This window comes from Camelus ferus, chromosome 21 (assembly GCF_009834535.1).
Source record: "Camelus ferus isolate YT-003-E chromosome 21, BCGSAC_Cfer_1.0, whole genome shotgun sequence".
Lineage (NCBI taxonomy): Eukaryota > Metazoa > Chordata > Mammalia > Artiodactyla > Camelidae > Camelus > Camelus ferus.
The window spans coordinates 24,131,748-24,238,950 of record NC_045716.1 but is presented as its reverse complement, the minus strand read 5'-3'; the positions used below and the strand labels follow the sequence as shown (position 1 = coordinate 24,238,950).

General features: G+C 44.7%; 4 protein-coding genes across 6 annotated transcripts; 2 read left to right on the top strand and 2 right to left on the bottom strand.

The window, feature by feature from the left end:
• Nucleotides 1–4,495: 4,495 nt before the first annotated feature.
• Nucleotides 4,496–56,490, top strand: SNX27 (sorting nexin 27). Its single transcript, XM_032464273.1, has 12 exons — nucleotides 4,496–4,988; nucleotides 26,566–26,797; nucleotides 34,992–35,184; nucleotides 36,796–36,860; nucleotides 38,621–38,725; nucleotides 42,380–42,458; nucleotides 44,022–44,185; nucleotides 48,511–48,600; nucleotides 50,733–50,882; nucleotides 51,220–51,348; nucleotides 51,743–51,802; nucleotides 52,672–56,490. The coding sequence occupies exons 1-12, from the start codon at nucleotides 4,678–4,680 to the stop codon at nucleotides 52,717–52,719; spliced, it is 1,626 nt and encodes a 541-aa protein (XP_032320164.1). The 5' UTR covers nucleotides 4,496–4,677; the 3' UTR covers nucleotides 52,720–56,490.
• A 4,635-nt stretch (nucleotides 56,491–61,125) lies between these two features.
• CELF3 (CUGBP Elav-like family member 3) lies at nucleotides 61,126–76,056 on the bottom strand. Of its 3 annotated transcripts, none has more exons than XM_032464275.1 (13): nucleotides 75,035–76,056; nucleotides 73,678–73,760; nucleotides 68,660–68,708; nucleotides 68,099–68,224; nucleotides 67,887–67,966; nucleotides 66,721–66,864; nucleotides 66,438–66,579; nucleotides 66,059–66,208; nucleotides 65,630–65,695; nucleotides 65,173–65,331; nucleotides 64,807–64,950; nucleotides 63,817–63,954; nucleotides 61,126–62,181 (listed from the first exon to the last, which is right to left on the bottom strand). In XM_032464275.1, exons 1-12 carry the CDS (start codon nucleotides 75,177–75,179, stop codon nucleotides 63,827–63,829), a joined length of 1,416 nt encoding a protein of 471 aa, XP_032320166.1. In that variant the 5' UTR covers nucleotides 75,180–76,056; the 3' UTR covers nucleotides 61,126–62,181; nucleotides 63,817–63,826. The 3 variants fall into 3 exon arrangements, with proteins under 3 accessions (XP_032320166.1, XP_032320167.1, XP_032320165.1); XM_032464276.1 differs by having other exon boundaries at nucleotides 65,630–65,800; nucleotides 68,099–68,227; nucleotides 75,035–76,055; XM_032464274.1 differs by having other exon boundaries at nucleotides 68,099–68,227; nucleotides 75,035–76,053.
• A 3,922-nt stretch (nucleotides 76,057–79,978) lies between these two features.
• Nucleotides 79,979–87,510, top strand: RIIAD1 (regulatory subunit of type II PKA R-subunit domain containing 1). The gene is made up of 5 exons (XM_032464279.1): nucleotides 79,979–80,827; nucleotides 81,344–81,420; nucleotides 85,502–85,548; nucleotides 86,660–86,786; nucleotides 87,394–87,510. The coding sequence occupies exons 1-4, from the start codon at nucleotides 80,744–80,746 to the stop codon at nucleotides 86,728–86,730; spliced, it is 279 nt and encodes a 92-aa protein (XP_032320170.1). The 5' UTR covers nucleotides 79,979–80,743; the 3' UTR covers nucleotides 86,731–86,786; nucleotides 87,394–87,510.
• A 14,901-nt stretch (nucleotides 87,511–102,411) lies between these two features.
• On the bottom strand, nucleotides 102,412–106,944 carry MRPL9 (mitochondrial ribosomal protein L9). The gene is made up of 7 exons (XM_032464278.1): nucleotides 106,746–106,944; nucleotides 106,398–106,554; nucleotides 105,809–105,933; nucleotides 105,554–105,604; nucleotides 103,648–103,749; nucleotides 103,042–103,125; nucleotides 102,412–102,929 (listed from the first exon to the last, which is right to left on the bottom strand). The coding sequence occupies exons 1-7, from the start codon at nucleotides 106,896–106,898 to the stop codon at nucleotides 102,795–102,797; spliced, it is 807 nt and encodes a 268-aa protein (XP_032320169.1). The 5' UTR covers nucleotides 106,899–106,944; the 3' UTR covers nucleotides 102,412–102,794.
• Nucleotides 106,945–107,203: the final 259 nt, after the last annotated feature.

Genomic DNA, 107,203 nt, shown 5'->3' with positions numbered 1-107,203 from the left:
ATTTGCTGCAGGGATTTAGACAACAGAGAGGTCGGGGTGAACTGGAATCCTCAGGGGAGGCTTTATGGAGGGACTTAGGCTCGAGCTTGAAGGATGAGCATTTAGACCAGCAAAGAGGGAAGGAGAAGAGGCAGGACATCTAGAACCAAAGGACTACATGAGCAGTGGTGCAGGGTGGGGCTCTCCTGTACAGAAAACCAATGGAAGCCTGCTGACTCTGTACATCACAAAGGCAAGAAGGAACTGTGTTCTCCTTTAACCAAAAGGAAGCTGGATAGTGGAGAGACTTTCTGACTTTGGTGTCAGAAAATCTGGGTTCAAGATTCAGTTCTGCTATTAACTAGCAGTGTGCCTGGGGCCTGCCTAGTTTCTCATGAATGCTTCTGTTTACCTGGTTATTGTGAAGACTAGACAAACCCTTGGATGGCAAGTGCTCTGCAAACTTTCCAGGTCCTATTTCCAAAGGCAGCTTCTTCAACTTTGAAGGTCCCACTCTCTCTGGGTCCCCCAGCTCTCTGACTCTTCTTTCTCAGTCTCTCCCCTTTTCCTCTTGAAGTCTCCTAAATGGGGGGAAGAGGACATTCTCTGCATTCTGGCCCAAGTCGTTCTCTCATTTCACTACAGCTCTGCTTTGGGGCTCTCCACCACCAGCCAGGTCTGATGGCTCCCAGATCTGTGCTCTGGCCCAGACCCTTTTCCCTGATGCCGAACTCATGCATCTGACCAGTTACTGATCAATTCCTCTTGGATCTTCTGCAGGCCCCTCAAATCCAGCAGACCCCATACTGAATTCATTATCATCCCCCTGAAACCTTTTCTTCTTCCTTTTCATGCCTAGTCTTAACAAATCACACTGCCAAGTCAGGAATCTTGCATCAATCGTTCCTCCCCCATGCTCACACTGAGAGCCAAGGGGTTACTGAGTTTTTTCTCCAGTGAATCCTCCTCCATCACCACTGCCCTAGTTGGAGTCTCATCAATTTTCACCTGAATCACTGCAATCACTTCTTAACTGATCTTTCTGTCTCATTTTGTCTCCACACTTCCAACAGAATGAACTTTCTGAAGCACAACTTTGATAATACTGCTGCTCTGCTTAAAAGTGTCCAGAGGCCCCCAAATACTTTGGCATGAAATCCAAACTCCTGAGCACGATACTCAGTATATGAAGCCCTCCTGGATCTGATTCCTGCCCTCCTCCCGTCCCTCGGTGCCCCTTCCTCCCTGTCCCCTCTGCTCCAGGTTGCTGTTCTCTCACTCACTACGTTCTTTCAAATCCCTGGTGTCCCGTCAGAATGCCCTCCCACCACTGTCCTCTGCCTGGGCTCCCTCATGGATGGATGATCCCTCAGCTCAGCTGTTCCGTTTTAAAGGCCTCTCCTATGTGCACTCTTAGCAGCTTGTTCAGGCCTCTGCACGGCTCTCATTACTTAGGAGGGCCAAGGCCTGTAGTGTAATTGCTTTTTTGTTTGCTGTCTCTCTGGCTAGATTGTGAGTTCTTGAGAGCAGGAACGGTGTCTCATTTTATTTTCTTATTTGGATGCTCCGATCACCTTTTCTTCCAATCCAATCCTTTCTAAGTATTTTCTGTATTTACTTTTTGAATAGGCAACACATTCATCTGTCTAAAAATTCAGAAGTTACAAAAAGGTAAAAGGTATAGTGAAAAGTCTATCCTGTCCTCACCCCACCGTTGTCCAGTCCCCCTCCTCAGAGGCAATCAATGTTATCAGTTTCTTGCGAATAATTCTAGAGATGTAAACATATCTGTGGTTCCCTTTTATACAAAAGCGGCATCGTGTTCTGCAGACCGTGCTGCATCTTATTTTTGTTTAATTACGTACGGTGTCCATGAGATCATTCCACTTCAGTAAAGAGCTTCCTTATTCTTTATTTACAGTTATTCAGTTTTTCCTTGTGGCTATATCGTAATTTAACCAATGAACATTAAGTTATTCCCAATCTGTTGCAAATGCTAACTTCTGTTACAACGACTAACTTCACAAAAATGTCATTTCACACACGTGCGAGTGCGACAGGAGAATGGACTCCTAGAAGGGGCATTAACAGATCAAGGAGTACGTGCATTTGTGAGTCTGACCACGTCACACTGCCCTTGGTGGACCTTGTAGATACCATCTTATTTATCTTTGGATCCCTAGCTGCTATTACAGCACGTAGAACAGAGTAGGCATTCAGGACATTTTTGTTAAATAAACAAACAAAAAACCCAATTCTTTTAGTGGAAGCTCCCTTTTTCCTTTCTGTGATGCCTGGCTTTGTTGGATAAGTTCCTTTCCACCCAACGCTCAGTTCAAACCAAACTATTCAGGTTCAATCCAAATGCCATGATTAGTCTGGAGCAAAATTCTTATTCCAGCTTGTATTAAGTTTCATATTTGTTTAACTAATCAAGACCCCTCTTCATTAGCTTTCTTATAAAATCAGGTTATATTAATTTAATGTTCTAATATAATAATGTTGAATTCTCATCGCACGTTTTGTAAAACATCTTAATTATTCTACTGGGTTCCCCGCCTCCCTCACTGAGCAATTCCTGGAAACTTTTACACAGTCCATAAATTCTTTTAGGGGTTGCTTGTTGCTTTTACAAGTCATCAGGCCTCTGCAAATTAACTTTCACTGTTTTTGAACTATGTGTCCTTGTTGTTTTTTCTAGATTCATAGCTTATTAGCTGTGTGAGCTCTCTATGCTGGTTTATTCATCTATAAAGTAAAGGCCATTGAAGGGTTGTGAGGGTTAAGCAAGATTTTAAAGTGCTTAGAATAGTGTTTGGCACATAGTAATTTTGAGAGAGACAGTCCTTCATGGGTCTTTCATGCTTCTACCCATCTTCCTGGGTATGAAAAGAACGCAAGGCCCTGACTGCTCTTTACCAGGGTCATTTCTCAGGGTTATGTTTACAGTGAGCGACCTTCAGGGATGAAGTAATCTCTCTCTCCAGGACAAAGAATGGGATTGCTTACTGCTTCCTATAAAGTGATGGGTTCCCCAAGCTCAGTGTTCCTTAGCTGTCATGTAAGTCCACCAAGTGCACAGCATTCATCTGAGCCCTTCTGGTCATCTCCGTGGGACTTTAGTGGGTGAGAGAAATTGATACTAAAGTGTTGAAGCTCAAGTTGCTTCCCATGCTGTGAGTAATAGTCCTTTGTCTCTGGCCCAGGAGTCTTGCGTCTTTTATCAGCATCCACGGAACAGTAACAGACTAATTTATTAGCCTGTCAATAGGATAAAATCAAATACTAAGCTTGAGCATAAGTGTTTAAGAAAGGTATTTTTCATTATTTTTGCTCTTGCTCTTCTTACTTGCCTTTGTCAGGCAATCTGTACAGTATCTTTTAAGTTTGTGTTCAGGTAGGTAGCCAAAAAACATCAATTGCTGCCATTTGCAAAGAACTCTACTGGGCTGTTGGGGAAAACAAAATGAATTTCAAATAAAGATAACTGCAAAATCATTGCTCATACTGTATGTTACCACTTATATGTGGAATCTAAGAAATAAACTAGTGAATATAACAAAAAAGAAACAGACTCACAGATACAGAAAACAAACTAGTGGTTACTAGTAGGGAGAGGGAAGTGGGGAGGGGCAAGAGAGCAGTAGGGGATTAAGAGGTACAAACTACTATGTATAAATAAATAAGTTACAGGGATTTATGGTACAGCACATGGAATATAGCCAAATATTTTATAATAACTATAAATGGAGTGTAATCTTTAAAAATTGTGAATCACGGCTTATATACCTGAAACTTACATAATATTGTAAATCAACTTATATTTCAATAAAAAACATATATATGGATATTTAAAAACTACCCCCCCCAAAAAAAACCCCCAAGTCATTGCTTAATTTATATTATTACTTTGCCACTCTAATATCCAGGTCTAAATCACTGAGAACATTGTTTCCTCTCCATATGATTTTTGCATAGTTGGGGCAGTTTTTATGTAGTTGCAATATATGAACAGAAAGTTGTGCAAAAATAATTGGGCCTTAGTTCCTGTTACCTAATAGCTGGATGACTTTGGTTCAGTTTCCTAATATATGAAATAGAGAAACGAATTCATGATCCAGTTGTCTCACAAGAATGTTGGGCCACGGAATAAAGTAATGTATGGAGACACGAAAAGTGCCGAGCAAACAAGATGTTATAATTTAAGACCTTATTGAATCACAAACGTAAATTTGTCTTAATATTACTGCTTTCAGAGGCTACGAAATGAAAGGAGAAAAATAAAACTTGCCGCACATCAACAGCTGAATCTGTCAGCTGCACTCAGGGCTAGGTTAGCAGCTCACCTTCCAACAGGAAAACTCCTAATTAGAGCAGAAAAGACGAACTACAACTCCCATCAGGCTTTGCGCCCGAACCGCGTTATATAACCTCACCTCCGGCCCGGGCCCAGCCCTCTCCCCGCCACTGTCCAGAAACTACATCTCCCAGGAGGCTCCACGGGGCCTAACCGTCCTCTTTTCCTCCCCGCCCCCTCCCTACCCTTTACCCGCGCCCGCGGCTCCTTGGCCAACTCGGGTCCCGCGGTCGGCGGAGCGGGCGCGCGCGCCGGGGGTCGCGCGGCTGCCGAGAAGGGCGTGCGCGCGCTGAGGGAGTGGAGGCGTAGGGGGGTGGGAGTACGGCTCGCTTGCTCGCAAGATGGCGGACGAGGACGGGGAAGGGATTCACCCCGCAGCCCCTCACAGGAACGGAGGTGGCGGCGGCGGTGGGGGTTCTGGGCTCCACTGCGCCGGGAACGGCGGCGGCGGAGGCGGTGGCCCGCGGGTCGTGCGAATCGTCAAGTCCGAGTCTGGCTACGGCTTCAACGTGCGGGGCCAAGTGAGCGAGGGCGGGCAACTGCGGAGCATCAACGGGGAGCTGTACGCCCCGCTGCAGCATGTGAGCGCCGTGCTGCCCGGGGGGGCGGCCGACCGGGCCGGGGTGCGCAAGGGGGACCGCATTCTGGAGGTGTGAGTATCGGGGCTGCCCGCCGCCCCACCCCACCCCATCCCCTCCGCCTGTCCGTGCATTTCCCCTCTCCCCCTGTCACCCATCAGGCCGAGCCGGCCCTCCCGACCCCCGCCCCTCCCTGGGGGTTGACCCTTTTACCTCCCCACGCCCTGGGTTTCTGGGACTCCCACCTCCCTCTCTATAATCTGCAGTGTCTGTCCCTGCGCCCCTACTGCTTTTACCCCTGCCTCCATTCCTTTGGCTTCTTTTCTGCCCCTTTGCGTCCGCCTTTGGCATGCTTTCTGCTCCTCGGTGCCCCTCGCTTTCCTCATAATGAACCTCTCTCCTGACAGCATCTCCTTTTCTGACCCAGCCACTGTGTGTCATCCCCAAGTTCTCATCTTGAGCGTCATAGTTTGTTGTTCTCTACCACTCCTTTCAGCCACCGGGGACCGTCCGTTCTGCCCTCTAGACCAAGTGGGCAGGACCTTTGGTCTGCTCCTACTTTTCCTCCGAAAACGTCATCGCTCCACGATGCACTCCTGTTTGTTGGTTACCCTCTCCTTATGGTTAGATTTTTCTATCCTACCATGTGTCCCTCTCTTCCTCTCCTTCTTGTATTCATACTTCGAGAATACCTTCTTTTCTGACCCTGGCTGCTTTTTTGGGGGAGGGTGGTGGTGGTGATGGTGATGGTGATGGTGTCTTTGACTATAGTTTCTCTTCACAGTAGTCCCCGTATTACAGCAGGATTTTGAATCTAGTGTCTCCATCTCTACATCTCTCTGAGAGCATCCCTGTTCCGGCCCCCGTCTTCACTCCTGCACGATACTCACACTTCTTTTTAGTCAGATTTATGGTAAAGCTATCCTTGGCTCCTGCTTCCCCACAGCCCCCCTTTTGGGTCTTTGATCTCCCCACTTTTTCAACACATGCCGTTTTCATTCTCTCTCCTACTCTGTCCTCTTGAGATCCCTCCCACGCCTGACTTTATCCAGTTCTTTCTCTCCTCTAGGTTGCTTTCCCTTCCTTCTCTTTTTAGGCCCCTTCTGCTGCTGCAACCCATCCTCTTTCCCTGCTGCAGTCCCTCCCCCTTCATACTCCTTCATCCTTACTTCCCTGCTGCATCCGTTAAAGCTTTGGCAGGTTGCTGCCTTGTCTTGCAGTTTCTTTGTAGACCTCCTCCACTCTTCTAACCCAGGTGTTACATTTGTGTTTTCATACTTTGTATTAAGGTTTATCTAGTGATTGTTGATTGGTAGGTGGTGCGTGCTCTCATTACCTCCATTCTCCTCAGAGGTCTTCCATCCTGTATCTCCTTACTGAATCTATCTTGTATATTCTTTTTTCACACTTTTGCCCTCATGAAGTCTTTCTCATTTTTAAATATTATTTTAACCGTAATTTCCACATCCTTCAGTCTTTCCTCTAGTAGAACAGTAGGTTTGCTCAAGGTTTCAAGGTGATAGTATTTTGAAGGGCCCATAGTGGAGTCTGCCCCTTCCTACTTCGCTGATGCCTCCTGCCCTTGTCCCTGACATTCTTTGTGGTATACATTCGTTCTGTTTCCTCTGACCTTTCACCTCTAGAAAGAGAGCTCACCAAAGCAAGTGTTGGAGTTCTTACAGCTTTCCCCTGTCCTCTCTGTAAATAGATGAGTTCTTTTTCTGTTGATGTGCTACATACTCTTTTCTAGTATGCTTTGGCAGTGTATTCTTAATCTTTTGGAGGTCAGGGCATTCAGGTATAGAATGCGGTGATGGTCTTTTGCTTTGTATGTGGGCACCTAATTCTTTTCTTTCTAGACAACTCAAAACCTGTGGTTGGTGTTTTCTTCTGATAGATGCTCTTGGGATTGTCATTTTCCTTTCCCTTTGGAAGCTAACTTTGGATCCAGCTGTTTATTTTTAAATTTAAAGCTGAAATATTTATTTAAACTTATAAACTTCTAAATCATTTATTCTTTTTTGGAGCTAAAGGAACTAAACTGAAAGCTAAAGAAACTAAACTAATTCTGTAGAAGACAAAAGCTAATGTGATCAACCATTTCATATGTATATGCCAGCTAACATAGTTGGTGGCATCTTGCCTTTACCGCGGTTTTTGCATCAGAGTCCAGGTATAAACTAGGTACTGTAAAGGGGACCTCAGATGATTTCCAAGACAGGTAGAAGTTCTTGCATCAGGCCCAGGTTCCAGTCTAGGCTCATTCCTCCTTCTAGAGAGAAGACATTATTACATTTTGGCACATCCTTGTTGGTGAGTAGGGAACTTTATCTCTTTTAGTGGGCAGGGGAAAAAGAACACTCTGCTTAGAGAACCTTTCTCCGGAAGATAGTGATGATTGGACATCTGGCAATGGTTTCTCACCTTCCAGTTGTATTTTGATTTCCAGATTCTTTGAAGCTTCTCTGCTACTATAGTGAAAATAGTGATAGTTGCAACACAGAGCCAAGTGACTTAGTAAATTCTCTGGGTCCTTAACCAGGCAGGTTCTTTCTTTTACTTTCCCTTCTTCCAAAGTCTACATCTTCTCCTTAGGTTTTCAAGTAGGAGGAGGAAATCAGAGACCAAAAAGACATGATTCTTGAAGAATATCTGTGTCTGCTGCTTGTTTTGATCTTGGTTAGGTTGACGCTGACTTTCCTAAAGCATTCTTTAGGCAGTACTTTTCTCTGTCTCTCACCCAAGTTCCTTAAATTAACCTCTCTGTTGTCCCAGGGAAGCTTTGCATGTTGATGAAGTGCCAGGCAGGGTCAGAGTAGGCATAGCTGGATTATTACTGCTGTGTAGATGTAGTTTGTATTGAGTCATAGGTGGATATCTGGACTTGATAATTGCTGTTTAAGACTTTGCTCTATTTTAGACATTTTCCTCCAATACATGAATTATTTTATTACAGATTTCATATATTACAGTAGTTTGGACAACTGAGGGAGGTTTGAAAGAACAGAGTAATTTTGAGATTTAGGAGAATACAAGCTTGGACAAAAGTAAGAGCATTATTTCTTTGCGTTTCTTTTAAAGTCTGCTTACCAAGGCCTTGTCCTCATTGAATCTTGGAACAGTTGTTAAACTAACCTCAATATGGTTTGGTTTGTCCTTTCTCCCTTCAAAACTGACTAGATTGTAACTGGTTTGGGAGTCGTGTTGCAGGACTTGGTACTGGAGTGTGAACAAGCCTTCTGGGCTCTAAATTTTACTGTAGGTGGAAAGTTTTCTTGAATAGCAATGTCAGTCTCCACCTTATAATTTTTTCCCAGTGTAACATAGTGAGTGCTTTCCCTTTGATGTGTGTATACCTGGAGGCTAATGCCTGACGGATGCTTTCAACAAACAGAAGCAAAATAAATATGTCTTTGCACTAATTATATAGTATGTGAAATAACATTTGACTTCAGGTTAATTTTCTTAAGGTTTAAGTAGTTCCAAAGGCTCTTGATTAATTTCTTGAGAGATGCCCTGAGGAGGGCTTAGGTGTGCAGTGGGTATGAGTTTGGTACTGTCTATATTTCTGAGGGCTAGTTTGCTCTGTCTCTGGTATTTGGGTAATGTGGTCTTTAATAAGCGCAGACTCTTGGTTGGCTTGCAAGCAATATAGTGATGGTATTTATGCTAGGCAGACAGTATATGCCTTATTTCTTGATAGGTGCAAGATAATGTACCTTCCCTTTGTTCAAGTTAAGTCATAAGAAAAATTACAGATGTGTGTGTCAATATATATATTTGTTGAGAGTTGATTTCAAAAACAAAAATCTCATGGGCACTCTTTTTTGTGGGGGGCTTCATTTTATGTAAAAATTTGAAGATCGTTGAATAAAAAGAGATTGGTGCTACAAGCAGTATTTTTACAAGTTAAAAAGTACCTTCTCGAGAGTTGCTTTCTCAACTGAAGCTGAATTGTAGTTGGTTTGGCTCTTCCAGGTAGATTTTGGAAATGGTGTTTGAAATCATGGTTATTGATCAAAGGAAGTTTTGATGGCAGTGATTCTCAAGCTTTAGTGAGCCTAGGATCACTGCTGTGCTTGTCAAAATTACGGATTTGCGGGCTCACCCTTTAAGAGTTATGATTCAGTAGGTCTTGCATGGGGCCTAGAAGTCTATTTTTTTACTCCCTTACCAGGTATAGGTAACGCAGCCCCCGTACCCTCCCCAAACCTGAAGTGAAATTACGGGCCCTGAACTCTCAGTTCCTTTTATTGTCATGGTTATATAGAAAGTCACTAGCTAAGACTACACTAACAGAGTAATTTGTTAGGCTCTTGAAATGCCAGCCTTCAGGAAAATCACTTCAGTGGATAGTGGACTATTATATCAGATCATCTATACTTTATTTATTGAATCTTGCTTGAGCTGTTGTAATAAAGATGGGGTTGAGAGGTGGAACAAGTTAATAGTAATAATCATTTTACCACTTTGCAGTTTTTGTAGTATTAAAGTTTGCACAGTGTTTTGACATTTGATTTTTCACCATAACCTTGTGAGATGGGGAAACTGTAAGCTTCTTGATGGCAGGGGACTACATCTGTGTTGTTTCCCTGGTCAGATACCTAGTGGCGCATAGAAGGTATTCTTCCATAAATGCTTGCTGATTGAATGTTTAAGTATTACCTCTGTTTCATAAGAGAGGAAACTGGGTGTTGCAGTAACGAATGTTAACCAGAATTAATCCAGGTCTTTGGATTCTAAATCCAGTGTGTGTTTTGTTTCTTTGTTTTCTCAGCTAGTCTTGACTGCTAATGGCCAACTATTCTTGACTGAGTAGTCACGTAAAATTCTTAAAATTCAGTCACATCTCTGTGAACTTGGATAGCAGCTGAACTTTGGTTCTGTTATTTTGGAATACAATTATGTTATATCTTTACTTACCCTGTCTCTTTTGCAGTGTTAAATTGGGTGGTAGACAGGAGACCATAACAGTCATTCTTTGTCCTTATATGTTGCTATCTTTACTCTGTTGGTTATCAGTGAAGAGAGCATGACAGTCACAATTGCAACCCCAAGAAATACTTTTAATTTCATAGGTAGTTGGGGTAGCAAAATAATAAAATAAAATTGAAAACAGCATTACCTTCGCCTTGGAAATCACTTGTGCAACATTGCTGTGAACAGGAACAAATCTTTTATTAGTCATATGAAGATTTGTCTGGGTCATTTAAGTTACTATGAAGAACAATTCTCTTTTCAGCCACCACTTTTCAGTTTGTTTCAGGTGAGGGTTTGTTACCATGCTCTCAAGGAAAATTATTGTGTAAGATAAGTCCCATTGGGAATAATTCTTATGATCTGGTAGCTAGCAGAGAGACTCAGTTGACAAGCAAACATTTACGATTTATGATCACTGCACAGTGCTTTGGGAGCATGATCTGTGGTGAGTTTATTAGATGCTGGCATTACTGACAAAAAGGCTACTGTGGTGGTTTAGGTTAGAGTCAGCTGAGATCATTCTGTTCTTTAACTCTGCTACATAGATAATTTCTGTACTTCACTTGGGCAGTCCAGTGAGAACCCATGTTTGAGTGGTACAATTCCAGACCTGCATTTGTTTTGTTTTCTGAATGCTGATGGTGGCCCACTGCATTAATTTCATGACTCATTAAGTTGTAATCCACTGTTTGAAAAACAGTGATTTAGGGCATCGCTTTTCTGATACTGGCTCACTGATACCACCTCATACTCAGTTTGGTACCACAGTTAAGCACAACCTATGTGTAAAGTGCTTACTTGAGGCTCACGTGAGGTGCAGAGTCCCTGCACCCCTGCACTAGAAAAGCTCACACTGCGGTGGAGGATGAACACGTAAACAATTTACTATGTTTAAAGCGAAATGAAATAATGGAGATAAATGAAAGACACAGTGGGAGTTTAGAGGTAAGAGTGAATATGCTTGAGAAGATTGGTGGGTAGATAGGTCATAGAAGGCTTTTAAACTGCGGTCAAAGGACAAGTATAATTTCAGTAGGCAGAGAAGGGGGCAGGATTTTATAGGCTGAGGAAACTGTGACCAAAGGGAGGAAGATGTGAAAAGTTCTTAGGATAACAAGGAATCTAAAGCTATTTGTTTGTAGACAATTGTGCTTGAAGTTAAATCAAACAGGGTTTTGATGCAGTGCTAAAAAGTTTGAATTTTATTCTGTTTTTGAGGTCAGAACAGAGTTGTATGTGCATTGATACCAAGTACTCCTGTGAATTTAGGTTTATTTAATTATTTACCTGAAGAGGTTGAATAACATTTCCAAGGCCAAAGAGGAAAATCACTGTTAGAATTAGAAGAATGTCAGAGCATCCACTCTCTTGGGCTGTCTTGTACTATATAAAGAAGGGAACTAAAGACAACTGAGCTCTAATGCCCAGAGCTGGGAACAGCTGCTGATGAGCTGGTTGCCTTTCACGTGTCTGTGTCCCACCTCACAGAGCAGTTCAGCCTCCCAGACACCCGCTTCTCTTTCTCTTATGTTTCACGTGACTGTGCTTACCATTGTGTTTACATTTGGCAAGTTTGGTCCTTTGTGCTGCGGGCCCACTGTGCCCTGCCCTGCCTATTATGTTCTGTTCCAGCTGTACTTTCCTGCAAATCCATTCCTCTGATTTGAAGATGCCTCCTTTAATTTAAATCTTTAATTTCAGCAAACAGCATGTTACTGAAGAGTTGAGGGAGACTGAAGACAGACAGGGAACTTAATATAGTACTTAGATTTATACCTGCAGTAAATCTGAAGGTATTCAAAATGAAAATTTGTACAAAGATCCTTTAAATTAGTTTAAGAATTGGTGGTGACCACAAAGTGAAATTTTGGGGGTTGGGGTGGGGGGAGGTAATTAGGTTTTTAAAAATTTATTTATTTTTCAATGGTGGTACTGGGAATTGAACCCAGCTCTACCAGTGAGCTACACCCTCCCCTGCACAGCAAAGTGAATTTTTGCTTTCTGTCAGTAATGTGAGGGGTACTTCAGAATTAAATTTTTTGATATGGTATTAGTCAAATGCTAGGTAGTACAGTACGTGTGTAGTCTCTTTTGTTTATTATTTATTGCTCCCTGCTAACTAACAACGTTCTCATACAACTGATGAAGTACACCTACCTGCAAGGGATTCAGGTTGCACAGTGAGGTGCTCTATTTGAGTACTCTCATGTGTACTTCCTTCAGTGAACTTCCGTTGTTAGGAAAACATCTTTTAAAAAAATGATTTGTTTTTGCGTAAGCTATCTGAAACTGTGAGTGAGCTCTCAGAGCAAGACTAGAATGGCAGGCCTAGGTATTCTGTGGGCTTGAAACACACATAATTAGTTTACTTCTCTTTGGAAAAGTACAGAGCGGTCTTAGAGAGTCAGCTGCTCGCGTGGATTTTCTCCCAGCTGCATTCAAGAGGCTGATTACTCCTAGAACTATTCAGTGAGATTAACCAGGAAGTTGTCTCTCTCCCCTCTACCCACCAAGTGCCAGAGTACTTTTATATCTGTGTGTCTATCTAGCTCTACTTATTTAGTAAGTTTTGAAAATTGGGAGATTGAGAAACTTAATATTTGGAGATCTTGGAAAATGTGATGACCTCTGTGAAAGTTTTAGCAACTCCTTGCCCTCTTGTTGGTCAGTCTGATCATCTATAAAGTTTGTAATTTGTAAAGTGTATAGTGGGTCTGCTGAATGGACCATGCTGGTTACTTAACTCTTTTCACCTAATATTAGGATCACTTTGATTCTGGTAGGGTTAAAAAACTGTGTTTTAAATTGTTTTCTCAAGATATGTAACTTATATTTCTGTTTTCTTAGAAATGACAGTGAGTTTTGTTCTATCTGATGTTTTGAATCCAAGGAAATGTGACATTAAAGTTTCCTTTATGAATTATGTGCTGATAGATTATTTTAGATTTCCCTGTCCTACCCAGTTATCCTTTATGTTGCTGATTTGAAAAAGGTCTTACTGTTAACTTCTTACTCAGTGTGTTGAAATAGACTACAATTTACAGAAGCTGTGGTCTGTGTTCCTCAGCTTCCGAAAGAAATTGCCCAAATTTAATTTGGATTGAAGGATGGTATTTGATTGCTAAAAAGCCATATCACTTCATATCTCTCTTGTTATTAATCTCTAAGGCTGTCTACCATAGATGAAGGTATTTTGAGCTATTTTTCAGTAGTAGTAATAGATGTACACTTCTACTCACACTCAAATATATTACCTCTTTAAACTAATTGAATATTTAGGAAATGGGTGTTGGGATAGAGGGTGCAGGCTGTCACCCCAGAACAAACTTACTAGATCACACAAGGAATCATGCTTTCAATCACATTATTATAGTAATTTAGAAATAGCATTGAAACAGAACTTAAAAAAATTAAGATTCCTTCGTAGGCAATTTACCTGACTTTCAAACTAAGGTTGTTGATAAAGCAAGTAGATTTTATTCTTTAATTAGCTTTCACTGCATAATACCAAATTAAAAACATGTGGGTGTTGTGTTTAATTTGGCCGTATAGGCAATGGTTCAAACTGTAGCAGATCTCAAAGTCTGAATTGATGTTGGGAAGTGATTTAGAACTGATTATATTTGTTTTGCTGGTGAATAATTGGGGGGCCCTCAAAAATAGTATGCGTAGGAGGCGAATGAGTTAGTCAGGTTAGGGAAACCATTATGGCTATCAGCAACTTTCCTATCTTTAGCTGACATTCGGTAGCCCACAGTGTGAAGAGCCAGCCCAGTGTTTACATCCAGCTTTACATTTAAATTGAACTGTAGGATTGTTATATGCTGATGAAGTTTTTGAAGACAAAAATTGAGAAGTAAGCAAACAAAAAATCCCATCCAAACTAAATAAATTGATGTGTATTTGTATAGTGTCAGTATCAGAGCTTTCTTTAAGAGTGTGCTGGTGATACTTCAGCCTCTGCTGTGTGGGAAACCCATTGTGCTTAAAGTTCTCCTTCTGAGTGCGGTGCATTTAGTTTTTATGAGATAAAACAGTGTAATTACAATGGATTATTCTCAGAATTAACATAAAATAAAGGCTGCTTTTTAAATGTCAGCATATTTTCTGTCTTATTCCTTCTTCTTACCTCATTTTGCTATTCTTGGAATCAATTTTTTTTAATTAATAAAAACAGTTTATGTTTATTTTCTGTATATTTCAGTAAGAGAAAGCATAGCCTCACTTTGAAATTGCTTACATAATTGAATGCCATATTTTACTCTTAAGCTTTTTTTTTTACATTTTTTTATAGAGTTATAGTCACTTTACAATGTGTGTCAATTAAGCATTATTTTTACTGCTTCCTACAGTAGAAAACAAAATGATCACTAATACTAAAGTTTGAAAAAATGTAGAGGTTACATAATATTTTTAGTACTTCCCTCTAAAAAGTGAAACCAGTGTAAAAGTAAAAATAAGAGGAAATTATGGAGCCACATGAAGAAAAACCATTATTGTGTTTGTGTGCTAGCCTAATAATTTTTCTTCATTCATTCAGGGAAAAGTTTTAGTGAATGCTTACTACGTGACACACATGGTATTTAGACACTGGGGATAGGAAGCTGAATGACATGCAGTCCTCGCCCTAACGAATTTTAGGTTTGGTGGGGGATCCAGCAGCCTAAGGTCATTTGTTAAGCCCAGTTGACCTGAAGCCTCATTCCTCCTCCCCTAACCTCTTCCTCCCTGCCTCCCCACAGTGGGATGAACAAATTTAGAGCAGTTCCTCCAAGTCCCCATGAGTTCTGCCTTTAGTTGTCTAAACTAGTACATGCAAGTGCCCAGGGACTGTGTGCATATTAACAGGAGTCTCCCAGATGCAAAATGTACTAAAACTAGGAGGACTGTACAGTTTATCACTCAAACAGACATTTTTGAAAGTGAAAGGGGCCTGTTAATTATGCTGGGATAAAAGGTGTAAACTAGTGTCCTGGCAACCTAGAACACAGATCTATAGCCTTAATAGTTTTAATGTAGGAGGCTGTTTTAAAATTCTGAGACTGAAATTTTATATTCATTTAGGAGAGAAATGAACAAATTTGTTTTTATCCTTGGTTTTAAGTGGTTGCATTGGCCTTATAGGTTATTATCAGATAACAAATGAACTTTTCTTCTGAATAGCTTGATTTTAATTTAATTTTTATTTTTTAAATATCTTAAAGCCTTAAGCTTTATTATACTTTTTTCTTGAATGACAAATAAGATTCATTTATTAAGACATAAACCTACCTGCGTAGATTATATTTGTATACTATTACCTTGAAACTAGAAGGTTTGAGGAATCTATTACTCTTTCCCAAGTGATAAACCCTTGTTACTTGTGGCTGGAGATACTGAGTTTGAAGGACAAATGACCCTTATTTGTGCTTTTCCTGCCTCAGGCAGCGTTGTTTGTGAGTAGAACACCTAGCCAAGGGTGAAAAGTCCTGCTGGTGGTAAGCAGCTTATTTGACAAGCTGTTTACTCTTCCCCTCTTTGGGAAGGCAGGATGCTGATTGACATACCTCCCCATTTCTCAGCCCTGCCAGGGCCATACTTTATTGTTACTAACCCTCTTGTTTTGCCTGGTGTTAAATTTTTGGATGTAGGTACTTCAGAATATTGGTATAAATATTAAATGCTACTTTTGATACTTGAAAAAGTCAACAAAGGATTTGTCAAGTAGGGCTGTCCATAGAATGCGTAGCCTCCACTGTTACAGACATCCCCCACTACAGGGTGCATTTGTTACAATTGATGAGTCAACATTGACGTAACATTGTCCTTCAGAGTCCATAGTTCTAGAGTTTGCTCTTGGTGTTGTGCATTCTAAGGGTTTGGACAAATTTGTAATGACATGTATGTGCCATTACAGTATACAGAGTAGTTTCACTGCCCTAAAAATCCTCTGTGCTCTGTTTATTCATTCCTCCCATCAAGCCTTCTCCGCTACTGATCTTTTTACTGTCTCCATAGTTCTGCTGCTTCCTGACTGTCGTATCGCTGGAATTTTACAGTGTGTAGCCTTTTCTAGACTATCTTCTTTCACTTGGTAATACACATTTAAGTTTCCTTCATGTCTTCTCATGGCTTGATAGCTCATTTCTTTCTAGTGCTGAATAATATTCCTTTGTCTGGATCTACCAGTTTATTTATCCATTTCTCTACTGAAGGACATCTTGGTTGCTTCCAAGTTTTGGCATTTATGAATAAAGCTGCTTATAAACATCTGCGCAGGTTTTTGTGTGGACATTAAGTTTTTCACTCCTTTGTGTAAACACCAGGGAGCACAATTGCTGAATCCAGGTGGTAAGATACGTTAGTTTTATAGAAACCACCAAACTGCCTTCCAAAGTGGCTGTACTGTTTTGCATTCCCACCAGCAATGCATGACAGTGCCTGTTAATCCATACCCTTGCCAGCATTTGGTATTGTCAGTGTTTTGGATTTTGGTCATTCTAATAGGTATGTAGTGGTATAAAATTCGTTTTAAAAATTATAATAGTAATATGTTAGTAATGTTAGAGAAAATTTGAAGACTTTTAAGGAGAAAAAAAATCACCCATTAGCTTGTCCTGACACAACTACTTTTCATATTTTCCCTGTCCTTTCTTATGCATTTGTTATGAAGTTAAAATCATACTGTTATATATAATTTGTAAGATTTATAGACTATTTTCTAGAACAGTTTGTGATTTACAGAAAAGTTGAACAGTAGTATAGAGAGTTCACACATATACCTCCCCTACCCCTGCCATATACAGTTTCTCCTATTATGAACATCTTACATTAGTATGGTTATTTATTAAATGTTTAACATTTGTTAAAATAAATGAACCAAAGTTGATGCATTACTACTGATTGAAGCCCATAGTTTATTCCAGTCTCCTAATGTCCTTCTGTTCAGGGGTCCTCACCAGGATACCACATTACTTAGTTGTCATTTCTTCTTAGGGTGATCTTGGCTGTGATGGTTTCTCAGTCTTCCCTTGTTTCTGATGACCTTGACACTTTTGAGAAATTCTAGTCAGGTAACATTATAGGATACCTGACTATTAGAATTTGGGTTTTATTTTTCATGATTAGACCGGAGTTTTGGGTTTTTGGAAGGACAGGCACAGAGGTCAAGTACCATTTTCATCAGTGCGTATGAAGGGTGCATGCTGTTGTCATAACGTATGACTGCTGACCTCGGTCATCTGGCTGAAGCAGTGTTTGTCAGGTCTCTCTGCTTTAAAGTTATTCTCCTCTTCCTCTACCTCCTGTCACACTGTGCCCTCTGGATAGGCGTCACTGATGCAGCTCGCACTTAAGGAGCGAGGAGTTAGGCTCCCTCCTGTAGAATGTAGTATCTGTATGTAATTGGTTTGGAATTCTTCTGCATAGGAGAAGAATGTCTCTTATTAATGTATTAATGTATTGTCATTTATTTTCATCGGTATGGGCTCGTGGATATTTATTTTATACTTCGGGTTACATCATCTGATGCTGCCACTTTGTTTTGCTGCTCCAGTTCTAGAATTGGCCAGCGGTAGCTCGTTCAGTTGGCATCTGTGCCCTTTCGCCATACTCTCATCAATGTGTGTTTCTCTATTTTGTTTTGTTTCTGAGCACTCCTTGCTTTCTGGTAGTACAAAATGCTTCAGGCTCATACCGTATATTTCCTGCCCTGGTCCTAGAATCAACCATTTCTCCAAAGGGCACTTTTTCTTTTTACTGGAGAATGTTATTAGAAACCAAGATCTGGAAATTAGATTTGGTTCTTGCTACTAAGGTGTAGTTTCTTTCAGGCCCTCTCAGCTGACAGGACATAGAGATATATGTATTTATTAACCCCTGTACATATACATATCTATAAATGTTTCTGTATGTAACCATCTGTATTTGTGTTAAGTTAGACACAAGTTCTTACTGATGTCTCTGGCTTCACTTCATTACGGTATGGATGTTTTGTCCCCCTCCCCTTGACGATCTGTACATTTCCACCCCAACTGTGAGAAACCTGGTTCCCCACCCCCATCCACCATTCATTTACTTAATTGTTCAATTCCAGTATATGTTTATAGCAGTATCAGAATTGGTAACCTGTACCCCTGTGGGAAGCAATTGTTATTGACTAGAATACAGTACTTATGTGTGTGTGGCCTTTAATCTTACAGAATTATTCATTTTCAGTTACTTAAGCCTGTACCTTTTCCCCTTCAATGAGGTTTTTTGAAATAGATTTGAAATACAGTTAGATTCTCTTGTCACAACATAGAATTCTCTGAACCTACTGATTTTTTAAAAAGAGATTTTGCGTGTATTCAGGTTTGCTCTTTGTGTTGTAAAGTTCTGTGGGTTTTGAAATGCATCATGTCATGTATGCAGTGTTACAGTATCATACCAGTTTCACTGCGGTGAAAATCCCCTGTGCTTCCCTTATTCGTCTTCCACCTCCCTCCAAGCCCCTGGATTAAGATTCCCCCATGTCTTTTTGTGGTTTGAGAGCTCATTTCTTTTTATAGCTGAATAATATTCCATTGTCTAGATGTACCCCAGTTTTGTTTATGCATTCACTTACAAAGGACATCTTGGTTGCTTCCAGTTTTTGGTAGTTATGAACAAAGCTGCTATAAACGTTCATGTGCAGATTTTTGTGTTAATATAAATTCTCATCTCAGTTGTGTAAATACCTAGGAGTGATTGCTGGATCTTGTGGTAAGACTATGTTTAGCTCTTTAAGAAACTGTCAAACTGTCTTCCAAAGTGGCTATGCTATTTTGCATTCCCACCGATAGTGAATGAGTTGCTGTTGCTCCACATCTTCACCAGCATTTGATATTATTGTGATTTTGGTTTTTTGTTTTGGATTTTAACTGTTTGAGTAGGTGTGTAATGGTATCTTGTTTTGATTTGCAATTGTCTGATGTTGAATGATGTTGAGTAACTTTTCCTATGCTTATTTGCTACATGTATATCTTCTTTGGTGAAGTGTCCAAATCTTTTGTCCATTTTTAAATTGGCTTGTTTGTTTTCTTATTGTTGAGTTTTAAGAGTTCTTTCATATTTTTTATACACATTCTTTATCAGATACGTGTTTTCCAAATATTTTCTCCCGATCTGTGGTTTGTTTTTTCATTCTCTTAACAGTGTCTTTTGCAAAACAGAAGTTTTAAATTTTAATGAATTTCATCTTAGCAATTTTTTTTTCATGGATCACGTTTTTATTGTCTAAAATCTCATTGTCATATTCAACATCGTTTAGATTTTCTCCTATGTCATCTTGTAGAAGTTGCATTTTTATAATCCACTTTTTAACATGGCATTGGCTCAAACATATTTCTAGATTATTTTATTCTTCATATTTATAATTTTTGTGATTGCTTTATAGTTAATCAAACTGTTTTGCAATAATTTTATTGACCATTCATTTTCACCTGTTGTTGGCTTTTTCTAAGAACAGAAATTTGGAAACAACTTAAATAATGATGAATATATTTTTGTCTTGCTTTTTCTGTGTTCAGGGTTATTTTATTTATTCTTTCAATAAATACTTGAGAGTGTTGTACAGGCCACTGCAAAGTTCTTGCCCTCACAGAGCTCATATTTTGATGATTTCCTTAGGATAAATCTTCAGTAAGGCCATTCTGAGTTGAAAGAATATGAATATTTTTATGATTTTAGATGCATTTTACCAGTGAAATTGCTTTCCAAAGGGATTTTGCCTATTTATATAATCATTATCTCATTTTCTATGTAAGTTAACGTTAAATGTAATTGAGATAATAATTTTGTGCTTTTAAAATTATTGACCAGATTTGCTGTTCATTAGAAAAAGTGCAAACATTTTAGAGACCTTTGGCCATTTACTTTCTCTAGTTATACTTCTCTTATCCTGTCAATAAATTAGGTGTTTCAAAATGTAACATGCAAAATGTTATTTTTGAAACAAAATTCCAAAAAGTTCTTGATATTTAGTGGTCTGGAATTATACTTAGGTGCAGACACATTCAAGCTTGACTTCCTTTGTCTGTTTTCATTGCTTCTGAATGTCTGAATTGCTTATCTCAAGAGTTTAAGGGCAAAGTACAACATGATTGCTAAGACAATTAGTCAATAAAAATTTCTCTGACTTGATTGTTTGCCTAAGTAAGATAGCAAGGAGGCAGAGTTAAAGGAAATGGAGCCAAGTTAAGCCAGTCAGATGATTTAACTGCAAAATTAAAAAGGACACGTCTTTACATTTCAGTAGAGTGGTTTCTCCTTTTTTATAGTTTGGTGTCTAGTATAGCTGTACCCAACAACTGGGCAGTGAACCCGTGAAAAGTCAAAGGAAGTGTCTTTCTTTTGATGTGTCAGGGGACTGTTTCTCTCCAACTTGTAAGGTCTTCACCCAGTTTCCAGGAAGATATATTACAGAGAAGTTAGGGAGTTTGTTTAAAAGCTTGTATAATTGAAAATTTCAGATAGAAAAGCTATGTTACATTTGAAAAATTACCCGTAGTTCCATCCATAGTCACCCTAACTTAACTATTTTCATATTTTACATATTGTGCCTTTTTATGGGCAAAATATCTCGTGTTCATAATCACAATGGACAATATTTTTATCTTTTAAAGGCAAAAACCCCAAACAATGTGTAGTCTTTGTTTTTTGCATATAACATAATATAGGGACTTTTTCATATTTACATATAGGCTTCTTAAATATTTTTAAGAGTTATATATATAGTCCATTTGCTTCATGTATTTCAGTGTCATTAAAAGTTTCCCTAATGTTAGATATTTGGCTGGACAAATTCTTTTTCAAATACTGTCAGAAGAAAATGCTTTACAGCCTTGTATGTTTAAAACAAGAGGATTCGAGGACTCTGAAAAACAAAATCTGAATTATATTTGCGATGTGATAGAATGGTGTTAATCAAGTACTGAGTGAATTTGACTTCTGTTTCTCACGTGGCTTTAATAAACTTGAGAGAGATGCTGTTGCTCTCTGGCTTAACTTGACAGTCATCTGTTGCTGAGGTTCTTAACTACAGTAGGCTCGAAATATGTGTCGTCTTGTTTATGGGAGAAGAGGACAAAGGAGTAGTAGGGGTAAAACTAGCTCTAGCTTAAGTTTCTCTTCATTGCTTCCTTGGAATGGGCTTGTAAGACTTGGAAGTGTTGAATGTTTAGCTTATTTCCCACGAAGATACGAGAGGTGAAGGAAAAAAGATGTACTTTAATATCCATCAAATAATTTTGTGCTGTAGATATGTGTAGAGATTCATCTACTGGGCTCTTCCTAAAAACAAAAAGCATTCAACATTCAGAGTAACCTAGAAGTGGAATAGGGGTGGTTTCACTCTGCTGATGGGCTACTATTTTATGTTTACAAATGAGGATATTATATAATTTTATTTTAAAGTCAACTTTATTGTTTTAACTTGCATACAGCCAAATGCACACCTTTTAAGTGAGAGTTTTAAGTTTGAGAAAAGTATAGATCTATTTAACCATCACCCCAGTCAAGATATAGAACACATGTGTTAGTTTAGAAAGCTTCCTTGTGTCTGTTGTTCCCCCTGCTCCAACCCCAACCCCTGTCCCAACCCCGACCCCTGTCCCTGACAACCACAGATCTGATTTCTGTCATTGTAGAATAGTTTTGTCTATTCTGGAACTTCAAATAAATGGAATCAAATCAGTCAGACTCTTTTCTGTCTTGCTGCTTTGCTCAGTATGTTTCTGAGATTCATCCGTGTTGTAGGTATCAGTAGTTTGGTCCTTTTTATTGCTGAGTAATACTCCATTGCATGAATATGCCACAATTTATCTGTTCACTTTTTGATAGACATTTGGCTGTTTTCAGTCTTGGACTGTTATGAATAAAGCTTCAGTGAACATTCAGCTACAGTTGTTTGTATGGACATGTTTTCATTTCTCTTGGGTAGACACCTAGGAGTAGAATTGCTAGGCCTGTAGTAAATGTTTGTTTAACATTACAGGAAACTGCCCGATTGTTTTTGCTTTATGTTCCCTTTACCAATGTGTGAGAATTCCAGTTTTTCCACATCCTTGGCAAAACTTCGTTTTCATTTTAAGTGTTCTACGAACATGTAGCCATTGTGTTTTAATCTACAAAATTGAAAAGTATATCCTACTGTTTGTGGTTGTAGGAATTTATTGTCTGTTTTTTACAGGCTTTCTGTGAGGGACTGATTACACTTTACTTTCTTGCGTGTCACAGGGCGTCAAAGTAATATTCTGCTTACCACATAGAGTGATTTTTTCCTGTGGTATGTATAGTGATTGGCTCTGTCATGTTGCCATCCATACTTAGTTTCATTATGTACAGCATCCTTCACAAACAGTATGTAAATCCCAACTATTTAGAGCTTTATTCTTACTTCTTGGGAGTGTCTGTATTAGCTTTGCAGTTTCCCCAGCTGGCTAACTTCAGTTGAATAAGACTTTTTTTTTTTTTTTTTTTTTAAATACCATAGATTGGATGGCTTAAACAGCAGCATTTGAATAAAAGTCTTTTTTAAAACCACTTCCTTGAGCTAAGTGAAAGGCTTTCAAATTTTGGTTTCGTGTAAAAAATGAGGGACATTTTATTAAAATTATCAAGTGTATCCTTACAGTGCTGAAGACACAGAGTAAACTGGGTATCATCTAGTTGCCTAAGGAAGCAAAAGTTTGGTCTTAGTTGAAGACTGTTGGATTTTTTTTGATAGCCTTCTCCCCCCTCACCTCCATTTCATTATGGAAAATTTCAAACATTCAGAAAAGTTCAAGAAATTGCACAGTGAATACCATATATCTACCACCTAGATTCTATAATTAACATTGTGCTGTATTTGTTTAATCACATATCAGTTGAAGATGTTTTGATGGTGTGTTTAAGCTGCTGCTTTTCTTTGTGGAAGAAGTCTAGATGCGTAGAACCGACTGGGCGGTAGTTAATTTTGTGAAGTGTAGGACTCGGTGGTTCTCTGATGTAGTACTTCTCTTAGGAAGGTGACTATCTTGTGATTTCTGTTATCATTGGTTGAGAGCTTAATCATTTATTTCCAAATGAATTGCACCTAGATTATGTTAGAAAGACAAAAGAAAAGCAAGGGAAATTGGCTGTAGAAAGTGTATCATCAGGAGGCCAAAATACTACCAACCTGCTTGCCCAACTGGTAGCAATACTATCACATGAGCAATTACCATTATTGAGTGATTACTGTGTTCCAGAGCTTTATCTCATTGTGGTCTTACAACAACTCCATTAGCTAAGGGTATTTTTAGCCCCATTTTATGGATTAAGAAACTGAGGCTTAGTAAGATTGAATCATTTACCCAATGTCTCATCTGTTAAACGGCACAATTGGTATGCAAACCCGAGTCTCTCTGACTCCCAAACCCGTGCTTTGAACCAGAAGTGTGTACTGCTGAAAGATTCCCTTTATTGCAGAATTTATATTTTTACATTCATGTCTTCAGAATTGGTCAAATTGGGCCACACCTAATTTGAGCCTGTTGTAGTAGTGTACTTGTGGAAAAGGGGATATCATATAAACCTTTTTTATGACTGTGAAGGCCTCTTAATTCTTGAGGAGGAACGGCCCTTTTTGAAATCAGATATCCTGGGGTTTTTACTGACCGCATTTCAGTTTCTGAAGAATGAAGGAATTTCCAGATTGTATTTAATTGTGGAATGTATAACATTCCTTCTGTAGTTAAACGAGATAAGTATTAGCAAGTATTTTTAGAATATGACACTGGTAGCTCTTTCCTGTTTTTTGGTTTGTTTGTTTTTGTTTTTTTTCAAGTGAAGGTATTGGGGATTGAACCCAGGGCCTTGTGCATGCTAAGCAGGTGCTGTACCACTGAGCTATTACCTTTTGCCCTTGTTTTTGTTTTTTAAAAGAGGATTTAGGGATGATAGCCAGTTAGAAGCTTGGCCTTAGTGATAAAGAAGTGAAACCTAAGTAAGTTTCCTTGCTCCTTGGCTGCTCTTGGAGTAAGCCTCACTTAAGTTTCTCTGCTGATTTTCAGGGCTTATTTCTGTGAGTGACCCAGGGAGCAGTGTATTCTAACTTGAAAACGGAATGGGTGGAAGTGTGCATTGAAAGCAGTAGTTCTTAACCTTCCTGGAGATTGCATACTCCTTTTTAAAATATTTTAAATTTAAATTTTATTTTTTAAGTGCAGGTACTGGTGATTGAACCCAGGACCTTGTACATGCTAAGCACACTCTCTGCCACTGAGCTATTACCCTTCCTTCTGCGCACTCCTTTTTGAAGCTGATGAAAACTGTGGACCTTCTTCCCAGAAAAAAAATGCACATATGCTGACTGGGACATTGTGCTGTACACCAGAAATCAACACATTGTAATTGACTGTACTTCAATTTTTAAAAAAAGCGTATATGCACACAAACATAATTTTACATACAAATTCTGTAGGTATTCATTGCCCCCCCCCAAGCCTTTCGATAGAGTAGCCCAGATTTAAAATTCTTTAAAGAGGAAAAATTAGGGAGCTGAAAAATAAGATTTGAGAATCAGTTCTTAAACTTTTTTCACAAACATACACCTCGTAAAATTGATTGTGCTAATATAAAAATTATATTTTAGTATCCAAAAATTATATTTTGTTCCATCTCTAAAGTGTTTTCCCCACTTTGTTAAGAAAAAAAATTAACAAGGATATTTGTCAGTAAGCTAAGATTCCTAGTGATAGATGAAATTCTCTATGTTGATTTTTAACTTTTGCTTTTTCAATTTTATTTCTTCTACCATCAAAACATTTTCTCAGAACTACTAATTAGATCAAAGATTTAGATAAAATCCCTTGCCATTCCCCAACTTTAGGTTTCCATTTTTTCTTTAACCAAAATCTCTTCATAACCAACAGATACATAACCCTTCTTTCCTTCGTATACCTTCTGAGTGAGTGTTCAGGCATTGTTCTTGGCAAGGTACATGTTTTATTATATTAATCTTCACAACAACCCTGTTAGGGACTTATTATTGTTCCTGTTTTATAGATGTGGAAAGCAGTGCTAAGAAAGGTTAAATGACTTGATTAAGACCAGTTCTGATACTAAAAGTCAGGACCAGGATTTGAACCCATGTAGGTCTAGCTCCAAAGCTCATTTTCTTTCTGTTTCACCATCCTGCTCAGTGATCAAAGAGCTGACCTTTTTTTCCCCCCCTGGTCACTGGTCTGACCAGATCTGAACTTTAAAAGCCCAAATTTCCATCAGTGGAGGGAACTCTTTATTTTCTTCTGTAGCAAACCAGTTGTAAAATTGCTGAATTTTTTTGTGTGTAAGTTAGATTTTAGGTTGTGAAATGTCAAGAGTGCTGAATTTACTGGCTAGATTGTTAAGCCTAAAATAAGGAAGGAGGCTTAGCTGGGTGATTTTTGCCTGTTCTGTTTATATAAATGGATGTTTCAGATACCATCCTCTGACAGGGACAATTCCAGTGATTGAAAAGTTTTGTGGAAGGCTTGTTATTAAACTTAGCATCATTTTCTGGAAGGAAAAACCTTAATAGTTTGGAACAGGACTGAAAAAGCGTATAACTCTGTAAAGAGTAGATGAGCTTTTATCCAACTGACTAAAGGCCAGGTGTGTATTTCCTAACCCTCCTGGGATAGCCATGGGAGGAAACCTCCAGGTCAGCCGCTGCCTGGTGGTTTTTGCTGAGATAGCTGGCTGGGTCAGCATTCTGGGAAGGCAGTGCAGTTTGCCGAGTGAATTTTGTGAGACTCAGCATCTCTCTTGACAAAATTATTGTTCTCCCAAACCTTGTCCTTTTCCTGGTTTCAGCCTTTATATACACAGTGGAACAGGAAGGAGAATGCGTAGGTTGGTTTACTATGTAACCTTAGCTGTACATTTTTTAGTTTGAACTGATTGCACAGGGCTTTAAGTGATAGGAAAAAAGAGCAGAAAAGAAGATAGATAGAATCCTAAGGTTAATTGAAGTGATTGGGAGAGCAAAGGGAGTTGGATCAGATAATACAATTTTAGAGAGGTTATATTCTTGCCTTTTAGGAGAACCTAGTGTGTATGGAGATGTATACCATTTAATTCCCAAGGTGATGAAACTTGATATGAAGGAAAATTAAGTTGACTGATTTGAAGATATGGGGGAGAAATCAGATGTAAATGTAAAAGAATTATTCTAAGTCATACTTTTTTGAGTCTTTACAAATTAAGGGAGTGCATTTTGTGAAAATTTTCTTTTCACAGAATTCCTGATTCCCAGGAGGTTTAAAAAGGACAGAGAAGAGTTCAAATAGCAGGACTGTTAAAAGCCACATTATTGTCTTGTATACATGCTTAGTTAGGATGAGGAAATGGACTGTATAGCTTTAAAGGCTTTGTTTCCTCCTCAGCTTCACCCTCCTCATGTGTTTTCCTGAATCTGTGTGTGGGGTTCTAGCACAGAGGAAGGGTAGGTCCTCTCACCTGTTTCCATTTTTTCCCCCTGCCATAAGTTCACAGACACTTTTTCACATTATGGTTTGTAAAGACATAACAGCTTTTCTGGAACCAAATTGATCTTTTGATTTTATGGTTCATACTTCATGACCCTGGAGTGGGGGCAGGAGGGTAGAGATACAAGGTGTTTGGACCCTTCTGGTTTATGGGATTGTCTTTTTCCCTTTTTCCCCTTAGGAACGGCGTGAATGTTGAGGGGGCGACACACAAGCAGGTGGTGGACCTGATCCGAGCAGGCGAGAAGGAATTGATCTTGACAGTGTTATCTGTACCTCCTCATGAGGCAGACAACCTAGATCCCAGTGACGACTCGTTGGGACAATCATTTTATGATTACACAGAAAAGCAAGCAGTGCCCATATCGGTCCCCACATACAAACATGTGGAGCAGAATGGTGAGAAGTTCGTGGTGAGTGTCAGCCCAACTCGATCCTCAAACATCTAGCTTTTGTTTCTCTCAGTCTTATCACTTGTGATATGTACTAGCGCTAGAATAATGACTGCACCTAGGTTAGTTTGCCTACGAGGAAAGTCACGCACAGATGAAGGACACTGACCCTGATTTATTTCAGGGTTTGAACTACAGTAATGAAGAAGAGTCCTGTTTCTACTTAAGTATAATTCTGTTTGCTTGTAGACAGTTTTAAGTTTGCATTCTGGTCTGCTGTAATCGTGTGTGTGTTTGTTCTGTTTGTTCTTTGGTTGGTTGTCTGCCTCTTTGTTGATAGCAGTGTGTTACTTACTGTTGACTCTATAAAGCTATACAGCAAGATTAATTTTAAAAGGTGGTATCTTTCAAAATATTTGGGTAATACAGAGTTTGTCCACGTCAGAACCTCGTACATACCCCCCTCCACATCTTGTTCTTTTTCATTTTCTTTGGCAATATCTGTGTAAATGACTAACTCTGTCCTAATTATATTCTGAATGCAATTCACATGGGCTCTTTTCTACATTTCCAGTTTCTTGCTGTTGAAGATATGCAGGAGAGCCCATTTTGAATTCTGGATGATAAGTGCCAGTCCCTTTCCTGGATGCCTTTGTTTATTCTTCAAAACTTAATTGCAACTGATAGCCCAGTCTACTTAATTTTTCTCTTGGTTGCAGTATTCTTTATTTGCCTTTGATTATTTTGGGAGTGGTGGTATAGTGAGAAATTAATTAATCTTTGTGGAAGATGCAGTGGGTTCGTTAGAACAGATAATTGGCAGACAGACTGCATGTATTTAAAGCTGATCTGCTGACTGAAAGTTGCCATCTCTGAAACTGAGATTCGTCCCGACTATGGGAATGAGCCTTTGACTTCCTCAGTGACCCATTGGTAGTGGAGTAGCATATTGTTTAGCCCTCGTGTGTTTGTGTCTTTTGCAGTTTTTTCCTTGTTCATTTCATAGCATTGTGGTCAGAAAAGATGTTTGATATGATTTCAATCTTAAATTTACTGAGACTTGTTTTGTGGCCTTGCGTGTGATATGTTTTGAAGAATGTTCCATGTGCACTTGAACAGAATGTGTATTCTGTTGCTTTTTGATTAAATATTCTCTCTATATATTTGTTAAGTCCATCTGGTCTGATGTGTCATTTAGGCCAGTGTTTTATTATCGATTTTCTGTTTGGATGATCTGTCCATTGATGTAGGTGGGGTGGTAAAGTCCCCTCCTGTTACTGTGTTACTGTCAGTTTCTCCCTTTATGTCTGTTAATATTTGCTTTTTGTATTTAGGTGCTCCTATTTTGGGTGCATATATATTTATAATCGCTATATCTTCTACTTGGAGTGATTTGTTTATCATTATGTAATGTCCTTGTTTTTCTCTTACTATAGTCTTTGTTTTAAAGTCTGTTGTGTCTGATGTAAGTATTGCTAACCTGGCTTTCTTTGTTTTCATTTGCATGGAATACCTTTTTCCATTCCTCACTTTCCATCTGTGTATGTCTTTAGATCTGAAGTGAGTCTCTTGTAGGCAGCATGTATATAGGTCTTGTTTTTGTATCCATTCAACAACTCTGTCTTTTGATTGGAGCATGTAGTCCATTTACATTTAAAGTAATTATTGATAGGTATGTACTTACTGCTATTTTATTAATTGTTTTGGGGTTTTATGGCTCTTTTTTATTCCTTCTTTTGCTCGCTTGTGATTTGATGACTATCTTTAGTCTTATGTTTGGATTCCTTTCTTTCCCTTTTGCATTTCTGTATCTATTATAGATTTGTGGTTTGTGGTTACCATGAAGTTTATGTATAGCAATCTATATATATGTGTGTATATGTGATTATTTTAGTTGCTGATCTATTAAGATCGAACACATTTAAATACTGCATTTTTACTCCTTGTCACATTTACTGTTTTTGACATCATATTTTACATCCTTTTTTTGGTGTGTATATATCCCTTAGCTGCTTATTGTGGATATAGATGATTTTGATACTTCTGTCTTTTAACCTTCCTACTAGCTTTATAAGTGGCTAATCAACTACCTTTATTGTATATTTGCCTTTATCAGTGATATTTTTCCTTTCATTATTTTGTATTTCTAGTTGTGGCCTTTTCTTTTCTGCATAGAGAAGTCCCTTTAACATTTCTTGTAAAGCTGGTTTCATGGTGCTAAACTCTTTTAGCTTTTGCTTGTCTGTAAAACTTTTATTTTTTATTGAAGTGTCGTTGATTTATAGTGTTTCAGGTGTACAGCAAAGCAATTCAGTTATACAGATACATACATATTGTAAAACTTTTGATCTATCTTTCACATCTGAATAGCTTTGCCAGGTAGGGTATTCTTGGTTGTAGGATTTTTTTCTTTCTTCACTTTAAATACATTGTGCCACTTCCTCCTGGCCTGTGGAATTTCTGCTGAAAAGTCTGCTGATAGCCTTATGTGAGTTCCCTTGTACATGACTGGTTGCTTTTCCCTTGCTGCTTTTAATATTCTCTCTTTGTCTTTATTTTAATTACAGTGTGTCTTGGTGTGATCCTCTTTGGGTTGATCTTGTCTGGGACTCTCTGTGCTTCCTGGACCTGGATGTCTGTTTCCTTTCCCAAGTTAGGGAAGTTTTCAGCTATTATATTTTCAGATATGTTCTCTGGACCTGTCTCTCTCTCTTCTCTTTCTGGGACCCCTATTAGGCAAATGTTATATGCTTGATGTTGTTCTAGAGGTTTCTTAAACTGTCCACAAAACAGCAATTTTTAAAAATTCTTTTTTCTTTTTTCTGTTCAGCTTGAGTGATTTCCACGACACTGTCTTCCAGTTTTCTGATGTTTCCTCTGTATCATCTAATCTACTATTGAGTCCTTCTAGTGTATTTTTAATTTTAGTATTCTAAAATTTATTCTTTATCTCTAGTTGGTTCTTCTTTATATTTTCTAACTCTTTGTTAGGAACTTCTGACTTCTCACTGTGTTCATCCAATCTACTCCCAAGTCCTTTGAGCATCTTTATGACCATTACCTTGAACTCTTTATTGTATAGATTGCTTATCTCCACTTCACTTAGTTCTTCTTCAGAGGTTTTATCTTGTTCCTTTGTTGGGAACATATTCCTCTGTTACCTCATTTTGCCTAATTCCATGTCTTATTTCTGTGTGTTTGGTAGGTTAGTATGTTTCTTGATCATGGAGAAGTGACCTTTTGTAGGTGATGCCTGTGAGCCAGCAGCATACTCCCCTCTGATCACCAGACCTGTATCCGTGGGGTGCCCTCTGTGTGGGCTGTGTGGGCACTTCTGTTGTGGCAGGCTGACTACTGTGGGTGCACTAGAAGGCATGCCACCCCCCTCCATCAGGTTGGTTGGCAGGCCCTGCCTAGTGCAGAAGCTGCCAGCTGCTGATGGGCGGGGCCGTGTCCTGCGAGGATTCCGGGGCTGATGTCAGCTTTCTAGTGGGTGAGGCTGGTTTCTGACTTGGCTGGCTGTGGGGTCTGGGGTTTCCCAGAGTTGATGTTGGCCCACTAGTGGTTGGGGCTAGATCCCTGGGCAACTGGCCAATAAATATATGAAGAGATAATGACCAACTTCTTTAGTAATTAGGGAAATGTAAATTAGGACCACAGTTAGAAATCTTTTCACACACACATTCCATTGGCAAAAATTAAGAGGATCTTTTTATATTATTACTGAAAGGAGTATAAATTGATGTAACCACTTTAGCTACAGTTTCGCATTATCTCTGTAGGTTGACTGTTCGTATACTTCATAACCTTGCAGTTCCTCTCTTAGGTATATACCCAGGAGAGTCTCTGATATATGTACTGAAGGAGCATATGCAGAAATGTTCACGGCAGCATTGTTCATGGTAGCCAAAACCAAGAAATAGCTAAAACCCAGAGACACCCCAAAAGCCTGCCAACGGGAGAACAGCAATTATTTGAAAAGCAAAACAACAAAGTGTTATAATAACTTTTAATGAAAAAGAATATGAAAATGAATATATGTATATATGTATATATATGTGTGTGTGTGTATATATAGAAGTGTGTGTGCATGTGTGTGTATATATATATACACGCGTGACTGGGACATTATGCTGTATACCAGAAATTGATACATTGCAACTGACTATACTTGAATTAAAAAAAAACAAAAACAAAAAACAAAGTGTTAAATACAACAGGATAAACCATAAAGGTATATAACATTGTAGATGAGACTAAGTGAAAAAATAAGTCCCAAAGGGTCTCATTCTGCATGTAACTTTTTTTATAAAACCAAAATACCCTTTAAAAATTAAAATAAAAAATAAGAATATAAGGGTTACATATAAATGCAGGAAAAAACTATAAAAAGAAAAACAAGGAAATGATGAACCTCTTTGAGCATAATTTTTGGGAGTTAGAGAAGCAGGGAGATAGGATGAAGGAGGAAGAAACTTATGGTTAGAAATAAGTTTTTGTGAAGGTCTTAGCTTTTAGTTTACTTTTTACAGTGTTAAAAATAACTAAATTAAATATCCAAAGTCACCAAAATGAGATTATTATGAACCAAGGATTATGATTAATTCAGTTCTGTACACTTGAGGTCCCAAATAAAACAAAGAAAATAGATATCATTTATGATCCACATTAGGGAAAACACACACACACACACACACACACACACACACACACACACACACACACACACACACACTCTAAACCTAAGTAATTTAAGAGCGTGTTGTTGCCTTTATGCTGTTTTTCTTTCCAGGAAGGAGCCTAAATGCTTCAACATTTGAAAAAAAATCCTTAAGTTAAGGATCGCACACATTTCACCCAGAAATCAGCTAAGTGTGCTGTGTCTCCTTTTGCTGTTATGAGTAGCTTGTGAATAGCAAATGATGTGTCCTTTTGAAAATGAATTTTCAGCTAAAAGCACAATTAAATGGCAGGGTGGCATTGGAAATAATTTGTTGGTCATAATGTACATTGAGGATTCATCCAGATCAATATCATGAACCAGTTCAGTGTCTATTTGACATTTGGAAGCTGAACATGGGTGATATTGTCATGGCCAAAATGTCACCATTCTTTTTCTAATCACTTTTGAATTATATAAGAAGATTCTCTTTTGTGTGTTCAGTAGCACAATTCCTGTTGCTTACTAGAGGTTTGAGAAAATGAGAATATTTTAATATTCAGATCCTACATGGAGTGAGACATTACCATTTAAAAGCCTTAAAAAATCTGTAGATGGGGATTAAGGAACCAACAAAATAAAGATCTCTGATATCTGGAATTTTGGTTGTTGCTACTGAGTGCAGAGCCCAGGTGTTACTAGAGTTGCTTTCCCTGCAGTGGTTTGTGCCAATTGAAGAATTTATGTTACCATCTTCTGGCATTCAATCCACAAAATAAAGTCACAAGGATAAAGAGAGAAATGGCACGGTCTAGATTTTCAACATTTACATATTGAGAAATTTAGGAATTATCTCAAAGCTGAATTTTGAAACTTTGACTTGCAGAATCCAGAGAGACAAAATTAGATCACTGACCAGATAAGTTTTACACTTTCCCTATTCATAATTTATCTCTTTTCCTTGATTGGAGTCCAACTTAGCAAAGAGTATCTCAAGAGGGTCAAAACTTGTTACCCTCAGAAGCTGACTGCAGTCTAAACATTCCAGCTTGAAGTCTTGCAGGATATGGTCAGTTGGAGAAGACAGTGACCGGTAATCATTAAATTCAGTGTGCTATTGCAAGCTAGACAGATTTCTTCTGGTTCCGTGTATGAGCCAACCAGTTTGAGGGTTTAAATTAAGATGGAAAGATCCTAGAAGCATTGCCTGCCTGTGGGTATCTTTAGTTCCTATTTGATTGTATTCCCTTTCAAGTCCAGAGTGTGTGTACGTGTGTGTGTGTGTGTGTGTGTGTGTGTGTGTGTATAATTTTTTTTTTAGTGGAGGTACTAGTGATTGAACCCAGGACCTTGTGCATGCTAAGCATGCATTCTGCCACTGAGCTGTCCCCATCCCCTGGAGAATATATTTTTTTAGCAGACATTTTCATTTGTAATGAGGCTGTGGTCATTTCTCATGGACCACGGACATTCATGAGTTGACTCAGCAGGGACTCAGTCATTTTCTTTGCAAATGGGTGTGTCTAAACCAGGGAAAAGAATACTAATGGATCTTGGTTAATTGTAAGGACAAGTGAAGAACAAAGCAGTCTCTGTTGTGATCTCTTTTTGTATGTTCCTCATTTGCTCAGCACAGTTAATTTAAAAATGGCTTGGCTTTTGTGGGAGCCATGCCTGCCTGCATTAAAGTATTACTGAATTGTTAGGCATCCTATTTATACTCCGTTCCCTTTGACTTCACATTTAAATGGGGAGGTGGGGTAGGTGAGAGGCTGTTTGATGTTACTCTTCTCACCTTATAAGAAACTAAAAGTTGAATTAATTTTTAGGGTTGAAATTGCCATAAAGGCCTCTCAAGTTGTAGGGTTCTTTCTCCCCAAGGGAGTGTTGTACTAGACTTGAGCTCATTTGAGTGATCAGCATTGAGGAAATGCGGTCGTCGTCTTTCTGTGCATCGTCAAAGACCTAAGTCTCCTCTTCCTTGGAAAAAGACATTGGGGAATGTCTTTAATCCAGCAGTGCCACTAAGCTAGATTTACCTCTCTTCCTTTTTCCTTGTGTGAGGAACTCACTAATTTTTAATACCAGAAGGGTTGCAGACTTGCTTTTTAAACAAAGGAATAGTGATGTTATTGAGAAACGTGGGAAATTTAGTTTGAGAATTAAGTATATAAGGCCAGATTGACTGAATAAGACTTCTTGAGACTGCCTGCCCTTAAAAGAACGTGTGGTCTTATCTGAGGGGAGGAATACTGGCCTTTTAATGCTTTTGAACTTTAGAAGGCAGTGATGGGAATACCTGGTAATATGTGTGATTCATTATAATCAGTTACAAATTTGAGTGAAAATCACAAGAGGAGAACTCATTGATCAGGATCATATACATTCCTGGACACTATTTGATAGTGATTAGAGGCTTTGCTTTTAAGTGGGGAACAATCATAGGAGGAGAGTTGTGGGAGAGAAGTTTTGAATGACTAAATTACTTTATTGTTGCATTTAATTCATACTTCCTAAATCACAGGAGGGAAAGATTTGAGGCTGAAGGAAAGGCTTTGGTGTATGCATTCTCAGGGACTACTCTTGATTACATGAGTAGATAACCTGTTCTGTGCACATTTTAATTTTTGAATGATTTTTACTAAGCCAGGAAGTGTGATTTGGGGCTAATTTTTCCATCTGCGTAATTTGATATGTTCTGAGAATACAAAGTCACTTAGATTGTTTGATGTTTTTGGATTATGCATCCCTCCACTTTCCTTTATGAGGGCACATATTTAAGAATTGCACATACATACATTCATTTCTTCTTCACATATTTACTGAGTGCCTACTATGTGCCAGGCCCTGTTCTGGAAGCTTGGCATGTATCTGTGAAGAATAGGCAAAAATCTGCCTATCTCCTTTTGAGGATTATTAACTGTTTATTGTTATGAGGAGGTCCTTAGGGTACATTTATTCTGCAGCTTTTTGTTAATCTTGTTTTAATGGTGGGAGGGAAAAGAGCAGAACTAGGGATATCTGATTTCAGGAAAGGACTTTTCGTAAAAATGATCTATTTGGTAACAAAAATGCTTCTATTGCTTGCATCATTTTTAGACCTTTTCTTTGGAAGTGTAAGTCACACACGAATATCAGTCACATTACTTTATAATCAGTTCTAGCTTTTTATATCTCTCTCCAAATTTGCTTGCTTGTTCATTCACTATATTTACCACATTGGCTTTGAATGATTTTTAACATTCTGAAAATAAAATATACCCATGAAAGTTGATAATTGCCTTTGAAGATATTTAAAACAGTGTGTTGGAGGTAATTTTAATAGTAAAAATAAGATCATGGTCTCTTAAAGGCAGTAGCCCTCTTTTTGTGCATGTAATTTCTGGCACGTTTATTAAAAGTAAGTCTTGTCTTACGGTGACCTTAAACATATATTCTCTGTAAAGTGCACAGCAAAATACACCTAACCGGCATCAGTCTGAGCCTGACTCTGGGTGATTCTGTGATCTGATCTGTAGTAAGTAAGCGTTTTCTATTGTTGTTCCCCGTCACCAGGTATACAATGTTTACATGGCTGGGAGGCAGCTCTGTTCTAAGCGGTACCGGGAGTTTGCCATTCTGCACCAGAACCTGAAGAGAGAGTTTGCCAACTTTACATTTCCCCGACTTCCAGGGAAGTGGCCATTCTCTTTATCAGAACAGCAGTTAGATGCCCGACGTCGGGGGTTGGAAGAATATCTAGAAAAAGGTAAGCCAGCCTGTTAAACTCCACTTTCTTGAGTAAACATGGGGTCTAGGTATGCATCACAGCTCCTAAACTGCAAGCTAAGGTTCCTGAAACTCAATAGGGAAAGTCAGTCAGGTTTTTGACTGTAAGTGTTGAATGATCTAAGCTTTGAAGCCAAGACTGAAATACTGTCTAGTACAGCAATTAATAGCCTATTTTTTGATGCTCCTAACACTTAACAATAGAAAAATGTGTAATTATTTTTAATGCATTAAGAACCTTTATTTATGGGGTTTATTATTTGCCAGGAAATACATACAGACTCATCAATATGCTGAATTGATTTGGGAATTAGGTGGGCAGTATTTAAGACATTTTTATTAAAATGATTCTTGGTTCACTGGCATATCCTACTTGAAAATTCCTTATTCCTCTTACAGGTGTGCACGGATAGGTTTGCTGAGTTGTAGGTAATCTAAAGTCTCCTTGTTCTATGCAGTTTATAGTTAGATGTATTAAAACTTACTTGTTATCTCAGGACTTCCAAACAATACATCAGGAGTCTGTGAACATGGATGCTGAAACATTCGTTTATCTAGAAAGGCAGGGAGAAATGACACAGATCTGAATAAGATGGTTCAGTTCGTGGCTCAGAGAAGAGACCTTACTTTGCTACATTATAGAGTTGTGTAATTTGCTAGGTATGCAGTAGGCTTTTCTTTAAAATACTAATTTAACAGAATAATGGTCTTAGGTGGTACTTAGTAATTCTGTGTCCTTGTGTCCTTGTATAAGAACTAATTGACCTAGTTGAACTTTTTTTTTAAACTTTGCTGGAGAGCCTTATCCCTGAAGAAAAACCATTTCCCCTGTAGAAGGTAGTGAGACTTCATCTGTTTTTAGCTTTTTTCTAACATGGAATGGCCTCCAACATAGCCCTTGGGAAATGAAAAAGGGTACAATTTTTTTTTTAATAAAATGAAGCAAAATCATCAGTGTAATTTTCTATCCTCATGAGAGTATCAAGAAATTAACTCTCTTAGATTTAGATGATTACCTACCTTCTGCCTGTTTTCCTTTCCTTTCTCCTTCTCTCTCTCTCTTCTTTAGTTGTCATTGTTCTGAAGCTAAAATCAGTAAGATGAGATGAGGATGTGCTCAGCTTAATACTTAGTTACCTACCTATTTTTTTCCAAAGTGGCTTTAAATGCTTATGATGCTCTTATTGGCCTGCTCTTAGGCCAAATAGATATTTTTCTTTGTATTTTAATTTTGTGTTTGATTTATTCCTAATTCACCTTACCCTTGATCTGTTGTCTAGCTTGTTAGTAGTTAACACAAGACTATAAAGTTACTTTTATTTCTCTCTTTTTGGTGACTTCCTTTGTCTGTGTTTAATATTTTTAGCAATCTGTGTATTTTCATCGTATTATTCCTCTGTTTTAGTTCATGTTTATATAAATAAATATATATGTATATATTATAGTGCCTTTAAATATCATATGTCAGGGATGGCGTACTATCTCTAGCATTGTCTGCTACTGGGGATTTATACTTAGACCTTGATATGTTTTTGACTTTATATTCTTGATTTTAGGGCCTCATGCCAGATTCTGTCTTTGTTTTCTGTAGTGTGCTCAATACGAGTCATTGGTGAGAGTGACATCATGCAAGAATTCCTGTCAGAATCAGATGAGGTAGGTGGATGTCCACTACAGGGACTGTTTACCTCTTGGCACTTTGTGAGTGAAAATGAATTAAAGGTATCAGTCATGGATTGACTTTCCATAAATTCTCCAAATGACTATTTTTTCAGCTTCCCTTTCTTACGTGTCCTGCTTATCCTTCAAGGCCTAGTGCTAGGTCCACCGTCTCTTTGAATCTTTCCCTGATATTCAAGTCATCGATTTTTCACTCCACCAAGGACTTCTGCAGTCAGTACCGCTCAGTTATCACCTTGTTGCTGTCTCATTCTCTAATTTTTTATACATTTAATCAGATTATAACTTTGTATTTTTAGTTTACTAGAGTGAGCTACCTGTAGGTAAGAGCTAAATCTTTTTTTTTAGCTTTATTGAGGTATAACTGACAAATAGGAATTTTATGTATTTAGATATGCAATCTGCTATTTTGTTATCTGTATACATCGTGAAATGACCACCATAATCAAGCTGATTAACGTTACCATTTCTTCCATCACCTCGTTACCATTTCTTCCCCTCTTCTTCTCTCCCTCTTCCTTCCTTTCTTTCTTTACTTAAGATCTACCCTCTTAAGCAAATTTCAAATATCCAGTACAGTATTGTTAACTATGGTCACCATGCTGTACATTAGACCTTTAGAGTGAAAGCTAAATCTTGATCATCTTTATATTCCCTGTGCCTTACCAGAATGTCAGGCGTGTTGTAGGAGCTTAATAAATATAAATTGAATGGAAGGATGACTGTGTAATGCTACTACATTAAATAGTGTGTTATCCATTAATTATTTTAGGGTATATTTTAATTTTCCCAACTAGATTATAGATAGTTTCTTGCAGACAAGGGCTTATAACAAAGTAATGCTTAGGATGGTTTTAGGCAAAGAATAGAACTTTTTTTTCTTTCTTTTTTTGTTTTGTTTGTTTTCTGTTTTGAGGGGGAGTGGGGGAGGTAATTAGATTTATTGATTTATTAATATTATTATTTTTAATGGAGACACTGTACTGGGGATTGAACCCAGGACCTCAAGGACCTCATGCATGCTAAGCATGCGTTCTACCACTGAGCTATACCCTTCCCTCAGAACTTCTTTTAAAGTGGTAAATGAAGATGGACTTTTTCCTAAATAGTTTTTCTCTCTAATAAAAATTACAAGGTTGCAAATCTGTTACAGGAATGTGTTAATTATCAAAAGCAATAAGGGAGAAAGACTTATTTTGAATTAAGGAGGATAAGAATTATTTACTCTTTGCTAGAAGAGAATTGAGCATTACACTAATCCAGATTCCTGAGTTTCATCAGTTTTTCTTTCAAAAGTGTCATGATTATTTCAGGGTTCCAAAAGTGACTTCGGGGATAGCACGTGACCAATCCAGCAGGCCTAACCATTTAAAACCAGAGGTTATTTGTTGAAACTGCTGCTTTTGGTTGTTTTCTCTTCTCATTTGTGAGTTCTGAATTTTTGAAAGTAAGCCAAAAATCTCATCTGTGTTTGACCTAAATGCTTTCACATGTTTTCTGTTTTGAAATAGGAACACGCTGATGTCAGCATATTTCTTTCCTCCCTGTTCATCTTAAGGGTTAATGTCTGCTGCAGCCTAAAGTCAGCTTTATGACTTGTAATGTATTGACTTATGTCTTTTTTCCCTTTTTCAATGGAACTCACTTTCTCTCTCTCACAAGTTTAGTTGTTGTTTAGCTAGCATGTTGCAAGGAGAGTGAGGTCATAAATTCTTTTTCTGTGTCTTTTTCCCCAGAACTACAATGGCGTGTCCGACGTAGAGCTGAGAGTAGCATTACCAGATGGAACTACAGTTACAGTCAGGGTTAAAAAGAACAGTACTACAGACCAAGTATATCAGGTAAATTGAACTGAAACAGTAGGCTTGACATTGGATGGTTTAAATAAAGCTAAAGAAGGTGGATTAAATGAGTTAATACATATCAAGTGCTTGGAGTATCTGGCACATAGTAAGTTTATTAAATGTTAGCTACTACTGCTGATGTTATTATTAATGTGGAGTGCTTTGTTCTCACTGAAAGAAAGATGCAGTAAATATACCAAGTTGTAATGGTCATGATTACTCACCCCCCCACACCTTTTTAGTTGTAAAAAACTTAATAATGTACAAGAGATAGAATAGTACAATGAAGCTCTGTGTACTCATCACTCATTTAGTAATCAAGATTTTGCCATATTTGTGTTAGACATTTTTTCCCTTTTCCTTTGTTTAAATCTTTTAAAGCAAATTCTATTTTATTGCACTCTTGTATTATTTCAGTATACATCTCTAAAAAATATGGGTATTTTTCTTACATAAAAAATTAACAGTATCCAAAAAAATTAACAATTTCAAACCTAAAAAATTAACAAGACTTCCATGGTATTAACTAATAACAAATCCAGAGTCCAATTTTCCCAGTTGTCTAAAAGTGATTTTTAATAATTGGTTTGTTAAAATCTGGATCTACACAAGGTCCTTATGTCACATTTGGTTTTTATGTTTTTTAGTATCGGGCAGTCTCCCTTTCCCTCCCTTTCCTTCCCCAGCGTTTTTCCCCCATGTTACTGTTTTATTGCATAAATTGAGTCCGTGTCCTGTGGAATGTCCCACATTCTGAATTTATCTGTTTGTTTCTTTTGTCTGTTTGTGTCATTTAATAAGGCATTCTGCCTCTTACATTATCTATAAAAGGAATTTTGCTCTAGAAGCTTGATTAGATTCAGGTTCAGCCTCTTTTTATAAGAGTACTTCATAATCAGCGCTGTATACTTCATATTGCTTCTCAACAGGAAGAACGCAATATCTGGTTATCCACTTTTGGTGGTTAATCAGTAGTTTTAGGTGGTGATAACCTGATACACGCACTGTTCAGTTCTCCATTGGTCTTTTATCAAATGAGTGTATCACTGATGATTATGACCTTAGCTAGTGGCTTCATTAAGGGTTGCAAAGTGCTGATTTTCCAGTTCTCTCATTTCTTCACGGTTACTAACTAGAATTCTATGAAGAACTTTTCCTTATCAGCTAAGGCTATTTAGTTACCCTGAAATATAGTTTGTAGGAAAGAGGATAAATATTTAATTCTTTCCTTTTATTGCCAATTTTTGGCATAAAGAATTGGTGCCCTAGTTGATTCCAATGATGTCCAATGATATAATTATTTTACCTTTTAATATCATGTGGGGTTTTAGATGTACAACATGAGTTAATCAATAGCATGTATTATCTTTGTGGTGCTCACGTTGTCCTGTCTTTGATCAGTGGAAACTCCATGTCTGCTCCTATACTCTTTTGATGCCACCCATTTGTCTATGATAGAATCCTTGCTTTTCAGTACAGCAAGAAGTTCTGGGCTCTTCTTTGTATATTTCCTACACTAGCTCTAGAATTAGCCATTTTCCCGAGAAGTCTTGTTTGCTTTCGGTGAGAAATGGCACTTAAAGATCATTATCTGGGTGCTGGGTGTAATCATTACTTTTAGGCTTTTTCATTGGTCTTTAATCCTGATTTGATCAAGATTTTCAGGGAGACTAGCAGGTTTCTGGATATTAATACTTATTTTTCCTTTGTAGCAAACACAAAATTTATCCCTCAAACATTTACTCGTTAACTGTATACCCTGGCAAAGGATAGGTACAGGATCTGAGATATTTCAGAAATTATAAAATGATGGATCGATTGCAAAGAAAATAATTTTATATAGCTTGCTGATGTTTCTGGGGTTTTTTGTTTTTTTCCAGTATTTTTCTATCTAGCAAGGCCTAATCTTTTGCACTTCTCCCCTTAACCCTGTTACTTAGACTTCTAACTATAAGCCATTTTTCAAACCTTGAGATGATTTCCGTTTCTATCCAGTGCAGTGTAGAATGGTAACTTAGAACACTGTCCATCTCCTACTTCACATCAGAGATGAACCTAGGTTTGATATGTGAGCAATAAAGGAAGAAGGATGTACTCATACTTGGTTTACTGAGACACTGATACTCAGCAGTTTTCTCTTGTTTAACTAACACCTTATTTATACATATTGGGATTGATCTTCAAAAGAAATTTTGGTACTACTAGTTTGTGTTTTTTGCTTTGTTTTGTTATTTGTATGTAATTTTTTTGTATGTAATTTGTATGTAATATGTATGTCTTTTATTTCCATGTGGAGTCTTTCAATTTCTTTTTATTTGTCATGTTAGGACCTTAATTCCTAGAGAGAAGGACTAATACTTACTTAAAATGCCTCTGTTGTCCCAACATTTTGCTATTTTCATGTGGATAAAGATGATGGTAATTCTTAGGAAATGGAAGTCCCTGGCCTGAGACATGGATCATCTGAAAAATAAACAAGAATAATTTGTGAAGCATAAAAAAATTGATAAGCTCAAGAACCAAAGAGATAAATCTTGTATGTTAACAGCCTATATTAAATGTAGGCTGGATATGTGAGTCTGTGTATTTAAGAATTTATGTTCTTCTTAAGATCAGTCCTTATAAAGCACATTTCTTGTAAGTTCTGTTAAAAAAGACTTACGAGATAAAGTCGTATTTCGGAGAGGAAAACCGATATTTAAGGAGAGACTATTATCAGCTTGAATTGGAGGGGAGAAACTCATATTTAGAGATCATAGCTGTGTGGGTAAAGACAGATTATTTTTCCCTCTTATTTCATGCATATGTGTGCATGTATACATACATGCAAAGAAGAGTAGCTATGGACCATGAGTTTAGTTTGTATAAAACCAAAATGGCTACCAGCGAGGATGAGGGGTGTAGACACTCATTCTTACGGCAACTGTAGTGAAGATTCCAATTATCTGCTCCTGAGGATCACAGCCTCCAAGCAGCAGTCTGGGGGCCAGTGGGGTTTCCCCAGAACCTCATTTTCTCTAGTTATTCTTCCTGTCTGTGTATCATCTGAGCATAATTCCCTAATCATCCTGGAAGTTGTTATAAACCACCTAATGCCATCTAACAAATCCCTTCCTGCTTAAAGTTATGGGAATTAATTATGAGGACTGTAAATAAGTTCTCTGAGAGCATGTCTGAATAATATTTAGAAAATGATAAAGACTCTTAGCCTTTCTTTGAAGGGAAGAATCATATCATACTTGTATTTATTGATTGATTTCAAAATACAGTAAGATCCTCTTGAAAAACAAAGCCTCTAAATAAGATTGTTGAACCTCTGTTTTATTATCAGCACAGGTATTTTAAGTTAAAGCTCTTTATTTTCTGGATAGAGGCTGGAATAAACTTCTTATCAGGTATAATTGAAAGTGAATTTATAATTTATAATCACTCTTTTTTTTTAGTTGTGTGCTTTCTTGTCATCTGCCCTCATTCTCCCTACCCTCTCCAATCCATATCTGATGCTTGGAGTCAAAATAAATATGTCTATACAAGTTAAAAAAAAAAAAAGAAACCAAGATGGCAGAAGTCCTTCCTTCTCCCCACTGTCTTGTCTTACAACACTGTCTGATCTAGTTTCCCTGAAACTAATCTGTCCTTCTTACACTTCAGGCTATTGCAGCAAAGGTTGGCATGGACAGTACAACAGTGAATTACTTTGCCTTATTTGAAGTGATCAATCATTCCTTTGGTAAGTGCCAGCGACTAATACCAAGTTTTATTTGGGGGTATTTTATTCTAATACTAATAGACTGAAGCTCCCCAAAACTGTCAAATTGAAACTGTTTGCCTAGAGAAGAGCTTGATGACAAGAGGCAATCCCAATGTTTCTAACAAGCAGACAGGATGAACCCCATTAAATCTAGGTGTCCAATCACTTTTTTCCTCCTTTGTAAGTGTAAGTTACTCGCACCCACACTGAAGCAGATACTTTCATGAGGTTCTTTTAAATTAGAGGTTCAAAATTAATATATTCCAATGAAACAGCCTTAAAAAGAAGGGATTTTCTATTTAGCTGTAAGTTGTTTTAGTGTATTTTATGCTTTTTGAAGATTTTTAAGAATAGCATTTTGTTTTCAGGAGTTAGAAGAAGATACAGTGATTAAAAGCCATTGCCTTAATGCATGTGTTTAAATTTCTGTGTGAATAGATACCCTCTTTGGAAGTTTTATTGCATGGTAACAGATTTTCTCTTATATATTATTTTATAAAAGCTTGGATGGTAGTCACGTTGGTTGCAATGAGACCACAAAGGGATGAAGTTGGAAGGCTTGCTTTGAATGGCATAGATTTCCTGTGGTTTGTGGGTCTTTCCCACATCATACATGCCAGAATGACAGATAATATTAATTGATCAGACCTTCCTCATAGAGAGAGAGGGATGAGGAAGACAGAACAATTTAGATTCCCCGTAAAGCAGCCATCGCCCTATTGTTCTTTATCTTCCCAACTCCCTACAGTCCAGTTAGGCAGATGTAAATGTTACAGATTGCCAAGGAATCTGGACACTTGGATTCTAATCTTATCCTTCTTTTCTAAGCTTTAGTTAACAAATAAAATAGGAAATATTAAATCTGTCTTTTGCAGTGTTATAAAGTCAAGTAAACATCAGTAGAAGAAAACAGCCTTTTTAAAGAAAAGCAACATAGGAATTAAAAGTGCTAGTGTTCTTCTAACCCCCATGCCCCCCCCAAATAAAAACAATTTAAAAAAGTGCCAATGTTTTATCCTGTTGTGCCTTGTTAGGAAGAGGAAGTAAGTGTTACTCAGAGGACTCTTTTCACTTTGATAAATGTCTTAACTTGGGAGATGGGGAGAGCCTTTCAGTTCTTAACAGTAAAAGCAGTTCGTTGAGAACTGCCACTCTGAATGCACCATAGCTGGGTAAGAGGGGAGGCTTGCCTTAAAGATATTCAGTGGACATGGTGGTAACTTACCAGATAATGGATCAGATATTTTAACTGACTTTGGAGTAGGTGCTGTCTGCAGAGCCAGCATGCTGACTGAAGGTGTGTCCTTCAGGTGATAGATTTCAGTTAGTTTGAGGCTGGACTGGCCAGTCATAGCTAGAAGGCGTAGATTTGGTTAGACAAGTGGTCGTTTATGACCCCAAGGCAGAGCCCCTTGATGGATCTGAGCTGATGTTCTGGTTAATAATAACCTGCCATTCTTGATCTGATTTACACAGTTCATCCTAGGGAAATGCCCTATATATTTTTTCACTCTGGCTTTCTTTGTTTTGTCTTCTCTCCAGTTCGTAAGCTGGCACCTAATGAATTTCCTCATAAACTCTACGTTCAGAATTACACATCAGCTGTGCCAGGCACCTGCCTGACTATTCGAAAGTGGCTTTTTACCACGGAAGAAGAAATCCTCTTAAACGACAATGACCTTGCTGTTACCTACTTCTTTCATCAGGTGGGTGAACTGATCTTGCTGGAAAGGCCTGATTTCTTTTTCTGTTTGTATGTAGTGGGTAATTTGCCAATCCAGTGTGGATCTTTGAGTAAGCCGTTTGCCTCCTGGATCTTAGTAAAGTTTGTAAAATGTTCTACCCCATTTCACAAAATACAGGTTAAGAAGTGAAGATATTCTGGAGTTCAAAATGTATAATTTTTTTAAAACAAGAGCAAGTGAGCATTATGGTGAGGTACCTTTTCAAAAATTTTTCGCCAGAAGTATACATACGCAGAGTTTAAAGCATCAAATGGTTCTACACAGGTTATTATGGAAAATGTCGGTTGCTCCCACTTGCCTTCTTTTTCTCTCTTTAGGCAGCTACTTTCACCTCTTCTAGCTTTGTTTTTTGTTGTTTGTTTGTTTTTACTTTTTTGTTGTTTGTTTGATTTTGTTTCATAGGTGCTTCCCTGTCTCTGTTACAACTTGCTTATATTTCTCCTGCTTGATGTTTCGGATCCTCGAAGTGTCCCTTCACCTCCTGCTGTAGACCTCAGCTCCATTTCCTCCCCAGCTCCCGCTGCAGACTCGTGCCTTTTCATCTCCCCTTTCCTGCTGTAGCCTTTGTAGCAGTATCTCATACCCAGCAGCTTTTCTGAACTCCCCTGTTGCTTCAGACAATTTTTTAAACAGTTTTGAGGTATAACTGACATACAATAAACTGTACATACTTAAATTTTATAATTTGATGAGGTTTTTTTTTTTTACCCTATTAACCGTTTTTAAATGTACAGTTCAGCAGTGTTGAGTATATTCACACTGTTGTGCAATGGATCTCCAGAACTTTTTCATCTTGCAAAATTGAAACTCTCTACCCATTAAACAGTTCATTTCCTACTCCTCTGCATCTGGCAACCACCGTTCTGCTTTCTGTGAATTTGACTACTTTAGATATCTCATGTGAGTGGGGTTGTACAGTATTTGTCTTGCATATTCCATTTAGCATATATGTCCTCAAGGCTCATTCATGTTGTAGCATATGACAGGATTTTCTTCCTTATTAAGGCTGAATGATGGTATTCCGTTGTATGTGTATATCACATTTTGTTTATCTGTGGATGGACATTTGGATTACTTTACCTCTTGGCTTTTATGAATAATGCTGTTATGAATATGGTAAATTCCTCTTCAAAATCCTGCTTTTAATATACCCAGGATTGGGATTGCTGGATCATATGGCAATTTATTTTTAATTTTTTGAGGACCCACCATACTGTTTTCCATAGCAGCTGCACCACTTTACATTTTCAGCAGTGCACAACAGCTCGAAATCAAAGCTGTTCAAATGAAAAAATGGCTTTTTGATTGACTAGGTAAACAATTGTGCCTTTTGGAAAATAATATTAAATTTTTTCACTTAATTTTAGTAATTTTTATATCACATTTTGATGGTGGGACTATCTCATGCATTACATCAATTCGAAGATGCCATCAATTGTAAAATGCACTATTATTTTATGTATTGCTGAGAGGAAAAAGCTACCAATTAAACGACATAGCATTGATTGTAAGATGCATCCCAATTTTAGGAATGACAAAATGTGTACTTTAGAATTGAGCAAATGTTAGATAATGAGCCTTTTCCTTAAAAAATTAGTAAGTTCAAAATCTATAGTAGGATATATTTGATTTCTGGCTAAACCTGGCAGATTAAACATACATTTAAACTGCTTCTTCCTGAAAGCTTGCTAAAATAATAGTAATGGATTGTAAGAAGTGTAAATCTGCAAGGACAATGAGAACAGGAGAGGAGACACAACAGATGAGAACGGTCAACAATTTTTAGAAAATGACTATTTGAATCAATCAACAAGGGTTTGGTGTTTGGTTATTGTGGAAGAATGGTGAGAGGCATGTGGAAAGTTACAAAGAAACGTGAGGTAGTTAACATCAGAGATAAAGAATGTACAAGAAAGGAAGTCCTAGTACAGTACATGACGAGGTGTGACCAGTGTCTGTATGCTTACAATAATGTACTGATTACAGTAATACTGAATATTGATTACAGTAATGAATACTGAATACTGATTTAATTATTATTGAGATGTTTCAAGGAAGAAGTAGTGAAGGTGTAGGGGTGATGTAAGAAAGCTAAAACTTAGTATTTTCAACACAGCAAATCAGCATTGTCTAAAATTGGTAAGTTAGGAATTAGCAGAATTAGGAATTTAGAATTATAAAAAAAATCACAAAAAACTGTTCACAGTGCTTAAAATATCTCTGGAATGAGACTGCGGGATCAGGAGATTGCGTATTACCAAGAAGTGCCTAATAAAAACATTTTTTAAAAACTATATACATCTTTTACTTTAAAATTTTTTTAATTAAGGGAAAAAGGAGTCTAGAGTGGCAGTATTTACGTTTCTCACTCAGGGATAGTCAAGCAATATAACCGTGATTAGAATGAGAGGATAGAATACTTTGCTGCCCCCCGACATGCGGGTAGTTCACGCAGAGTTGCTGGAGTAGATGTTCCCTCTGACCCACCTCTGCCCTGGGGAGACGTTCATCAATGTTTCAGTGCTGTTACTAGTCAGACCCAGTTCTAGGTATTGCGGAAACTGAATAGATAAACCAGTACTTATGTGTTTGTTTTCCCTCTTTACTTCTCTCCCAGCTTTTCAGTAACTGGTTTAAATGTGGCCTAGAGCAGCCAGGTCTTTTGGTGATATGTAACAGTGTTAGGTTCTTCAGGGCACTGGTGGCAGTTCTTACTGAGAATCCCCTCTGAATATAATCCTCTCTGCCTAAGTGAATCCTCACTTGAACGGCTTTGACTGGGGAGAGACTGGCATAATCTTTCCATTAGGCAGTCCCAGGCAGGACATTAATGTCCTTGTGTGGTTCTGAGAAGAATTTAACAGCTAAATGATGTTAATATCGGTGATACTAATAATAACTGTTTATAGGTACTTTACAAAACTGTTAACATCTGTTATCTCATTTTGTTGTCTGTCTACAAGGTGAGTATTATTCCTGTTTTATAGACTGAGAGGGTTTAAGTGACTTACTCAGGTGCGTATTGGCAGGTGACAGAGCTAGAAGTTGAACTGGTCCCTTGACTTCAATCCTTAATTCATTCTGTTATGCAGATAATCTCCCTGATAAGGCTATGGGGAATGATTTCTGCCTTAAGGAAATAGGCGGTCTTCTGATAAAGGCTCAGGTGGGCCCCTGCCTTGTGTCTGCACAGAGTTGTCCTGTCAGTAACTCCCTGTGGTTAGAGTCTAAATGCCCTGGACAAATGATTCTTTTTGTTCTTTTTTTCTCCCAAAGATCAGTTTCCCCTCCATTAGATTTTTAAAGTTGTTTGGGGGTGGAGCAAGGCTGAGCGGGAAGGGGACTTACGTTTCATGTAGCTGAGCCAGCAGTGGGTTAGAACTAGCATGTCAGATCTGGGCACCTTCGTGCCCATAAAAAGTCCTCTGGTACTTTTTCAGTTTGTCTTCTCAGATTTATCACTTTTTGTCTTCCAATTGCTACCACCCTAGTTTGAGATCTTGTTTCACTTCATGCTTAAAGTACCACGACATCGCGGAGCTCTCTTTATTTCATTCTCTCCTTGCTTTAAATCATTTAGCCCTCATACACAGATCAATCTTTCTTTAAAAAAACTATTTTTTATTCTTTATTTTAGCTCCCTACTGTCCTTAAGTCTAAATGCCTGTATGTGCTGTCTAGGATCCTTCACAATCTGTTAACCTGTCCATCCGGAATTATTTGTCATTGTCCCCTAACATGTATACTTTATTTAAATCAGGCAAATCTGTCTCTTAAATATACTATTTAAATTCAAACCCGTTTCTGTTTCCTTTCTTCAGCTTTTAGTTTCTTCTATTCAACCTACCGTTTGGGGTCCAGCCAAGACCTCCCTGATAAGTACGGTTAGCAACAAGCTCTCCTGTTCTGGGTGCATGCATCCCTCACTGTCTGTGTCACACACTTCTGCTGCTTCGTTGTTACCTTTAGCACAGTATTACATACTGTTCTTCAGTGTTCTCTAATTGTTTCATATGTATAAATCAACTGGAATTTAAATCTCTTAACACAAGAAACCAGATCCCTCATGTGTAGAACAATCCTTGATCACATACCAGACATTCTTTAAATGTTAGTTATTCCAGTAAATACACCTGTGTGGCAGAGTTCACTGGTGATGATGGTGGTCCAAATGGATAGGAGTTACTCATTTCTGAAAATGAATCTGTGTATCTTTATTTTTGTCAAGGATGTACATGATAATAATTTTTACATTTCTTCCTTCCTTGCCTTTGTTCTGGGGAAAGGCTGTCGATGATGTGAAAAAAGGCTACATCAAAGCAGAGGAAAAGTCCTACCAGTTACAGAAGCTGTATGAACAAAGAAAAATGGTCATGGTAGGTTTATCTCTTAAGCCTGTTGGTCTAGTCATTTTTGAAGGATGTTGCAACCTGGTCAGTGGCTTAATTAATTTTAAAAAAGGGAGAGTTCATTTGTAAAGTCCATTGTGTTCCTCCATTTAGCACACAAAGAGTTTATTGTGTTACATAGAGGTATGTAACTTTATTATTAGTAATAACCAAACAGTATTCTTTTTGATTAAAAAAGTCCTAGAATAAAAGATGTGCAAAACATTAATGTGATAAAAATAAGATTCTGAATGAAGGTTTAGATGTTTAACATTAGAAATTATTTTAGTTGTGATTTAGCAATCGCGAAATCATTTGTTTTCACAACTCTCATCCCTGCAGTTGCTTTAACATTTATGCTCAATAGTGCCCTTGGTTAGTATGATGCCCTGGAGCCGTGCCATTTGATTCCATAGCTGCTAGCCTCTTGTGGCTATTTTAATTTAATTTTAAATTTAACTTAAATAAAATTTAAAATTTAATTCATCAGATGCACTTGCACATTTCAAGTGTTGAATAGCCATACGTGGCTAGCAGCTGCCATATTGGACAGCTCGGATGCAGAACCCTTGCATAGTTCTGCTCTGTTAAGTGCTGTGTCTCTGCTTTAATAACTGTCCTGTTTTTGACTTTACCTATCTTGTTGAATATCGAACATTTATAAACTATCCCAAGCCGTACCTGTCCTCTTCTCTTGCCTAAGGTGGGCCATCGTCTGAGTGGTGTGCCAATCACAGGAGGTAATTTAGGATATGTATTTAGCTACTCAAAATTTAATATGAAAGGAGAGTAGACAGGATAAGTTTATGTTTGAAATAATATAGCTACATCCTTATGCTAATATGTTTGAAAACAAATATTCCCTTTCCTTTTGGAAATTCTGTGTGTATGTACAATTTTAAGCATTTCTTCTCTATGCTTTAGGCAAATCCAGGAATGTAGAGATTGCCCACTTAAAGCTGAGAAATGCAACCTGACCTGAGAATCTCTGAAAACCTGAAGTGTCCCCGATAACACTTTACCTTAATGGAGCCTTTAAAATTACTGTTCACAGCTGTCATTTATTGAATACTTAATTATGTACTAAGTACCATGCTGGATATTTTTAAAGCTTACAGATAACTGTGTGGTATAGGTGCTATTATTATTATTTCCCTTTTTACAGAAGAAGAAACTCAGGCTCCTAGGGTTTAGTAATCTGCTTGAGTTCAAATAACTTGCTTCCAAGGTTATGTGGTTAGGAAGTGGTGGGGCCAGGATTCAAGCCCAGGGCAGTCTGAGAGTCAGTAGTTCAGAGAACTCTCTGGGTTAGTCTAGTAGCATTGTACCTGTGAGGGTCATAAATGACTCTTGATTTTGGTCCAGATGCTTTTAAGGAGACATACATGCTGTAGACCCAGGGGACAGTGGGGCTGAATGGGGACTGGTTGGTAATAGAGAAAGGCTCTGAGTTTCTATAAAATGACTGACTTTTCAAGTTTCCTTCAGCGTAAACATTTTATGAATCTGAGATTTGGAGTAGCTCAGTCCTCATCACTGAGGTCATTCTAACTTTTGATTAGGGAATACATGCGAGACACTAGCTCACTTTTCTTAGTTATAAGGATAGGTTCAGTTTCTACCCCTTAGGTACAGTGAAGTAGAGGGCTGGACTGAGTGGCATTTGGAGTTTTCTCTAGTCCTAGGAGTCTTGGTTGTAGTGTCTCTTCTGGCTTCATTTATATATATATATATATATATATTTTTTTTTTTTTTTTTTTTTTTGCAGTGGGAGGTAATTAGGTTTATTTACTTTTTTTTTTTTAATGGAGGTACTGGTGATTGAACCCAGGACCTTGTGCATGCCAGGCATGCATTCTACCACTGAGCTGTAACCTCCCCCATATATCGTTTTTAAGTAGAAAAAACGAGCAGGATTGGAAGTATGGAGGTGGAAGCTAGAAGTAGGGTACAGAATCGTCTCAAGAGCCCTGTCGCAATGTAAGTGATGGATGCGAGGCGAGCATCAAGGTCTTCAGGCTGCTGAGTGAGAGGACTCGCTTTTCTTTTGTGTCGTCTCAGCAGCTCTTGACGGCGGTTTAGTTCCGTAGCAACACTGTCCCTTTCCTCTTTTCGTCTAGTACCTCAACATGCTAAGGACCTGCGAGGGCTACAATGAAATCATCTTCCCGCACTGTGCCTGCGACTCCAGGAGGAAGGGGCATGTAATCACAGCCATCAGCATTGCGCACTTTAAACTGCATGCCTGCACTGAGGAGGGACAGCTGGAGGTGAGAGTTCGTGTAGCATGCATCCATCTGGGAAGTCGGGGGGCTGGGCCAGGAGCACTGGGGAGACTTTGATACTCAACTTGCTATGTTTTAGTTCCTACTTGGGGGGGGAAATGAAATCAAAACTGTTTTGACTGGAGTAGGTAAACAGGCACTGGATCCGCACTGTTCCTCACCCTGACTGGCTGCTTACACTGACTTTTCTTCTTCTGTCACAGTGTTTTCCCTGAAATGATGTAGACGTCTGTACTCATTTCTTTTCTGCTGCCTGGTTCAGAGCCATCCTATCTAAGCTCCCAGCGTTCTCACATGTGTGCTCTTGTTCTCGGTTGTTTAGAACCAGGTAATAGCATTTGAATGGGATGAGATGCAGCGGTGGGATACAGATGAAGAAGGAATGGCCTTCTGTTTTGAATATGCACGAGGAGAGAAGAAGCCTCGATGGGTTAAAATCTTCACCCCATATGTGAGTGGTGGATGGGGAAGCATGTTTGGGGAAAGTAGATTGGGCTTAAAGTTCTCCGTAAGCTAAATGCACAAGGGGAGATTGCTGTGCAGGTGGCGGTTGTCTTGAGATCAGAACCTGTCTGAATCCCAGAGCCCCAGGTTCTTCCTGTCTTTTTTTTTGCTCAGGCCTGGGTAGGATTGCCAATTTCACATCCCTCCTGACTCACAATTACCACTAGAAGGAGCCAGAGAATAGCAGATGAGCCAGGCCTGGATTTTTATGGGGCTTGTTAAGGCTTTTCTCTAGGCTGAGCAAGTTTGAAAGGTGGAGTGACTGGGGCTTGAGTTCAAAGGCGGGTCCTGTGGTGTCTGGTCTTAAAAAGTCATTGAGTATGGTCCTTTTTTTTTTCCAGTTCAATTACATGCATGAGTGCTTCGAGAGGGTGTTCTGCGAGCTCAAGTGGAGAAAAGAGGTAATTTCTAAATAATCTTGAATTGACTTTTTCATCTTTGTTTTTAAATTTATAGTCCTGTAGCCAAATACCTGGGACTCTCTCACCTCCATTTTTCGAGGAATATTAGTTGAGACCAGTTATCCTATGTGAGCCAGGAGACTCTTCCAGAGAGGTCATTAGCCTTGGATGCTAAACTGGTCAAAAAAGCCCTGCTGCTGCTGGTCTAGAGGGTGGCTCTTGGCTGCAGGCTGTTCCGTCTCATGACTCCGTGGACCCTCCTCAGCCTGTTTTTTTAATCAAATCTCCCTCCATGTTGTTCCTGACCCAGAAGGGCAGCTGTCCTCGGTTTTAGCCTTTCTGACCGGATGAGTCATGAAGGAGGTGTCTGGGCTAACCGCGAGTGTGCGTGTGTGAGGCGTGTTTGCTGCTGCTTTCCTGCTGTCGGTATATGCCAGTGCGGGAGCCGAGTTTAGAAGATTCTGAATAATTAGCTACTTACTCTCAAAGAAAATGTTTCTGACGTTCAGAATGTAAAGTCAGGAACATGAAAATTTATATTCTTGATGTAGTAGAAAGAACACTGGGCTCGGGAATCAGACCTGGGTTCTCTCCCGGCTTTTTTTCCTCTCTGTGATTTTGGGCAAATCAGCTTCCCTGGCTCTCAGGTTTCTCATCTTTTCTCCCCTGTAAGAGGGGAAGGCCGAACCGAGTAATTGATATCCTAGGTCCTCAAAGGCTGTGATTCTCGGCGGGACATTTGATCAGGTGAAGAGGCCAGTCAGAGCGAGTCATGCAGTCGCACATTTCCCCTGTGAGGCGTTGTCTCTGGATGGGAGGAGATGTGGACACCGGAGGCTTCCCAGTAACTCTTCTGTTTTTCCTTTCAGAACATTTTCCAGATGGCGAGGTCACAGCAGAGGGACGTGGCCACCTAGCCTTTCGTTATTCTCTTCCCTTCTCTTCACCCTCATCCTCTTACCCTGTTCGTCTCCCATGTCAGACAGAGTAACCATTAACACAAAAGAAGAGAAAAAGGAAAAAAGTCATTATACTCAAAAGCCCTAAACTAAATATGATTAATAATCCCCTGAATGTCATGTCTCTGGAATTGAGCTGGTAGAGAACCACAGGCTGGTCAGCGCCAGGCGCCACCTGAGTTAAGACAGGAAGAGAAAGGAGCCCAGCCAGCGCGCCGGCGGCGGCTCTGTCCTCGCGCCTGGGCCTCGCACCAACACGCTCTCCTTGTGCTATATTTTTAAAACTGGAACTATGAACTCCATCCATTTGCACTGTTCAGACATATATATGTATGTATGTAAAAATTATATATACACAAATTAGCTGCACGTATATACATATATATATTTCTTTTTAAATTTCATATTGATGGCAGTACCTTTTTTAGCTTGTGTTTTTACACACCTTTCACTAGAATTCATGACTTCTCTCTTGCTCTCTTTATTTTGAAACAAACTTTAAAAAGGAAAAAAAAATTTACAGGGAAAATACCTCTCCTCATGAAGGACTCGAAAAGTTTACAACCTACTTGGGTTTTTCTCCCTTTTTTTGTATCGAGTGAAGATTCTGGATCATGGGTTGCCACAGAGTCTGAGGAGCAAGGAGCATAGTTTCTTTATCTTCCAAGAGGCTGCTGGGGAGGAGAAAGAGGTGTGTTTCTCAAGGACAGCAAGGCTGCAGATCTGCAGGGAGAGTCTAAGCACGGAGTGTGGTCTCTTGATTCCAAAACAGCTTTCCTGGCCCGTCTCTCTCTCTCTTCCTGCTTCCTGAGGGCCCCTTGTTTGCTTTCCTGCAGCTGGCCTAGAGCGACGGGGAGGGTGGGCTCGGGAGGTTGATGCCACAGGAACCTGAAACACTTTGTGGTTGTGATTTCTCATTTCCCTGCCATTTCTGAGGCAGGGATAGTGCCTGGGACCAGAGTTACAGCTGATACCTTTAGGCACGACGACTGGACTTGCATAGGGAGAAGGAAGGAAGAAATGCCCTGTGTACATAAGCTTTTCCCCGCTCCATTCCTGACCAGTAACCACCCATAACTATTACATTCTCTGCGACTTCCGTGAACAGCTGTGTTGGGGAGGGATCTGCCGACATCTGCAAGGCCTTGGGGAAACTTGCAATGGGTCAGTGGTCTGTGCCGACCAAACCAGAGCCCATCCGAGCCAGCTGAGGACTCAGGAAGGAGTAGTAGGAGTGTGGTTGATTTGGGTTGGATCTCAGCTTTTAGTTAAAAGGAGACTGAAGGAAAACTTTTTTGTCCCTCAAAGAACTTCTCATCTGACTTTGCATTTAGACCTTGTGAGACCCAAGAGCTACATCCCAGGGTCTGGGGCCAGGGCTGACGGTGGTGGGGCAACCCCTAGGCTCCAAAGAGCTGGAGTCAGGCTCTAAGTGGGAGCTCTAAGTCAGGCTCTGATGCATCTGAGACACATTTTTGAGTCTTCTTTTCTTTTTTCCTTCTAAACAGAAACCTCCATAGGGTGATGTCTTGCTTTGTCTAACTGGGAGGCAACCGTAGTTGGTTTTAGTCAACTCCACTGAGCAGTGTTGGAGTGGTTTGACGTTTCTGTTTTTGTAACTTGTTTTGGCAGATCATCGTGAGGCCACTTTCTTTTTCTCACTCTGTCGTCCTGGCAGTCGCTTGCCCCAGGGGGTGTGGGATCATATAGGACATCCTGTCTTCCCTCCCCTTCTCCAAATCCCGGTGGAATCAGAGTGCAAAACGTAAGAATGCCGAGTGTTGAAAGCTGCATAGAGTGATCTCTGATTCGGAGGCTTTGACACAGAATTAACTTCTGACTTAAATGAATTTAACAGGGAGCCAAAGGGCCCTGGAAAGAAGATAGATTGATTGCCCTCTCCAAGATGCTGAAGAGACGTTTGGCACCAGCTTTGTTCAAACTTTAAAAATAGCAGCAGTTTGCTCCTATTCCCTCAGAGTGGGAGAGGAATGAGCAAATCCAGGAGCCCAAGGGAAACCCAGATGCTGGCCTCTGATGCGAGAGTAGCAAGGATACCCTCAGCGCGGACAGAGGCTGCTCCGATCCTGTGCTGACCCGGAACTCACTGGGTGCTTGGAGATCAGTGAGGGGCCTGTGGGTGGTTAGCCTACCGGCAGAATCTGTCTGGGAACAGCCCGTACTTGTTAGTGGCTGTACCACTAACCAAGCCCCCAGCTACAGTGAGAAGGGAGAAGGCGGGAAACCCTGGCGGACAGTACCTGCTTCTCTCCCACCAACGGCCCTGTGCCCTGCGCCGGAGGCCAAGCTCGGGGCTGTGGGGCTCGTAGGGTCAGGCTCTTCTTTGCAGGAAGCGGCGTTAGTGCGGTGCCCCTTCCCCCTTGTCTGTGCTTCCTTTCTCGCATCCCTACTGCCTTCTCAGCCCTGGGTTCTGCCCAGGGAGGCTTCTACTCAGTCTTCGTTTGCAGTTTGTCTTTGAGAAATGGAGGGGCTCTCCTTCTCCCCTGCTCTGCCCCAGCAGGGTCTTCCCGGTCTCCTGTGGTCCTTCCCTTCACGACGAAGACTTTTCTAACTTCTTTGGTAAAGGTTCAGAGATTTTTATGGATCAGGAAAAAAGGGGGGGGCCCTGAGAAACCTACCCCTGCAGGTAGAGCCCTGCTTTGGGTTTTCTGCTCTTTACATTTTTATTCTTCTCTCCGTTTTTGTGCCCTCCCCTTGAGCTAGGCCTGAGCTCGGCACAGGTGGGTGCCCAGGGCAGCTCCTGGGCCTGGACAGAGCTCTCAGGGCGGAATTAGATAAATGTTCAACATCCCCAGGCCTGGCCCATCTGGTTTCACCCTTTAGTTACCCAGGCCAGTAGCTTTGGGTCGTCCCCTCTTGTAGCCCCAAACCCAATGCTGGGAGCAGCAGTGTAGGCCACTAACAGGAGGTGACACCTCTCTCAGTTTCAGAATTTGCCAGCTTAGGGGCCTGGCTCTAAAAGGCAGTTTTCTTAAAGGGGACTGCTCCCTGGGTGACCTGGAGGGACAACTGTGCCCTCCCTTCTCTCCCTCGTGTTCTCTGGCTGGATTGCTTCAGCTGTAGAAACTATTTGTTCTTTTGGACCCCAACATACTGCTAGGTTCCTTCCAGATTCATTGTGTCACATTAGCTTCCTTTGGAGGGAAGGTTATGTTGACGAACACTCCGAGAGAGAGCAGAAGCAATGGAGGTGCTTCTTTGACTCCCCATCTTCCAGCTCCACCTTCTACCTTCCTCTTCCCCTAAACCTGAGCGCGTCATGCCAGGCCTCACTTGTACAGGACTGCGTCAGCTCACTCCTCAGTGCAAATCTAGGGTGTGTGGGAAGCTTAGGGCTCGGAGGGAGAACAGAATCCAAGAGGGGAGTGATACAGGGTGGAGGCACTTGGCCAACTGCTAAACTTGGACACCAGTTTTATATCATGCCCCCTTTTTAAGCCGGTGAGCTGGGCTTCAGTTTTCCCCAGGTCATGCACACTTTTAATTTATTTGAGAGAAACTCTAATTGTATTTTCACTGCAGTATCTTGTATTTTTTATTTGTGATTTAAGAAATGTGAAGAGAAAATACACCAACACATAATGGCTTAACAGTGTTTCTTTCATTCCTTGTTCTAGAGCTAACCACTCTAAAATTGTTTGGTAATGTCACTTAGTGTAATTAATTGTAACATATTCTTTTAAATAAATTGATTTATTGATGAAACTATTCTTTGGTTTCCTAGACTACAAATCCTTTGGGTTGTGTGGGAAGAAATGAAGGGGGACATCTGAGATTTGAGTTTGAAAGGTCAGTCTGAAAATGGGAAGGAGCGTCTAGCCAATTCTCCCGGGCGACTGGTGGGGTCGTCGTTTGGGGGCAGGCGATGGGGAAGGGTGGGGAAAGGAGAAGCTGGGAGGCCCCTGGGCCCACGTTCTCTTTCCAGTGGCTACTTTGAAAGTTTCTCCTTCTCCCTCAGCTCTCTGAGTCGGTTGCACCAGCCCGCACAGACTCCCATGTTAAGGCTCACAGGACTTCCCTCCCTCAGCCTTGTCCAGTTAGGGCCTGGCCGAGCCCTTGGAACGGATCTTAGCACTGCCCTCCTGCCCCCAGCAACTTCTCTCTGGAATCTGAAATGGAAGATACATATTACCCCTTACAAATGCCAGCTCAGTGCTGTGCACCCTGGGCGGGTGTAATCGTGGCCCTGCGTGTTCTCTGCTTTTACCGAGGAATCTCAGACGCTGTGGTCTGAGTACCTGCTCTGCTCTGTGCACTGGTTTATGGGCTGAATCTGCTCTGGAAAGCTCAGCATTTGTGTTAGGCTGGATATTCTAAAATTATTTTTATAATCCTTCCTGTTTTATTATTTTACTCTCCTAGTCATGTGCCTTTGCTCCTTGGTTGAAGACTTTCAGAGCAAGGAGTAGCCTGACATTTTGTTTGGCAGATCGAGGGGAGACGCTGCTGTGGGCCTCTCCCTCGGGCATAGGGACTGAATAACTGTAATCTGATAAATATTACTATGCTAATGGGGGGAAGTGTTTTTTCTTCAACAAGGAAAGAATCCACAGAGAAGTAGAAAGTGGAACTCCAGACTTAGAGTTACAGAAGTTAAAAGTCAAATATTTATAGAATACTGTGTGCAGGGCATTGTGTTAGATACTGCAGTAGTACAAAAGCAAAGACAGAAACATTCTGCTAGCTTTCAGCCTCACAGAGGAGTGACCGTGGACCCCGCAGTGGAAGGGCTGAGTGCCGTAAGGCCTAGAAAAGAAGGGGAGAAAGACCTTTGGATGAAGGCACGTGAGGAGATCTTCATGAAGAAAGTGGTGTTTCAGGTGAACTGTTTAGAAAGAGCAGGCTTTCGACAAGAAGGCACTCAGCACACTTTACTGAGCCATTATGTGCCAGACAATAGTAACTGGGGACGAAAAGACATTGTGGGGCGGGGAGGAGGGGGAGAAGCAAGCTTGTCCAGATGAACGGCAAATAGTCCTGTCTGATTAGAACGTAAGGTGTGGGTAGGAGTAAAACAGAAGATGAGCCTTTGGAGAGCCTTGAATGCCAGGTGAAGTGCCCTGCAGTAAAAGAAAGAGCCAGAGCAGTTCTGTTGTTTTTCACCAGCTGCGGTTTAGAAACACTGATGTGTCAGGATGCACGCAGGAGGCTCGGTCTGTGAGCAGTGAGGGAGTGAGCAGTAAGAGGCCATGATGGCTGAAACAAGGGAAACGGATATGAGGGAAATTGTGGAAGTAAAATCCTTGGTGACTTAATACTAAACATTGAATTTATGTGAGAGTAGTAAAAGGCTCCTAAGGTTTTATGTCTAGGTGACTAAGAATGCAGATAATATTTAAAGTTGAAACTTTGGGGAAGAAAATACTTTAGCTTTGGACCTATTATGATTGAGGCGTGGGTGAGAAATCTAGATCTCAGAGTCCTGCGGTTAATTAATTATTTGCTGAGCACCTTCTAATATTCTGGGCACTGACCAGGATGGGGAGGGTACAGTGGTGACCAAGGCAGAGAAAATACCTGTGGATGAATTTGTAGAAGACAAGCGGCTTCCTTGGAGAGCAGGTCGTGGGGGAGCGGGAGGGGAAATGGGGAGACGGGTGAGGAGGACGCTTCAAGCCTCAGTGGGTGGGGGTGACCTGGACGGTGCTGATGGCAGAGGAGACGGAGATGGAGAGTCAGATGTGAGTCGATCACCGACACATTTGAGAGAACCAGTAGGGCTTTGCAGCTGGGCTGCGTATGAGAGGTGAGAGAAAGGGTGTGATCAAAGCATTGGCTGGAGTAGCCGCACTGTGGTGCTGCTTACTCGTGAGGAAGGCGGAGGGGGGAAGGCACGACTGAAACTGAGTTCAGGAGAAACATTAAGTTAGAAACACAAAGCTGAGGGTCATTTTCATCGAGCAGATGGGAGGATGCAACCCCGTTTATGGGGCGCAAGAGGAAGCTGAGAGACTGAAAGAGGGGCCAGAGAAGAACCCTAAGAACCAAGAGTTTGAACCAGGGCTGCTCAGATTCTCAGGTCTGGAGAAGAGATGAGTCTTGGCCATGAGTGGGAAATCCCTTCAGTCACAAATACAAGCAGCCAAGGCTGTGAAAGGCTTCGAAATTGTAGCAGGAGAACTGCAAGGCAAAGGAGACCCTGAAAGTCAGAGGGCATTAAGCTCCTGCAGGTCCAGCCCTTAGGAAATGGGGACACCTTGCGTAGCATTCATACACTTCAAAGCTCTGAAAACACGGGAGGGGGTGGGAATGCACTGAAGGGGTGATGGGGCTTTTCCTCTGCCACGTGCTCATCACCAGAGCCCCTCTTCACTGAGGATGTTTTTCTAAATGTCTGTTTTTGTTTCTAAAACTGGAAGGCTTCTCCCAGTCCCTGCTATTAACCTGTCAGCTCCACTCTTCTGCTCGAGAAGTTATTTTCCTTTACTCTTCTCTTTGTGCCGCCATTAACACGTGAACAGTAACTAGATTATTTTAGAAGAAACCGGTGCTGAGTTTCATCTTGCTTGGTGTGAAGTTAGGGGATCCTACTGTCATCATTTCTTGTTTCATGTGTGTTTCATTACTGAGGCCTCTTCTGCTCAGAAGAGATCTTAGTGAACTTTGGTAGCTAACAGAACTACCCCTCCTTTATATCCTTCCTACTGTATTTGAAGCCAGTATTATGCCCGAAAAATCTGTCTCCACACAAAAGACAAGTTAGGAGCCGCCTTTCCTGTCTCAGATGGCCTCTTGTGTTTTGCCATCAAAGGACCTGGAGAATCCCTCCCTGCCCAGAAGTTTTTGTGTTTCCCCCAAAAGACCCTTCTGTGTCTTTTCCACCCCCATCATTCAGTATTGCTTCTCTGGAGAAAATCTGGCTGCAGCCTTGCAGTGAGCAGTGACAGACAATAAATGTAGTCTTCAGTGTTTGTGTGAGAGACTGCCATACCGAGGGGCTGTCTGAAATCTGGAAAGACACCAGGAAGGAGGAGACTTCCTAGTCCTTCCACCTCCCACATCCCAGGAGAACCCACCAGCCAGTAAATCACGCTGGGAGGTGCCCTTTGGTTTATACTCCACCTTCCATCTTTCTGTCCTGACCCACAAACTGTTATGAAGCCACAGTAAGCATCTCAGGGGAAGATTCATAATGTTAACACCAACTCCTGTTAAGGTCTTCCTCCTTACACACATCTCTTCCCATCTCTGACCATACACGCCCGCACGCCACGTGTGCTCACGCCCCCTCTGTCTCTGTTGAATTGAGACTGCAGGTGCTGCATACTTGGCTCAGAACCCTGACTGGATTCTCTTCCTTCCCAGGGACTCCCATCCCTGATCTGCACCAACCCAAGAGGCTTTTTCCCCTGAAACAGTGTCTGCAGATACGTCTATGGTGCTGCACATGTTGCTTCTCTTTTCTAACTCTTCCCAGTTTGGGGCAGTTTAGGAGAAGGCAGAAGTATGCGGTGGAGGGTGGGGATTCACCCATCCTTGTGCTCTCGCAGAGCAGCTCTGATGCGAGGCCAGGTCGGGGCTGGAATGTGAGCAGGTTTATAAGCAGGAGGTGATAAGGGTGGGGTAGCAGGTAGCTGCCTAGAAGCACATGGCCCGTGTGCTGGGAAGTCAAAGGTGACACCTGTGTGAGCCCCTGACCCTCGCCCAAAAGCAGTTCACCGAGAGGAGTCCAGAAACTGGAGGGACCTTAGGTCTTACGCGTCCACCTTCTGCTTGGTCAGGGTCACCGCTCCAGCCTGCTGGGTGCTTCCTGGGACCTTTGCCTTGGGTCAGACACCAGGTATCTGAAGCTGTGAGGCAAGAGCGTCACCTGCCCTGCGGCCTGGGCTCCCCTCCTGCAGCTATGGCTGCCTTAGTCCCTTAGTGGTCCCGGGTAAGCTAACTGACCTCCAGACTCTCCATTTCTGTGTCTGTAAAATTATATCCTGCCTCACGGGGCAGTTGGGAGGTTAAGTGAGGAAACGCACGTTAAGGGCCTAGAACAGAACTACATGCAGAGCAGCTGCTGAGTGACAGGCGGCGGTGCAGCTAGCTCCCGGTCTCCCCGCTGGCCGCCTGCCGGGACAGCTCAGCGCGAACGAGGGGGAAGTGGGGTCTGGGATAAGGCTGCACACCCTGGCCTGCAGAGGGGCTGGGCTGGATACGAGAGAGAGGCCTGCTGAGCTGCTTGCTTCCCTCTGTGCCCAGCTCTGCAGAGCACTCCAGAATTAAGCCCCAGAGAAGGGCAGGATAGGATGACAAAGCTGTGACCCCGGCCTGGACACTGCTCAGAGGCAGGGATTGGGCCCTCCTGATGGAGTTTTCCTCTCCCAAACCTCACTCCTCACTCACCTCCCCGTCCCCAGTGTGCACAGTCTCTTACCTTCAACCTTCCAAGACTCTTATTTGGTGCTTTTAAACTTTTTTCTTTATTTAGACAGAAAAGACCAACTCTTTAAAAGTAAAATGCAATAAATAAATAAGTTAAGCATAGAGAAGTGTCTGAAACTGACTCCCCGCTCTCCCCTTAACCACTCCCACCCCCACCCCATTTCTTTTCCCTAAAACCTCTTTCTAAAGAAAATGATCAGGTAATAAACCCCTTTAGCCCTCCCCTCACCCCTCTTCCCAAATACCCAGTTACCCCCCAAAGCAAAGGGAGAAATCAAGAGAGAGAAAAAATCCAAGGGAAACATTGTCTAAACTCCCAGAAAGAGAGATGGCAGCGTCCGGCCGGGCCGGGCTGGGTAACGCACGGGTGGCAGTGGTATTTACACGGAGGGAACCAGCAGAGACTGTAAACATTTTTAGGGATTTGGGGGAGGTCTTTTCCTCGGAGGAGGAGGGTCTCTGTGGCTGACTGGCAGAGAGGCAGCCCTCAGGGCTCCCCCACACCCTCCTTAGAGGGGGCCCTTGGGGGAGGCAGTGAGTTTTAGGGCCGGGAGCCCAGGGTTCAGGGATATCCTACCTCTAAGCTGAGGGTGGCAGGGAGTGTGAGGACCAGCGTCTGAGAAGCCCCTAACGTGGGGCAGAGGCTGGGTGAGGGCTGGGGGGGGGGCGTGGGGGAGGCCCCGCTGCCCTCAGGGGCCGCATGGGTGGGACAGGCCCGCTGGTGGGGGGGCAGGTGCGAAAGCTGGGCACAGAAAGCCCATCACAGGAGCTCCAGCAGAAGGCAGGTACCCCCTGGAGCCTTCGAGCCTGTTCCTTGCTCCCTCACAAAGGCCAAAAGGGCACCTGGGAGGAAACAGGCCCTTCAGGGGAGGCAGGGTGGTGGGAGTGGGCCGGTGTCCTGTGCCCCCAGGGCCGTGAAGCAGCGTTTGCCCCAGCACCCGATCAAGGCCCAGGGCAGATGTGCAGAGAGGGCTGGGGCCAGTCGTGGGGAGAAGGGGTGAGGTGCCCCTTCCTCTGGTGTGTCCAGACCTGTGAAGGAAGGAAACATGGGTGAAGCTGTGGGGAAGACGACAGCCACTGCAGGTCACAGGCCCCAGGGGGAAGAGTTAGCTGGGGTGGCTCAGGAAGGCAGGTCATCGGAAAGGCCTCAGTCCAAACTGAACCATCCGGCTCCCCAGCCATTCGACAAGGGGCAGGGATGGAGGGGATGGGACGGAGGGACTAATGATTCAAGAAACCAAAAGGATTAGGAAGGAGATATTCAAACAGCCCGTGAGAAAAAGAAAGACTGAAAGATATGGAGACCAGGACTCGAGGGGGAGAGAGGCAAAGAAATGAGACAACAAACAGGCAGGCAGAGGTGACTCGGAGGAAGGGAGGGGCACAGTGTATGGGCAGACACCTGGAAAAGAGCAAAGGGGCATCCGCAGAAGGGCGGCGGAGCAGGCCAGGGTGGAGCCAGGGCTGGGCTTGGGGCTGGAGTCTCGGGGGGGGGGGGTGAGACCCCCCCCAGCCCCTAGGGGGTGCTCTCATTCCTTTTAGGAAAGGAACAAAGAAGCAAGAGAGAAGTGCACGGAACACAGACCACAGTCACCAACCACTGTTGACCAAGCACATCCCGCGAGCTGCCCCCAGCCCTGACCCTGGGCTGGGGGGGCGCTTCCCTCCGCGGCCCCCTCCCCAAATAACAAACAATCGGCTCCAAAGACAACACGCTCGTTCCATGCAACTTACAGGGGCCCGGAGCAGGGGTCCGGGGATGGGGGCTTCGGCCGACAATGGACACGGGCCCTGGGCTGGGGGGCCCCCAGGGTGGGGGGAGTTAAGCAGCCAGGATTGGGGGGAAAGGGGGAAAAACAGAAAATGTGGGTGTTGTTCTTGGGTTGTATTTTTTCAGGTGTTTGGTCCAAAGGAGAATTAAACAACACAAAAGTAATCAAAGGTCACAGCTCTGTAGCCATGAGCGTGGGGTGGCGGCAGGCAGCGGGGTGAAGGGGACCTGTTAAGTGAAATTCACAGGCAGTCCAGCGCTTCAGCCACCTCCACCTGAACTGAAGCTGCTTCCCAGAGGCCTGGTGCTCAGGCTCCCCCTAGTCTGCTCTGCACTGTCCACTGTCTCATGGGTCTACTGCTGTATGAGGGAAATCACCTGGGGTCCAGGGCGCTGGGACCTGATGTTCCCACTTCTCAGGAGAACAGATAATCCAGGAGCCGGTGATTCTAGGACCCTCTAGTACCCTAAACCAGCCCCCATTCCCCAAACCCTACTCCTCTTAACTCTACTCCAACCCAAAGGAAAACCAGAAAGAGAGACATACAAGACACATGGACACTGACCAGACAAACGAGACCAGATATTGGGGAGATCTAGGGAGTGGACACAGATATACACAGACTTGGCTCTCTCCGGGGTCAAGTGTGTATGTGTGTGTGTGTGTGTGTGAGGGAGAGATGGAAAGAGGAGGTGGGGGTTGGGGAGAGAGACTTGGATGATTGAAAAACAGCTGAGGAAGCTGCTCCAGATCCCTCCTTCAAGTGTCCAGAGTGAGGGGTGGGCATCCCTGCGAGTAGTGGGAAAGGTGGGGGGCAATCCAAGTGAGGGGCCCTGGCTGCAGTGGAGGGGCGGGGGGGCTGGAGAGGCCACGGGTTGGGAGCATGACCCACCTGGAGGCCCTCAGTAGGGCCGGTTGGCATCCTTAGGCCGCTTTAGCTGGACTTTGAGGCGCTTCATGCCAATCTGGAAACCGTTCATGGCCTGGATGGCAGCCTGGGCACTGGCCGGATTGTCGAAACTCACAAAGCCTGAGGTGAGAGGGGCATAAGGCCTGGCCCAGCCCCCTCACTCTCCTGTGCTTAGGGCCAAAGCCTGCTCTTTGCTTTCCGATCACCAGCCTACTTCCTCCAGGTCTTGAAACCCCAATGTCTAGAAGACTGCCCAGCACACCGTAGGCATTCAGTAATTGTTGATTGACAGTTGAGTGACTGAGTCCTGTCCAGCCTCTCTCACACCCCGGAATGTCCCTTTCAGCATTATTTTGAGAAGCAGCCCCTTCCTCAGCCTTGGTAGCTCTGAACCTGCCTTTTGAAACCTCCGCTCCAGACCTTACATGACTTCTAAAACCCAGAGGACAAGCATGTTCCCTTTCTCTCCCGAGGGGCTTTCAAAGAGTGAAGGCAACTGATCGCTGCTCCCTAAGCCTTCCTTCTGAAAACAGGACTTCCCCAGTTTCCGAGACTCTTTCCGCCCTCGTAGAGCATGGGTCTGACCGGTTCTTAGGGAGAACAGATGAAGCTGTGGTTTTCTGGAGGAAGAGATGGTCCTGGGCAGCAGCTGGTATGGAATGTTTGCAGGGTAAAGAATGGTTCTTTCTGACTCTTGGACAATCTGGATTTCAAATATTGGGCCCATTGCAACCATATTGCAACCATAAGTGCCTTCAAATGCATCAGACCTTGTCCTCACCTGGAGTTTGGCCAAAATGTGCCGTATTTTATCTTTTGAGTAGGGGAGGTAATTAGGCTTTTTCTTCCTTTCTTTTTTTAATGGAGGTACTGGGGATTGAACCCAGGACCCCATGCTTACTAAGCACTCACTCTACCACTGAGCTATACCCTCCCCCCCATATTTTATCTTTTGGATCATCATATTCTTACCAAAACACTTGCTCTGATTGGTGGCCCGGTCAACAAAGACTTTGGCTGAGATGACATGGCCAAAGGGGACAAACATCTGGAGGATCTCTGAGTCCGTGAACTCCTGGGGCAGGTGGTAGATAAAGATGTTGCAGCCGTCAGGGCCTGGGTGGCAGCAGAGACAGAAGGAAGGGCTCAGTGATTGAGAGACAGACTCAAGGTGCCAGGGACCAGGGAAGGCAGCCGCCAGCATGTGAGCCAGGGTGCCAGCCACCTCGTCCCCACCTGCTTTCATCCCCACATGTGGGGCCAGAGCTGGCCTTGGAGCCCACGGCAAGGAAGCCCCGTCCCGAAGGCGCTTGGCTGGCGGGCCCGCTCAGGCCATACCTTCCCGCTGCTGCTGCTGCTGCTGCTGCTGCTGCTGCTGCTGCTGCTGTTGCTGCTGCTGCTGCTGCTGCTGGGGGGGAGGCGGGGGCTGCTGGGCCACCAGGGCAGGGGGCTGTGGGAACGCAGGCGCCACCAGGCTGTAGGCGGCTGGGTAGGCTGCTGGCAGGGAGAATAGAAAGAGCTAATGGGGCTCTGGGATGCCTGTGGCCCTGCCCCTCCAGCCAGCTCCGTCTCCCTTTCCCTAGCCCGGGCTGGTGGAGTGGACAGGGCTGAGAGGTGTCAGAAGAGCAGCTGCCTCAGACCCTGGATGCCCTGCTCCTATGGGGCATCCTCACAGGTGTGTCCTGTCAGTGAGTCTGAGCGGGTGGTTGGCCGGGAGCATGAAGCCCAGACCCCACTTCCGGGCGTCTTCTCCTCTCGCCATCCCTGGGCCAGCGCCTGGGCTGGGGCTCCTCACCTGTATAGTGCTGCATTCCCGCGTAGGCCTGCTGCAGGGGGTCCACCGGGGCCGCGGGGCTCTGGGCTGGGGAGAGCAGCACTGACCGTGAGAGTGGGGCTGGGCCACGGCCGGGAGCCCCACCAGTGCCTCTCAGAGCAGAGGCCAGGCGGGCCGGGAGGAGAGCCTCATCTGGGCACGGGGTGTGAAATGAGAGGGTGGGAATGCGCAGAACCGTGGGAAGAGGGGCGAGCCTGCATTAGCAAGATTTGAGTGTGTGAGAGGCTGTGAAACCCTGGATGAACCATTTCGCCTGTCTCAAGACAGAGCAGAGGAAAGCACCTTATAACCCCAACACCTGGAGAGGGAAGGCGTGTCATGGCTGCTGGCTGTGGGAGCGGTGGCTGGGATGGCTGCTGGGGAGAGGACGGGGCAGGCAGAGAACCCCACCTGGGTAGGGGTGAACCCCGTTGGGATACAGAGCATCAGGGGCAGGCTGCCCAGCAGGCTGGGTGGGCACCGGGCTGTAACCGTTGACGCCCAGGGCGGCAGGGATTGCAGAGACAGGCGTGGCGGCAATGGCAGGAGGGGTGCTGGTTCCTGGGGAGGAGAAAGCGGCAGAGACAGAGCAGAGAAGCAGACACACACACAAATGCAGAGAACCAGTCAGCAAGTCTGAGGGCAGAGGGGAGGAAGCAGGCTGCTCTCTGAGCCCAGACCCCACGGCTTCCCTGAGTGATGCCCTGTGAGCTACCTCTCCCTGCCCCAACCAGGGGAAGCTCCCACACCTGCCCCATTCGCACCCGGCCCAGCCCAGCCTGGGCCTTACCTGAGGATGGGGTGATGGGGGTGGCGATGAGGCCATTGGCATTGATGGCGGCCATGTGCTGCATCTGCACAGCAGCCATGGTGGCCATGGGGCTGAGGTAGGCACTGTGAGCCGCTACCAGGGCCGCCTGCTGCTGCATCAGCTGGGGCAGGGGGAGAGAGGAGAGTGGGGCCAGACCCCCTGCACCCGGGCCTGAATCCCTTCCCAACCCTGGGCCTTGGCTTTGGGAGGGTGGGGGCAGGACACAGGAGGCCAGGAGGAGATGGGGATGGGCATTGCTCACGGCCTGGGTGTAGGCGCTGTAGGCTCCAAACTGGAGAGCGATGGGGCTGAACATGCCCAGCTGGGTGGCCACCTGCTGCATTCGGCGGAGACCTCGCTCCTTCTCCGTGTCAGCAAACTTCACCACCAGGCTGGACGAGGCACCCTGGGCACGGGCCCCACATGCGGTCAGAGGGAGAGAGTCAGGGTCTCTCCTCCCCAGAGCCCTCAGGACCTGGCCTCAGGTCCACCACACATGGCTTAGCCTCTTTGGGAGGGCAGCCATCATTAGGCCTATGTCAAATGGGGAGATTTTCATCCCACCCTCCCCCTGTGCCAGGGTGTGCAAGAGACTAGAAAAGGTGAAGGCATATTCTTGAAAAGGGAATGCAAAGGGCATCACTGGCTTCTCCATGAGGATTCTGAATTGGAAATCATCCCCAGGGTGCATCAGCCACAGCAAACAGTTTAATCTCAAGCTCATCTTGCCTTGTGGCTACCCCATGCCCTTAACTTACCCCCTGCCCCCATGCCCTAGTCCTCATGGTGTGCTCAGGGGGTGCAGCTCAAAGTTTAATGCCAGCCTATGCCAAATAAAAGCCAGCCTGGAACATTTGCGAGGATTGTCGTGGAATCCTAGGATCTAGAGTGCAGTTCTTTATCTGATGCTACGCCCTCTAGTCCAAGTCTCGCTGAGTGCTTGCCCAGCCTCTGCTGGAGAACCCCTGAGCTGTGGGAAGCTCACCTCCCTGGGAGCCATCTAGTTGCATGTGAGAGGTTTGCCCTGCTGGGGAGCCCTCCACGAGAGCCATCAGTTGACCCACTGCTAATGTGCCGAGACAGCAGGATGAATGTGCAGAGGGCATGTGAGGCCTTGAAGCGACTGTCCCGATGCCCAGCCAATGCGGGTGGTGGGTACGGGAAGAGGTGAGAGATAAGGGAGAAGGCTGAGGGCTGGAGGAGGCAGGAGAAGAGAGTGAGGACATTTGGACTGAAGATGAGGGATAAGAGCCTGGGAGATGGTATTTGAAAGGTGAAGCTGTCCCTAAGATGTTTGATTCTTCCGCCAGAAACTTCTTGAATAAATTCAAAGACCCTGTCTAGAATGGGCTGCCCTGCCTGAGCCACAGTCTGGCGGGGGCCCAGTGAGACTGGAAGAGGCCGGAGGGCAGGGGCAGCAGGGCTCACCGGCAGAGTCCGGCTGCTGTGAAGGGTGTTGATGGCTGCTTGGGCCTCGGCGTGGGTCTGGAACTTCACGAAGGCGCAGCCTAGAGAGTTCAAGAGGGAGGAAGAGAGGGTGAGAGCCCACCCTGGAGGGCCCCTACAGTCCCCATTGCCCAAGGGACCAGGTGGGGCAGGAATGCAGAGGGCTTGGTGAGGGAGGGGGGTCAGTGGGCTACCTTTGCTGGTGCCATCTGGCCCCCGGAGCACAGTGCACTCATCTATGGTCCCAAAAGGCTCGAACATCTTCCGGACGTCTTCATCTGTCTGCTGCTTCCCTAGCATCCCCACAAAGAGCTTCCGGTCTTCTAGGGGGTAAGGCAGAGGAGAAGGGGCAGGTTCAGGGCCTCCTGGCTGCTTTCCCAGCCCTGTTCCAGCTTGGGACAGGCAGAGACCCCACTCCTTCACCTTCAGCTCCTCCCTGGAACTGCCCTCACCTTGGGGACAGACGGCTCTGGGCTGTGAACGGGGTGATGGTTAGGGAGCGGGGCACAGTTACGTAGGATGTGTATCCCAGTTCTGAAGGACTGACTTGCACGACACTCTGGGCCTCAGTTTTGCCATCTCTACAATGGGTTGGATCACATCCCCTCTGGCTATGCTGACTCCTGTGCGCATCTTGACTGGAAACCCTTCAGAATTCTCAGACTTTCTTTTTCAAGAAAGACTGCCTCTCAGCTACTTCAGGCCCTGGGCTTGAGGATCGAGGGAGGAAGACTGAGTCAAGGTACAGAACCTACCTCCTCGGCTCTCGCTGTCGGCTGGCTTGACCTGGATCGGCCTGTTCATCTAAAGGAAAGAAGAGAAGGCAACTGCTGGGGACCTCCTCCAAACACCCCAAGAGCCCTCCTGGGGCCAGGACCTGCGGAGAGGCTACAGGGAGTGAGCCCAGGCCCAGCCCCCTAAACTGCTAATGAGAAGGAAAGAATGGGGCTTGATCTTGTTTCGGATTAGGCCCTGAGGGGATCAAAGGTGGTGGAAGGAGAGGCTGTAGAGGAGGATGCTTATGGGGTACGACCCCAAGCTCAGGTGAAACCCCAGAAGATTTGGCCCAGGAGAGCAGGGCTGCCCACAGGACCCAGATCCTGAGATAGAGTTCAGCCAAGGGCTATTCAGCAAGAGCCGCCTCAGTTCTACAAAGTAGGAGCAACAGAGGCCACCCCATCAAGCAGCCCCAAGGAAGGCTCTAGACTGAGGGAAACCCCACAGATGCCCCAACTTCCTTCTGACCCCTAGAGGTGTGTCTGCCTCTCTTTCTGCCCCTCTACACCCCTTGACCCCAGGGGGAAGGCACTTGGGCAGCACAAAGGGAGCAGATGCCCAGTCTCCGTGGCAACGGGAGAATGCGCGCTATGGCAACCGCCCACTCAGCCTGATTTATCCGTCCCCGTCGCCCTGGCGACCGTGGTGACGTCATCACTTCTGCTGCTTCACACACCCAGAGAAGGAGTGGGGAGGGGGGTGGGAACAGGGTATGCTGTGGGGGGAAGATTTGGTGGGGGCTGGGAGGTGGGGGAGGGGCCCAGGGGAGCTTCCAGATCCTGGAGGGAGGTGGTGAGCAGGCCCTGCCCGGGCCATGCTGTCCCGGCTCCTGCCTTCCTCCTCCAGATCAAATCCTTGATGTCTCACTGCCGAGACAGCTCTAAAAGAGGAATTGCTGTCCCGTGCTCTTTTGAGATTCTCTCGGTATCCGGAAGTCCTCCAGAGATCTACCCTCTCCCCTACTCCTGAAGCATCTCCCTTTGTTCGGCCTCCAGTGGAAATGCAGACAGCCCCAGTTCCGCTTTCCATGTTCCTGACTGGTGAGAGGACTTGGGAATGACTCCTGCAGGTTGATTTCCTTAACCGGAGTGGGGAGCATCTTAGGAACTGGAGAGGGAGGGGAAGGACTCAGTATCTCATGTCTGAATATATTTTGCTTTTGAAGACTTTGACCGCTGGGGTCACATCTGGTCACCCAAATCATCTGATGGCGGAACGGCGCTAGTTCTAGTGACCAAAAAGAAACAAACAAACCGAAGAAAACTTTCTTTTACATTCTGAGAGTGGGGCCAAAGTTACCCTCAGGAAAGGCACTGGACTTCCAGGACTGGCCCTGCCACTCTTGGACAAGTCATTCCTCTCCTCTAGGCATCAGCTTCCTCATCTATAAAATGGGCTGGATCAGGCGGTCTTGAGTCAGTTATTCTAGCCTTGGAGACTTTGGAGGTCAGCACTTAGCACAGAGAAGTGCAGAAATGATAGTTGCCCCTGCCCCTTCTCACACTGCACCCAGTTCCCAGGTGTCAGATCATGCCAGTTGGCCTGACTGGACTCTGCTGGTGAGGTATCCCAGCCCTGGATCGATCTAGGCCCCACCTCGACCAGTACTCCCTCCCTGGCCACCCCTCCCCCCAATCTCTGAATCTGAGAGCAGCTGGTGGGGGAGGGGGTAACAGTCACACAAATCCGCTGGCCAATCTGCCCCAGCTTTATCCTCCACCAATCTGGGATTATCCCATCGTTGGTTCTATCTCCTCAGGAGTGTGTGTGTGTGCATGTGTATGTGTGTGTGTCTGTGTGTGCAGCAAGGGGTGTACGCCTTCTCTCCTGTACTCTTGCCAAAGCAATTAGGAAGTCCCCTCACAGGCATCTGAGCAGCCAGCCCCCTAGCCCCGCTGCAGGAGAGGCCAACTCTGAACAGGAGGCATGGAGTCACGGCATCAGGGAATTCTTCTGCTTGTATTAACCCCTTTCCAACAGGCCCCTGGGGATTTACTGTTCCAGTTGGGGATGGGGGACCTGGGACCCAGAGAGAAAGGATGGCGTTCCCTCCCTGCAAGGCTCCTGGGCACAAAAATAGCATATCAGTAAATCTCCACAGCTGATATGGATTCACACAAACACACACACGAGTGCACAGATCACAGCCCAGACCATGTTGGTGGAAGGCTCCCCTGACTCCCTCATAGGACAGCCTCCTCCCTCAATGGCCTCTAGTGCCCAGGTCCCCAGCCTCTCTTTTTCTGGCCTGGCACTTCCTGTGGGAAGCTCAGCCTTTGTTAGCTTAGCTGGGGCACACCTGCCGCCTCCCCTGAGTCCAGCTGGGCCCTGTTTACCTGGCAACCTGGCTCTGGGCGCCTCTCTTCCCTAACTACCACCCACCAGGTGATAAGCCCTCCCCAGGGCCTCCCAAAGAAGAGGAGGCTATTTATACTCCAATCTCTGAGACCCTTCACCAACACGGTCACTTGTAAGTCTTTCCCTGTCACCAATAGCAAAGACCCCACTGCAAAGAGCTCCCCGCACCCACAAAATCTAATTCTCCTGAGGGCACAGGCCTGGTACCCTGTCACTCTCTTGTGCCCAGTGTCCCAGGCCACACACGGGTCCTCTCCACTGAGCCAGAGTCCACCTGCTCAACAGTGAGCTGACGGGGAGGCCCGTGCCCCGAGAGTGGGTTTTTGGCCCTAGTAGAGGAGGGAAGGGCAGGCCAGACAGGGGGCGTCCCTCACACCGCCACCTCCAGGAGGCCACATTCTGCTTGCAGGGAGAATCCAGGGACCTGTGACAGAGCCTCTCCTGGAAATCTTAGGGGAGAGAGAAGGAAATGGGGCCTGGCTCCCCTCTCCCTGTGGCCCAAAGCAGCACCTGAATATGGTGGCACCTTCCGGATTCTGGGGTGACCAAGATGGGGAGGGCATGAAGATTAGAGGGACTAGGAGGGACTTCCCAACACAATTGTGCAAAAGATGGCACATTGGACACACACACACACACACACACACACACACACACACTCAGTGACTGTCTGAGGGGAAACAATGCTGCCAGGAAGGCAGGTGGCTGAGAAAAGACCTGAGGGCACAAAGGGTCAGGCCGAGCTTGGTTACAGACATCTGTCCCTTAAACTACCCTGCTCTGCTCCCCCAAACCCCCAGTATGGGGGCCCCTTGGAGGATGGAACCCCTCACTGCTTTCCTACTAAAGCCTCTGTCAGGTGCTGCTGGATTCTGTCCCCTGGGGCAAGGGCCAAAGTGGAGAACGCAGCATCACCTGGGAGCTTGGGGCAGGGCTAGACAATTTTTAACCCCGGGCACCCTTCTCGCTCTCCTCTGGCCCTGGGCCTCACTTCCTCAGGAAGAGGAAGCAGTGCCTTTCCACACTCAGGATGGAGCCCTGCCTGAGCCACACAGGCGGCTGGAGGGGGATGGAGCCAGGGCAGAAGCCCCCAGCTGGCACAGATGTTCCCCCTGCAGTGCCCCCGTCTCTGCCTTCTCCTTCATCCTCTCTGGTTTCCTCAGGGGCTCTGAGAGGTAGGAGGACAGCAGACACAGACAGAGGAGCAGCAGTGGAGATGAGAACTGTCGATTTCTGAAGGGCCTCCCCAGACAAAAGGAGAGTAAGGAGAGTTGCGAGGTCGTGCGATGGGAACCAGGCTTCCCAGGGATGTCTGTGCACACGTGCTCACACACACGCGTGCTCACACACACATGCACGTGCTCCTTGGAGCCTGAGCCTACTCACACATGCACGGATCCTAAATTCTGTGGGCAATGGCTGTTCTAGGCTGCCGTGCCCCCAGCCGGGATAATACAGTGGGGTAAAGTCAGGATGCTGGCAGTGGGTCTGCTTTCCCAGTGGTACTCGGGGTGGGGGGCCACAGAGGGGCAGGTCACAGACTGATGGAGGGTTCGAAGGTGAGAGTGGTGGAAGTAGTTCTAATTTTCTTAAATTCCCCCCACCCTCTTTCCCATCTGTTTTGTCTGTTTCCCTCCCAGGAAATGCTGGAGAATCAGCCTTGATCTCCATTTCCTACAAGGGGGAAGGAGCAGAGGATGTGACAGGTGTGTCTCCGGCACTCAGACTGTGTTTAGCAAATGCTGGCTGGAGGGAAGGATGGAGCTGGCTCTCAGGAGGTACTTTCTGAGGGAGACAACAGAAGCAGGTAGGTACTGAAAGGGAAGAGCTCAGCCTTTCCCCTCAGGATGCAGAACTGAGGGGCAATCTGAGATTCTTTATTCCTGCCCTTGCCAGCCCAGGTCTGGGACAAGCTGCAAAGCTGGCTGGGAAGAAGACAAAGAGCTCTGACCTTGTAGGTGGGAGGCCACATCAGAGGCCACGCCTGCCTCCCTGGGCACACTTGGCGGGGTCAGGCCTGACCCTCCGCAGTGATGTCTGCCTCTGCCCTTGCTTGCCGCCTCCTTCCCTACAGGGCTTACTCCCAGCCCAGGCCCAACAGGCCCCGATCCACCCTGACGCCCTGTGGTACTGTTCCCGCAGCTCTTCCTCAGGGACGCGAGGTGAGCCTGTCCGAGCTCAGAAGTCAGCACAGAGATGCCAGTCCAGCAGGCACCAGCTGCCCATCTCAGGCTGCAGGCACCCCTCCCCCATCTCACAGATTTCCTCCCCAGAGCCACAAAAGAGTGCCTAGTGCCTCCTGCTCACTCTGCCCCACACTTGGTGTCCAAAGTCTTCTCCCCACGCCTCCCAACCAGCTAAGTCCTCCCTCTATGTGTTGTCCCAAGGGCAGCTGGAAAGTGGGAAAGGGGCCGCCTCTGTTCTTTGCGAAGGTCACGTTTACTCTGCTAATCGCTGTTTTCCTTCTCTCCTGGTGAGGAGAAATGCATGCAGCTACAGCAAGGAAGGGGGGTGCTAGAAGGAGGGAGGGACTGCCTGGTGATGAGAGCAGGTGGAAAATACACTCAGTGTCTTGGGAAGGCGGTGCCCCTTCTAAGGCCCTTCTCAGCCCCCTGGCCCTGGAAAGGCCGGGACTCACCCCTGGAAGCGTCTTCTGTTCGTGCAGGGCGCTCTGGGCCTTCAGGGCTGAATCGCGGGCACAGTATGTCAGGAAGGCACATCCTGAGGAGGAGCAGGGGCAGAGAGACCGGGTCGGGGGGGGGGGTGAGTCCTCGGTCTCCCCTCCCTAAGAGGCTCCCCTCCACGAGACTGAGGACTGGGAAGCTTGTCCCTTCTTGCCACCTTCTGTCTGTTGGGGTGGGGAGGTGTCTGAGGGGGGTAAACACTGTGCCCCAGGGGGTCTCTGGGCTGATGAGCGTGGGGCAGAGACCTAGAGACCAGGAGGCTTAAATGGAGGGGGTGGTGGAAGAGGAAGGATGCTTGGGCTGTCAGGAGCCGGGGCTTTGTGTGGGGGGAGGAGAAAGGGGCATGTGATCTCAGACAAGTACATGTAGTATGGTTTTCTCTCTTCCTTAGCTGATCTCCTTTCCCCTTTCTCTTCTGCCTCCACCTCCCTCCATCTTGGTCATCATCACCCCTCTCCTCCCCCATTTTCCCTATTTCCTCCTCTCTCTCCAGCTCCACGGGAGGCAGTGGCGGGTGAGAGTGGAATAGAAAAGGAAAGAGAAGAGCAGGTAGTGGGAACTCCCTGGGCGGGTGGAGGGGAGGCGGTGTGGCCCCTCTGGCTCCCAGCGCAGGGAGCTGTCCAAGTCCTGACCCCGGGGCCTGACCCTGCTTATCTGCACAGCCCTTAGGCCTAAGGCATATCCTCTCTTCACCCCCAACTCTCTTAACTTTCGAGTCCCCTACACTTTCCAGATTGATCTTTACCTACCCTCTGTCCTTCGTACACTGTTTCCCAGGTCCCTTTCTTTAGTTCTGGAGCTGCCCTGCCCAGTCCACGTCCATCCACTCTTTCCAGGTTGAGGTCCACTCTGTGTCCTGACCCCCATCCCAATAGTATCTGAGGCTACTGAGACTCAGTCTTGTGTGCTTGCGCACGCGCGCGCGCGCACACACACACACACACACACACACACACACACACACACACACACCTGCCCAGTTGCTTATCTCCCAAACCAGCTCTCTGTTCAGCCTTCCTTAAGTTCATCCACGACATCATCCCCCTCAGCTCTGGGATCCACATCTCTGCAGCCCCCTTGACACCTCTTCCCCCAAAGAGGCTCTCCTTGGTCCTCCATCCAGAGTCCCCTGGTCACCCTGAGTTCTCTTCTAGCTCCCTCATCCACACTCCCCAGTCCCTGAACTCTTTTCCTTCCAGATCCACCTTTTCCAGCCATTCCATCCCTCCAGCTTAGCTTCCCCTCTCCTCCCAGCCTCCCAGCCTCCCAGCCCACTCCCTGAAGCCTCTCCAGCCTGGCCTGACCCCTCACCCTTGTGCAGCCCGGTGTACTTGTCCTTGATGACAGTCAGCTCGAAGATCCGACCAAACTGTTCGAAGATGGGTTTCAGGTCCTTTTCCTCCAGATGCCTCGGGATCTGCCCCACAAACAGCTTGATGGCATCCGGCTCCTTCATTGGGGCGGCCCAGGAGGAGTGGCCGAGGGGAGCAGGGAGAGGCCCAAAGCCAGGGGGAGCTGCCCAGCAAGGAAGCAAGTGGCCCGGGCCAGGGCCCAGCCTGGGGCTGGCTTTCCCTTTGGCCCCCAACCACAGTGCTGAGCAGAGGGGCAGCTCTTCACACAAAGGAGGCCCAGAGAGTTGAGGGCTAAGGGTCAGGGGTCTAGGCAGACTGCTGTCATGCCACCAGGGGGCATAGCCCAAACAAACGATCTCCCTCCCAGAGATCTGGCAAATATCCCAGGATGGGAGGCAATGTGGCCAAGACCTGGGGTTAGGGTGGTAGCAAGGGTGCTGGGAATTGGGGTTTAAGATAAGAGCTGGAGGTGAAGGAAAGGGCCTGAGGAGGGAGAGGGGGATGGAGGCTGAGGGGTTAGAGGCCTGGTATGGTTGCCAGCAGCGTCAGTGTTGGGTAGGGGGGGCACTCCTGATGTGGGGCAGGTGGAGCTCTCGTTGGCTTCCCTGGGAGGACACCTCCCCTGTGGCTGATCCTTCTGCTGGGTCCGAAGATCCCTGATGCCAGATGCTTGATCTCTGATGGCGGCAGGGCGCCGGGGTCCCTTTTGCCCTGCAGCCCCCCTTCAGGTTCTCCCCTCAGCCCCCCTCCCACCCCCACCCCGGTCCCCGGGCCTGGACTGATGCTGGCTTCTCCCGCCGCTGGGGCTGCCTGCTTTCTCGGTCACCTGGGTCCCGGAGCTCTGCTCTCCGGCCGCGCTCTCCTCAACAAAAACCTCCCCCCTCCACACCCCCTCCCCACTCCCACCTCCTTTCCCCTGACATCAGTGATGTCAGTCTCAGGGGTGGAATACAAATTCTCTACCCTGGAGAGGGACGCACAATCCAGACAAGAGCCACGCCCTCTTTCTATCTGCTTCCTCCCTGACTCCCTTCCCACCCCCAGAAGAGCAGCTGGTCCTGTTGATAATAACCCTTCCCCCATCTTACTCCCCAATCACGAGTTGTGTAAGGCGCTAAGATGGAGAATTTATAGAGGAGCCCTAAGGTGGGGTCCATTGTTCCGGGGGCTGGAGCTGTCCCCGGTGCTGGAAGAGAGGACCCAGGAGAGGGGAGGCGGGGGAGGAAGGGAGGGGAGCCGGCATCTGGGGAGACTGAGAGTGGAGAGCCAAGGAAAACCAGCGGAAAGAAGATGGCATAGGGACAGTGGGCAGGTTGGGAGTGAGGAGAAGGGTGTAGCTGGTCGGGGGCGGGAGGAGGGGAAGCAGGTGTCAGAGCCTGGGGGAAAGGGCAGAAGAGACCCAGAGAGAAAGACAGAAAGAAGGGAGAGCAGGGTGAGATACATGCGGAGAGAGAACTGTGTGGTTTCCAGAAAAGGAACCAAGACAAACCCTATCTTGCTGGCATTTGCCAACGCCCCCTTTACGCCCTCTGGAGGGTTTGTGTGTATAAGTGCATGGGCAGGGAGGCAGTGGTGACAGCGGGAGCTCTCACGTGTAAGCTCCTGGAAGACCAAGACACCATTGGATACAACATTTTACTGTTCAGAGTGTCTAACACAGTGTCTTGTTCACATGTAGTAGGCACTCAACAAATATTTCTCGAATTAACAGTCAAATGCAGAGAACCTTTGATGGAGTAGATTCCTAATTCCTTCAGTGGGCAGAACCACAGCTGTCAAGCTCCCCTTTAGGGCAGAGGAAACCCAATTACTCCTTCCTTCCACCCCACCTTAGGTTCTCTGAGTGGGAGTCTCTAATTGAGTCAGGTAACAAAGAGGGATGGGTGAAGCATGTTTGGGGGCCGTTACTCCCCTGAACAGCTATGCTTCTATAGATGATCATTTGGCTTCATTATGTTGAGGGAGATGGACTGCTCCATGCCCTGGGCTCACTCACAGCTCCACCTCAATGCAGGGAGTATCTGTTGACATCAAACCTCCTGGACAGGGCAGCCCTTGCTTGCCATCAAGTGTTCACCAACCTGGGCTCACAGCTTTTGTGGAACACCCTGCTTCCTATCATTCTTTCATCCCAGAATGGGGCTGATGTCTCCACAGTGGTGCTGGTGTCTCTGAAATATGTCCCACCTGAATCCCAGCAGCCCCTATGCCTCTGCTATTTGGGCGGGCAGGCTTCTCTTCCGGAAGGGAAGTAATAGTAATATCACTTAGAGGACTATTCTGGTATCAGTCTGTGTCACAGGCACCATTCCAAGTGCTTTATATTTACTAATTTGTTTAACCATCAGCACAAACCTATGACATAGGTTCTAGCCTTCTCTGAGTAAAGATAAGGAAACCAAGGCACAAAGAAATTAAATGACTTGCCTAAGGTCACTCACTAGAAAGAGGTCCAGCTAAGAGTGGAGACCGGACAGTCTGGCTCCAAGTTCATGCATTTAACTCCCACAACAAATCTCCTGGTGGGAATGGACAGAGTAGCTGAGCCTGGCCTTTCTTCCTCTTGTGTCTTCATTTGAGCCCTGGATGAGAGATATCCTTCCCTCTGCTGCTTGATTGTCCATTAACCACCTTCCATCCTTCCTTAGCCTCATTTTCTGTGTCCTGAAGCCACATTCTGACAGGTATGCATGTTTGAGTGAGTGAGTGTGTGTGTGTGTGTGTGTGTGTGTGTGTGTAGACATGATTACACTTACAGTATGGATGCCAGGTTCTCTCAGTAGGGTCCTCTAAAATGGGTGGTGGTGGGAGATGGTAGAGGACTCAGTGCTGGGTGGTCAGAATATATGATCACAGTGTCAGGAAGTCAAGAGTGCAAACACATCTGGAAAGTAACTTTCCACTCATCTCCCCCACCCCCACTGCTCCTTCTCTTGCCTCCTAATCTGATCTTGGTATTTATGGAGATGCTAAACAGATCACGCCCTCTGAGGATGGAGCCTAGGAAGACCCCATGGCCTTGTTGATCTCATTACTCTGTGTCTTGTCAGCAGATCTGCCGCCCTGCTGCTCATTCAGGCTTGGGGCTAATCATATTAATTGAAATATTAAACATTCACAAAAATGAATTATAATGAACTCCCCTCACTCCTCCTCTCAGTCAGCAGTTGAGGAGACAGCTGCAGGCAGCAGACCACCTCCAATCCTTTGCTTCATTCATGATCCTCAGATGGAGGGTTTCGGCGTGAGAGGAGAGGCAGAGTTTAGGGGAGAAGCCATGGGAGCTCTCTTCAGGCCCTCCCTGCTGGGTGACTGTGGGCACATCTCTGTTTTCCTTTTAGGCTGTGGGGGAGGGGAGCCCTGTGAGGTAAAGAGGAGGCGGGGGCGGAAAACTGACTCAGAGGCCCTACTGGGGAGTTGCTTTCCAGGAAGAAATGAGGCTCCCAACCCCTAGTTTCTCCAAGGAAGTTTCTCTGCCCACCATCCCAAGCTCACCTTCTTTTTTATTTTTCTGCCCTTAGTGCTAAGGTGCCCTACATTAAAATATTGACTTTACACAGAGAGAGCTCACTCTTGGTTTTAGATTCCTGGGAAATGAGAAATGCTGAATAATTGGGATACTTTTCAGAAAGGACAAAATGTAGTGATGGTATGTGTGGGCAGAGTGGCTAGTCACCAAATACTTGTTGGCCTCACTAATTGACAGCAGAGCGAAGACATCTGCAGCAGAATTTATGAGAGTGTGCAAAGAGCTGATTATACTTCCTTCAAGTGGCTTCCACCTCAAATGGAGAGGTAAGACAGGCCAACACAGTTTACAATAGTGAGAACTATCATATGCCAGTAAAAAAATGAAAGTAGCCTCTCTCATTGACACATATGTGTATTTGGGGTTTGGGCCATGGGTTGTGGTCAGTCAGGAAAGGCTTGATTGATTTTCAAAGCACAAGAAGATCATAGCCTAACAGAAGGAGGGCCTTCATTATTTTATTCGTGGTGGGGTGGGAAATGGAAGGAATTGTGCATGCATATGCGTGTGTGTGTGTGTGTGTGTGTAGATTTGCCAGTCCACACCAGCACTGTTTAATATAATGTAAGCCATATATATAATTTAAACATTTTTCATAGCCACATTAAAAAAGTGACAAGAAAAAGTGAAATTACTTTTAATTATATATTTTATTTAACTAATATATCCAAAATATTATTCAACATGTTTATATGACATATCCAAAATATTCAACATATAATCAATGTAAGAATTATTAATGAGATAGTTTACATTTTTTTAATACTAAGTCTTGAAAATCCACTGAGGATTTTACACTTACAGCTTATCTGACACTTAAATAGCAAATTTCAAAAGCTTAATAGCCACAAGTAGCTTGTGGTGACCACACCGGATGGTGCAAACCTAGAGGGTCTGCCACCACTTCTGTGAGGTGGAGTGGGGGAAAGAGACAGGTCCCTGGTCAGTAGGAATGATCACCCCTGATTAACCTCTGCTCCTATCTAAAAAAATCACTTCTGACAGATGGCAGCTTATCTACCTCTCACTATTAACTCTCGCTCCAAAAAACAACCAAAATGATTACTAACCCAGATGGGGTTTCTGGGGAGAGGCTTGTAGCCCACTATCTAATCTACCTCTTGAGGTTTTTTCCTGGCTTTGGAACTGCGAACATTTTCACTTCTTTTCCTCAGTCTTTTCTGAGAAGGATAGAGGCAGACCACCACCGAGATACCACTCCCAGGCCATGGCCTAACGCTAGGCTTGTTTCTTATGCTCTTTCCTTCCTCCTTGGGCAGCTGTTCACAAATCTGAAAAAACAGCCTCCTTTCAGACTCTCTTCTCGGCCTCTCAGAAGGCCTCTGTGGGGCATGATCTCTGGGGGTGTAGAAACTCAGCATTTGTGTGTATTGTCAAACAGCCTCCTGCCCTTTCTAGGTGCTATTTTCAGCTCTCTGGCTTTCTGTCTCACATTTTCTTCTTAATTAGATAGCAGAAGAACACATCTTGAAGACCAACTGCCTTCCTCCTCCTCTACTCAATTGGGAGTGAGAGAAATGATTTAGAATTTATGACGCTCAAGTTAATCTATACAATAAAGTCAGTCCAAGAGGGGATGCTTCTGGCAGGATGTCCCCAGGTCCTTTCCAGCATTTTTAGTCTGAGAACATGGTTCATTTCATCCTGTGGGGTGTTTCATGTTGTGTTAAGAATCTAAGACTTCAGTGTCAAGTGTCTACAGGACAGATGGAGGGATTTGGCTTCTGGGCCAAAGGAAAGAGAAGAGGCCTAGATTCTCTTTCCCTACTACTAGGCTTTAAGTGAGAGGGTCAGGAACCAGATTCTGGGAGACACTGCCTTAGGAATACCTTCTCCAGTTTTGCTCTAGAGCTAAAGAAAAAACTATTTGATGTTGAATGGGGTCAAGCAGAGGGGCTTATTTTCATATGCAATCAAGCCGGGAATTCAGTCCCCAAATCTGAGGACGGGGATCATTCACTGACCCTTTGGAGCTTACCCCTCGACTTCAGAGTGGCCTCCATATTGCTTCCCTCGGCCCCGCCCCACGGCTGGAGAGGGCCGGGCTTGGGGGCGGGGCCAGGCCGGGGGCGGGTCCTCACCGGCCGCGCCGCGCGTTGCCTTGACGACCGCGACAAGATGGCGACCCTGCCGGGCGGGATTCAGGGGCTGGACCCCGAAGCGCTGAGCCCTGAGCAGCTGGAGCAGCTGCGGGGCTTCAAGGTGGGTGCGGCCCCGACCCCCGCCTCCTTCAGAGTGCAGCTCCCCCACGGTAAGGGCCCCAGACAGGGAGAAGCGCCCTGAGGGAAGGGGCTCGGGTGCCTGTTCCCAGAGAGAGGGGCGGAAGGCTGGGGAGGGGGACTCCCCCGGCGGACCCCGGGGATTCTGGGGTCCTGAACAGAGCCCTGCAGGCACCTGAAAGTGCAGAAAGAACTAAAGCAGGATTGGGCCAGAGAAATGGAGCGAAATGACTGCCAGATCCATGAATTCAGATGCAAACAAGAACTGCCCAACGGTAGCCACCCGAACTTAGTTGTGACCCTGAAGCATGAGCAGGAGGCAACTTGGAATGTTGATCTGTAAGAAGACAGAGGGCTTGAATTTTCAAACATGCTGGGAAGAGGCCCGGGTTAAATGTGCACGGTGTTTCCCCAAGCCCTTCACACCTCCAGGGCTTGAACCCTGAAATCGGCTCCTCATGGAGCATGACCCTTTGCTCTTGCCCCCCCCCCCCCCCAGATTCAGACCCGGATTACTAATGAAAAGTACCTAAGGACCCACAAAGAAGTGGAGTTGCTCATAAGTGGTTTCTTCAGGTAGGTGGTTTTCCAGACTGGCCTTGAGCAAACAGTGAACATTTCTACCAAAGCTTGTTGGGAATAGACGAGTGTGAGTGGCCTCGTCTTTCTTTAAACACTCCTTGTTGTTTCCTTTAAGGTCTGAAGGTTAGAAAATAACCCGAGATTGAATTTTTCCAATGCTGGGGTTTGTGACATCCCAGGTTTTCTTGTCTCTAGAGGTTTCCTTCAGTTATCTCTAAGTTCTCAAAAATATTGATATTCATTCACTTTAATTTTTTTAACAGAGGTACTGGGAATTGAACCCAGGATCTGGAGCATGCTAAGCATGTGCTCTACCACCAGGTTATTACCCTCCCACCAATATTCATTTACTTTGGCTGTAGGGATAAATACATACCTTCTGACACCTGGAAGTGGGAATTTGGCATTGAGAAACTCAGCAGGCAGACATTGGGTGTAGAACGCTTTTCTCCATCAGAGGAGTTTAACAAGATCAGAAGAACTTAAAAAAATTCAGATGTCTGGCCTTTCTCTACCTGATAACGTTGTTGTAGAAAGACTCCAAGGGTTGGAAGCCACTCCCCTGTAAGTTGAGGGGAAAAGAAGACCATTTTCCACTATATCCTGGAGCATGTTTTTCCTTCTGCCACACTGCCTTTCAGCATGGTATTTGCTTAAATGGAAAATTTTCCTAATGGGATGAAAAACAAAGAACTTAGGGAAAAAAATCATGGAGCAGAAATGGATGAAAACAATAGAGCTCTCTCAAATACTGTTTGGCTACAGACAAATGGACAAGATTTAAATAATAATGGCTTCCACTTCCAGGCGGTGTGTTGGTTTTCTGCATTACCAGTTATCACATTGTATTGTAATTGCATTGTCCATCTTCTTTTGCTCTCTCTGGACCAAAGCTCTGGGCTGGTGGAGCCATGTTTGTGTCCCCAGTGCCTGCTGAGTGTATGGCATCTTGGTACACTTTTGCTGATCCTCCCAGCAGCTCTCCAAAAGACAGTTTATTATTGTTTCTATATTACAGGTGGAGAGTGAAATGCCTTCCCCAAGGTCCTGAACTAGGATCCAAACCCCTGGTTTCTCCGTGTGTTGCACTGTAGGCACACAGGAGCTGGGGAGCCAGACCTAGGGCTCTCCTTTGTCTTTTCAAAAGTAGGCCTGGAGGGCTGTTTTTTTTCTAGGCCCCTTTGTTTTTCCTAGATCTCACTGTTCTTCATTTTTTTAGCCATTTTTCCAGTGGCAGCAGATTCCCAGAGGGCAGATGGGGGAAGGGGAAAGAGAAAATGGAAATCTATTTGTGAAGTTTGGTTTTTTTGGGGCCAGGGGTAAGGCTTGGGCAAAAGATGGTTTCGAGGTCCTCTGTCAGTGTCACCCCTGGGGATCAGGCCATCACTGCCTGTACCTTTTCTTCTAAAGGGAAATAAAGGATGACATCTTTCCTGTCCTGGGGAGCTTACAATCCAAGTTAGGAATGATTCCAGCAGGGAGATTGGGAATGGACGGTAAAGCCTGAATCAAATCACCATTTGCAATGTTCACAAACAAAAGGATTAGAACCCTTGAGAGTGGTGAATGAAGAGGGTGTTATTTAGTCACATGGCAGGGATGGCCTGACGTCTCTGCCCAGGAACAGTTTCCAGGAGGAGCTGGGTGTCTGCGAGGACAGCCCCAGTCATCTTCCCTTTCCTTCCTTATCATTCCCCTCCGCATGCCAGGTAGGCCACCAGACTTTTCCTTTTGCTGTCCCTGAACCTCCCCTCATGAAATCCTCCTGGCCCCTTTTAGGCTTCTCTGTTTCTGGGGTAGAGGTGGGGAGGGGAGAAGTGTTTGAAGTTTGAGGGCTTGCTTTTGGGGTTTTTTTTGGCGTGATTGTTATTTCCTTTGGACGATGCCAGAATGAACCAGAATCAGCCCCTCATCTGTACTGGATGCTTCAGATGGCCCTTCCTGTGAGAGAAGAGGAAGGGGGAGGAGGGGACAGAACCCTGGGCAGCAAGCCTGTGCTCACCTGTTCAGCAGGTCTCAGCTCTAGATTTATTCCAAGCCATGAGAAGCCCCCAAACAGTTTTTGCTGGGAAGCCAGCTCCCCACTTGGGGTTTCCAGATCCTAATGATTTATGGCCACTCAGCCACAGCCCTCTCGTCTGTGCTCATATATACAGTGTACAGAACTCTTAATACGTTGAATTTTGGACCTGAAAAATGGAAGGAGTAGGGATCTAACTTATTTTGGGCACCCAGAGATCTCAGGTTTTAGGTTGGAGATACGATAACTAAGTGAAATTGTGGAAAGGCTTCATTTGATGTTTTTGTAAACAGCCAGGCTGATGGATCTTCCCAAACCATAGCACTGACCATGTCATTCCTTGTCTGGAAAAGCCTCCAAATCCACAATATTGCCTTTTTTTTTCTTTTTTTAACATTCTGTTGAAATATGAAATGCAGAAAAGTGGCATATCCTACACTGGATGGATTTTCACAAGCTGAGAACACACATGGTACAAGTGTCCAGATCAAGAACTAGAACTTGACCGGCACCTCAGACCCTTTGTGGCCCCTTCCAGTCACTCCCTCCAGAAAGGTGGCCAGCATCCTGACTTCTCACAGCACAGATTTGTTTTCCCTTTTTTGTACTTTATGTAAATGGGAGTCTGCAGTAGGGCTCTTCTGTGCCTGGCTTCTCCTGCTTGGCAGTGTCTTGTGGATCCTCCATTCTCATTGCTGCCTAGTATTCCACTGTGTGGCTCTCCCACTCTTTAGTTATCCTTTCCCATTGTCCTTTGAATGGAGTATAAATGTCCCTCCTTGGCCTTCATGGCCCCTCCATAGTAAGCCCTCCTTCGCTTCCGCGCACACGCCCCCTACTCCAGCCAGACCGGGCCCCTCCCATCACTCCACCGGCCTCAGCCTTGAGCAGGGGCGTGGCTCTCCTTGAGCGCCCTTCTGGGCCCTGGGGAAACCTGCCCTAGAGCCGTTCACCGTCTGCAGCGCCTGGGCCTCTGCTCCTGCTGCTCCCCTGGTCTGCACTGCTCTTGTCCCTCAGCTCTCGGGTGCCAGCTTCTCTGTGAGGAGTCGGGGTCTTGCTCCGGGCCACCTCCCTCTCCCCTCTGATCTCCCCGCTCACTGTGACTTAAAACCCTCTTGTAGCACTTCCTGGAGGTCACCTGGCCTTTTGGACATTTGGGAACTTACTCGTTCCCTTTAACTTGACTAATTTCTTTGAGGTGGGGCTATAGTTTATCTTTTTAAAATCAATTCCTCATATCATATAGTGACTTACACATAATTTGTGCTTAATAATTCTCAAAATGAATTGAAGGAGAATAAGGGAAGCAAAATTCTTGAAGCCTGGGAAGCAGGGGCCCCCTGGGCGGGCAAGGCAGCCGTGGCCCCGAGCACTGGCCTTGGCACCACAGGACCTGGGCCTCCTCTCCTTTATTTGCTTGCTTTATGAACTTGGATAAATGATTAACCTTTTGAAAGCTTGGCTCCTTCACGTGTAAGACGGGGCACAGTCACTGCTGTTTCACAGGGTTGTAGAGTGAGGGAGTATTCATGAACATGCTTGATGGGCCATGGAGCTTCGTGCTTTGAGGCACCTTCGGCTTCCCAGTGTTGTCGCAGCGCCCACTGTGCTGCAGGCAGCAGCCATCCCCAGTCCGTCTTCTCAGCTTTGTGCATTGTGCCCTCCCCCGCCCGGTGGCAGTCCCTGGTCAGCCTTCCTCAGGAGGTTGTGGGTCGCATATCTGACCCCCGACACGGGAGCCCCTCCAGGACCAGGCAGCAGCCTCCTTGTTGTGCGGCATGGCCTTGGCGTGGTCTGGTCGTGAGCAGTGTTTGCTGGGTGAGTGACAAGCTTCACCTGCTGCAGCACAGCTGTCTTGTGAGGCGAGCATTCCCTCAGCTTCTTGCCACTTCCAGTGTGTCTCACTCCCGGCCTCAGATCCTGACTTGAAGGAAAATCCCGAGTGCAGGGGTCCCTGTCAGGAGTCCCTGGCCCTCTGCCAGCCACCATGGGTGTCTCGGGCCATCCGCCTGATGGCACGGGACCCTTCTCCCCTTATCCCTTGATGTTTTCCAGAGAAATGTTTTTGAAAAGACCAGACAACATTCAAGAATTTGCTGCAGGTGAGTAGGGCGGCGTCTGTTTTGGGCTTTTGATAAACCAGCGCAAGGAGTGTTGCTGTGAGTTTAAACCTGGAGGAGCCCAGGATTCTCCCTGCAGAGTCTGGGGCACTTCTTTCCCGAGGTCTCCCAAGGGAGCTTTTTTCGAAAGGCTCTTTCCTCCATTGTCATTTCCTTAAAATGAGGACAGATAAGAAATGAGGCAGAACTTCCTCGTGGTGAGGGTTGTTAAGAATTTTGAGATCCCCAAGGGAACAGACTGGCAGCTCTTTCCCTGGGAATCTTAAAGCATGGTTCTCAGCCCTGGTTGCACATTAAAACCACCTGGGGAGCTCTTAAAACATACCAATGCCCGGGCCCACCCCTGGAGGTTTGTATTTTATTAGTCCGGGGTGGGGCCTGGCATCTATAGTTTTAAAGGCTCCCCAGGTGATTCTAATGGGCTCTGCTGCCCTGAGATGGCTTAAGGTCAATGGTATTTAAAGGGAAGGGGCTGAGTTGGATGATTTCTTGGGTCCTGTTAGCCCTGGGAGTCAGTTACAGCCTGAAGCTGTTTCTAACTGAGTCTCAGTACGTCTTTGCTGCCACAGCAGATGCTGCCTCTGATTCACATTATGCTGGAAGTATAAAAACCCTCTTCTGTCGTCAGCCTGCGAGGGCCTGGCTCTCCTCTTAGAGGATATTCTCAGAGAGGGCGTGATGTCTCAGAGACGAGAGCTGGCAGGCCCAGTTGAGACAAGAATAACACTTGGTATTTATTCAGGCCCCGAGATGGGCCGGGAGCAGAAAGCCGGAGACTCCCTCAGCCCTCCGATGGCTTCCTGTGCGTCAGCAAGCTGACAAAGGGCAGGGCGGTGTGGAGGGGACAGGAGCGGTCTGTCCTGCCTGGGAACGCTTGAGCCAGAGACTCAGAACTGTGGGTGGGGGGTGGGCAGGGGGAGTCAGTGACCTTGGGATTTGCTGTGATATCTTATATCATGTCGTAAAGCAGGGCCACCAGTAAAAGTCCTGCTAAGACAGAGCCGTTCTAACTTTTTTAGCAGAGTAAGCTGTCTCCCTCCCAGTCTTTCCCCCTTGGGTTTAGATGATTTCTTCTTTTTGATTCTTGTCCCAGACTATTTCACGGATCCAAGACTTCCCAACAAGATTCACATGCAGCTAATTAAGGAGAAGAAAGCAGCTTAATTAGCAAAATCATGATGCTCAGCTGTTGAGAGAGACCAGAAAGAATCCAGCCTCGGGTGGGTGTTAACCTCGCTTGCAGACAGAGGATTCTTTAGTCGTGTGAGAATAAGCACCACCTCCTCGGCCCAGGGTGTGAAAGAAACCAAATGGAGACGCCGCAGAGAGGTCCCATGCAAGTGCCGAGTTTTCCTGACACCGCTTTGGGGAGTTAGGGACTGTGAAGAGAGGCCCAGGGTGTGGCCAGCATGTCTGCGGCAGGGAGACCCTGGCCGGTTAGCCTAGTGACGGGGTTAGGAGAATGGAAGTGGGACTAGTCCTTGGGGAGAGAGAGTGATGGGGAGATGGGGGTGCGGTCAGTTGTATCAGGACCTCCTCTCACGCTGCAGAATTCCAGAGTGCTCCTGCAGGGGGCCTAGTCCTGTGTCCTTGGTGGTGGGAGCAGAGGGGCTCCCCACTGCTTCTGGAAAGAGAGGGCAGCCTCCCTAGTTGCTTCTGGATTGGGCGCTCTACTGCCCCCCTCATGGTCAAACCAGGCCCCGCTGTGAGGGCCATCGCACATTTTCCAAGCAGGGTTTCTGAAATGATTTCGAAGCTTGGGATTTTTAGATGCGAGGTGGGAAAAAGCCACACTCCTGATTTAGCAGCACCCTTTCTGTTTCGCAGGGTCATCTGGAAGCAAAAGAGCCCTGTTGCCACGTGTGGGTTCCAGGCCGCCTTGGACTGTGTCTGCTGTGGCAAAGGCTTTTAAAGATACTCATTAAAAACAGACCTTCCTCCTGCTCTCTCTGCTTTATTTCACTCGGAAGGAGAAGACATGCTTCATGGGAGGGCTGCTCTGCCCCTGCTCTGAGCCGGTAGGTAGCAGGCCTGTTTCTCTGTCCGTGGCAGCAGCCTCTCAGCTAGGTCAGCGGGCTGTTTCCACATGTGCCTCAACCCCTGTAGTCCCTGTCCCTCCAGGCCCCTCACTCCCAGGCCAGGACCAGAGAACGAACAGGGCTGGGGATCCCACGAGGCCCACAGCTGGTCGTGGTGGTACAGAAACAGGCAGAGTCCACACTTGCGAGGTGGCTTTTGTTTTTTCTTTATCTTACCTCCTGGGGTACTGTACAGAGTGGGCAGGTGATGATTAACTTTTATTTCCGTAGAAGCAACAACAAGAGGAACTGGGCTGGAAGGGCGGCCAGAGAGAATGAGATTAGACATAGAAAACCCATTCAGGGTCATGAATATTGTGAAATACGAGCCTAATGGGTGGCTCAGATGGTGGACTTTGTTCTTGAGGATTTTTAAGAACAAGCCGCCCATCCATTTGATTTTCAGCTCAGAGGCAGGAGAATGGACCAGTTGGCCTTATGAAGGCCTTTGCAGGCCGAGGAGGCATGTGTGTGTGTGTCCTACCTCACAGGCGCCGCTGTAGGAAAGACCTCTCACCTGTGTGTCACTGGCCAGCTTCACCAAGGCAGCAGAAGCACCAGACAACACAGACGGAAGCAGGGGCTGTGTCATCTTCATTTCCCTTATCTCTGCTGTCTTGTTCCCAGCTTCCGTCACCTGCAGTAGCAGAAAGGGCAACAAAATGGGCCGTTTAGAGAACTATTAAAACTGCACGTAATAAGCTGTGGAATATTTTAAGTCCTTTCAGCATCACACTTCAGTGGCTGTGGCTCGGACGGTGGGGTATCCCTGTTTAGCAAATCCAAATGAAGTCTTCAGCCAAACACATATCTCTCAGGGCCTCTGTTGTGAAGTGTTATATTAGACATTCTTGGAACCTTTCGTGGGAGGAGAGGCCTGCAACAGTGTTGGGAGGGAGCAGAGTGTTTTTCAGGTTGCTTGAGTGTGATTTAATACTGTGAGAGTGCAGTGGCTCATGCTTGGGGAGGTTCCTGGTAGAAATAAGAAATGCATTTCATTTAAGATATATTTCAAATCCTTCCTGAGTAAGGAATACATTTAACACGTGGTCTTAACGCACCTGCTTTGCGTGAGAGAGTGCTCGGTCCTGGGGGTGAGGCAGCGGGGTCGTCCCTGCTGGGCAGTGGCTCGTGCTCTGGGAGACGGGCTGCTTTTCTCCCTGAGCCTGAGCTGTCTGAATGTCTCACCTTTTAGTCTGAAAGCTCCACCAGGGCAGGGACCAAATCTAGAAATCAGACTTGTTCACTGTTGAGTTCCCAGCTCCTAGCACAGTGTCTGAGCATAGCAAGCACTCAGGGTGCATTTGTGGAGAGAACGAATGCTTGTGTACCTGAAGGAGCAATCACACTGCGTCGATCGCCATCAAGACCGTTGTATACACCTGTGATGGAAGTAGGGCCATGAAGTGGGAGGAGGTGGGAGGAAGAGCACCCGTCTGCCTGTGGAGCGAGGGAAGCCTCACGGAAACTGGCACGCGACGCGTAAGAACGGGTTGGCCAGCCCATGTGGGGAGTCGCGTGGGGTAGTCAGGGTATCTCGGTGCTTCTGTCCTGCTGAGCAGGATGGTGGTGGCCCGCAGATTCTCATGACCTCTTTCTTCCTTGCTTCGAGAGCAGGAGGCAGCAAGAGAAAAGGAAAGGGGAGCAGCCGCTGGGTCAGTCCCAAAGCAGTGTCTGCTGTTCCCTCCCTCCCTGACTCACTCTCCATGGTGTAGCTAGAACGATCTTTCAAGAAACCTAAATCAGTAAGTTATTCTCCTACCTACAACCCTTTAGTGGTCTTCATGCACTCAAAATCCAGGTGGCTTTCCTGGGGCCGTGGAGCTTCACCAGGGCCCTCACCTGTCAGACGTCATCTGCCCTTTGCCTCCCACCTCACTGGGCTCTAGCCACACCAGTCTTTTCTCTCCTCCCCACAAGTGCCAAGGTGGCCCCCAATTCAGGGCTTTTGAACTTTGCCTGGGGTTCTCTTACCCAGAACCTCATGGAACTAGTGGTCCAGGTTGGGATGCTTTGTGCTGACAGAGGGAGAAAACCCTGCCAAGCAAATGGGCCGTGTTTTTCTCATGTAGCAAGTCCACAGGGGGCGGCTCCTAGTGTTGGTTCCGGACCTGCCTCTCTGCAGTGTCCTCCCTTCCCCTCACAGTCAGAGGAGGAGCAGGAGGACCAGAGAAGGACTGTGCCAGTGTGCTGGGCTTTCTTTTCAGGGAAGCAAAAGCTTCCCCAGGACACCCTCTCCACCTCCCAACTCCTACTGACATCTTGTTAGCCAGACCTTGTACGTGGCCCCCTCTTGAAGGGAGGCTGGTAAACTGAGGATTCAGCCAGTGAACAGTGAAGCCCTCGCTTGTCACTGCCTCAGAGAGTCCTTTCCTAAGGATCCAACTGAAGTAGCTTCTTCCCCCAAACATTTTTAAATAGTTACTTTAAAAAAATTCCCCACCCCCCAGCCATTCTGTCATATCACTCCATTTTGTTTTCTTCACAACACCTGTCACTGTCTGATATTATCTTGTTTGCTTATTTTCTTGTTACTGTCTGTGGTCCTGGGGACCGTGAGCCCCAGTGAGAGCAGGCCTGGTCAGTCTTGTGCATCACCGCAAAGCCAGTGCCCGCAGCTGTGCCCGGCGAGGGTGGCGACTCAGTGCACACTTGCTGAATGGTTGCATGGATGAGTGGATGGTGGTTAGAAGCTGACTGCAGGGTGAGGGCTTGATGGGTGAAGGGGCATGAAAACAGGAGAGGGAGGCTCGATGTCTTAAGGAGGAAGGAACAGGGCTTGTGATCTGAATGGAGTGGATTATATGGGGGGTGTAGACTGTAGACTGACTGCCAGGTTTCTTGCGGGGACAAGGATGGGGCTGAGAGGATCACTTGCTAATGCAGAAGGGAAGGTGATAGGGGCAGGGGAAGCGGGGAGATGAGTTTAAACTAAAAGGTTTCCACTGGTTTGCAACTGGGTCGTGGATAATATTAATATGACTAGCTAGCTTCAGTGGGGTTGGCAGAAGTCAGACTGCAGTGGACTTAGCAGTGACTGTGAGATGGGGACTGGGAGTGGATGCACACGGCCTGTGGGCATGACCGTCTAGGAGCCCAGCTGGGAGAGGAGGATGGAGGAAGGGTGGTGGTTAGGAGGGGAAGGGGCGTGGAGCGAGCGCGCGCTTTTATAATAGGAGGCGCTTGAGCATCCAGGGATCTGACATTTCCCATCTCTTTGGATCAGTTTTACTTTTAGGCTAAAAAAACGTTAGGAGCTTCTTGGAAATGTTGTGCAGCTTGGCCCCAATATTGAGAAATGAGGGGGACTAATAGGCCTAAATTTGCCACCACGTGACCTCGAGGGGCCTCTCCGTGCCAGGCTCCTCGTCCTCACAATTGGAGCAGAAGCTCTCTCAGGCCGGCAGCAAGGGTTGCCGCGGGCTGGTGCTCACGCGGTGGGGCGGGAGGGCGGGTGGGCAGCGGCTGGAAAGCGGGGCGCCCTCCCTCGCTGGACGGGCCTCTGCCGCCCTCTCCTGGGCGGGCCGCCGCGCGGAGGACGCCGTTCCAGGCCCGCGCGGGCCCGCGGGAGGGAGGGACACGGGCTCGGAGTCGGAGACCGTCCACAGGGTGCCGATCCCTAGAAGGGGAAGTTTCTTCGGAAGTTACAAAATCCAGGGCCTTCTCTCTGGCAGTGCTGCTTCCCGGGCTTCTTAGATGTGTCCTTCTTGAAGGCGTCCGAAGAAAGAAGCCTGGCCAAGCTGATGATTCATTCATTTGTTCACTTATTCACTCATTTGTTCAACAAATATTAGGGTATATTATGTATTCAGGACGCAAAGTTTTGGAAGTAAGACACGCTTTCTTTTTCCTCAGGGGACTCATAGTCTAGTGAGTGGAGACAGATCATAGACGATTATAATCCTTTTCAAAACCGAAACGATGAGAGAAACGTGCAAGCCGTTCCGCGTGCGCGGAGGGCACCCGACCGGTGCCGTGGAGGCGGGCGGGCTCGGTGAGGGGCGGCCAGAAAACGTCTCCCAAGGTGGGAGCCGAATGCCGACAGGTGAATAAATAGGAGTTACGGGCACCAGGTTACTGTCTAATACCGTATCTCCCGGTTATTAAATCTGAAGGGCAAGTCTTGTTTCTTCCAAGGAAACTTTTCCCTGAAGTCTTCACTCACTGTTTTCTCAGTGTCTCAGTGTCTCTTAGGGCCTTGGTTTTCGTATCTGTGAACAAGAGGGACATGGGACTAGGTTTTACTTGTGAGCATCGTTGTCATGACTGATATCTGTGAATGCTAACGTTTGCTCTGTGAAAACCCCTCCCGGGGAGCAGGCTGACACATGCAGACCTCGAAGTTTTGCAGCATCCACTGGAAGATTCTGCTTTAATCCAAAAGAACCAAGTGTGCTCTGCATACAGTAGCTTCTCACTAAATGCTTGCTGAAAAGGCATGGGCTCTCGGCCCTCAGAGCGCTCCCGCTGTCCCCTTGGGCGGCGGAATTTCTTCGTCTGTGAGGGGAGGACATGGCCCCTGGGGACTTGTTGTGCCGGCTGTCGTTGCACACTCAGGCACCGGAGCCACATCGCCCACGCAGGCTTTCAGAGGCGGCGGTGGCTGTGCAGTGAGGTGGCCAAACGGAGTTTAACCCGGCACAGGGGCCAGGGCCCTGAGGGCGGGCACAAGGAGAGACAGTCGCGAGTCTCACCCTGGTGAGAAGAGGGGACACACCAAAATTAAACGCAAGTTGACATGCTGAAGTTTAAGACTGTTTAGTGTGAGACTGAAGACTTAGAGCTTTCTCGAGAAAGCCACCTCAGGGCCCGGCACAACGGTACAGCTTTCACACTTCTGGCCTGCCTCTCACAGGCCCCAGGTGGCCTGGACTCTGGGGCAGGACCTCACAAAGTCTCCTGTTCTTTGGTCACTGGGCTGGAGAAGTGACAGCACAGAGCCCACTAAGAATGGCAGCGATGAGCTGCCTCTGGGGACTGGCAGAGCCGTCCCAGCAGCTGCCCGGCAGCTGCAGGGCAGGTTAATTGTTCAGTTAGGATGTGCCTGAAAACTAAGTCTGATGGGAAGAGGCTGGTTACTGCACTTTGTTTCCACACTTCATGACTAGAGAAGTGAAACCAGATGCCAAAGGGGAGGGCTGAATCACAGCATTTCTTCACGTAGAAATTGCCTTAGAGACCAGCCAGCCCAGTCTTATTTTACAGATGAAGAAACTTTTCCACAGATGACAGAGTGGCAGAGGGGGCTGACACCCTCCTGATTTCCAATCTCATGTGATGCCAGGATTTCACGCTAGGAAAAAAAATACCCAGAATTGTTTAGCTTGGAAACAAAAAATGGCCAGACGACAGTTCAGAAACATGGACCTAGTGTACGTCTGGGTAATTCACCTGTCATCCTTACTGCAGGTGAGGTCAAAATTCATTCATTTATTCAACAGCCGTTTTGAGTACCGGTTCTCTCTCCCTCAAGGTCTTTTCCATCTCCATGATTTTCATTTTTCAATTTGCTGTTTTGTACATTGTCTTGCACTAGATGTTATGGGAAGATCTGTTGAGTGTAAAGAAGGGTGGTCCTCTCCTTAACGAGGAGGCAGGATGCAGAGTGTGCTCTTGATCCATGTGTTCAGTAGGTTATGGCAGTGTTAGGACTGACATAAGATCCTAACACAATGTCTATTTGGTTTTGGAATATACAGATTTTTCCCCTCAGCTGACAACCCTTCTAATAGTAAAGTGACTGACTGTGAGATCCCACACACTGAACCGTCTAGGAGGGGAGAGAAGTTGTCTATACTGTTCTCGGTGAGAAGTACCAAAAAAAATGTGTCCTGCTTCTTATATTTAAAGGTCCTATAATGGAAGTTACGGTGCACCATCCAGATACCTCTTTTCAGGACTGAAGCACGCAATCCTGTGGCCTTCCCTCCTGCCCGAGGTGCTGGGAATTTTAGGGGCTAACAGTTCTAAGCTGAGACCCTCTAGGAATTGCCCTCAACTGAAAAATCATTTAAGGTAGTGCCCATCTTGAGACAGCCTGTATTCACTGGTCAGTGTGGGAGTAAAAAGGTTCATTCCATCGCCTCTGTGGGGGACAGCCCTGAAGGGTCACCACAGCTCCAGAGCTGCTCCTGTCCAGCCCTGTGGCTTTCACTTTCTCACAGGTGTTGTCGACCCTTAGCACACCCTAAGGAACCTCCTTTACTCAAATCTCCATCTCAAAGTATGTTTCCCAGGGAACCCAAAGTTAGTGCCAAGAGTACTGAGGAAACAGATTCTAAAATGTGATTTTAAAGCCAAATCACTTGCTGGCCAACTGGCAGTGAGGACCCCACCACTGGTGGCAGGGAGAGCATGGATGGCCCTGGCACGCTGGGTCAGTGCCCTTGTTGAAACTTTCACTAGTGGTGAACCGGGCTGGGGTCCTGGCGGGAGGGAACGCATTAGTTGGGGAAATATATCAGGTTTGAGAAGTTATAAAGACAATGTGATTGGAAGGCTGTTAGTGCACTGGAGACAGACAGTGAAAGGTGGAGGGTGACTGATCATGAACTGAAGGCTAACTGTGAAAGCCAGAGGCCCTCTTTGGCAATTTATGAGCCTAGAGGACCCAAAAAGCTGAGAATAAGGTCCAGGGTTTAATTATAAGGGTAGCAGGGCTCTAGGTAAGTTTGAATTCTTAACTCTGGCAGGTTTATTGGGAAGGGGTGAGACCCTGAGGCATGGAATGGGACATCTGGGTTGATACTTTAAAAAAATCTTGAATCTCCAAATTCTTGCACATCCTTTGGGCCTGCAAAAGCACCCACTTATCCCTGTTAAAGGCTATCACTCCTCCCTTGTTTCAAGATGATGCAGAGGCCTCTGCCTTGCAAGACAATGCATGGTCCTTTCAAGATCTGCTCCCACCTCCTCTCCTGGCCTCCAGACCGATAGCTAGGATTAAGTGCAACAGACCCAGGTAAGAGCCCCATGAGGAAGACTAGGCCTTGGAGGCACTGGAGAGCCTGGCCAGGATGTATGGCTGGAGATGGGAGAGGATGTGTGGGACTGGATTCTGAGGTTACTGGATCAAGGAGGGTGGACATTGTTTGGCGAGGGAGAGTATACGGATATGGGAGCACCCTCCTGTAAGGCAGGACTTAATACTCTGACAAGGACCCGAAGAGATGTTGCTAATACTCTGATAGGATGACTCTTGGGAACTTGGAGAAAGACACATGCATATTAGGTGAAGCAGAAATGCTAGAGCTGCCTTGGTGTATATGATGGAAGGAAGCCTCAAAAAGGTGGGCACGTTAGAGTGAATATGCCAGATGTATGTGCTGCGTAAAAGCCAGAAAAGTCACCAAATGATTATGGTCTATCAGAAGGCCCAAAGGGTATTCTATTTACTGATGTGAGAAAGGGTATGCTGGTGAGACAAGCACCAGTGTCACTAGGAGCTCAGGGATGGCCTTGCTCTGTAGGCCAGGACTGACTGTCCCAGAACCAGGCTCGCTGACAGTCCTGGGGGTGAGAGGAGCTGCCAGGGCAGGAGGGGGATGCGTCGTCATCGAAGTCAGTGTGGCTGAATTACTGTACTGAGCGGGAATGCTGGAGAGGCAGCTGGGTTCTGACTGGCAGAGAGCTCTGGAGATCATTCATGGAACATAGCTTTCCTGAGAACAAGGTAGCGAGCATTCAGGAAGGATACTGACCAATCTGTACAATTAAAGGTGATCAGGAATGGATGATCAGGAAGCTGAGGGCAGCCACCCTGATAGAAAGTTATAGTTCCTTGTTTCTACACCTGAGCCAACTTAAAAAAATAAATCTTTATAGAGGTATAATTTATTTGCATTAAAATTCACCAATTTAAAACATACCTTTAATAAGTTTTTCAAATTTATATAGCTGTTCAACCATCACTACAAGATATGTAACATTTCTGTTATCCCATGACATTCTCTTGTGCCCAGCGGTTTGCTGGAGCCAACATACACCACCTAGTGAGATCCAGGTGCACCGCTCCCCTACCCGGTGTTCAGTGATGTCACATTGGTAATGTGAAGCTGGCAATGGAAGGGGTATTTATAGAAACTGGCAAATGCTACAAGTCAGGGCTCCCTCCCCACCAAAAGCTGGTTGCTGACATTTACCAGTCCATCACTACTCATGCCCCTGTGCAGTCAATCCTCATCCAAAGCTCTGGCTCCTAGCCAACATGGGTATTTTGTCACCAGAGTTTTGGCTTTTTAATAATTCCACATAAATGGAATCATACATCATGTATTCTTTTGTGTCCAACTTCTTTCATGTAGCATATTTTTAGATTTATCAGTGTTGTGCGTATCATTAGCTTGTTCCTTTACCTTGGTGAGTACTGTTCCATTCTTTATGCATCGGTTGATGGCCATTTGGGTTGTTTCCATTTGGGGGAATAAAGCTCCTATGAACATTAAATGTATCATTAGTAACTTTTCATTTCTCTTTAGTAAATACCTGGGGTTGGTACTGCTGACTTAGATGGTAAGTGTATATTTAACTTTGTAAGGAATTGGCCAAATTCTCTTCCAAAGTGGCTTCCCCACTTTGTACTCCTACCAGCAACGTATGGCCAGTGTGTCTATCCTCACCAGCATTTGCTGTCATAATCTTCATTTCTGCCATTCTGACAGGTGTAGGTCGTATCTCACTGTGGTTTTAATTTGCGTTTCTCTGATGGCTAATTATGTTGAACATCTTTTCATGTGCTTCCTTTCCCTGAATATATCCTTTTTGGTGAAATATATGTTCACAGCTTTTTCCCATTTTCTTACTGGATTATTTGTGGGGTTTTTTTGTTTGTTTTGTTTGTTTTTGAGTATGAGAGTTCTCTTTACTTAGATACATGTTACAGAAATGGTTTGCAAATACTGTTCCCCAGAAGCTTGTCTTTTCACATGGGCTTTCCAGGAGCACAAGTTTTTAATTTTGATGAGGTCCAAATTCTTGACTTTTCCTTTGATGGAGCATGCTTTTGGTGTCAAATTTAAGGATTCTTTGTCTAATCCTAGATCTTGAAGATTTTCTCCTTTAAAAAAAAAAGCTTTATAGTTTTACAGTTTTCATTAAATCTGTGGCCATTCTGAGTTAATTTTTGAGTAAGGCGTTAGATTGAGGTTGACTTTCTCTTTTGCCTGTGGCTGTCTGCATTACTCCAGCATCGTTTGTTGAAAAGGCTATCTTTCCTCCATTGAATTGCTTTGGTACTTTTGTCCAAAAAATAAGTTGGGCATATTTGTGTGGGTCCGTTTCTGGGATCTCTGTTCTGTTCCACTGATTGATGTGTCTACCCTCCAGCTGTAAAACACAGCATTGATTGTTGTTGTGCATAATAAATCTTAAAATTGGGTAGCCTGATTCCTTACACTTTATTGTCTTTTTAAAAATTATTTTACCCATTCTAGTTCCGTTGCTTTCCATATCAATTTTAGAATAATATTGTGTATGCCTACAAAAATTGTGGGGATTCTGAAGGTAATTTCATTAAACCTGCATATCAATTTGGGGAAGGATTGACATCTTTACTAAATTGAGTCTTTTGATCCATGAACACAGAATGTCTCTCCATTTACTTAGATATTTGATATTTTTCAATCAACATTGTATAGTTTTAGCGTATAAATCTGTATTTGTTTGGTTACTTATACTTAAGTAATTTTCTGAGCAATTGTAAATAGTATTTTTAATTTTGCTGTCCACAAGGGTGTGTGTGTGTGTATTTGTTTCTAGGAGGTTTTTTTCTTTTTGGTAGATTCATTGAGATTGTCTACATAGAAAATTGTGGCATCTGCAAATGGGAACAGTTTTATTTTTTCTTTTCTAATCCATATGCCTTTTTACTTCTCTTTCTTGCCTTACTGCACTGTCTAGAACCGCCAGCACTATGTTGGACAAGAGGTGATGGCAGATATATTTGCCTTATTCCTCATCTTCAGAGAAAAGCAACTCACTCAGACTTTCACCATTAAGTATAATGTTAGCTGTAGGCTCTGTAGGTGTTCTTGTCAAGCTGAAGTTGTTTCCCTGTATTCCTATTTTTCTGAGAGTCTTTTTTTTTTTTAATGATGAGTGGGTGTTGAATTTGGTCAAATGATTCTTTTGAATCACTTGATATGATCATGTGATCTTTAGAGTCTTAATATAGTGGATTACATGGGTTGATTTTTGAATATTGAACCAGACTTTCATCCCTGGAATAAACTCCACTTGAGAATGGTGTATAAATCTTTTTATGCATTGGTAAAATCTATTTGCTGATACTTTGTTAAGGATTTTTGGATGTATATTCATGAGAGATATCGGTCTGTACTTTCTTTGTACTGTTGTGGTCTGTTTCCACCGCCCTCCCCGCAACCCGCCGCCTCGAGTAATATTAGCTTCATAAAATGAATTGGGAAGTATTCTCTCCTCTTCTGTTTTGCGAAAGAAACTATAGAATTGGTGTTAATTCTTCCCTAAACATTTGGTTGAATTCTCCAGAGAAACTACCTGGGCCTGGAGAATTCTGAGGGGTGGGGGGAGACGGGGGCAGCTGTAAATTATTTATTCAGTTTGCTTAATTGTTATAGGTCTATTCAAATGATGTATTTCATATTGGGTTAGTTGTGATAATTTGTTTTTCAAGGATTTAATCTGGTTTGTCGAAGTTCTTAAATTTATGTGCATAGAGTTCATAGTGTTCCCTTATCTTTTTTATATTTGTGAAGTCTTTAGTGACATGCCATGTTTCATTCCTGTATTTGTAATTTATGTCTTTTTCTTGGCACTTTTCCTAGTGGTTTGTCAATTTTACTGATTTTTTCTCAAAGAATCAGCTCTTTGTTTCATTGACATTTTCTATTGTTTTTCTTTTGTAAGTTTCACTGATTTCTGTTCTTTTATTTTCTTGCTCATGCTTGCTGTGGGTTTAGTTTGGTCTTTTTCTAGGTTCTTGAGGTGGGAGTTTAAATGACTGGCTGTAGACCTTTCTTCTTTTCTTCCGTGTGCATTTGGTGCTGTGATTTCCCCTCAGCACTGCTTTAGCTGTGTGCCATAAACTTGGTATGTTGTGTTTTCATTTTTATTCACTTCAGTGTATTTAAATTTTTCTTTTCTTGAGATGTCCTATCGACCTGTAGGTCATTGAGAAGTGTATTGTTCAGTTTCTAAGTATTTGAAGATTTTCCTCCTATCCTTCCTATTTTGAGTCCATGGTGGTCAGAGAACACATTCTGTTTGATTCAATTCTTTTCAATTTTAATTGAGATTATTTTTATGGTCCAGAATATGGTCTATGTATATGTTCTGTGGGAGAATTTAAAAAATATGTATTCTGCTGCTGTTGGGTAGACTGCTCTATAAATGTTGATAAAGTCCTGTTGGTCGATGGTGTTGAATTCTTCTGTATCTTTGCTGATTTTCTGTCTAGTTGTTCTATCAGCTATTGAGAGAGGGGTATTGAAGCCTCCAACTATAATACGACTATGTTGAGAGATTTTTAAAAAATTGGAATCTGGACACTTGTATTATGAGGCTCTGAATCTTAATTTAAAACTTGTTTTAACTGACTTCTTAACATTGCTTTGGCACAGGACGGGGAGGTAGGTCTTCATTGCTGATCGGTGGAATTTCAGATTTCTCACTGCACTTCCATTGACACACAAGGGATATGGAGCGTCTCTTTACTGTTAGGCGGGGGTGTGGGTTCCAGCTCCCCAGCTGGTCTCCGCTGGTTATGTGGTGGATGTGGCCTCATTACTGCCGGGTAACAGTGAAAGTCCTGACTCTCCACTAGGCCTCCTCTGACTCAACCCTGCAGGAAGGAAGAAGGGTGCCTCTTTTCTGCCAGGTTCCCTGCTGACACCGTGGTCTTTACTGACACCAGGGATAGGGACGAGGACTCATTACTGGCTGGTGGGGAGAAAAGCTGTAGTTCCCTACTTGGCCAGGGTGGCACAGATGTTGGGGTGACTTGTTATAACCTTGAGAGGGTGGGAGTCTGGGTTCCCCACTTAGCCTTGGCGTGGCGGGGGTAGGGCCACAGTGCTGTCTGCGGTGTTTGGCTAGTGTGGAGCAGTTATTGTCTAAAAGTTGTGTCTTGCTGGGCTGCTGCGTTCCTTCGGCTGCAGGAGCAGGCTTTCATGGAGCTTATTATTATTTATTTAACCTGTGCCCCAACTTGGCATTTCCAAGTTGCTGGTTTCTCCAGCTCCAAGTCTGGGATAAATGAGGCAAAAAGAAAACCCAAGGCACTCACTGCAGCATTGTTCCTTGGGTCCTGAGTTTCCTAGACAGTCTGCTTTCCTCTTTCCAGCTTTCAAAGTCATCTTATATTTGTTTTACATATAATTTTCAGGCTTCATAGTTGTATTAGGAATTGTGAAGTATATCTATTCCATCTTCTTGGAAGTAGAAGTTCCATCAGTGTATTTTTTAGGTCAGATTCTGTATTTTTCACCTCTAGAAATTCCATTTGGGTCTTATATTCCATTTCTCTCACATTTTTGTTTACCTTTATAGTCTTAAGTATATGAAGCATATTTATAGCTATTTTAATATCCTGTCTTCTAATTCCACCCCGTCATATCTAAGATGGTTTCTCTTGGTTTTTGGTAACATTTTTGTCTCTCTTTGTCTCTTTTTTTGTGGTAATATTTGATTTGCTATCAGACATCATGAATTTTATGTTGTTTAGTGCTAGATTTTGCTGCATTTCTTTCATGAGTGTTGGTCTTGGTTCTGGAATACTTGATAGCAGTTTGAGCCTTTCAAGGCTCGCTTTCAAGCTCTGCATGGTGGTTCCAGAGTAGCATTTATTCAAATGGCCTTTTGAGGACTCTACCTGGTGCTCTATGTATTGCAAGATGTACCCACACTGGCTGCCAGGAACACAAACAAAACATTCCCAATATTGTGAGCTCTGGGAATTGTTTGGCTTACTGCTGTCTGGTGTCCCCCCCGCCCCCCACCCCAAGCCTTATGAAGTTTCATCCCATGCGTGCACAGGTTAGTATTCAAAGATTTCAGTAGAGGAGCCACGGTGGAAGTTACGCACGGGCCCCACATCATGGGCCCGCCAAGCTGACCTGGCTCCAGCTGTTGTGACTGACAGTCCGTCTCGCTAGCAACAGGCACCAACCCTGAGCTCCTGACACGTCTCCCTTCCTCAAGGAAACCATCTAGCCACCTGGTAAGTTGATTACATTGAGTCTCTGCTGTCCTGAAAGGGGCAGTTCCATCCTGACCTGAATTGATGTGTGTTAAAGGTATGGGTTTACCTTTCCTACCACCATCATTCAAGGGCTTACAGGATATTTGATCCATTGGCACAAAGTGTTGCATAAAATTGCGTTGGACCAAGAGACCCACATTTTAGCAAGGAGGTACAGCACTGGGTACATGACAATAGGATCCATGTCTGATCACACACCGTAATACCCAGAAGCAACCCACCTGATAGAACAATGGAACATCTTGTTGAAGAAACAGCTGAGACACCAGCTTGGAGATATGATACTCTGTAAAGATGAGACACCATCCTCCAGGATGCAGTATATACCCTGGATCAATAGCCAACCTAGAGTACTGTCCCCAAGTAAAAGATATGGGTCTGGGATACAGGGGTTGGATGTAGGAGCAGCCCCTTCACAGCCAACATCCTCAGTGATCCTACTGGAGGACCCTGCCTCCTCAACTCCAGGCTCTGAGGATTTAGAAGTCCTGCTTCCCAGGAGGAGACTATTTCTACCAGTGGACAGACACACCAAGTCTTACTGTACTTTAAGCTATGGCTGCCACCAGATTACTTCAGATCACTACTAAGAGACAGAGATTAAGAAAAGGAATCACTATCCTGGCAGGATAAACGGACAAGTTTAACCATGACCTGAGAAAGACATGATGACCAGGTACCTTATCAGGCAGCCCATTTGGATCAATAAAAGTATAAACTGAGGGCGTGGGGGTGGGGGAGGAATCTAGAATGGGTAGTAGAGGAGGAGGTAAGTACCAGTCGCAGACTTAAGCTACAGCAGCAGGGGTTGTGGTGGGTCCCAAATCTTCCTCTTTTAATTTTCCCAGGAAAAGAGGCCCACCAGAATCCTGAAGGGGTCATTTTAACGGGCTTGGCACAGTAGGTAAGCTCAAATAGGATGACAGAAACCAATCTCTCTGAACTTTTACTAAGGACAGCAGTAGAGTCAATGGTCTCGTCTTTATCCTTCCTAAATTGCAAAATCTTACATATTTGAGTGAGTCTGGCACAATCGACTTGTCAACAGTTGGTCTTTTTCTCCCCCAGGAACAGACCTTGAACTTACGCAGAACTATCTACTTACCTCACCTCCCATTTCATAATTACCTAATGACTAGCCCTATTATCTTAACCTTGGTCTGGGAACCAAGGTATTTTCTTTTTCAAAATTTCAGGAGATGATTTAAGAAACAGAAGTTCCCTTTTTAAGCTGCTTTTATCCCAGCTTCATTTTCTCTAACAATTACCCTTAGGCCTTATTCAGATCTTCTTAGAAAAGTAGACCCCACTGTGCTTATTTGTACTGCAGACGTTATCAATATACCTCCTGGGAATACGTTTTAAGCCCACAGGCGTATCAGCTTGAGTAGTTTGCCCATAGCAACTGGGATGCAGCCTGCAAATGTATTCTTGTCTTCCTTTTTCGCTGCAAACCCCAGTGGCACAAGAGGACATCCTACTTGGAGGTTCTGTCCCCAGTCTACTCAACTCCAGTAAACAACACCTAAAAAGAATACAACCTCTTTATTTCTCCCTAGGATACAAATGTTCAGTTTGGATAAGAATGCGCTAGCTCTTCCATTTGTTCCACTGAATTCCAGTGGAGGAAGAGGCTAAACGGATCTAGACTCTTTTGGTCTATTAACACAGCTTATCAAATCTACAGCCTGGTACTCCTGGAGCAGGACTGCCACAGTGAGGCCAGCTGTGCTTAACGGTTGAAGATGAAGATGGCAAATATGGACAATTCAACATGTATGTGCATGCCTGTGTCCAGTGTCTCCATACGCTCGCTCAAATTCCATATTTGGTCAGAGCTGGGAGCGATATCACAGTGCTGGCCCGTCTTTGCTCCTCTGGTTCTGCTTCGCTGCTTTCGAGGGAGTAAAGGTTCAGATCGTCTGGGAACTGGTGGGAGCCATTCCCCTGGCAGCTTGCTGGGCTAACCAGTACTTGTATCTTTTGGTCTTGGGCCTCTCAAAGTTCACCACAGACATAGGTACCCGCACGGTGTCAAGTCCATTTACCTATACACAAAACAGGAAGCCTCAGAGATCAGCTGAGCAGGTAAGAACTAATACCATCCAACCCCAGCTTTCCACCCCGTGAGAAAAAGGAGACAGTCCGTGAAACACTCACCGTCACCTCACACCAGTACTCGCCCCGCTGTGTGATGGGCTCTTCTGGTAACTTCAGTGCATGTGGGGCGACCACAACACCAAGCTGCAAAAAAATTCACAGCCAAAAGGCACTCTGTTACAGGGCTGCCACTCTAGGCAACCTCAGAAAGAGGAGCTAGGTCTTCATGTACAGGGATGAAAAAACCTGGGGAGGTGACTCTGGATGGTCCCACGAGAGGACACAAACCTCCACAGACAGTGGCAGAGAAACTCAGTACTGATTGCTCAGAAAGGGAGGTGGATTCGCAAAGAGAAACAGGGCTTGAGAGAAAAATCACTTCATCCACAAAAGTAAAAATTCTCCAGTGAGTCACATTTCCCCAGGTTTCCCCTAGCGAGAGAAAATAAACGATACCACCATCTGTTCCTATCAGTCTTCAATTTTATGTGACCATCCTCAATCCTTAAGTCATTTTGCTCTCACAACCCTGCAAACCAACCAAGAACACTTGCCTGAACTCCAGCTGATGATCACACACTTTCCTAAAAAAAGGCTCAATCCTGGGCCTCCTTTCCAGGGGTAGCTTCCGCCCTCAGGGGTATAGAGGTGTTTGGGAACACTCACATTTTTGAGGAAGTGGCGAGCAACTATTTCAGGGTTTAGCTCCCATTTGACATTGTTCTTCATCCCCACCTCCAGGTGACAACTTCTCAGAAATTTCACTGTCTGAGAGGAATTAAATACAGGATAGTTTAGAGTTAGAATCAAAGGAGAGGCAAGAGGCACAAGAACTGAGAGTTCAGGAAAAGCACAATTTCTGCCTCACAGCCAAGACAGGTTAGAAGATGAATAGGAAAGACAGAACATTCTTACTGTTTCAAGGCTGATTATTATGGAAAAATGTTTTTTGTGACACTCTGGAGGAGAATGCTGCCTATACCTGGCTGTTCCTAAGCAAGGAGAAATCGGCCAAGTCAAAATCAGGCTGATCAATGGGGGCCACTGGCACATCTCAGGGTGGAATGATTTTCACAGGCTGTTGTAACCCAATGTTCTGGCCCTTCAGTCCCACCCCTGCACCGTTAGTGGTCCCTCCCTGCTCACAGAATGAACTATAAATTCATGAGCTGAGGACTCAAAATGTTTTGTAAATCCTGCCCCACCAACCTTTCCAGTCATTTATTTCTTAATATATAAGTCCTGCTTTAGCTAGACCAGTCTACTTTCTATTTTAAAACATGCTTTAACTGAGATATCACCTCATACTTGCTCAGAATGGCTGTCATCAAAAGAACACAACAAATGCTGGTGAGAATGTGAAGAAAAGGGAACCCTCATACACTGTTGATAGGAATGTAAGTTGGTGCAGGAACTGGAAAATAGTATGGAGGTTTCTCAAAAAACTAAAAACAGAACTGCCATATGACCCAGCAATTCCACTCCTGGATATACAGCCAAAAAAACCCCAAAACACTAATTCAAAAAGATACATGCACCCCAATGTTCACAGCAGCATTATTTATAATTGCCAAGATATGGAAGCAACGTAAGTGTTGCTTAGGAAGAAACTTAAGTATTCATCCACAGATGAATGAATAAAGATGTGGTATATATATATGTATGTGTGTGTGTGAGAAGACATTTACGTATTCATCCACAGATGAATGAATAAAGGGGTGTGTGTGTGTTGGAATATTACTCAGCCATAAAAAAGAACAAAAACTTGCCATCTGCAGCAACATGGGTGGACTTGGAGGACATGCTAAGTGAAATAAGTCAAAGACCAATACTGTATGATATCACTTATATGTGGAATCCAAAAAATACAACAAACTAGTAAATTTAATAAAAAACAGACCGACAGATATAGATGACTAGTGGTTACCAGTGGGGAGGGGGGAGGGACACTGTAGGGGTGGGAGAGTGGGAGGTACAAACTATTGGGTGTACCATAGGCTACAAGAATATATTGTACAACATGGGGAATAGAGCTAGTATTTTGTAATAACTGTAAATGGGGTATAACCTTTAAACATTGTATTAAAAAACATGCTTTAACTATCTACTTATACTTTTTCTCCCTTAAAAATAACTTTCCAACCCTCCTGGCCTATGCAAAGCCTACTAACCCTACAAGGCCCAGTTCAATCCCATCTGAAGAAAAAAAAAAACCTTCCCAATACATCTCGGTCCGTGTCACTCATAATTTACTGCCCTGAGTTTATGTATCACTTTCTTGTGTGTTATGTTCTCTCCAGCTTGTCTGTAAACACACTTGAAGGCAGAGCCGTCATCTCACACTTTTCCATAGATTCCCCTGGTGTCCAGGTTGGGGCCTCCCTCAATAAGCTAGGGCACTTCACCCAACAGGTCAGGATCTCCCAAGAGGTCTCAATACCACACCCTTCCCCTTGCCTCTACACTGCGCCTGAAATCAGAAGACTTCAAGGAAGTCAAGAAGCCTTTCAGGAAGAGATTGGTGACTCCTGTAGGTGACCAATAAATAAAGACTTTCTATGTTTCTACTTACCGCCTCACCTGCCTTGGTCTGGATCTTCTCTAATCTTCCTTCTTGCCTCAGCTAGGGAAAAAAGTTAATGGAAAAAAAAAAAAACAGATGAGTCCATGGAAACTAGTAACAAACTCTTACTATGCCGGGCTTCTGATTTCCTGTTCTTCTAGTTCCTACTTCATTTTCAAATTAAATATCAAAGGGACAAAAGTTGCTAGAGAAAATCTTAAGGTTTTAATTCCTTCATGTCCCTCTGCCTTCTTTTGAGCTCACCAATTTCTCCTCCTCAAATAGCTTCTTATTTTCAGGAGATGCATATACAGCCAGTCCTTGAGGAAGTAGTCGATTACGGCCCACATATTTCTTCACTGAGACCAGGTCACCTCGGACTCCAAGTTCTGCCAACAGAGAACAGAGTCACTGGATGAGAATTATCTAGCAGTCCCTATAGAGAAGATGACAATCAGAGAATAAAGGACCTTTTATTTTCTCAGTGTTTATTCTTCCTAGAAAAAATATCAATATTCGCTAGGAACAACACTTAGGAGACTTCTAATTCACTTCTTTAGGGCCTGATTTAGAAACTTAACATTCCCTGTACAAAATGAGGCATTGTTCCATCACGGGATGTCAGTATCTGCGGCACATACTGTCAGGCCTCTCTCCCCCAACACAATTATGTTGCTGCATTCATGTTCTACTTTTCCACGTAGGAGACCAATGTCACAACCACAGTGCTTTTTATGGCTCCCTTGTCTCACACATAGAAGTGATCATTCCCACAAAGTAGGGAAAGGGCAGAAAAAAGTTGATGCCAAACAGGACCAGTCTGAGATAGGAAGTACTTGTGCCCAGGCCTTACCCTCCACCGACTGCGTGAGGATGAGCTCCAGGTTGTCTTTGGGCCGGTGTTTCGTGTCCTCCACCAGCTTGTAGACGCGATGCCGCCGGTGCAGGCGCGGCTTCCGGCCCTCTCCCGCTAGCGGAACCTTCCACCAGCGCTCCACAATGACCGTGCCCTGGAGGCCGGGGGAGCGGGGGTGAGCGAGTCTCCCGCGAGACGCCTTCTCCGGCCGCCAGCACTTCAAGGAAAGCCCACCATCCCCAGCCTGGGGCCCCGCCAGGTCTCCACGCGCCCCCGGAAACAAGGCTGGGCTTTAAATAGCTCCACCAGGGTCAAAGAGCCCCAGAGCTCAGATCCGGCCCTCACCCGATTGTGAGAGAGGCTGAAGTCGCGCTCCGGGCCGGGGACGCCCCCTTCACGTCGCGGGCGGAGGAGCTCCCGAACTCCTCCCCGCAGCAGCCGCTCAGCGCCGGTCCGCAGCAGAGCCCGGCCCGGGGCGGCCCAGGCGGCCGCCGCCATGTTCTCGGGCGCGAAGAGAGACCCAGAAGGGCCCCGGCGCCGGCAGCAGGGAAGGCCCCCGCCGGCTGCCCGCGGCGCGCCTGAGCCTGGCGCGGCTCTGCCTGGGCTGAGCCAGGGGAAGCCCGGCCCGGGGCGGGGAACGGGACCTGGCCGGCTCGCGGCTGCCCCCGTGAGACCAGGGATTGGGGTGAATGCTCCACGAGTCAGCATTTCCCCCACTCCCTTCTCCCTATTTCTTTTCTGGGGAGGGCCACCCATAGCAAGTGACAGCTAGTGGAATGACGGTTAGGCGGTTTGACACCGGA

Bases quoted from the DNA above. Each gene is read 5' to 3' on its own strand.
- SNX27 (XM_032464273.1), top strand. From the start codon at position 4,678: ATGGCGGACGAGGACGGGGAAGGGATTCACCCCGCAGCCCCTCACAGG. The intron at 26,798-34,991 runs GTGAGTGTCAGC...CCCCGTCACCAG, and splicing joins AGAATGGTGAGAAGTTCGTG to GTATACAATGTTTACATGGC. The intron at 36,861-38,620 runs GTAGGTGGATGT...CTTTTTCCCCAG, and splicing joins TCCTGTCAGAATCAGATGAG to AACTACAATGGCGTGTCCGA.
- CELF3 (XM_032464276.1), bottom strand. From the start codon at position 75,179: ATGAAGGAGCCGGATGCCATCAAGCTGTTTGTGGGGCAGATCCCGAGG. The intron at 68,709-73,677 runs GTGAGTCCCGGC...TCTTTCCTTTAG, and splicing joins AACAGAAGACGCTTCCAGGG to ATGAACAGGCCGATCCAGGT. The intron at 65,332-65,629 runs GTGAGGAGCCCC...TCTCCCTGCCAG, and splicing joins GGGAATGCAGCACTATACAG to CAGCCTACCCAGCCGCCTAC.
- RIIAD1 (XM_032464279.1), top strand. From the start codon at position 80,744: ATGGCGACCCTGCCGGGCGGGATTCAGGGGCTGGACCCCGAAGCGCTG. The intron at 81,421-85,501 runs GTAGGTGGTTTT...GATGTTTTCCAG, and splicing joins CTCATAAGTGGTTTCTTCAG to AGAAATGTTTTTGAAAAGAC. The intron at 85,549-86,659 runs GTGAGTAGGGCG...TTCTTGTCCCAG, and splicing joins CATTCAAGAATTTGCTGCAG to ACTATTTCACGGATCCAAGA.
- MRPL9 (XM_032464278.1), bottom strand. From the start codon at position 106,898: ATGGCGGCGGCCGCCTGGGCCGCCCCGGGCCGGGCTCTGCTGCGGACC. The intron at 106,555-106,745 runs GTGAGGGCCGGA...CCCGGCCTCCAG, and splicing joins TCAGCCTCTCTCACAATCGG to GGCACGGTCATTGTGGAGCG. The intron at 102,930-103,041 runs GTGAGTGTTTCA...TTTTGTGTATAG, and splicing joins AGTACTGGTGTGAGGTGACG to GTAAATGGACTTGACACCGT.